Source organism: Manacus vitellinus, unplaced genomic scaffold, assembly GCF_001715985.3.
Source record: "Manacus vitellinus isolate BGI_N305 unplaced genomic scaffold, ASM171598v3 scaffold_20_pilon, whole genome shotgun sequence".
Lineage (NCBI taxonomy): Eukaryota > Metazoa > Chordata > Aves > Passeriformes > Pipridae > Manacus > Manacus vitellinus.
The window spans coordinates 4,483,161-4,627,339 of NW_021939471.1; the positions used below are offsets into that span (position 1 = coordinate 4,483,161).

The window sequence follows — 144,179 nt, forward strand, 5'->3', positions numbered from 1 at the left end:
CCAACTGGAATAGGCATACTCTTATTACTGAAGGCTGGTGAATGGCTTTTAGTGAGTAGACCTGGAAGAGTTAATAGAAAAAAGTATCCCATGGATACCCAGATTAATAGAAACAGAATTACTTGTTTGCTACTGATTTTGTGATAACTACACAGAGCTTTTTTTATCTCAAGTGAACTTGGTACCAGGATATTTTCAGTACACAAATCTGAGATACTTCAAGCAGTAGTTCACAACTGCTTCTGAAATTTTAAGAAGTAAAGAAAAAACTCATGCTGCATACAAAAGGTGAGCTTATGACCAATTAAAAATATAATAATCTGACCAAATTTTAAGGTTTTTCATGCATGTTGATTAAAAGAGATTGATAGTACAATTAGGAATGCAATGCAAAATGGAAATAAAATCGACTGCTTCAAATTACCTTTTTATACTTCCTACAATTTACCAAAGTAGCTCAACATTAAGAAATTGAAGCATTTTGTCATTTTGTCCAAAGCCTCTAGAACAAAGGAAAACTAATTGTTAACTGTTGAATTGTACAATTGACTGCTTTGCTAATTCTAAACTTTAATTGATGTATCTAATGATTTATATTAATAACTCTGAGAAAGCGGTGTGGTAAATTTTAATATCCCAATAATAACTTGGTAGAGAGAAATTACTTCACTAAATCCTAAACTTTGTTCAAAATTACTGTGTTTGTATATATGTAGTTACGGGGAGGGGGGATGTGCACACAAACACACACACATATATATACATATATATATATATATGTTTTAATTAGACATTTAACCAAATGAGAGGTTTTCTGCTCAAAAGCTTGCTCATTGTTACTTACAATTGGTTTAGGAACCGTGATTGCCTTTCTGTATAAAGCTTTCCTCATGTCAGTCAATCAGGCATTAGCTGGGGGACCATAATGTCACTAAATATTTTCCACAATTGTGCCACATGACAAATGGTGTATGTTTCTTATAAGAAATATGTTTCTTACAAGAAGTAAGGCAGGGGATGGATGAGGAGCTGGAACCAGCTTGCCCAAATGCACTGACACTGTCTCATCTCAGCTAGTGTTGAAGGCTGTTTGGAGAAATGGCTAAAGAACTGAATTGGTTTTGTCTTACTAGTTCATTTGCCTCCCACAGCAAAGGGAAATATCCATCACAGTTTGCATCCAGACACTCTGCTCACAAATTTCCATGGCAGCCGCAGTAGCCGTTATAAAATATTGTGGGTTTGGTTTGGCTTTTTCCTGGAAAACCTCTTTTGGCATTCTACAAATGATCAGAGTAAGAGCGGGTGTTTTAGTAGAGAACCACAGTAAAACACAAGTCTGGCTAAGGATTAGTAATCAACAAGAAAGCTGGTGGGGCCCGGGGCAGTTCTTGTGAGTGACTGAGGAGGCACATGCCTCCAGAGCAGGCTTTGCATCCATATGACAAAACCCTTCATGAGCCAAGAATTCAGGTTGCTTTCATTATAGTTCAAACAAGCCTGGTAAGCTTTCTCTGCTTTTTTAAAGATGTCATGCAAATATCTTTTCAGTATCTTGCTGCTGACCCTCAGGGCTAAATTCTTGGATCTGATTTAGCCAGTTAGTGTCTTAAGCAATAACATTCAGTTTATTTACATTTCTGTGCTTACTAACAACTAGTGCCATAATATTTATGGGCATCTTTTTCATCAGATTCACGTGACTTTACCCAGAGGTGTGAAGAGAAACATGGCTACAGGGAGTGCAAACTGCTCCTTGAACTGCTGTTCCCTCCTTTATCTGTCCATTCTTGCCTCTGTTTTTCACCAGTGTCTTTTGTTTTCCAGTGCACCTGTCTTTAAGCTGCGTGTTCTATCAAATAGGTGCTTTTCTGTTTAATTAATAATCAACTCATTTTTGTTGAGGCTGTGAAGTCAGAGAACTAGGTCCTTTAGGTCTGCTATAAAATTCCCTTTCTTTACCAAAATCATGGGTACTAGGAAATTGTACAATCCTCAAGAAATCTCAGCAAGCCTGCAAAACAATCTGCCACCTCACAGCTCTTTACCTTGAGCTCTACTAAGGACTGGCTTCAGTGTGAAAGCATGAGATCAAAAATTTTAACCACTATGGAACGTCTTTCCTTTGCATTCCATTTTATGGTCTATTATACTTTTTTTATTTTTATGAGAAATCAGCAATTTCTCATTTGCTTCTTCTGTTCCATGCATACCTTTAGATAATTTATCATATTCTTTCTTTTCTATAGTAAATAGCTCTGCTTTTTCAGTTCTTCAGCCCTGTACTATTTTTGTTTCCCTTCTCTAGGGCTACTTTGTGAGGAGTTCCTTTCTCTGAAGATGGAATAAACAACAATATTCTGCAGATGTCTACAATATTTCAGGCAAGGCAATATATTGATTATACAGTTGTGGATAATACAGTTGTCTTACATTTACTCATGCTCACACCAGTATTTGGAATTTACAAAAACACCTGCACGTTGAAGAGAAGTTTTTAATTCAGCTATTCACAGTGGTGTTCTCTTTGAATAGTAACAGTTTTTTTAAAGAATAAGAAACATAAAACCATATAAGCTTTGCAGGTAATTCAGTTGTTCCTCCTGGCTGACTGTGTGTTCAGTACTCCCAGCTGAACAGTTTGCTCTACACGTCTGTCTGACTGGAAGGCAGAAAAAAAGGCATTTTTCCCAAAGCATTTCCAGTTTAGCTATGGCCAAACCTCAGGAGAACTGTGGCTCTTAAAAGCAACACCAAATTATTTCACTTTGGGGGGTCCTGGCTGCTGCTGTGACATGGTAGTTTCTTGCATCTCAAAAGAAATTTGCACAGGTTAAATTTGCATAAACAATGCATTATTAAGATTTTTTAAATCGTGTCATAGTTTTAAATACTGCACTTGAGTTTAAATGGGCTGATAATTAGAATACTAAATCCTTTTGTCAGTGACATCCCTCAAATGTAATTTAACAGTGGGTAAGATCCCAAAGTTTCTCAATGGTGAGATTGTACCACAGAAGCTTTGATTTTCTATATTAGTTCTTAAATCTACCTTTCCTTACAAGGTGAAAGTCTGACATTATCTTTACTGCTACCCAGTGGTGTAGCATACACCTGGTGTATACACCACTCACTACCTGAGATATTGCCTGCTGCATGCTCAGCCTTCAGGAACTAAGCTAGAATAAATTTACTTTCCATCTCCTATATGCATGAATGTAGGAGCAACATAAGTATATTTAAAGCTAAAGAGAAAAAAAGAGTGTTTTGCAGCTTAAATAAACAGAATTTTTTCACTTTGATGACACTCAGCGACAACTTTCAGAAGTGTCTGAGAACCTTCCAAAATGTCCTTTCCTGGCTGTAGCACTGAGTCTGTGGGATCTTGGTTTTGGGGTGAGGGTGGGCTATGGATACTTTTGCAGTGTGATAGCATCACCATCAATGTGCCTATGTAAACATTTCTAACACCATCAAATCCACTGTGGAGGGGAGCACAAAATCTTCCTTCTACTTTTCTTCTCAGACTGAGAAGCTGAAATCCAAAGAGATGTAAATGTTTTTTACTAAATTCTTTATTCATGTCTATAATAGACACAGAGTCAAGCACAGAGATTTTATAGCATAAAGTGGCTTTCTTCTTTCAAAGGATGAAATAACAGTGCTAAATTTGAAGTATAATAATGGTTCAGAAAAGTCACAGTGCTGGTTGTAGAGATCAAATCTTGTGTACAATTCTGATCTTTAACAAGCACACACACAAAGCCGTGAGCAAATACTATTTAAACCTGGCAAAATATCACTAAAGACATAATATTCCAAAGGCAGTGGTATAGGAACCCTTTGAAGCTGAATTAAAAGATCATATGGACTTACAAAGGCTGTGTGGATCAGGCCCCAAGAGAAGTCAACTCTTCACTGTAAGTTCCAGTGGCCTTTGACCTTTTGCATTAGCAGGAGCTTCTTCCAAAAATAATTTCCTGAATGCAAATGATCTGTTATAGCATTTATTACTTGGGGTATAATGTTCGAAGCAGGAGTGACCCTTAAATTAGTTGACGAACACATATGAAACTTGCAACTTCTAATAATAGTGAGACAAGTCTCCCATATGTTGTTATAAATTTCAGTCCAAGATGATTAACGTGGCTCACAGGCTACTCTTGTAAGATGATAGAAGAGATATTTTTGCTGCCTCTCCTGAGAGGGGGCTAGTGTTTCAAATTATTTCCAAACAAGCTTCTTCCAAGTGAGAGATGGTTCTCATTTTTTTGTCACCTTAATAAAAAGGTGATGAACGCTCTCTTCTTAACTGTGTCCTTATATGAACATCAAACAAATATCATGACAGTATGATATGATAACTGTGTGTGCTATCCATGAAATAATATGTTATATGCACAAATACAAGTCTTTAATTTATTGTAGCTGTCATGTTTGAAATAGAGTGCTTGTTTTGTGAGTGTGCAGGGAATCTCAGAAGTAATTTCAACAGATAAATCTTCATTCAAAGATATTTTTACTTATAGTAGGTCTCTATCTAGTGTATTTTAAATCAATTCTGTCCAAAGACTTAAAAAAAAAAACTTATTAACTTCTTTATTAATTAAAATCAAACCAGTAGTAAATTGGGCAGCAAGTTGTTCACAGCCATAAACAAGAGGTAGTGGCCTAGGATCTTTCTTTTGGTATAGAAAAATGTAACTGATGAAGCTCAAAGGATCAGTTCAGGCACTGAAGAAAGGTTATTTGGTTTCAGAATCTTAAAACTTGGGTCATGGCTCTAGTGAAATAATTGTTAATTCTGTCACACAAATGCGAATTACTCTCTTCATTATATGAAATCTTGCTCTGTGAAGTGACTATGACAAACTGAAGGGGCAGTTTTCTGGTTCTACTCTCTAAGTTGCTTGGGTAACCTTGGACAAATCAATGTTTCCAACCTGACACCAATAGCAGTGAGAGGACTAATTGTTCAACAGAGACCTTATTCCTTCTCCCACTCCCAGCAGCTCTGCCTGCCTGGTTGTTGGCCATGCCTGCACCCACAAAGCCACGCTCTGCTAAGGCACCAGAGCCAACTCCAAGGGAGGTGACACATCCCTGCTGTCACTGCAACACAGAACCATATGGCACAGAATAATTACACATGTCCAGTGCAACACCCCGGGTTGTGCAGAGCCAGCTCCATTCGCTCTGCACCCACCGCCTTTGATTGCGCCACACGTTGAGCCCACACCTTTTCCAAGCTTCCACACCTGTTCCCCCTCATTGTCCCTCCTTTCCCCACTGTTGAAAGGTAAATCTAATTGTCCACTTGGAGGACAGTTGTGAGAACAGAATGCATGGATTCCAAGAGACTGCCCTGATGATTCCCTGTACATGTGCAGGCAGATGGGTAAGGAGGTGGCGGGTGATACAGGTTGCAGGCATTAAGCAGTTATTTATTTACTGGTAGTATGTGATGCTGTTCATAGATGAGATAGATAAAACCACTGAATATTCTTGTTTGGCTGAAACTATTCATCCTGATTCATCCTCTCTGATTCAGAAGAACTGAGGCTTGAAATGCCTGTCTGTCTGTGGGTACTGTTGACGCTGGCTGAAAAGAATTTGTCAGACCGCGTGTGTTTTTGAGCTCTTGGCTGTGCCACTGAACTCCTTTACTTCAATAAATGCAGGCTTGTTTTGAAGCTAAGTGACACAAGTTTTGCTGTGGAAACTGCATCCAGTTGTTGGCCTCTCATCACAGAGCCTGTATTTGAGTAAATTTTTCCAGCTAGTCAGAGGTCATGCCATGTACAAGTAGGATCTTGAACTCCGAACTGTGAGAGACGAACAATATTTAATTCAGACATTGAAAATCAGACTTCTGACTTGAGGGCAAGGGGAGGAAAGGACAGCTAGAAAGAAAGGGAGAAGTAATTCACATTAGTAGGAATTAAGTTCCAGTATTAAGCTGTAGGGTTGTTGGCAGATCACCTGGGATAGGATGGCCTTCTTGGATTTTTTTTGTTGTTGTTGTCCATTTGTCTCTCAGAGGTTATACTACCTTTCTTCTATTAACTACTTTATCAAAACATAACCATATAACATCATACTGAAACTCCCTTCAAGACACCTCTCAGGTTTATTAGCTATTGGATCATAATTTTGTACTCTAATAATCTGCTCTGTGTATGTGTATACATATATATATGTCTGTGTGTATCTGTCCTTGTCAAAACTTGGGACTCTATCCCAAACAGAAACGATACAGGATGTCTGATGCTTCATGGTGCTCTACAGCAGCCAAAGGCTAATCCAGAGTGGTTTAATTCTTACATACTAGTTTATGACATTTTCTCATGTACATTTCTGCTTGGAAACAAGGACAGCATCAGTTAATACTGACCAAGATGTACTCTTTCGTAAGCCAGAGCTTACTGGAAGATGGATGGAAATTGGACCTACCACCATCAAACTTCCAGTAATGGATATTGTAGCTTTGGGATTTTTTTGGCAGGCTTCTATAAACATGTTTTTGCCTTAGATCTCAGTTTTCTTGCAGTCTAAACCTTGTTTGTCTTTGCCTAACGCAATGCTCAGGCATCCCCTCTCAGTGCATATTGGCAGTGCACTGCAGGATGTTTGTTTTTGCTCTAGCATCTGACTTGCCCCAAGCTCCAGCCCTCACTTAGCTCAGCAGCCTCTCCCAGCCCCAAACCTACAAGTGCACCCACCGCCTGTCAAAGGTGAACACTCTCTCTCAATCAACACTGACCACTAAAACCAAGGTATTAATCCTGGTGATACCCTGTCCCAAAACTTACTCCACAAACCCTCTACTGGTTCAAATAATATGCTAGTGACGTGCCAGCTCAATTTTTATCTTTTTTAGCAGTAGATCATAGGCATCAATAGGTTGTTTAGAGTCATGCATATTATCAGATCAAATACTTTGAGTCTTTTTACTCATAAAGACTTTTCTACATGTGCTCAGAAATAGTTTTTCTACAAAGCCCCGCCTTAATGAAATAAATGTGTAGCAAGCTTATGCCATCTAACTCCATTTTCCAACTGAAATATTCTTTTCAATGCTATATTTAAGGTAGGAATTGATATAATAAAATTAACTAGAAATAGGGAAAAATGAGACTTGAAAGCAGAACTCTAGTCCAAAAAGGCTCCTGAAACACAGTCTCATGCTCTCTCAGTGTACAGTCACCATTACACAGACCATCCATAACTAACATTTATTTCAGTGGAATTGTTCTGCAATGTTGATGATGTCCTCAAGACAGTTTTGTCCCTCAGGATAAAGTACTTGTTCAATGTTAAAAGTTATTTTTCTTCTCTTGAAATCAAATTGCAAAGTCATGGGTATCAGGGTCTATCTATAGAATGAATGAAATTCATTATTTTCTTCTTTGCTATTATGTGGTCACAGATAATATTTCTATTTATGACCTCCAAAAAAGGTCATTGCATCTTGCTGTTTGATCTATATATTGTCATAAATTTCACTGTGTACAAGAGTTCTGATTTGCAGATGGTGCAGCTGAAAATCTCATGATAGAGTGGAAAGGATGTCTAATATTGAATGGTATCTCAGATAAAATAATTAGATAATTTGTGTGTTGAATAATGTCTATGGGTATCAAAATATTTATTATTTGAGGTAACCATGATGACATTGTTGGTAACTTTGGCTCTGATGAAAATTAATTTCAAATTTATCTTCTCATTTCAGTGACAACTGAAGTAATTTTGTGACTTTATAAAAGAATTTATTTGCCATTTGTGCTGCAAAAACTGATGTTGGTGTACGAGAAAAAGTACAGAGAGCTTGATCTCAGCCAGCAAGGCAATTTAGGGAAATGGAATTCTTCAGCAGCAGGAACAGCTCTGGTTCAGTCACCCATAAATCTCCCCAAGGGATGTGTATCCTCAGCATTTGTATCCTTCAGTCCCCTGTCTTTGCTTTAATGTAGCCTCTGAGGGAGTCACTACCCCAGCTTCCTTCTAAGGCATCTTCTGGCTCATTTCCTATTTGAAAATCCATTTGCTTTGTGCTCAAAGGGAACCAGTGTTATTGCTCACCTCATTAGTGCCCTGACCAGTTCAGACTGCAGCGCAGGGAGAGGCTTTGGTGGTCTCTCCATGGGCTGCCTGTAATCTCTCTAAAGTGAGGGGGATGCATGCCTGCCCTCAAGGAAGATTGAAAGAAATGGACCAGGCTCTTAAAATAGCAAGAGCCATTACTGTTGCTCTGGTGGCAACAGGAGTTCACCCTATCACATATTAGTACTGTTTTACTTCTGAAGGTGAAAAAACTGATCTTATAGAGAGGTGGTTTGGGGAGTTCCTACAGGTGCTAGGAAAAACTCTCCATTCTTAGCCTTGTCCATAAAAACACATGAAGGGCACATTTCAGGGAACATATTAGTTCTTAGGGGCAGGATGATTTACTCTGAACAAAGCTGGGATGAAATAACAGGATGGGTTAAGCCCAGTCAACAGCCAAACATCCTCATGGCTGCTCATGCCCTCCTGTCTCCTGCTAGGTCTGGAGAAGGTAGGAGGAAGGAGAGAAGACTTGTAGATGGAGATGAAGACAGGTGAAGCCAAAGCTAAATGTGAAAGCAAGGCAGGGGAGGATAAGAAGGGAGAACATTTTGCTCATAATGATGTTGATCTCAATGTGAAAATTTGAAGGTACAGGCGTTGGTACAATATTTCTCTGAAACACATGACTTCTCCCCATGAAGTACATTAATGATCACAGATGTTACAAGAGCAGGAGGGGAGCAGGGTCTTAGTGTGTCCCTGCTCTGCAAATCCAAAGCCTCATCTGCAGTGATGTCTGTCTTTATCTCTGCTGGGAGGCAATTTCATGTTCAATAATTAATTTTAGTATTTTTTTTGCAGTGGGAACCCTGAGAGTCATTTTTATTTTGGAGAAGGAAATGTTATGGGAAGATTGGGTCCTTAAGTTCTTCTTATTTCTCAGTATTATTTCCTTTTGTGTGGAATTTTTTGTACAGCTACTGCTTTATTGCTGCCCTTGGGGCTCTTTGTTTTAGACATGCCAGTGACCATATTTCACTGTGATTTCTTGCTGTTTTTCCAGATAATATTTGGCTGTCACAAAGCTATAATTTTCCACGTAGAAAGAAGATTACTTTGTTTGCAGCCTCATGTCGCAGGGAAGCCTGATGTCAATTGCAGTGCACATCCCAAAGTTTGAGTTTATTCTGGGAGAGATCAAAATGCAAAACATTTACCCACTTTTTCTCGGTCCAGCTTCTCAGCTGACTGTAATTCTGGTGGGTGGCTTTTCAGTCACAAATCTCTTTCGATCCTCTTTGCAATATTCTAATGCCTCATGTTTGGTTAATCCCCTCGCTGTGCTGCTTCCTGGTGTTTCCAGGGCTGTGGATTTCATGTCTGCCCGGGCTTCATGCTTTAGCGCTGGTAGATATTGATAAAAAAATAAAGAAAAGAGGACTTGCATATAAATTAGGAATATTTCTCTTGCTGGTATACTGCCTTATTTGAAAAAAAAAGGAAATAAAATTTGCTTTTTGTTTGTTTTTCTTTTTCCCCAGCACTGCACTGCACGGGGGTAAGGACACTCTTGGCTCACAAGGAGGTAAGTGCCCGTGTTTGCACAGGCTGGTGCAAACCACACCAGGGCTGCTGCCGGGCCGTGGGGTGGCTGAAGCCACGCGGCCTCTCAGAGCCAACATATGTTCAGACTCACTGCTGCCCTTCTGCCAAACTCAATTGGAGGTTTCATATATAAACTGAAGCAAAAGCTAGAGCTGCCTCTTCCTCAGAGCTCCTGGGGAGATTTTATTGCCACTGTTTCATCTTTCCTTCATGATGAACGTGCGGTGCTGCTTCGGCGATTTAGTGCTCAGCCTCTGTAAACACCATGGAAGGAGCCACTGTGCAGAAAGGTTTCTTTAGAGCAAAAAACCTCTAGTTATTGCTGTGGCACCAAGATCAGCCCTAGACCTGAGGCCAGTGTGTGGAAAACAGGGTATACCCCTCTGTTAGCACAGAGCCCGGGTTGGGGCTCAGCCAAACTTCCTTAGTTGTAATGTTCAACCTCCTCCTGCTGGAAGAAGTTCCACTCTTCTGGAAAATAGTCATCTCAAATGATAATTAATACTCAGAATTCTTTTTAAGGATTTCTTGGCTGCTTCTGAATTCCTCGGATGTCTTTGCTCTGTGGTTATTACTCAGAGACACTCACTGCCCCTGGGGACCTCACTGCCCTCTAAATTCTACTGGGACAGAGTTTAGAGGGTCCCAGGGAATCAGCATCACCCCCCATTGCAGGACACAAAACCTGAAAGGGCCCAAGAGCCCAAATTTTGTTTTAAATATTCCTAAAATTGCCCAAATAGACTTCCACTACAAACTTTCTATTAATTCTGAATTAATGGCTAACACATATTGAAACAAAAACATCTAACAACTGTTACATTCAGTGGGATAAGCATTTGTGTTGTATAGAAATGTGGAATTTATTTTCCCTCTCTTGTTGATGATCTTAGAGGTCTTTCCCAATCTACATGATTTTATCATTCTATTTTCTTCTTTTTTTATTTTGCTGGTAAATATAGTTGCTCTGTGGGAGAAAATAATTAATACCTACATATTCCATATAATTTATTTGAGCAGAGTGCCTTTAGAGTGTAACATTGTCATAACTATCTTTTTAGCACATCTAGACAAATTCTAGTTAATGATGCTGGGTTTTTATGGAAAATTTTGCAAATATGGTGGCTTAAGTAGTTCCAAATGTCTTTGCACAGGTGTTGGTGACTAGATGAAATTAATTACTACAGCTCAGCTCCTACCCAATGAAGTACTGCCAGACACTGAAGTGTAAGTACATGAGGGAAACCGAGCATGTTCTTCAAGTGCTGCTGCTAAATGGGGTACTTTACCTTTTTTTTTTAAAAAAAACCCAAGTCTTTCCTCAAATATCTCATTGTGATAATCACAAAGTGCTGGGGATTCTTTAATGGGTACAAAGTTCAGTGAATACACTAATTTTGTGTTTCTCCTTTGAGATATGGCAGCATATGCGCATCCAGGTAACAACAACAAAAAAATCAAATTAATAGCAGTGGGTTAAACATTATATTTTAAACATTCAGGATCTCTTCATACAAGAAAGTGGAATTAGGCTTTAAATTTATATTCTAAACCTGAAGTTAAAAACCCTCAAACCCTTTTTTGAGAGCAGGAAGATGGGATGTTCCAAAAATAATCATGATCTAGAAATCAATGTTGTGCCCTAAGGTTTGGAGCAGTCATGCAATCCCCACTGTCATGTACTTCTGGTAGTAACAGAGATGAAAACTAGGGCAGCACTGAGTGACTTCCATGGCACGTGCTTGGGCATACTCTAATCATACTTGTCCTTACTTTAATCAACTGATTGCAAACATCAAAGACGTGTTTTAAGAAAATATGAGCTCTGAGCAAAGGCTCTGGTGAACCTCAGCTGTGTGCAGAATACGAGAGCAGTGCATGATGAAACAAGAATTAGGGAAAAAGGAGAAAAATCCGTAGCTGAGGAAAGGAACATCTTTCCCATCAATGAAGTTTTTGAAAATAGAGCCCTTATTTAAGCTGCTGCTGCTTAGTCTATAAAGCTGTTGCAGTGACACTGTGACCTCCTTTGCATCATGGATTTGATTTTGAAACTCTATTAAAGTACTCTATTGCAAGGTGGTCGTGACATGTCAGGTAAAACTTCAAGGGTTTTGGATTATCAGGAGATTTTAGTCAACAACAACAATCTTTGGGGCTTTCTAGCTCTTTAGTGTCCCTATTGATTCTTCTCAGACTGCGTAACATTTTCCAACCCCTACACAGTTAGTGGATTACTGCTCGTATAAATAGATTTTGTAAAGTCACCACGTGATCGTGGCCATGCTGGGGGGAGCTACTGGGGCAGAGAATACTTGTCCTGGCTTCCCTTTTCCTCTTCAGCTGAATTAGAAATACATATGTCAGTAAAGCTCTCCCTAATGCTGGTGTATTGCATGTATAGTTAGAAAGTTAATTGAGAAACAGAGTGAGGATGAAGTGGTTCAACCAGTGACCACTTACTGGGGACTGAGTCGTCAACTGGATTTGGACAGATCCATGGAGTTTTGTAGCCCTTTTTTTTAAAATGCCACATCCATGTCAATGGTTTCTTAAATTAACTTTAGAAGTGCTTGGGAAAAATAATTATATTTTCTCTGCTTTCTGAAAGAAAGGCAGGGGGAATCTGACCCTGTGTTTGTGGGTGTGTAGGACTGATAGACTGGCTGTTTGGGCAGCACCTTGTCAAAACCACATCACGTGCTACTTGCTGCTGCCCACCTGGCCAACCACACATCACAGGTCTGAAGATGTGGAAGAAAGCTGGGGTTTCTGTAAATTGGGCACAGGTGAAATGGGAGGAAGCTGAGATATTGTCAAGCAGAAGAGCGTATGAGTAGTACAGAAATGAAAGTAGGATATTGTGGGTTTATAGGACATAGAGGAGGAACTGAAGGCTTGAAGGGGGGGTTGAAGACATGGAGAAACTGTGAAGGGTAGCAGGTGGAAGGAAGAGGATAAGAACTGTGAAATTCTATCAGAGGGAGAGAGAAACCAGATTTCATTTATTCTGTTACCCTTAGACAAACTTGTTAAAACTTTGCCTTCTGGTACAGAGGTTAAAGTGGCAAATTTTAGCCTGAAGTAGTATGTTAGCAGTTTCTTACCCAGGTTTCTCTGAAGCTTCAGCACAGCTATTGTCCACCCTGGTTGCCATTCCAGCATTGCCAATCCTAACACTATTCAATGATTTCTGTGGTTCAGTTTGCACCATTTTCTCCCATAGCAAAGGTATTGATGCAGCATCCATCTTATCAGAAAGTGCTTTTATCACTCTGGGGACATCCAGGCAGTTGTCTCCACTGGGGTAAAAATGTGCACACAAAGCAGGGCATGCCAAGTATGTAGAGGGTTTGGACTATATTATAGGAAGACCTAGCAGACTCTAAATAGTAAATCAGAAAAATATCTAATAGAATAAATATCAGATCTTATGACAACAAAGAGTCAAACTTGCTTCGAAACCATTTTCTCTGGAGGGAGAGTGCCTTCCTTATCCCTATAGGAAAATGCTTTCAGCCACTGACACTGGTGAAAGGGGTGCAAGAGGCAGCATGATCTGGGAAGTTGAGTCCCAGGAAAGGCTTTGATGGCTGTCTCCTCCCAAACCAATCCATGCACAGCAAAGGTTCCTGCACCCTGGCAGGGGGTGGGGGACCTTGAGGCCCCCACAGCCCCACTCTCTGGGCAGCTGCTGCACCTCTGAGGCTTCTGTGCTGGGGCTGAGGCATCTCAGATTTGGGCACTGTAGTTTTCAACATCAGTGTCTGGTCCCAGCCCTGCACACTGAAATGCTTCATGAGCTAAATATTTCATCTCCTGCTGGCCTGTGCCTGGCAGTAGTCATTTCAAATGGATACTCTGCATTTAAAAAGACTGACTGCTTTGCTGGAGCCCAGCGTAATCAGCTGTCTCACAAACTCCACAGCTAATAAAATATTAAATCTGTTTTGGCACCCAGAAATAAATGCTGGCTCAAAATTCTCACCACATGTACCTCCCTCTCCCTAACCCCTGTCCCCCCATCCCCACATTACACTGAGGTGCTGCTGCTCAGAGACAAGGCTTGTTGTCGGGTTGTGACACAGGAGGGTGGTGCAGCCATACCAGAGTATTCTCTGTTGGGGTGTAATGAAGTGATCCAGTTGGACTCCAGCAGTGTGCTTGCAGCCTATCTGCCCCATGGCTTAAAGTAGCTTGGGGGAGCTGCACTCACTTAAGAGCTGAAGTTAAAAGTGGAGCCTTGCATTAGAAACCAGGCTAGAATAAAAAAGAAGAGAACAGCCATAAAACATTACAAAGATATTCATAATTTACTTACAGAATTCTTGTTTAAAAACTGTATATAGTTTAAAAATCACTGTTGTAATAATAATGCTGTATTACTGCAAGGTAACTGTGCCTTTCCAGCACTCTGTCTTTCTTTAATTCTCAGGGCTAAATAGGAGTTTATTTAACTTTCTTCTCCAGCCACCTACAGGTGAACTAAAACAGTAATAAAACATCTGGCCAATATCTACCCAGGTCAGTGGGTCCCAAGTCAAAGCTCCTTGAAATCAAAGGGCATAGTGCCACCAGCTTTAATAGGCTTTGGGTCGAGCTCCTCAGACCTGCTCCTGCACACTTGCATGTGTGTGCTTAGATCCCAAGGGGCTTAATCCTGGCTTGGGAACTCTGAACGTAAAAATCCCACATGTGAGGAACTGGAGCTGATGTGCACCTGAGGTTGCCTTCCCTGGGAACTGCTGCTGGTGAGGAGGGTCAAGCTTTGTCCCCCTGTTGTACCTCAACACCAGAAACTCTCCCTTCAGTCTTTTAGAGGGAGTGTGATTCCTGTTGGAGCTGGATGAAATGATGCAGCAAACACAGTGTGTGCAAACCCTGTGCACAGCACTTGTCAGCAGAATGCTTTCTCTGGGCCCCAAAGGCAGCAATTAGTAAAATTTGTGGGTTTGTAATTCACCAGTGGAGTGTTTACAAGTACTGAGTGTGATATTGTGTGCTGTTGAAAAGTCATGACAACAGCTGTAAGCAGTGATCCTTTTGTACAAGGAACTACTGGATTTTGTTTGTGGAAGTGTACAGGGGTGGCTGCCTGCTCCCTGCCTGCTCTCTGCGCTGGGGAGGAGGGCTTGGGGTTTACAAGCAGTAGAGACCAGAGGGATGTGGTTCCTATTTTCCGTGCCTGTATAGCCCCTGGCTCTCCTGGCTTTGTGCAGTCCCTCTGGGACATGATCACAGCACTGCAATGATCTGGGTCACAAATCTGTGACCCAGCAAGTACATTTACAGTAGCGTTTTTCTTGACTGATGTTACCAGTGTAGTGGGGTTTTTTTGGCTTAGAAAACGCCGCAAGAAATTCGTTGGCTGGCCAATGACTGACTGGAAATACATTAGAAACCTGCTTGACAATTACAAACCTGCTAGGCAATAATCACTGAGGTGCTGAGGCGTGTCCAGAGAAGGGCAACAGAACTGTTGAAGGGTCTAGAAAGTAAGTCATATGAGGAATGGCTGAGGGAGCTGGAGTTGTTCACTCTGGAGAAAAGGAGGCTCAGGGGAGACTACTTGAAAAGACATTTATAGCAAGATGGGTTGGTCTCTTCTCCCAAGTAACAGGAATAGAACAAGAGTAAACGGCCTCAAGTTGCGCCAGGGGAGGTTTAAGTTGGATATTATTTTAGCTTGCTCAGCTCCTTCGTTCTGGAAGCTTTCTTTTGGAGTGCGGACATTTCTTAAAAAGCTTTGGTATAATTAATATTTTTCTGTGGTTGTACATTATTTGCCTGACAGGGTAAAATCAGAGTAGCATCACCCAGGCCTCACCCACAGCCTTTCCCACTGTTTCCTTCACTTTAACCCTCACCAGTCCTTATGTGCTCACCACGCTGTGGCACCTCAGTGCTGGCACAGGGCTGAGTGGAACATGGGATTGCGATGGCCCTAAGCTCTTATATGGCAACTCCATCCTTTGAACAGGCTTCCCCACATTTCACAGAACCACAGAATCATTAGGGTTGGAAGGGACCTCTGGAGATCATCCAGTCCAACCCCCCTACGAAGGCAAGGTCACCTAGAGCAGGTGACACAGAACATGTCCAGGTGGGGTTTGAATGTCTCCAGAGACGGAGACTCCAAACCCTCCCTGGGCAGCTGTCCCATTGCTCTGCCGCCCTCAGTGTAAAGAAGTTCTTCCTCATGTTGAGGTGAAACTTCTGTTTTAGTTTATGGCCATTGCTCCTCATCCTGTCGCTGGGCACCACAAAAAAGAGTCTGGCACCATCCTCTTGGCAACCAACTTTGAGATATTTAGATGCATTAATGAGATCCCCTCTCAGTCTTCTCTTGACTGATCTCACAGTCTCTCCTCACAAGAGACATGCTCCAGTAGCTCCTCGTCTTTCTCGTACTGAGGAGCCCAGAACTGGACACAGCGCTCCAGATGTGCCTCACTAGGGCTGAGCAGAGGGGGAGGAGGATTTAAAGGAGGAGAAGCCAATGAGAGGCGGCTTTCCTGCCTGGGTGATTTTTTCTTTTCCCCCCCTTTTTTCCCTTATTTTAAATGGCAGGGCCCATCGCTGCGCTGAGGCGGCGCCGGGGCCGGGGCGGAGGGATGCGGCCGGGGTGGGGACAGCGGGGACCGTGCGGGGCGGGGCGGCAGGTGCCGGGCCGGGGCTTCGGCGGCGCTCCCGCCCCTGCGCGCCCCGCCCGGAGCCGCCGCCGCCCCGGGGAGGGCGGGGAGCGCCCGGCGGAGCGGCGGGAGCGGCCTGTGAGCGGCGGCGGGCGCGGGGGGGCCCTCCCGGCGCGACCCGTGCGAGCGCCGCGGGGCCGGGCGGGGGTCGGGGGGGTGCTGCCGGGCATGGGCTTCTGACGGTGGGTTTGCTCTTTTGCCGTTCAGGAACAGGGAGCCTGGAGGAGGCGGCGGCGTCGGCGGACGAGGGCCGGACCCGCGGGCACCTCCGGAGGAAGGGGCAGCCCGGGATCGTGCTGGCGGAGGGCCACGCTCGCAGCATGCTGCCCGCACGGACACCGCCCCGGCGCGCCGGTAGGTGCGCGGCTCCATCGCTCGGGGCCGCGGTCCTGCGGGCACCGGGGGAGCCGGAGAGGGGAGGGATGCGCCGCCGGCGGGGCGAGCCGTGCCGCGGCGCGACCGGCCTGCAGCCTCCTGAGCTGTGGAGGAGACGAAGGAGAGCCTTCGGGCTTTGAGGTGGGGTTTTTCGGGACGGGCGGCGGTCCTGCCTTTACTCCTCCCATCACCTCGTGGTGAGGCTGCCGGCCACGGAGTTCTCGAAACTGAGCTGCTCCAGTGGGGCGCCCGTAGGAATTCCTGGGGTGAGGTGGCACTGTGGACATCAGTGGGGATGATGCAGATTGGGAAGGTAAACGGCGTGGTAGGTCCTCTCCAAGCTGTGTTCCTGCTGCAGGGAAGACGTGACACTTGTGTATTTGCTGGCCGAGGTGGTGTGAGGGTTTGTCAGCCCCTGCCTGTTCTGCCACGAATACCTTTAATAAGCTTCAGCACAAACCCATACAGGGCAGTTCGCCTTCATCTGGCACGTTATAAAAGGCAGATTTAGCAGCGTAAGATCTGCCACGGCAAAAATTGTAAAACATTTAAAAATGTCATATGCTTTCTCATAGTTCAGGAAGTAGGAGTCCAAATTAGGCTCCTAAATATAGGAATTAAAAAAAAAAAAGGTAAAAAAAAGAGGGATTTATACTGTAGCCTTAACAAAGTGGCATTTTTAACCTTCAAGTACATACAAATTAGTTTTCTTCTGAACATTATGTTCTGCTGAACACATTCTTGCTTTGAAATCATCTTGGTTTGTACAAGTTGCACAAGGGGTTGGGTAGAGCCTGGTGATGCTCGTGGCCCTGGGGACAAGGTGTTTTCTATGGGCAGGGCCCTGGGGAGGCTGTGCGGGGCACGACTGCCTCGCCTGGCTGGCGGCCTCCCTGCGTCCCAGGCGCGAAGGCGGCGACTGCTACAAGTAGGAGCTGGCATGTTTGGAGGGATGAAATTCAGGGAAACAAATACCGGGGGAGAGCCGTGAGACAGAGTGGTTTTTAAGGCTGACATAGTTCTTTGTTGCAATTCTGGGCAGCTTTTGTACAGCTGGAGCATCTGGTTGTTACCTTGTCACTTTGTTCTCTTACTCCTCGGTTGATTTCTGCCAATCAATAGTTATGATTTTAAAACGTGGAGCAGTGTTTTCCTGCACCTTCCTGTGTGAGACGTGGAAAAATGGCTTTCCTGTTGCTTTCCTAAGTCTGATTTGCCCTTTTACAGTTGGCTTCTGGAGATTAAAGAACAGAATGGGGTTCTGTGCTGCCTTTCTTGCGCTTTTCTCTGGCTGATCTTGGGCACATCCTGGCTGTCTCACTCCTTCTGACTTTCATTTGTGTTAATCTAGCAGAGCCTTTGCTTTCCTAAGGGCATCACAAAGCAAGCCAGAGTACCTCATTCATACCTTTTGGTCTGCAGCTCCATATGGTTGTCGTTGAATCTTGTGACAGCTACAACAATAAAGCACGACCCTGTCAGACTGAGATACCGATCCACTGTTTTAGCTGCTGCTGCTCATCAGTTCTTGCTGGCAGGATCCCCAGGCTGGGCAGCAGCCAGTGATAGCAGCAGGAGGGGCTTTCTTGCTTGTAAGGATTTGTGCATCCCTCATTGTTGTCTGCAGCGCTCTGTCTCTGCCTGGCACCTGTGGAGGACAGTAATGCACCTTTACAAACAAGGCTAGATCCTAAGCTTTAGCTTGAGGATAAGTAGCTTGGTGTTGGAATGTATTCCTGAAGAGGACTGTTAATAGGTAGGCTGTGAGTCCACGATTGATTTGTTGGGATGGAAGTTGTACAATGTATACAGAGGAAAATCTCAGTTTCCACTCTAGTTCATTCAGAACAGTGTTACAGCACCGTAATAAACCGAGAGGCCACTTTGTTTGGACCCAGTGCCATGCCTTAGAGCAGTCTAACCTCAGGGTGGGGCTTGGCCAAAGTCTCTGACACCTTTGGTGGTACACCTTGCCTTTTCCCCTGCTGTGGGGGAATGTTTGTGGGGATGGTCTTCAGACTGTGGATTTGCAGCTACTACAGATGGGGGTGGGGGGTGATAATTGCAAGAACTGTGGGCTTTGCTAAAAGATGTGTTGAACCTGTATCCTTACATGTTATGTAGGGCAAGGAAACAGCTGTGCATCTACATCAAAAACTTTATGTCCATTTCTGATATTTTGTTTCTCTTCATTCACCAGTTTTGAGCATTATTTTGTATTTGGGTTCTTGGAGAGTTTTGGATCTTCTCTATAACTAGTAGCTTTCCCTTCCATAGGCATTCCTCTATAGTTTGTGTAGTTGGGTTCCTTTAGTCTTGGCTAAGCTTCCTGCAGATGGGATTTCTGAGAAACTTTGCATCTTCTTCATGCCTTTTCTTCTATAACCTTGCTGTGTGCTTGCTAAGGAAATCCACTGGTTTGCTCTTACCCATTTAGAGAACAGGCTTTCATCAACAGTGGGCATCCTGCTCTTCTTCACAGAGGGGTAGGTTAAGTTAATATTCTTTCTTGTCTGTGGTCTGGTGGAGTCTGTAGTAGTAAATGTTTGCTTACCTGTAGTCTGATACACTGGGGAAAAAAACCACCCAGCAGGGAAAAACCAAACAGAATTAGTAGTTTGTAAGTATTTCTGGCCAAATTTGGACATAATGGTAGCATATATAGTTGTTTGGACAACCAGCTTAGTTAAAACATGAGCAGAACCTCTAAGAAGTTTTCAGCATCCTCTTCCCCTCTTGCCTTCAGGCTGCTCTGAGCTCTGTGCAGTTCTGGTGAATAAACTGCTGCACTGGAGGGAGGAGGGAGGATTTCAGGACAGGCTGACTGGGTACAGTTTTACTTTCATGAAATTAGACAGCTACCAAGCACAGAGTGTTCTTTGCTTTTAACAAGACTTCTTTTTCCTGGATGAAAAATAACATTGTGGCTGCTGAGGGCTGTACCTGCTGGCATTGCTGTTCTCTGAACTACTGGTATTTTCACCCAAAGGTTTCTTTTGGTACTTCATCTTTGCTTGCTACTTCCCAAAGCTTGGGTGAGATTGCCAGAACAGTGCAGAAAGCACTTGTTTTTGTTCCTGGTTTCTGTGATTGTGTGGCTGGTGGGGGAGGCTAGGTGGGATGGGATTTTTTTTTTTATTTTGTGGGGGGTTTTACCTTTTATTTTTTAAAGTCAATACTTGTTTTAGGCTTCCAGAGTTTGTCAGCATGAAGACTCATATCAACACAGCTGTACTATTTAACAGCAAAAAAACCCCATTCCCACTGTGCATGTAAATCATAAAGTGAAGTAAGAAGAAACATTTTCCTCTCTTCTGTTTTTCCCTCTAATTTTGAGATTTTCATGTTCCTTAAATGCATTGCTTAAGTGCTTGAGAGATGAAATGTGACATGGAAATTGCCTCCATTAAGTAACTCAGTGTTCTGACTGAGAAAGGAGTTTGTAGACAGGTGGGAGTTGATCTCTTCTCCCAGGTAACAAGCTGTAGGTCCTGAGGAAATGACCTCAAATTGTGCCTGGAGAGGTTCAAGTTGGATATTAGGAAAGATTCTTCACTGAAAGGGTGGTCAGGCATTGGAACAGGCTGCCCAGGGTAGTGGTGGAGTCACCAGCCCTGGAGGTATTTAAAAGTCATGTAGATGTTGCCCATAGGGATGTTTTAGTGGTGGTCGTGGCAGTGCTGGGTTAACGGTTGGACTCAGCCTGAAAGGTCTTTTCCAACCAAAATGATTCTATGATTCTGTGATCAACTGTGCTCTTATTGAAAAGCCTTTTCAAGTAAACTAGAGGTAGTGCCTGATTTTGAAAAGCAAGTGTGTAATTTCTCTATTCACTTATAAACTGGCTTAAAAGCCTGGAAAACCTTTATCAGTTGTGGACATGAAGGGGAAAAAACCCAAGCCTTTGAAATTCCAGCACATATCCTGAGACAGATAACCAGGAGACTTTCACTTACATGCTAATCCTGCACAGCAGTTGTTTGTGGTTGCTGCATCCAGCCCTTTCCAATCTGCAGCTCTTATCTCTTGTTGGCACTAAGCAGCATGAGAGGGAGGGGACAGCCCTGTGAGGAATGAGGGCTCTATTTTTGCTTTTCATTGCCTGAGTTGTTTTGGGATATTTGGATATTTCAGTGATTGCCTGAAGTAGCTGCATCTTCAGTATTGCGCTTGTCTTAAAATAACTGTAGCTTTTTTAAACTTCATTTTCCTATGATTAGAAGGAGTTGGTATAGTAAATGTTGTACAGTGCGTCTCCTGTAGGATTTGCAGGAAGCTGGATGTTAAGGAGAGGCTGCCCTGGGAGCCCCTGCCTGGGGCTGCTCTGCACGGGGAGCCTCTGAGTCCTGCAGCGACGGAGGCGACGCTGTGCACGGAGGGAGTGATTCATCCCTCTGCCATTTGTGTGCCGCTGCTCTGTTCAAAGCTGCAGAATATCCAAAGGCACAGCACCGCGTGTGCTCCCAAGTAACAGCCCACCTTGCTAGGGAGAGGCAGGAATAGGGTGTTCTGGGGTTCTGTTTCTCTGTACTGTCGCATGGGGGACGTGAATGCTGAATGCGATTGGATGCAGTTCAGAGGTGTGGATGCCTGAGTGCTGCTTGGTTCACCTCTGCTGGTGGGTCAGCTGGGTCACCTGCCCAAATTCAAAGTTTGAATATCTCTGTTACAGAGTAATGTTTGTTGTCTCCATGCTAGTAGCAGCACTGTGATTATCTGAATGTTCTCTCTGTGTACTTGGACAGTCAAGGTCCAGGTCTCAGCAGAAGCTCTGAGAGGGAGAAGGGAATACAGGAGAGAACTTTTAGGCTTAGGCAAAAGATGGGGCACATTACCCTTCCTGTATCCTTGCTGAAGTCATCCTTAACTGGATTTGCTGTGAAAGGAGGTTGGCATCCTGCATATAGTCAGGAGCCACTTGCCCGAGGAGTGGCCCCACTCTGCGCCTGGGATTAGGTGCTGTACACAAATTGTTGCAGCCTGTCATTCAATCTAATTTATTAAGTGCTGTATCATCCTTTTACCTTTGTCAAAGTCAAGTTCTGTATATGAGAAAAGGCAAACAGACTTCTGCAAGGCCAGCACTACAGATTCACAGCTCTGTGATAACATGTACCTCTGACATCTTGGCGAGCGCTAAGTTCTGTTTCTGGGTTCCCTTTGCAGAGTCCCAGAAGTGAAGGTGTCTGTGCTCTACTGGGGACAAGGGGGACAACCCCTTAGAAGCAGACGTGGTTTTGGTAAGCAGCACATTGAGCTTCTCTTGTGGATACCAAGGGAAAAACTTGGAGGGAACTGCCTGGAGGAGGGTTTCAAGGATGTAAAGGTTTGGGAAGTGAGAAGCTTGGCTCTATCACAGCAGAGATTACTTGCTGTCTTCAGCTGGGCAAAGCTGCACTAAGCTCTTCTGAAAAGTATGACTGATTTTTAATCTGGTGACTGCTGTAACAGAAAGTGTTACAGACAGCAATTCCTTGCAGTATAGTATTGAACTTCAAGATTTTTTCCGAGGTTCTGGAGGATGGAAAACCTTTAAATGGTAGCAGGAACTTATTTGCCTGGGATACCTAGAGATGTTGCATAACAGCAAAACTCTTTCCCTTTTGCCTCTCTTCATCATATGCAATTGTATTGAAGAGGGCAGGTGAAACACTTATTTTTTGATAGCTCACGTTTAGCCTTTTTTAATTATTTTTATTGATTATTTTAATACCTTAAGAAGTCTTATTTGTTTAATAAAATGGCGTTGCTATCAGTGCTTTTTTTCCTGTATTTTATATCACCTAATAGCGAATTGCACTCTTTCACCATTGTTTTGTTTCCTTCAGTAGGTTAGAAATGAACTTACCTTGGCAGGAAGCACTTGGCCAGGCTGGCAGAGACAGTGCTTAAGCCCTCACATGCCAGGTGAGTTCAGCTACGTGGTACCTACCACTCCCTCAATATTTTCTCTCTCCTTGTATTACCACAGGGCATACATGTAGTAAATAACATCATAGTGAAACAACACCTGACCTTAAAGTAATACACCCTGTTTGTTGTTCGAAGTACTTAAAAACATTTTGACTGTATGTCGACTGAAACTGAGCACGACCGGGAGCCTGTTTTTGGATAAACTAATTCAGCATTTCCCTTACTGAAAAGTCGGTCTTTAAAAAGAGGAGATGTGTTAATCTTTGTGATGGTGCTGCTCTAACTGCCAGTTGAGGGTGTAGCAGAGCAGACTGAGCTCCCTGACCTCTGCCTCCAGCTTGTCATGTGCAGAACTGTGTCTGCAGAGATTTTGGCTTGAGCATCGAACCAGTGGTTTCTGAGACACAACTGGCAACACCTTAAAGCTTGGACACTGAAAGAAACAGGCTCCTATCAGATAATTTTGCCTTGTGCAGTTACTGAATGAAACATCGTGATGGAAGTAAAATGAACTGGTTTACTTTGGTTTATTTTTTTTTCCCTCTGAGGGTGTGAGCTTTGTGAGGAAAGGTAGAGATGTTAAAATCCCTGTCAGAACACCCTGGAGATGAGATTGAAGCAGAGAGGATTTAAACAGCTCTTCACCACGTGTGTGCAAGCAATGGTTGTCAGAAAAACAAGGAAGCAGTCAGAAGGTTGAGGGCAGCTTCATTTGCAATCATTTCTGTGCCAACAATTATTAACTCCAGTAGAGCGGGCAAACTATAAAACTTCCTGCAGCAACTTGGAAAGTACTGAGCTCTATAAATAATGGAATCAGCAACAGGCAAGGATTTAAACTAGGGTCGATAACTTTGCTTTTAAGTTAAACTGTCTACAAGCTTTATAGCCCACCCTTTCCTCTGTGTAGGACAGTCACACAAACATTTGGTTTAGCCCAAATGAAAAGGCAGAGGTAAGAGGGTGGGAACAGAGGTCAATCCTGCAGAGGAAGATGCTGACCTTAGGGAATTTCTCCCTACCTCACATTCCCTCCTTTCCTCTAGACACTAACTCATCTGCTGGTGTCCCCTAACAGAGATCTCCAGTTGTAGGAGGGAAACATCAAAGCAATGATAAAATACTAACTACAGCTGGCTGCTGTTTATCAGACCTCCTTGAAAAAGCACCCAAAAAAAAAGAAGAAAAAAAAAAAGAATAACACATAAGAGACCATGTCTCCAAACTTGGACTATTCAGATTTGGATTTTTTCATCTATTTTAAGTAAAGTGGCATGGATAAACTCTGATAACAATAAGCTGTTACCAGTAATGTAGTGAGAAGGAATTGGGCAGCACACCCATGTCCCTCCCAGTGAAGCTGTGTATCACCTTGGCTGGGTCAAGACTGCAGCTGACAGGTAGCAGCAGTGCTGGGTTGTAGCTGCTGTTAGTGATTCTTTGCCATGTTGTAGACTTCTAACTACCTATTTATCCAGAAGAGCAAGTGGAAGTTATTTTTATTAATGTTTTATTAATGGTAAATATTGAAATTAGACATACACAAGATATTACTATTAGGAAGTTTTGAATTATTCAGGTATCTGAAGTGCTTTCAGGTTCTCCTTGGCATCTGGTTTGCTCAGTGTATGTGGTGGATAGACATGGGTACAAAGCTCATGGGTTTTTATAAGAGTCCATAGGGATAAATGGAGTTTCTTGTGCAGTGAAGGGAATCCTGCCTTTTACTTGTCTAATGACAAGTTATTAACCCTGCCTTTTATTCGTTTAATGACAAGTTATTACAATAAAAATCTCACTGACAGCTTAGTTCTCCTCTGTGTTGGGTAAAACCACGAATCCTGGCACGGTTTATGTTACAGGCTTGTTAACTGTGCTGCCTCCTCTAAAACACATTGGCATGTGCTGCAGCATCTCAGTAGGCACAAAAGAAACTTATTGAACTTTAATGAAGTGTTTTACAAATGTTCCTCCACAACACTGAAATATTCTGATACAAAGCTAAAGGTATTAAAGCATTTGTAGGGACTTTGTGGTTTCAGAAGCCCTTTAGGTCTGACTTTCTGCCAGGAACACCATCCACCCCTTCTGTGTGCTGGCACTTCAGCCCTACAGACAGGTAGTGAAGGTTTTTATGAACTAGCAAAAAGGAGGAGAGGAGCTTATCCCAAGGAGACTGCTTCTCCTGAGTCAGCTACTGGACTGGGTAAGTCCCATCCTACCTGTGAAGGACCATTTGCCTGCAAATGGGATTGATTCCTCTGCAAATATTTGCCTGTGGTCAGGTTACTGGACTGGAGGCTCTGTTTCCTCCAGTGTATAAAGGATATAAATAAGGCTTAACATCTTTGCCATGGTTATATTTTCAAAGGCTATTTACAAAAAAATCTTTAACTTTGGCTGACCTTAGTACAACGTCATCGGGTGAAGCTGTAGGGAACAGTTGGTTTCTGTGCAGCACAGTCTTTATTTTGGCTGGCAGTCTGTTAACTCTGATAAGTGGGTAAGTGCATGCCAAGCAAAGTCAGGCATATCGTGAGATTCTGCTTTGCCTGGGGAGAGAAAATAGCCCGAGAAACAGCTTTGTAGGCTGGTAAACAAAAACATACCAGAATTCGGAGTGGGCCAGTTCTGGATCTTGAGCAGTTCAAAAGAACCCTGTCAGGTGTTTTGTTGGTCACTTTGCTTTCTCCAGATGTAGAGTTGTCCTGCTTTAGTGAGAACGGTGCTCTGGCTCTGCTGGAGCTGCCTTGATCTCAGCAGGCTGCTGCTGCTTTCCCTGACCTCTCCAGGGAAAAAAGGAAAACAGCTCTTGTTCCTTGTGAATAGCGTCTGGTGGCTGTGTGCTTGAGCCTCCTTGAGCAACAGCAGAATGACACTGGGCATTAGTGTCACCCTGCCCAAGGGGCGTGTGATGGCCACGACACAAGGCTCTGGTTATGCTGGTTGTGTGGTGCTTCTGTGGGGTGGTTTTGGTGTTTATTTCCTGCAGCAGCAGCAGCCCCTGGAGTTAAACACACTCGTTTGCAATTTCAGGAAAAGAGCAATGCATTGTCAGCTTGGAAGAAACTGGCTTTATTTTTTTCCTAAGACCTTTACATTCCTAGATGGCTTCCATCCTGTACTGGGAGTTGCATTCAAAGGCAGCTTGAATTCAGGTCACACTTTCCCTGCTCGTAGTAGATGGATGTTGCTGATAAAAACATTTTACGCACACTGTGCAGAGATTTATTTAAGCTGCTTCTACAGGCATCTGTAGTGAATTTAGCTTTCCTTGGAGCTCACTGACAGTGGTAAACTATTTATTGCCTTTCTATGAAACGCTATTTTGACAGATTTCTTCAGAAGCACAAAAGGAGATGTTCTGTTCTTTGAAAATAACTGGAGCCACTGGCAAGAAGCAGCAGCACTGCATCAAACAAGGAAAGCATCTCCAGGTTATCAGAACATGCTGTTGAACTGAATTTTGCAGCTGCGTTTTCCAATGTACCATGGGATGCATCAAATCCAAGGCTGCCTGTCAGGGTTCGAAGGCTATCCCGGATGAAAAGATCGGGGGAGGCACCGAAGGATGCACTGGGGAGAAATCCTCTCTGCTAGCAGTGAAGGTGGATGAGAGGGGTCCCTCGAGCACCATAGTGCTGGACTACGCGCAGCGCCTGTCCCGGGAGATCCTGGAGCAGGCGGTGAAGCAGTGGGCAGTGACGGAGAGCAAGTACAGCGACATCCCCTTCATCGAGAGCGACGTGCCCTGAGCCCCTGAGCCCTGAGCTTGGCAAGGACCGGCCCCAGGGAGCGGCCTGGCCTGTCTGTGCAGCAGTTTGTACGTGGTACTGGTGCAAATAAAGCACAATCAGCTGTGGTTTGAGGATATTGCCACTGTACGGATGGGTTTGCAAGGAGAGGCTGAAAAAAGTTTGCCTTTTAACCTATACTGCTAACAAACTAATTGGATCACAGTAGAATCTGTTCATCGAGTGTCATTTGTTATCAGCTGTATGTTGAGTATATTCTGTCTTTGTATGTGTTGGATGTGACCAGAAATTACAGTTAAAAAGAAGATGAGAGGAACGTGGCTGCCCTCCACCTGTACAAGCAGTGCCACAGAGGCCCCAGCAACACTGAGTGACAAAGTGTGGATTATTTCTAGGTACTGCATAAAAGATCAGTGGCCTGTTAGCAGGTGAGAAGAACTCTCTGTGCTTGGTACATTTGTCTGCATTTTGCTAAAGTGAAACCAAGGTCTGCATGTAGCAAAGGTAACTGCTGCCATAAATTTTACTTTGATTCTTTGACCTGGCTAAATCTATAATACCACAAAATAATGAAGGTGATGAGAAGCATTTTATAAAACCAAGTGGTATTCAGGGAACCGTATGGATGGTAAGACTATTCACTTTCCATTCTGAGGTGAACCAGTGAGAAACATGACAGTATTGACAAAACAGTGCATTATAATTAACAGATGCTTCTGTAAATGCATGAAAGCTAGTCTGTCAAATCCTGCAGTAAGGTAGGTTGATGACATCTGATCACTGTGTTCAGACCAAAGCTGTTTGGTTTTTGGGTTTGGGGGTTTGGGGGTTTGTTTAGGTTTATTTTCATGTTAGGGTGCTGGTTTGGGTGGGATTTAGTTTTGTTGTTTCACTGTAACCCAGACAGGTGTGCAAAAACTACTGATGTTAACTAGTGAAATGAACCTTCAGAGGTGTGACAGTGTTTTAGGACAACTTGTTTCATGGGAACTATGGCTGTGTTACACTAAAATTCCTCTCTAAAGTAGCACCTGTGGGACAGGACACCTTCCTGCAGCTTCTGTGGGCTCTTGCTCATCTGTTGGAAAATCTGTGTATGGTGGTGCCAGTAAGAGCCACAGGAGCCCAGACCCTGAGCAGTGCCCTGAATGCACTGAGTTAGTGACTAAGCCTTAGGCCCAAAGTTCAAGGGCTGCATTCTTCGCCCATTTTATCTGGCTTTTATCCACACACTGCTCCCTGCTTCCCCAGGACTCACAGCTTGACCCACTGTGCTCATAACTAGTGTTTGACAGATCAGGAATGGGATGGATTGTATTAATCTTAAAGGGAAGTTGTTGCAAAGTGAAGGCCTTGGAAACAGCTTGGTGTTTTACCACCTGTTTGTTCCTTTTTTCTGTGATGGCCAGTTTAAAAGACATAGTTCTTTTTCCTAGATCAAAGTGCTTCCCATTTTATGTTTTCATTTTATAGAGAAATGCTTTCCATACTGGCAAAAACTGTTACTATTTTTAAAAGGTACACGTAGTTCTAGTGAATGATACAAGGCATGATTTTTCAAGCAATGGGAAGCAAGCAGAGAGAGGACCATGTCAACTGTTATTTTTAGCTTATTTTCAGACATAAGACAGTCTATGAATTGAGCTGTTTTGCAAACATTGAGACACAAACTTAGTTATTTTAAATTCACCTATATTGGGAAGTGGTTTTATCAAGAGTAAAGAGTGAAAAATGCTTGTGGCACAGCACAAGACTGCTACTAACTCCCAGTGACCAGACTGGACCATGCTGTTAAGACTGTTCTCAGCTTTTGCTGAAAAAGGGAACAAAATCAGCTTATGCTGTAATGTCCTCTTTGAAGTAACATAGTTGTCTTCAAAGCCATATGCAAAGTGGGACTAAGGTATTATGGCTCACTTAAATTCTACTGCTAATAGTGATGTTCCTTGAAATTCTACAGCATAGAAAACATTAGATCATACCCTATGTTTGCTCTGTCTAAAAAACCTCTGTGTATTAGGGTGAGTTAGAAAGCAAAGCCAAAACACTGACCAGGTCAGTACATATCAGTTGTGCATTGTTTAACCAACCACAGTATTAAAAATTCCTGTTCTTACTATAGCTAAAACAAAGCTTTATTACAGAAAAAAGGCCAACCACTCTAACATGAGTCTTGACTCAAGAATGTTAACACAGCTAGCCACAGTAATTAAAAAAAAAATAAATCCCAAGCTCCACAGCCATTCTTGGCCAGGCAGGTGAACAGCAGATAAAAAACTGCCCTCCCTTTCAGAGTAAAATTCGGTGTATCTGCCTCGACCCTGGTACAGACACCTTGGTGGCTGCCGTGGGGAGTTGGGTGTTGCAGTGCTTTGCTGTTGCCATGTCTCAAATCCTTCCTTTGGATGTAGCCTTAGCATCTGACACTCTTTGGGAATGTCAGGTGCGCTTCTGAAAGCAGCTTCTTCCTTGGCAGGCTGCCACTGCCCTGTCCAACAGCAGGCACAACGAAAAACCAGCCTGAGGTTACATCACGGCATCCATTCTGATAAATACTCAGAATTTCCCCAAAGGAGAAAGTTACCCAAGTGTAATTAAACATGCACCATAGACTGCTTCCATTTGGACAGCCTGCTGTGTGGGATGGTGGCTGTGCTGCTTGGTGGGTCCAGCCAGTCACTCACTTACCTGCAGCCCCAAACCTCGTCTTCCCTCATTAATGCCTGAAGATTACAGCAGCTTCAGTATGGCCTGAAGTGCAATTCCAGCTGGTTTATGATGCTTTCCATGACACTGGCACTTCAGGAGCAAATGGAAAGCAAACAAGCTTGCAAACAACAGGGAGGCAGCTTCTCACCAGGAAAATCATCTCTTTTACAAGACGCTGTCCTTATAAATAATGCACTTATCCCTAATAAAAAATAAATAACACCTGTTCAGTGCCACAGTCCGGTGAGACATCGAAGGAGATCCCTTTCCAGAGCCCTGCTGTACATTCAATAGGCACAATACTAATACATAATAAAAATGAGGACTTCTTTACCTAAATAATACCACGACTGTTTACTTACCATTAGATTGTGCTAAGCTGTGCTACAGGTTTATAAAGTTTATAAGCCCACGTACAGTGGGTTCCCAGCTAAGTTGCCATTGATTTTTTGACTTGATGGTGTGAAATAAAGGCACTTGAGTTTGGGACTGGCAAACTCTGCAAAACTGTTTACTTCTGTTTAGGAGTTAATAATACTTTTGCTTTCTATTTTCTCCAGGAAACCTAAGATTAGTCTGAGTGGATATGATGTGATGGACTTGATATTCTAATACTGGTTCAAAACACATTAACTGCAGCACAACTTTGTAAAATTGACATTTCTGGAGTAAGACACATCAGTATTCCCAAATAAAACACACTACAATATATTTTTACAATATTTTTTGTGGAAAATATTTTCTTGTGGACCAAATAAAATTCAACTTACCATCTGCTTGTATGCCTTTTATTTGATAAAAATGCACAGTTTGGACAGAATCTTGTTACCACGAGCCTGGGATATTTCCTGTTCACATAAATTTTGGAGGCAACTGAACATGCAAGTCAAAGTTTATGAATTGGGAAGTATATTCTTGCTAAAACCTTGTAAGTCCTTTACAGTCAGAGAAGGCATGTCCCCTACTCCCTGGGAACTATTGTGTTTTTCATTAAATGTAGTCACTGAAGACTGCTCCTTTTGTACAAAAATAATGAAATTAACCAATCTTTAAAAAATAAATTAAAAATAGGCATTGTTTAAGAATGTAAAACATATAAAAACTTTTAAAAATAAGGGGAGGAGGCTTACATTTCTTACAGAACCAGCCTGAAGTAGAAATTCAAGTCATATTTTCAGAATTGCCCTAAGGGTATTAATGAAATCTCTCAAGTACATTTGGAAGTAAACTCAAGGACATAACAAATATATCCATGGTAACCTTAACTCGCAGCTGAAATTTTAACAATTTTATCTTGAAAGATTATAGCAACAAAGCAAGGTGCCAATTTTTCTTGATTTTGCTCTCTAGTTGCTCACCTCTGATTTTTTGAAAGTCACTCTGGTAGTTCACCCTGCTGCCTGAATTTCCTGGACTTTGTTTCCAGGCAACAGCTCCTGGAAAGGAAGGAGCCTTAAGCCATTGCAGACCATAAGTGTTAGTAATAAAAACTGCCCAATGTTGAAAACTCCATTATGGTTCTGCTGCAGCTCTGACTTTTTGATTCCCCATTGCTGGTTACTGACTGTGTTATTTGAACAGAAGTTTTCTTCCTTTAGCCTCGGTGGTTCACCATCAGAGAAGCCAAAATCTGTTATTTGTGACCTGCCTGTAACTGTAGAAACAAGTAGGAAGAAATACTGATATGTGATTTGACAAACCTTACAAAAGCATGTAGGAGTAATGTTGAAGAAAGATTAGTAGCTGTGTGTTGCACACCCAGTAGAAAAAATAATCCCCCCACCAAAAAGAGATTATACTTTATCAGGGGGCTCTGGTTATGTCATATATAACTTCATGCATTAATATCAGAACCCAGCAACCTTTAATGCACAGGAAATGTGCTGCTTGGTGTTCACAGCAAGGTCTGAGGCAGTAGTTTCTTCAGCACTGCAAGACCAAGAAAAACTTGCAAATTTTTGCAATCATGAAAAACTAATTATAGAGTTCAATCAGACTTAATAGCATTTTAAAAAATGGGCTATACCATCAAACAGAAGTGTGCTCTAGGCTCTGGCAATATTATGGCATTTGAACAATGTTTAGAGCACATAGCAAGGCTGAATAATGACCAGATGTTAAATCAATAGAACATTTTCTTGTTCTCAGACTAATAGTATGTCAGTCTGAGCTTTAATTTAAAAGGCTACTTAACACCATGAATTCTGTCTTCCACTTTCCTTTGTAGCTCTGACTGTTTTAAAGCTTTAAGTATATTTTATTTTCATTGTATGGAGAAGAATCTGAGGCACAACTCCAATTTAACAGATCAGTGACAGAACCAAGAACACAAGAGGTCTCCTGACTTCTTGCTTATTAGGTCACCCCTTAACTGTGCTCTCTTCCCCAAGGGCTCCTCCTAAACTAAGAGTTGATGCAAAAAAATTAAATGTTAATCATTGTGTAAAACAATAAAAATAACAATTTGCCTTGAAGTGATTTTTCCCATTACTAACCAGAGATACAATTATTTCCTCATTATAGAGAATATTCCTGAACGCAAAAAAATTAGCCTTGTGAATGTCAGGCTAGTTAAAAGAGTCTTGTCAAAATTTATCACACTACTATTAATTTTTATATTACAGAATTAGAGCAGATATATAAGATGTCAACAGGCTTGATCTTTACAACTTGAGATCGTCGTTTCCCAGTGGCTTAAAACAGTTGTCCACAAATTCATCACTGACTTCTTCTAGAGCAGATGGCTTCCATTTTGGGGAATGGTCTTTGTCAATCAGCACTGTCAGGTGGAACAGAAAGACACCAAAGTTACCTGTAAACTTCCTCTAATTAAAATGAATTAAATTAAATTAAATTAAATTAAATTAAAAAGACTGCATCAAGACAGATCACTGCAGTGGTTACATGGGGGAGAAAAATCACTGTGCTCTGGAGAAGGCAGAGTTTTTGTAACATACATATTTCTACTCTAATAAAAACTCTTGAGTTGTGACCTGTCTAGAAACATATTTGGGAGTTGCCTGAAGATACAAGGAATGGTGAATCACTTCAGATAGACCTGCCACTCTTCCCTGACATCTTTTTCCATGTGAACCTGGGAACAGTATCTATGATGCTCCTTTTGGACAAGGCTTTTCACACCTCTGTGCAAAATCTGACTCTTTGGAGAGTGTAGGAGATGCCTCAAAGTGCTGTTAAATGCCTAAAGCTAATTTAAACACATTGTGTAAACTAATAATAAAATAATTCATGATGAAAGAGTAAAGCAGAGTATCTTTGTGGGAAAAGCAAGAATGATTATTTGTAAATACTGTCAGATACTGCAGATCTGTGTAGATTTAACTGTGACAATTTGAATAATCTGATTATATAGACTTTATGCTGTATCCTGGGAAATAGATCAGTGAATGAATAACATATAAAAGTATAACAAGAAAATATCAATTCCCAAAAAACATTCCTTGTATCAGAGGAAAACTGAAGACGTCAGCAAGAACAGCTGCACTAGCAAACAATAAGAGGGAGTTAATTTATGTCTAAAAATGATCAATATGAATGGAATTTCACAACATCCTTCCAATCACCTTTCGGGCTTTAAGAAACCCATAAAGATGCTATTCAGAATGTGAAATTTTTGTAATTTAAAGAAGAACAGCTATAGGAACTGTGGCTCTCTAGGATGCACTAACTGCCCAATATCCCTCACATACAAATTCCCTTCAGGTGAGTGATACCAGCAACTGATTTGGAGATGCACCTGTGTCCTGGGAGACCTGCTGACCAACACAGCCCACAGCACTTAAGAGAGGATGGGAAGGAAGAGGAAGCACCTCTCAAGTTCTTCTGTTGAGAACAGACTTTGTTTGTTTGTTTTCTGAGATAGAGTTTGAAGTAGGATGGTTCTAAAGGCATGTAAACAGAAGACATAGAGACCCCAAAGTTTGAAGAATAACAGCTGGTTTTTTTGGTAAGTTGTCATGTCTTTCTAAACAAACTTTGTTCTTACTGAGTAGACTAGAAATACCCATGATGAGAAATGTGTAAAGGGGTGGGATTTTAAGTTCAGTGAAACAAATGCCTACCTAAAGACTGTGCCTTATCAAAACACATGGCCTGTTTACCAGTTTTTAGTAAAAAATGTGACTTGAAAACTTCTCTTTAACTTTCCCACTTTACCCAACACTTGAGAGTACCTAGAAAAAAAATGCCATTCAGATGACAACTGCACTGATTAATATTTTTGTAGCTGAAGACATACAGGCATCACAACTCTTTAGCTTACATTTTCAAAGAGAAAGGCAAATCAGAGCCCTATACCTGTTTACTTACAAACAGAGGACTAAGGACTCCCTAGCAACAATAAACACTAATTTTAAGAAGTAACCAATTTTATAGATAGAAGCTGCAGTTCCACAGAGAACAGAACCCATGTGGGCAAATACTTAAAAGAAATGTTCTGTAGAAGAGTGATTTTACTATGTTATTTAACTGAGTAACTTGAAAAACTGTGATCCTCCAAGTTAATTCTAAACATGGTGATGTGAAACCATTGACTGGTTTGGATCAAAAGACATAATTGTCCCACTGGTGTAGGACTTATCTACTGATTTTCTTCAATTTTAGTTGAAGTTCACAATCTGGCCAAAATAAACTGTTATCCACAAAAGCCAACACTTAGAGGAAAAAAGTCCATGTGTATGTCACTACAGCTTCACCTCTGCCACACTATACTAACTGCTGCTAGTTCTCCACTCCAGGGAACTGCTGTCTCATCAAGTTCATCTTTGTTTGGATTTGTGGCCAGTTTTACTCTGGTGGATAAACTGAATGCTCATAATGGTCTCTCCAATTAAGTCTTTAGTCTTATAAGTTAAAATATTTGTTTTCTAGTACCATCATGAAAATATTCCCTTTCTGATTTAACTTCTGTATGTTCTGTATTTCTCCAGCTTGAGATGGATCACCACAGGAATGGAATAAAAATTCTGAAGACTTCTGAGGTAGGCTAAGTTCATTAATATAAAAGTAACTGAGCATAGACATTGTGTTAAGTGTTTATTGTTGTGTTTTACCTTTCTTAGTAAAAATCCCAAGCCCCTCTGTTCAGTAGCCATGACTTTACCAGGCTTCAGTTGGTGTTGGTGTTGCTTAGCTTCCTTCAGCACAGCCAAAACACTGATATTTCTAAGCCCCTGAAGTTCTCTCTGCCTGCTGCAGGGCCCTGGGGTGCCCAGGGTAAGGCTCACATCTGCCAGCTCTGCAGGAGACGAGGCAGAAGCTGTACAGAAATAATGGCTCTGCAGCATCAGCAATATGTGTAAGACCTTTACAGTTCCATTTCAAGTGCACTTTCCTGCACAGTTAGGAGGGGAATTGAACAGATTTTTGTCCCTGAGATTTGCTGATGAGCTCGTACTCTCCCTGGGTGTGTTTGAGCACAGACTCCAAAACCGGCTTTTTCTTAGGCAGTAAGAATTTAAAAACAGACCTATATGCATTTCTTAGTTTACCTCTTGTTTTACAAATCAAGGTGAAAAACTGATACCTAGAATGTTCAAAGTCCACATTTACCATAATGTGGGAAAATGTTGATGAAATATGATTTATGTGGTTTATGCTTTAAGGCTTTAGCTTTTCTTTAATAGCTCCAATCACAAGAATCATAAAGGGAAGGACTGTTTGCCACAGCAGATTTTAAGGTTGAGAAAACTGGCTGAAAGAAAAATGAAATTCTGACCTCAGGTCAAAGCAGGTTTAAAAAGCTTTTAAACTACTTTCCTAGCATGCCTATTAAAATTATGGTTTGAAGCAGATAAAAGCTATTATTAAAGCCTGACCTTTGGCCATTGCTGCTGAAAAACAATCTTAAACTAAAATTTGGTTGTTTTAATTCAACATTATTTCGTGGTAGATCCTTTTGTGGTAGACAGGGTCAACAGCTGGCCCTTAAATGCCTGAAAGGTAATGCTTTAATAAAGAAAAAGCCAATACATAACACCTTATCATTTTTGTTCACTAGGTTGATCCTGTGAAGTATTTAATAATCTCACTTCCTATTAAAAAGAATGCTCAGCTCATTGTTGGATAATGATTTTTATGAAATTAGACCCAACTACAAAAATTATCTTGAGTCAGATTCTAAGGCAGAAAACCTGAGAACAATATATATGCAGTAAGCAGAGAACAAAAGTGCTTCAAGAATGAATTAGCAGTAGTAGCAGTATTCCCCTCAGTGCAGCTGGATCTCTGGTGGGTGGTTTTGGTTTTTTCCTTCCCCTGACATACCTAAGCTTTTGCTACATCATCCTGTGCAAAAGAGAAGTTTCCCAACTGCTGTTCTTGCAGCCTCTTTCTGTACAAGCAGTTTGTGTATTTGCTGGCCATACTGAAAGGGATTTGCTCTGTACTGTGCTGCAGTCCCGGATGGTTTCGTGACCTTGTGCCTTACAAGGAGGAATTCAGTTTGGTGTTCCTCTGACTCTCAGACTTTTGAGTTTGTCACTTCCTGAGTAACTACATTGCAGCAGCTTATATGCCAATTTAGAAAATATCCTAGGAACAGTCTTTTTAAGATCTCCTTGTCGCCATTACCAACACTATGAACACCACGTACTTCTCAATGTGTGTGGTAAATTCTTCAAAGGAGTCTCTGCTAGTAAGTGCTAAAGACTAATTAATTAAAATCAGAAACTTTTTCCATGCTATACAAACCGACTTTGTGTCTCTCACCCCAAGCTATCTTTAATACAGTGTAACTAATAGCAAACACTCAAACACTAATATCCATTTCTCAAGTGGATTTTAAACTACTTTATAAAGATAGATATAAAAAATGAGGAGGAGGTGATAACACATACTTGACTATATATCTCTGTGAATTAGAAGTCCAACCCAAAAGTTATCCATCCAAATGCCTTGTACCATAAGCTCCTTGGCAAATGAAATGCCTGTGCTCTATTTCATCTTGTACTGAATAGTACATAAATAATTGCTACAGTTCCCAACAGATGTGACTTTGGGTGTGACAAACTGCACAGTGAATCAGCAGTAGGATCAAGGACAGAATTGGAGTCTGTCCCCCAGATGAACTTGCTGAGCCACTGCTCTACTTTTACCACTACCTACCTTGACCAATGCCTTAAAATGCTGAATTATTTAGCATCAAGTTTACAGATACACTTTTTTAATAGTAAGACACCTCTATACTGAGATATTTTGGTACATGGGGGGGGGAAAGTAAGTCTCTGTTCTAATGGTTTTCTAGGCAAAGAGTTGTTCTTTGAGTCTTAAACCATCTTATAGCTGGCTAAACCAGCAATGTGGCAATGTTATTGTGGGCACAAATGATACACGTAGCTACTCACTACTGTCAGTGTTATATATATTTTGAGGTTTCACAATGAAGTGGTGAAACCAGGTGGAGAAATAATGTTAGGAAACTGAGATTACACAAAGGAAACAACGCAGCTCTTGTGCTTTGGAACAAATAATAAATTTTGGCCATACAGGAGTCCAATAAGCAAACACTGTGGCAAGCTGGGAAGCGTTCTCTGGGGTGTTGCTGCATGCACTTAATCTAGTTTAGAGATTACTACTAAACTAGTAATCTCCAAAGAAGCACCACAATAGTGGATTTGCATGTTATTAAGTTTGGAAAATGTTTCTGGTGTGCATTCTTACCTGCTCGAACCCCTTCGTAGAAGTCCTGGCCTTTCTGAAAGATCATTAAAAAAAAACAAAACACTTGTAACATGACAGATTCAATCTGTCAATTTATCTCATCTCCCCCTACCCCGCTTCTGCTTGAAATGCAAGTTCTCAAAATCCAGTTAAATCCTGCTTGTACTGTTCTTTTCTAGGCTTTCTCCTTACTTATTAAAGAGCTCTACACCTCCTTGCTTAAATGCAGCCACATCTCTTAAAACCAGTCTGTTGAGCTGGAGCTGATCAACCAGAGTTCCCACAGTGCAAGTCCTCTCTCTGTGCTGCATCTCTTTTTCTAAAGAGCTTTGCATGATGGGGGCTAAGGTGTGTCAGATCAGAAATTCCTCTGAGAAAAGCCACTCTTCAGGAGCTGTGATGTATTCTGCATACTTGGAACACTTTGCAGTTAAATGGAATCCTGTAAACATGCAGTTATTTTTTGATAAAGGTAAATATAAGACTTAATCCCTAGCAGTGGAGCAACAATACTAGTTTCAGGAAAGCTATGGCAAGGATACTGTCAGGCATTACAACATATCAGAATTAGATAGATTTTTTTACTTCTAAGCATTTACTTTAATCATCACAAGTCACTTAATTGGATATATAATATATATTTTAAAATGTGACAAGACTAACAATAAGGCTGCCATGGGAAAGCTTTATAAGGTATTTGTTCAGGTAATTCAGTTAGCAGCTCTGTTCTACTGAAAGGATCACTTTCTTGTGTGTTATCCAAGCACTCAGTCCTTAGTGCAAATACTACTAAAATCTATTGTTGTCTATAAAAAATTTATCACAGCACTCCTGAAAGGCAGTGATAAACAACTACTCCCATCCTTCTGCTGGGAATTGAGGCACTGAGGACTAAGTAATTTAAACAGAAAATCTGTTCAAGAACACCAGTTTTGAAATTATGGTCCAAATACAAAACTATCCATATATTAATATTCTCATAGTTTTTTAACAGAAGCCCTCTACCACTCCCACCTGACCATCATTAATGTAGTCTCCTTCAAGTTGCATATAAAGCACACAAAGATGATACTGAAAATTAAAACCTATAAACTATGATCCCTTGATGTAATCTACATAAAACCCAGTCTCTGATAAACTGCTCCTCCCCTGTGGCTGGCAAGGGACAAAGGGCACAGCTACTTGCTTACCATGCATGCTTGGCTTAGTCTGTATTCCATCCTGAGTACCTCTTGCAAGCTCATGGAAGCTCCTTCTCTGAGCTGTCTGAGAGTCAACTTCAAGGATGTAGGTGACATCTTATTAATAGTCTGGGGAAGACATTAACAGTATTTTTATTCTGTTCAATTTAGACACATTTTAAAGTCTGCCACGTTTTAAACTTTGTGAAGTAGATGATGGCACTCTTTTCCCTGAGCTCACTTTTGTCACACCTATTCCTCCTACTCCCTCCCACCATGCTGTTACACTAAATGAACTTCCTTCCATAAACTTTTATCAGCAAGAACTCTAGGATGTGTAGCATCACTCATGGAAAGAACTCCTGAGATTGCATAATTTTTTATCAAATTACTACTAACCAGAGAATCTAATGCAGTTTGAAAGCCATTTCCAAACCATCTTTTGGTTAAGTGAACGTGAGCGCTGTAAGCAATTATACTTCACTTTTGAATATCATATTTATAGTCTAAATTGCTCTTAGATGTTACTGATATTGTAGCTGATATTAGTATTGCACAGCACTTCAGTTTTATTTGGTACAATAGCATAATAAGGTAATAGTAGTGAGATTGGCAACAAACTTTACTAGTTGCTTTGTGAACCTTTAAAAAGACTACACAATATGCAAAGAAGAAAATTTTGGAAGAAAAAAATATTAAAATAAATCAAACATAAATGCATATTTATCCAAGCTGCTTATCTTGCATCAACAGATACTGCAGTAATTCAGCCCTACATTGCTTTGTTGATAGGAAGCCTGGAGGTCTGGCCTCCCTTCTTTTGACAGAACTGCAGGCTATAAATATCACCCAACACACAGGATCTGTTTAAGGCACACAAACAAATGCTGGGAATCTGGCTCTCATGAGTATCCTTCGATTAAGAGCATGCCAGTCAACAGTAGGGGGAAGTGGGGAGAAAGACAGAAACCTAGTTAAGAAAAAAGAACTGAGCTTTAAAGCTTTATGGGCTGTGGGGAAAAGGAACTAATTCTTATTGTTGCTCATCTTTTTTTCTTAAACAAGACTCTTCTTCCCTGTAAATCCAACTAATAGCTCTTTATCATTCCCAGTACAATAGACATTTCCTCATAATTAGGACATTTTTCCCACTACTGAAAAGCGGCAGATGGTAAGATTTGCCTCTTTACATTATTTTCATTGCAGACATTAGGCTCCTTACCACAGACTGAAATGGCAGGTTTCCAGTCATCAACAGTAACGTTTTTGCTAGCTTCCAATTACCCTTCATCCCTCTCCAGACACCAGCTGATACAGCAGTGACCCATTTTGCCTAGTTAAGCTGGAAAATATGCAATTGCTATACAAACAGGAGGCCTTAAAAGCACTGGTTCTGTTGTTCTGTTGCTTGCATGTTGACCACTGTGTTTGGGAGAGAAGCTGGCCAAGAAAGAGCCAATGCTGGCTCCCAGTGCCAGCTGTTCCTGAGTCCTGGTCAAGCACTCTAACAATAAGCTGCCTTTCAGCAGATAAAGAAATCTGCTACACCTCTCATTACATCATTCTGTAGTTCTCAGATGGGTGGCAGCTCTTCACTGGTCACCTTATTTCCTGTAATATGCTCTTGCTGGCTTTACCTTTCAACTGGACCTTTCTACCTTTGAGTTTCACATTCTGTCATTGAGATCAGACCAGGCTAAATGGTGTGCACAGTACAGCCAGATGGTTCGATGGGTGAAACGGCAATGGCAAGTTCTTTCTGGTCAAAGAAAGCACTGGAATGGGGAAGATCTGAAAACTGCACTTAAGGCAGCTGCTGGATGCACTAGACTAGTTATCTTGGTGTATCAGTGAGGTTGAAGGTGGAGGAGGTGCTGGTATAAATCAAGCTGAAGGAAGAGGAACTAGGCAAGAAAATGGGTAGGTGTAATTGCAGAAAAATGAGTCACCAGTGTATCTATAAATAAATTCTCTGTACAAAAAGGAGGGGATTGGTGCTAGGGAACAAGCCTGAAAAAGAGAGAGGATAGGCTGAAGTGGGGAGTACTAAAATGCAAAGAAGTCTTCACAGAAGTATTTGACATCTGATTAAGTATCTTTCAGGCCATCTTGGTTTTGTCATAATGATCCCAAAAGCTACAAGCTGAATTTACAATAGACCTGAATGCCAGTAAGTTACTATCAGAAGGTGACTGAATTGTGTGGCAGTGGCTCAGTGGAGTCCCTTACAAGATTAACAGCAGGCATAGTGACTTTCTTTCACTTAAACAAACAAAAACCTCCCAGAGGCCCAATACTTCACTCCCCTTGCAATAGATGAAGATACACATCTCTTAATTCAGTTTTTGGTTTTATGAATCTTTCACAGAAGAAATTAAGTATCTGATCCTACAATCTCACTTAATCCTACTGTTTAGCACAGAATGTATGCTGTTAGAAACTTGTCTGTAACATGTATTTGTTGACACTAATAAGTCTTGGATCTGGAGAAAATGTGGGATTTGTTTTGTGGGGGTTTTTCCCATGAACTTCTGTATGGACTGAAGCAACTCATACTGAGGTAGTCTTATCTCTTGAACACAACAGACAATTGTTCAGAAACTTTGGTCAACTCCAAGGACATTCAGTTATGAATCACATGAAAGAAAAAAGCCACTATAAAGTCCTATTAAAAACATGAAATAAGAAAACTGAAGAAGCAGCATTTTTTTTGTTGAGGAATAAAAAAAAATCAGTTACACAAAACTGTAACTTTGAAGTAGATGATGAGGTTTTAAACTATTTATTTAAACTACAACTAAAACTATTAAACAAATGTACCCCACTAAACAAGGAAAAGGAACAGGGTTGTGTGGGTTTGGTTTGGATTTTCTTTTTTGGGGGGGTTGTTTTTCTATATGTATAATAAGGCAGATCTGAGTTATGAGGCTGCAAATGAAGGAATAAAGTTGAGCAGGTTTGGGTAACTACAGCAAACCTGGCAGAGCAAACCATCTAGTTAATGTATTTCAGTAACAAAGTGTTTCCAGACACCTTGTATCTTTTGTAGTAGAAACTGTATTTTGAACAAAACACCCTGTAAGGGCTATGGGCTATTTTAAAATAAATTCCACTAGGTCTGATTATGTTTTAAAGTGACATAAAATGGTATGAAATTAACTTAGGAAAAGCTACATGCAAATAATTCTTGACAGTTTTCAATCTCCACTGAACCTGATCAATATAATACTCCTGCAGAATTATATCAAACGTTATAAAATCTACAAATAAAATACTGTCTTTTAACTCAATACTATAAAGAATAAGAGCCACCAGAAGTGACTATTATTAACATGCTATCAAACTATCTCAACCAACCTTAATGTAGTTATTTTCCCTGCCATCTATAACAGAGGGGAAAAAGTGAAGAACTGAATCACAGAGTCTATATGGGTTGAAGGAAAATGGTACAATTCAGATTTATAAACACATAAAATTTTTATTTTGGCACCAGCTCATTTTACTGCTTTATCCAATGAAACCTGAATACAAGGGGGGAAAATGAGCTTTCCCTTTTATTCAATTTTGCTTTTATAATACATGTGCTAAACTTCTTGCAATGTACTAGGCATAATGGTTGGCACAAAGATAATGCTAGAACTTCCCTTCTCAAAAACTGTTTGACAGTTCCAGTGACAAAGTGTTATATCTTTAATTAAAAACTAAAAAGTAAAGTATATCTATGACAGGATGTCTAATGTTAATGATACTACCTTCTAAAATTCCTTCTGCCCAAATGAAGGTCAGAAGATGATGGATGTTTTATTTTATTAAAAAAGCAAGATTTCTTAATGACACTTTTGTTGAAGAAATGCTAGAGTTCTATCCAGTTGTAACTAATATTTCACTAGTTTGAAACCAAACTTTTACAAGGCACCTGAATACAGATAATTCAAAGGAAAAAAAGAAAATACACACATTATTTATAAATGAATATAAGTTGCTTCTTGCTTTTGAGGCTGAAGTATGAATTCTGTGTAGTATTGCTGTACATTTTTTGAGTAGTGACTATGTGATTCTGTGAGCAGTGACAGGACCCGAGGGAATGGTCTCAAGTTGTGTCAGGGGAGGTTTAGGTTGGATATTAGAAAAAGGTTCTTCACCCTTGGGTGCCCCAGGTTGGACACTGAACAGGCTCCCCAGGGCAGTGGGCACAGCCCCAAGGCTGACAGAGCTCAAGGAGTGTTTGGATGATGCTCTCAGGCACATGGTGTGACTCTTGTTCTTGGGGTTGTCCTGTGCAGGGCTAAGGGTTGGACTCAATGATCCCTGTGGGTCCCTTCTAGCTCAGCATATTCTGTGATTCTGTGATACATCCAACACTCAGGAATGCATTAAAAAGATCAAAAATACTTTGTGATGATAAATTTTTTTGCTGTTTACCCAAATGAGGTATCTGGAAGAAAAAGAACAACACTGTTCTGGCTCTGGTTTATTCCAACCCTTGGCAATAAAATGAGAAGCTATAAAAGGGAATGTTTGTCCCCAACATCCCCTTGAGGGGAAAAGGGAAGGGCATTTTGGGTTTTTACTAATTACAATTTTATGCACCACATGACAATACTCACATTGTGTAGTTTTACAGAGTTTTGCTCTTGTCTGAACAGCACTACTGAGAATCCCTCAGGACAATATGGGAGAACCTGAGGATCTCAGTCCAGTGTCCTATCGGTGTTATGCAGTATTACTTATGTTAATAGGGTGAATAAAGTCTACCCTATGACAAGAAAATACACACCCAAACCTAAAATTCTTAACAAAATGAACATAGAAGACATTACCTCCAGCTGCTTCATGGCAAAAGGAGAACCATCTTGCTTTAATTTTTTGACAATTTCTTCCATACTATTTGCTGAAAAAAGACTAAAATTAAAATAAATTAGTCCATTAACTGCTTCAGCCTTCCACTTACCTATAAAGGGTGAGTAGCATTAGAAACAGTGTAACCAGTTGATTTGGCTTTTCTTAGCAATGTGTTCCATGTTGTTCCCTTTCAAGTAACTTGGTTGTCAGGCATCTCCTCTCCCTTTACAATTCTCTAGTGTTTCAATAAACCTCACTCACAAACTCTGTTATTTATCTATAAACTTCCATTACTCCCATCAGTCTTATCTGTATTTTTATAGCACATCAAGCCCTTAGCTATTAGCTCCGTTCTACCGGTTTGGTGTCAACATCTTTTGTCTCTAAACCTAGTTACTGCCATCCTTCTTCAAGAGTTTTAGCTGTTTCTTGTCACTCTCACTTATTTCTCCTTCCTTCTGTGATACACAGAAGTTCCAAGCAGTCACAGAAATGGCCTTAAATCAATGAGTATAAATGTGCTACAAAACATTCCCTATTCAACTTGACAATTTCTCTCACAAATCCCCATCCAATTTCTATAGAAAATGTTCATCCTAATGTGCCATATGGTAGTTGCTTAATATAAGGGTGCATGACTCAGGCAAATATGCTCAAGTACTTAATATACTGATAAGTGAAATACTTAATGAGCTTCAGATAAAGCTCTCTAAAGACAAGTTATTTAAACTTGGATGTCATTTCTCTCACCTTATCTGCAGAATACTGTTACTTGATTTAACTTCACATTCTCTATCCACAATAATAAAAAATGAAAAAAGATTGCTAAATACCTGTTAATTTTCTCCATGTGCTCATCAAGTACAAACTTCTTTTCTTGATCAACTGTGCACTATTTAAAAATCAAATACCTGTTTTACTTGGTTATTTTAGACTGAAAATGTTATCAGTACTGAAAAATTTCAATGCCTTGTGTTACAGAAATATCATAAATGAACAGTTAATATTCATAAGACAGTGACATTTTTAATGAATTACAGTTTTGCAGTGTGTATAAATGAAATTGTCACTTTATCCTGTGAATGTTAAAGATGTTGCCTCATAATGCAGTGCTTGCTCTGAGCTACTATATATGCATATTCAACTGGGTGGCTATCTTGTACACAAGTAATTCTGATTATTCTATCAAAACATTTATATAAAATGCACTAAGGAAGTCAGTATAGATAAATCTACCCAAAAGCCTGAGATAGTTTTAAAAGAAAGCTTCGTTTTCTTAAAAATATTCAGACGTATATTTAGGCATTTTTAATGACAAAAAAAAAGGCATTTCTCTTCCTTATCTTTTCTATGTCATTTTGCAAAATTTTAGATAGCTGAAGTGTGTGAAAGACCCATTGGCCTTATGTGGAAAGGCTGTCAAATGTCTCACATCTTCACATTAAGGGGTTTAGGACATAAGCAGATGTTTCAGGATCAGCAGCTGAAGCTGAGAAAGATTCCCTGTCATTTCAGCTCTGATAACTAAAAATACACAGCCTCCTTTTCTGTATACTGCAACATATAATCACTCCTATTTCACAGCTTTCTATTTTGTGAGAATAATCAGTAGTGCTAGGTTAATTAGCTTATCCCATTTATTTTTCTAATTAACCTTAATATATTAACTCAGTAATTCCAAAATAGAAATAACAGGAGTAGACACTGTTCATTTTAAAGCCAAACAAATTAGTTAAAAACTAGTTAAAACACACTAGAATTGAACAAACTAGTTTAATTCTAGAAGTTTTCTTTCTATTGAAATAAAATTACAATGCACATCAAAGCAGTTAAAATAGCCTCTGATTGTAAAGCCAAAACCTTTTTGTTTTTTATGCTCATTGTTACACAGGCCCAACACAAATACTAATTATGTATTAATACAGTTATATTCACCTCCAAAATCACAACAGAGCACCATGCATGGGTTAGTCCACTGAGAAAACAGCATCTTTCTCCCCCTGAAAATACTGCTTTCAGGTGCTTTTCCTACAGTGTATCTGCCAATATTGATCCTATTGATAACTGCTGTGCTTATTCAGTCTTTCAGTTGCCTCAAGGTTACAAACATATAAAATACTTGAGAAGTCAAAGGAACAACTTAAGCCTTTAAATTCAGGCTTCAAATCTGGACTGCAGATGGTCTGCATCAAAATAATGCTCCAATTTATGTCATTTGCATCAAGCTAGCAAGACATTTTTCAGGTTGATATAGAGAACTTTTCTGGGATGGAAATACAGCATCCCTTTCCAAGTGAACAGTGCAGCATTTAATGGGCAGAATAACTTCTGCAGCCTCTGGATTAGGCCAGTAGTTCCACCCTTGTCATTTCTATTTATCAGAATCCCTGAATTTCAGGGTAACTCCCCAGATCACATTTGTCATCATGTCCAACCTCCAGTCTGCTCGTGGCTATCTATTTTGCCTTCTGCCAAGTGTGCTAGAAATCCAAGAATAACAGGGGGGAAATAAGGCAGCAATGTATTTTCTGCCTCGTCATGCTACTGGCTGGAAACTGAAGTACACACACAGAGATTGAGCTGATCACAGTAGGAATTTTTGGGGTATCCAAAATGAATAAAAGGTGAAGCAGGACTTTTCAATTCTGATTTTGACCACTGTAGGCATTAGTGCTACAAATTAGTATTTTATAAAGGGCAAAGAGTTTGGGAATCCATTATTTTCAACTGTAAAAAAAAAAATTATCAGTATCACAGGTAAAAAAGAATGTCTTTATGTATATAACAATTTTGTTTGATTTCAATAACTGATCAGATTACCTTCTTGTGGTAAGAGTTCAGTAAGTCTGCTATATTTTCTTTTGAAGGTGATTTCAGTGCTATCAGGTCTTTCTCTAAGGCAGGTAGCTATTAAAAATAAGATTTAATTACAAGTAAGTAAAACAAAATCTACTTGAATTATTTCTGCTGCTGCTATACTACTGGTAATAGTAGTATGCACGTATAAAAACACCCCCCTCACCTTCCCCAACTTTCTGACAGATCTTAAGGAGGTACTAAGCAAACAATACAAGGAGCCAGAGTTCATTTTTCAGTGTTGAACCATCTGGATTTAATTATGTCTGCAGTGATCAGCAAAGAACTCTTCTTCCCAAGCAGACCCCCAATGCAGTGCTACAGATGCAGCAGATAAAGCAAGGCTACACCAGTCTCAGAGGAAAGAGCAGGAGTCTGGCAACTGCTATCCTCAAAGCAGTATTTTGCCAGCTCCACAATGACAGTCAGGAGTCTTCATGCAGAGAAGGATCATTGTTTCTCCTTCATTTAAGTCCACTCCAGTTACTCTGACTTTATGAAACGCTCTAATTTTTACACTTCCTTACAGGCACTGTAAGAAACAAATACCTGTTAAGCAGACTGATAAAAACCACATTAATTTAATGGAGTTTTACCTTGATTGAAAACTCAGCAATTGTATAAATCTCTAGTTTCATACACAATTGTCTTGAACTGTAAAATTCTGTAAGCAACTTCCATTATGCTGAGTAGATCATGCCCTTCCAACAGCAGAATTGTGAAGACAACAACATTTGCTCTTTGCTCCAAGCAAAGCTGTCATTATCTGGCAAGTGTTAGAATGACAGCTTGAGAGTATCTTACCGTCCTGTTCACAGGGCATGGCCAGCTAATATAACTGTGCTGCTGCAGACACTCAAGTTGGTAAAAAGTATACTGGGCTGCTAAACCCTCCAACCTGTCATGGTGGTTGTAGGCTGTGCCCCTGCCAGCACTGTTAGCATGTTACCTTCTCGGATTCGACAAAATGTGTAGCGATGCCAGCTCTGAGTACATCTCTTCCTTTCAGCCTGTATCCTGTTAGTCCCAGGTAATAGCCAACCCTTCCTGAGAGCCTTGGCAAGAAATACCCTCCACCTACATCAGGAAACAGGCCTGCAATAGACAACAAAAACATAAGTGAAGGGAGAAGAACTTGTACTAATCATCACTTAGTAGCTACTTCTTCTTGTCTGACTTTCATCTCCCTGACAGGCACAGAACTCTGATCAAGTTTCTCCTTGACTTGGTTTGACATTTCTCTGTCATCAAATCCCTCCCTAAAAGCAAACTCTCAAACACCTTCCAAACTGCATCCTTTCCACTAGCACATACTCTACAAATAACTACCAAAAAATAGTATTTATTCTATTTGCCAACAACTTGAGATATTTTTAGGTGCTTGAAGAGTCAAGTGTGTTCTCAGCAAAGAAACAGAAGTGACACAAAGAATTGTGAAATAATTTGTGCAAACTCGAACTGGATGCTGCTTTTTCTCTGAAATCTTTTATTATGATAAAAATATCAAACAGTGATGGAGTTCCTCTTGCACAGCTTAATTTGAACAAATTTTGGGGCTGAGAATTCAATAATAGATCAAAAATATTGACAGGGTCTTCCTGAAGGTGGGGGTGCAAGAGGCTGAGCTGGTACCTGGCTCTTTGACAGGACTATGACTAAGCTGAAAGTAAAAAAAGATTTTTAAACTTTCTGTTTTAGTGACTGTCTTACATTTATATGTTTTTCAAATCAACAGATTAGGGTAATTTTTAAAAATCTCAAGTGTGAATAAAATTTAAAATACTTTTAAAAGTTGTAATTGAAAGATTACCTTCTGTTATATACACTGATCACCAAAACAAATTCAGACACTTTTTGTAACACACTTAAACTTAAGAAAACTTTAGCTTAGCTGTATCAGTTTCAGAAATCTGAATGGATAGAAGCAGTGTCCAGTTACTACTCTGAAATCATTACCAATGGTGCATTCATGACACTGAAAGTCTTTTGAAGAAATTAAAGGTATGGTGGTGTTTTTTCACTGTGAGAGGAAAAATGAAAAAACCAAAAATGAATACAAATGAAAAAGAATACAAATGAGCAGTAGGAAACTCATAAACACTTGCCAAAGCAGAGATATTAACTGGGAAAATTCAGATGTACATAAGGAGTTCAAATGGCATTCTGATAGAAAGTGGTAATTTTTCACTTACAAGCAATTGCTTTCAGTCACAAAAAGAGTCAGTGGATGTATTATGGAAAAGATCCTATCACAGGTATTTTAAGATGTGGGAAATCAGTGATCCTGGAAAGGTCCTCCCCCTCAGACAGAATTGAGGGGAGGTTTCTTTCAGACAGCTGCTCAGTGTTTTCCTCTTAACAATCTTAACATCAAACCCCTATCTCAGCTTCTCCTCTGATTCCCTCTTGGTCCTCCCTTTGTTCTGCTGCTTCCAATACAATGAAAAGATGGTTTTAGGAGTCACTTGCTATCAGTTAAAGTTGTAGTATTTTACTCCCACCGATGTGTGTGCTGTCATCAATGGATTTATTCTTCATCCCACAGGCTACTGAGACATACAGCTCTTCTCCTGAAATGCTGAATGCCTTGCTGACACACTTTAAAAGCCCAATTAACCCCAATTCATCACTCACCCTTTTCATCTGTACTCACATTCTCAATAGTCTGCTCTACATTTTACATTCTCATTTTGAGCCATCAAAACATTGATGCCAAGACTTTTATTTAGGTTTATGTTTCTATTTATCTGTCTCCCCTTGGATATCCTACTACTGAAAAAAAAAAAAATTCCTCATTTCAAAGTGAAACCTGACTTAAAAATGCCCTCCAAAGTAAAAAGGCAATTACATTATTCTGTCCATCCACCAGAACTGCAACAGCAACAATCTTTCTTGGTTTTGCTGTAATTAAATTAGAATAATACCGATGCTGGACCACTGTTCTCCCCATGCTCCAGTAAAATTCTAGAGGAAAAGACATCTTCCTACTGGGATCCATAATGCCCTTCCACTTGACCATGCACAGGGAAATCCATTCTAAATAAAATGTGCAGTTGATTAACTTAAGTTGCTTCAGAGGAAAATAAACCTAAATTGAATGAAGGTTTAATTATTAAGGAATTTACAAACAGGATTAGTGAAGATGTAACTAATCCACTTTAAACTTACTTGGTTGCCTAAACACAGTCTGCTATAGTTTCTGTATCTTTTTCAATGTCCTTGTCTTCCATTTTTGTTATAATTTTACCCCTCTTGTCCATGTTCTACATATTCCTCTTAATTCTCTCAACAATGCTTCCCATATGTTTCTCCTTGCCACTGTGGTTCCCTTAATGTGTTCCACTTCTTTTGACAGTATTTACCAATTATTTCTCAAATTCCTACTTGAATAAGAGAAGAACTGTGTTACTGCTGGACTGACCAGGCTATAAGCCTATGCCTGTGGTGCTGACTTGCAGTCTGTGCTCTTTGCTGTAATCCCAAAGGTGCAACTCTGCATTTGCCAAGCATAAAATAAAGGCAGTGCTACTGCATTCTTACCTTGTCTGTTGAGGGGGTTGGAAATTTATTAGTAAATGACTTCTAGAAAGCTAAAAACTTAGGAGGGATATACATGAAAGTATCCATTATTAATATAACATTATCTCAAAGCCTACCTCTTACAATATACTTCCTTCTTTTGTTCTTCTCACTACTAGTTTTTCCACACCCTCCCACATCTAAGCTGCTTTCCAGTTCTTTGTATTATCTGTGTCAAACTCCTACAGTCTACAACTGCCTTTTATTTCTATTTGCAAAGTGGCATATTTATCTCTATCCTTTTATTTATGGTGGTGTATAAATGCAGAATAATTGTGTGAAAATGTAGCAGCTGAATGAATGCTTTGTTTTCATTTCACAGCAAAGGTGTCATGCCTACTGAAATAAGTGAACACTGAATGAAAAAATCAATTAATCCAGTGTCTAGAGAGCTAGACATTTTAAGAGAACACACAGAGATCAAAAGAGCTAAGCCTTTAAATCCAAACAGATTTCAGTGGTTTTACTTCTAATTGGTCCTAAAAAGGGTTTAATTACTTCCTTTCCTAAGCAAGTTCTAAGCTTTTCCTTTACATGTCTTCACATTCTATTTTTGTTAAATAAGCCCTTGGCAACACAAGAAATGTATGTAAAGAACAGAATTTTTGTTAATATAAAACTACTCATATCTTTACCTTTGAAGAAGAAAGTGAAGGTACTTTCATTATTAGTATAATTTTATATGTCAAAGAACTTCTCTGTTTAGTTTTTAAAAAAATACAAACTGTTTCCTTCAAACGGCTTTCATGTACAATAACTGATTATGAAACTCAGAGTTTAGCACGTTCATGTTGTATTAATGCTTGAAATATTTAGTTTACCAAGATTTCCTTCAGCATAAAAAATAGCTTTTGCTTTTCTCATCCCAAATTTGCTTGTTCAGAAAAATTGCATTAGATTTATCAGCCAGCATGAATTGCTGTAATTTTTTTTTTCAGGAGTTAAAATGATAATGAGCTTCCTTATATTTGGGTGGTTTACTGTGCTTTATTTCCCTTGACACTTGCATCAGGAGGGTTGCCTTTAATCTGACTGACTTTTCTTGAGCCATACCTCCATCTTCATGTAGCTCCGAGCTACATTTTCTTTTGTACATCTCAGAGTTGACAAAAAAACTGTAGGATCAAACATTAGAAAACACAAGGAGCGTGTTGCTGTTTAAAAAAACAGACACTACTGAAGACACTGTGATCTCACCTAGACACAATCTCTGCACAACTGTAATGGGCCTACATTAATAATCTACAAGAAAAGCTGGAATTTCAAAATCTGTCTCATTAACACTGCAGAGCAGCTGTGTAGTACAGGCAGTTGGACTCACAGAGTCCCCAGGGTAAAGCTGAAGTAGCTGCACTGGGATCTTCAGACTCTATCTGCCTACAGCTGTAGCACAGACTTAGTTCCTTGATCTGCTTCTGTTTCTGAAATATTGTATCAGTCTAGACAGTTAGGAACCTTGATCAACTCCCAGAATGTAGGTAAGTTTCTGTTAATTTAATAGAAAATACTTTCTATATATGGTCATCTCCAATTCCCTTTTAAAATTCTTTCATTACCACCACAGCTTTCAGTCAAAGACGTTTCATCCTGATTACACAAACAGTGAAACCTTAGACATGTTAACACGTGATAAAATGCTTACCTATTGCTGTTTCTGGCATTGCAAAAAGTGTCTTTTCTGTAGCAACTCGAAAATGTCCATGAATTGAGAGGCCAACTCCCTGTGCATGGAGCAAAGGACACAGTTATAAAATTATTTTTACCAGTAATCATAACCCTGTGTAACACACCTCTTGCTTTGCTCTACCATTTAAATAAAAGTAGATTTAACACATGCGTCTCAAGAAAATATTAAAAGATCTTTCACGGTTCAAACACTAACAAAGCATCATATTACCTTTATGATTTGGCTGAAATAGCATTCTGTGCTTTGAAAGACTGATGAGTCACACAGAGATTACCTTCAAAAACCCTCGGGTGACAGCAACAGAAATGGGTGACCCTGTTATCTCCACCAGCCCACTATGAGAGCTGGTATCCCTTTGCTAATGTCACCCCATCTGTAATTTTTGCATGTACCTGAAATCACTGACAAAAAAAAGCCAATACACAAATTGTACAAATTTGTCATTCTAACACTTCTAAAAGAAATAATAATTAACTATTATTATCACTAATGTGATAATTACCTATGTTACAAACACAGAAGTGTTTCCCAAATCTCCGTTCGCGAAGCCTAGCCGTGAAAACACAGAAGTATTTTAAACAGGAAAAGCCTTCAGCACTACTGATTAAAATTCAGAGTATGTGATTAGAAACCCACTGTTTAACCTGAGCACTGGTGTTCACCAAATCAGAAATGGAATTCACATTATTAAGTATCTAGCCTTCTTCTCTAGCAGCCTGTCCTGATGAGACACTTCCCTCAAAAGCAGAAGAGTTTCTGGTGGTGTCTGTCACATATTTTCTGATTTAGGCAGTGAGCAGCAGCAAGGCCCAATAAAAAAGTATTTTCACTTCACACAAAATTAATTTAATTTAGATAAATGTTCAAGAGGCAAATTGGCAAATATAAAGAAAAATGGTAATCTGACAAAGTTACTACTACTTAGTAATAATATTTGAAGTAATCCAAGTATATTTAGATTACAGGGCATAACCACAACATACATATTGAGGTCTCACTTCTCAAAGCTTATTTACATGATACATGTTAATAGAAATGCATGTTTGAGTGTATCTGGAGACAAAAACCTCTACTGAATATTTCAGAAGAAGTTTCTTCGTACAAATATTATCTTTCTCTTCCTTTCCACTGTTTACTTCTGTTCCTCAGAACAGAAGTTAGATTTCCCTTGGTTAAGTCCTTCTACCTATACAATTTTTTTTATGTTCAAACTAAGATATCTTAAATATCATTGGCCAAAAGAAGTCAGTGTCTAATGAAGAAAAAAGTGCTTAAATACTAGAAAAATAATACTTTACCCACCTAAGGCTACTGGTTTTCATAAACATCTTCATGCATTTCATACTTTTCATCAAAACCAGTGGTATTAACTGGGTGATATTCTCTTGGGCCAGCAGTATATATTTGACAGGCTTTTAAGGTGAGAGTAGAACATCTTTTTATTTTTCTTATTACAGAGATCTTTGGGTGGGTTTTACATTCAAATTTTAAAAAGTTATCTCAATTTCATATAAATTACATTCATTTCCTTCCATGGCCTCTCTTACAATTCTGCCCAGCAAGAAATTAATTGTCACTGTTTATTCCATTAGGGTCATACATGACTAAATTTGAAAATATCTTTGATTTTTTTCTGTAAAATGAATATCTGCCAGTGTAGTGTTTTAATATAGGTGTATGAAGTTTTTAAGATTCCAGTTTAATTTCCTGAGAAATGCTCCCTTAAGGCAACTGGTTATCATACTGGATTTTATATTCAGAAACTAAGCCAGATGTGTACACATGAAGTACTGCTTTTCCAAGGAGGCAAATGGGATTTGAGCAAACATCTGAATCTTATTTGCACAGGGTACCATGTTCTGTCTCATCTGTCCTTCAGCCCTTTCTCTTGAGGACTGGTCAGAGGCTGCACATCTCACCTGAGCAGCACCAAGAGCAAGGCCCCTGTGTTTAGCTCTCTTGCAGATGCAAAGCTACATGTAAAGCTACATTCACTCCTAGAACAGCTCCAAAAGTCTTAAGTTAAATGGAAATGTGACTTCATAACTTCCAAATGTCATAATAGCATGTTTTTACTGCATTTAGTAAGGCCTGTTGTTATTTTTATGCATGTTCAGCAATAGTGATGACCTTTATTTATAAAGATAATGAAATTAAAAAATCATGCCCATTATGCTCTAATGCTTAAATTAATTTTTGTTCTAATCCCATATCTAAAAACACAAATACCATCTATGATAAAGCATTTTTTCTGGCTTATTTTCTAGATAGTCTGAATTTTTTATAAGGACTTACATTTTTTTAGCTTGAGTATTAAGTAACAAAGACTCGAGTGTGAACTCCATAAAGGGAGCTTTTCTTCCAAACTTGTTCTTTTTTTTTTTTTTAGAGTGATAAAAATAACTGTAAAGTTTTAATAATAGAAAGTTGAAAGATGTAATTTTCTTTTGAAAGAAGTAATTAAATCAGATTTCACTTTCTCAAGTGCTTAAGCCATAATTGGATTTGTTTTCTAGACAGCCTTCAAAGTTTTATAGTACAGATAACAGCCTTATTTTAGATGTATGTTTAAAAGATTGAAACTATATTTTCTTTTTATCCATTATAAAGAAAGCAGTGCAAATATGTCCTTACTTCTTTGAAGATCATTTCTAAATAATCTAATGTTACAAAAAAATTAGGAGAGAAAATGAGTTAATGCTTTGAGGGTACAAACCCCAGTAACTTATTTAACTGGTGATCATCATATGCTTTTTTTTGTTTATTTGCAACTTCCCAAATCATTAACATATTCACTGTATGTGTCTAACCTTCTAGATCTAATACAGATGACAGATATTTATTAGTTTAATATTCTGTAACCCTAAACTCTTCCAGTCAGAAGTCTAAATGCGTTCCTCCATTTCTGGATTCTCTAATTTTGTTTCTTTAATTTAACTGAAATCTTACATATGTAGAGTCCTACCTAGGAGGCCCTTCACACTATTAAAGTATCTGCAGTTGGGCTGTGTTCACTTCACCAGATAGTTCCAGCATTTACACGTACAAGGCTTGGTGCTATAATGTCTTTACTAAAATACAGTATATCCTGCCTTGTCAGAGTCCTACCTTTTATGATCTTAAAATATATATACTGAAGCTAATATCTTCCTTTTGACTTTTCCAAGACAATACATCCTCGTGGTGAATCAGGCTTGTACTGGCTGGGAACTTTCTTTTTTTACTGACAGCTGAATGTTTGAACTTTGTAAAGAATAATTAAAGAATGAGCCTAGAACTTAAGGAGAATTAAGAAATGAACAAGCAACCAATTCAAACTACTGGGCTGGTTTTGGCTGGGATAGAGATAAATCTCTTCACAGTAGCTCCTTCACAGTATGGGGCTGTGTTTTGGATTCTGCTGAAAGCAGTGTTGATAATATGGAGATGTTTTTGTTATTCCTGAGCAGCACTTGCACAGGGTCAAGGCCTTTTCTGATTCCCACCCCACCAGCGAGGGGGCTGGGGTGCACAAGAAGTTGGGAGGGGACACAGCTGGGACAGCTGACCCCAAGTGACCCAAGAGATATTCCACACTATGCTCAGCACATAAAGTGGGGAGGGGGAAAGGAGGAAGGGGCCATGTTTGGAGTAATGGTGTTTGTCTTCCCAACTCATCATTATGTGTGATGGCTGGAGATGGCTGAACACTGGGAAGCAGTGAATTAATTCCTTGTTTTGCTTTGCTTGTGTGGGTGGCTGTTGCTTTACCTATTAAACTGCCTTTATCTCAACCCATGAGGTTTTTCACTTTTACCCTTCCCATTCTCTCCCAATCCTGCTGGTGGGGGAGTGAGCAAGCGGTTCTGTGGGGCTTAGTTGCCAGCTGGTTAAACCATGACAACTACCTTTGTGTAGGGTTTATTTATGAATTAATTAGAAACATAGATAAGAGCAGAAATGGTGTAAACATCTGTTCACGTACAGAAAAGTAGACCCGTGTCACAGCAAAACCACACATCACACTTGTCTATTTACTAAATAACCAAACTCAGACTCTGAAGGAATCACTGCCTAGGAAAGCTTAAGTGACAGAATAAAAGACACACAAACAGAAAAGGCCTTCAGGAATGTTGCTTGTGTCACCTTCACTAGGTTGATAAAGAATTTTCAGCTGTTCAAGCAAACACCTTTCTGATAATACTGATAATTATACTGTCTGCAGCTAAAGTCCTGTTGTAACAGTTCCATCCAGTGATTGCACTCATTTTTAACTGCATGAGAATACAATTCCTGGTAGGGCCAGAGCCACAAGAGAAATGTGGCAATCAACAAACAAACTGAGCATAAGACAACAAAGGGCAAATATATTTGCATACAGATGTGAAAGAATAGCCAAGGTGCAGTAAAAATGTTTTCCAAAGCGTTAGTCGGCAGCACAGTAAGTGAGTGGAGTTGATTCAGGAAGCAGCAGGAGCTTACAGCTATGTTAGATCAAAAATCATGGATGTAAGAGCATTACCCCCTGCATCCAGACACAACAAATCTTAAACTGAATAGAAATTAATCTACGTTCATCATTAATGTTATGGACCACTCCAAAGAGTATAATCCATTTTTTATCTGGAGATACTAACAGAGAAGACAACACAGTGAACCAGAGCAGTGCCATGTAACAGATCAATCTGGACCTAGAATATCATTTTCTTTGGCTGATGACACGTTAATCAATTCTGTGCAAGTATTTAAAAAATACCATTAAAAACCAGTGGGGTTTGTGAACTTTTCAATCATTTAGTGTGGTATTTTAAAACATAAAATATTAATGTAATATGATTAAAATATAAAATATTAATATCCATATACAGGTTACATAGTAGAGATTCTCAGTCCAAACTTCTACAGATACATAGAAGCACAATGAGTTGACTGGAAACAGATTATCTGTAATAATACCTGATGTTTCAGTCCTGTTCTTCTGACCCCTAAGTATTTAAACAAACTTGATCCAACTACTTTAATAGTAATCATTTAGGTCAGCTTCTTCTTAAAGTGAAATCTGGGGAAAAAAATATGTAGGCCATTCTGTGCACCAGTGCTGTCACAGTGAGTGTCCTTTATCAACAAAAAAATTTAGACTGAATTTTTAGAAGTCCTGGTTTGATCTTTCTGCTACCAGCCTGAATTTATCGGTGATCTCAAACTGGTTTTACTAGGGTACTTATCATAATCTGCACAACTTTTTATGGATACAAAACTTGTGCTGCAACAGAAAGAAAACAGAAGATATAAGACCTAGATTTGAAAAGCCCATAGCAAAAGTAATTAATTACTGGCAAGTGCAATTTTTCCTAGTGTTAAATTTGAAAGCATTCTTTTTATCCCAGAGTTGTTTCCTTATACATAACTGGCCATGTGTGTTCAGAAAGACAGTAAGTTTGGCATTTTTATTGTTTCTAAAATTCTAGAAGACAGCTCTATCCCTTTGTTCCTCTGTATCACCTAAAAAATGTAGGTACTGCAAGAAATTTCTGTGTCCAACTCATGACATCCTAATGTCTGCAGGAAGGGCAGACAAGTGGGAGGGAACCTGTTTCAGCAATTTGCATCAATGCATAACTGAGCTTTTAGGTTTCATCTTAAAACTGAAGAAACACTTCTTGTTCTTAAAGACAGGCATGTGAGACAGAACTTTTGTTTAAACAGCAGCACAGTTATTTGGGATGACAGGAGTGAACTGAGGGGATTTTGTAATGATGCTCTATTTCCCTGGAGAAAGTGCTTGGAAAAAGTGTAAGACTGATTAAAACAAACTCAAGGAGAAAACGAGCATTCAAATTCTTCTGGAGCTAAGAAAAATGAGCAGAAATATGAAAGGATGGAGAAGCAGGCAAAGATAATTCTCTTCAGAACTTTTATTCCTTGATCTGTAATAAAGGGATGGAGAGGGAAATAATGAGATAACTCTCAATATGTGACTAGGCATGTACAAGAAGGTCTAGAATGAGAGAAAAACAGTGGAACTTTTAGCAAGAAATAGTCTGATTGTTTCTAGAAAGAACAAATCTGTGCAGAAGCCAGCAAAAATCTCACTTGTTGTATAGTTGGAAGAGGGGAAGAAGAGTTTTTCTTACTGTACCAATACTGACCCATAACTTAAAATACTTGTTTTCAAGACAGTGCTTTATGATAAACCCTTCGGGGAATAACATCAGGCGCAAATCCTTGAGCCTTCAGTGGTTACTTTTTGTTGATGTCAAGAGCTGCCGCTGTTATAGTCCGATTAGCTACAAAATGCAGAGCACCGTTTATCCCAGGGATCAGAGGGGAGGGCCCAGCAGGCAGAGCCAGGCGCCAGATGGTGAACACACTGTAACAGCAGCACAGAGCCCTGTCGGTATTGCCTTAGCACTGCTTGCAACATCCTACCTTGCAAAAGCTAAGTGGTGCACAAGGCAGTCTCACAACGATTTGTTTGCACTTGCAAAATCTGTATTCTGTTTGACAGTAAAAGCTGCCTTCAGCTTTGAAGCGCTGGCACAAAGCAGGCCACAAGCTTCTGTGTGGTTCACGGGCATGAATTACCAGAGGGAGGGGGAGAGGCAGGGAGAAAACGGGAAAGCAGCTTATCTGGGTTTAGTATGACAATTACTTTTACTTCAGGACAGATTTTAGAGCATAAATTAAAACAAATCCAAAGATGTTCAAGTTTCAGAGCATGATGGCTGACAAGAGGCATGACATATTTATAAAAAGGAAGAAAAAGAGTAAAAATTGGGAGAAGTCCCAAGGAGCACTGACATTTCGGGGTTCCAGTTTCCTATCTATAAAAAAAGTTTAAAGGGGTAATAATGTCTATTACAGTATAAAGGTGCTATGTAAAATAACAACTTTTCATGAAGTCACCCCAAGCCATTGATATGTACATTAATAACTAATAAGCAAAATTTCTACAGTTTGCAATAAAATTTGCATCCCAAATTAAACCACAAATGAACAGCTTTGTTCTGTGGGCAATATCCACTTGTAAATACACATTCCTCTAATTAAAAACTGTATCACAAGTGGGAAAAAAGTGCAATTTTTTTATATATGGTTAATTCTAATGTTTCCTATTTTTTGAATGTTAGTCTCAAATGCTTCTCTCTACAGTTCTAAGTAAAAGCTATACACACACAACTTAAATGAATACATCCTAAAAGCAAATAAAATAAATTAAAAAAAAAAACACAACAAAAAAACCAAAACCAAACAGTAGATGGGAAGACATATTACAATGTGAAGGAAAATGGGAAGCTACCCCCTCTCTTTCATAGTATACACCTGAGGATTATCAAAAGACACCTAACTTAAGCATTTATGTAGTAGCTGCAATGATTGCAGCCTATCATATTTGTCTGGCTTCTTTTTCTACAGATTGTCTATTAACAGCTAATAGTTCAAGGGAGATCATAATGAAGTAAAGCAGTCTGTTGTCTTTACACTTCCTACCTTCTTTCAGCCTTCAATCACTTCAGCTAAACAAACTGAAGTGCCAATACTCAGTGGTTTACGAGATTTTGAGTTTGGTTTAAGACACAGGCTCACAATTTTCATTTAAATACTTTTTATGGAAAAGAATAGGTGAACATCAGGCATTACGGTCACAATGGTTTGCTTTCACTAGTCAGAAAGAAGAGACAGCAACGTCAGGCAACTTGCTCAGAAGGAAAGATTCCGTGTGGTCGAGGTCCGTACCTACAAATGGCACAGAGGGTGAGGGCAAACCCTCCTCACCTCTTACACCACTGGGAACTGCTTTTGGGAGTGGGCAGGTTCGGGCTGAGGAAATCTTTGAGACATTCCCTCCCTTTCTTCCTCCCACTTCCTGCAGCAGTCCAGCCAGTTGTAACCCAGAGCCTAACTTGTGATGCCTGGGAATACAGGATTTTATTTGTGTAAGGTGTGTTTTTCCATATGCTGCTTTGGTCCTGACTACAGATCATCAGGCAGTCAAAGTACCAAATCATTCCATTTTACAAGTATGTAATTTAAATACAACATTGATGTCTTTTTAATAACTTTAAAAAACATATTTTGGAAGAAACAAGAAAAATGTTATTTGCAGATGCATGTCAGAAATTTTACATGTATGTTGGTAGTGAAAGGAACATTCCTAAAGAGCTATACCCACAATCTGGGTAAAAATGGGGCAGGATAAGGACAGCTATTGGTCAACACCAGCTCCTTTGTGTACTAAAATTCAACTGACTAAAATGAGTGACATAAAATCTTCTTATGACATCAGTACTAATTTACTTGATAAGAAATATTAATATAAAAAGAATTGTTGACCAAATCCTCCTAGAGTGTAATTTCAGACATTTGTGACTATTGGTAGATGCCCCGTGGTACCTATAGCAAGTCTCTAACAACATTGCTCAATAAAACATCATTTTAATGTAGCTGTTGGAAGATGTTCACAGTGAATTACATTTCTAGACTCAGTGAAGTCTTCAACTTGTACTGCATATGTAACACTCATTTTCTTTGAGGAATGTGGTCCACATCTCTCAGAACACTCGTATATGTTCCATAAGGCAACATACATACATGTTAAAAAATAACCAATATATTAAGCAAACAAAATACTGACTGAACATCTTCCCCTCAATAACATTCCAATTTAGTAGTTTAGAAAAATGTCAGATGCGGCTGATATTTTGAATATTGAATTGTAAAACTTTTTGGATGTTTTTTTCTACTAGAATAAGCATTAGAAAAAAAATGTGACAGCTTAAATTACGTGCAAGCAGTTTGAAGTTAAAAATACTTCTAAAACACTCCTGAAAATTGACTTTATCTTTTCTTCTAAGAAGTTCCTCTAGTTTAGCAACTGGCCTTCTTTTCACATAATTCTTATTTCTGTGACTGAGAATGATTTCTGTTAGAAATACTGATTCCTAAAAAAATGTAACAACTTCATGTAATACCTGTGGAGCAAACCCTCCACAGCTTTTGGCCGTTTATTCCATTCAAGAACCTTGAATAGCTAAGAAACGATCAAGTTTTTTTTCCATACAAGGCAGTGATGGGAAGCAGGCCAATTCCTATTGTAATGCCAACACACTCTTTGGGCAGTAAGCATTCCTAAATACATGTAAGAGCACAGGGGATTAACTTTTTTTTAACCACTTTCAAAACCTGCTGATTGATTTCACTACCACTTGCAGTTAATCTAATATTTTGCATGTCAGGCGTATACTTTTGCCTACTGAAAAACTTTGCTACCAAGAAAAATTACACATATGAGGTAAATCTCTATCTAGTCTTTCCCCACAAGTCTCAGAACATTATTATAAAGAGTTAATGCTGGAAATACACAAAGCATTTCTGAACAAACTCGTATAACTATAAAACCTTTTCAGAACTTTGTGAAGTAAAATTTCATAAATATGCCAGGCTAAAATTGGAAACTGCAAACTCACTCAAAAAAATTCTTAATTAAATTTTTGACAAGTCTTTATTGATTAAAGCAGAGTAAAAGGCTTAAAATAAAGTGAAGAGGATTCCTAAGGAGGGTTAAAAAATCATCCTTCCCCAAAAGTCAAATTCTTCTTCAATCATCACTAAGATAAAAAGATTTTACAAGATGCAAGAGAGAATAATAATACAGAGGAAAAATGCAAACTTCAGCTAAGTAAATTTAGGCCTCCAAGTCCCTCATATCAGGTCCTGAGATCTGATTTACAATCTAACAATGTCAGCATCTGGAAAATTGCTGAAAATTAAGTGGCACTAATGTGAAAAAGAACTAAAGCTAAATGTTAGGTACTTAAGTCACTCTTCTACTGCAACACAGACAAATGCAGTAATTCTGATTCTGTATTCCAGAAGTGATGCACAGGTAGATGCACAACAGAATGAATATTTCCAAACCATAGAGTAGGTTCAGGAATTTGGCTGCATCTGTTTCTCTGGAACACCTGCATAAGGCCTTGATTAAAATGATGTCACTCAATAAGCAGCATTCTGAAAAAGCTTTCTGCTTTGAACTGCAACATTTCTGATGCACAGGTAACAAGGCAGGGAAACATAGCCTGGATGGTATCACTGGAAAATGGAGGGCACCATCCTCTGAAAGAATATTAAGAGTTACCAGCAGTTTGCCATCAAACCGAGAGGGCACCCCAGCTGAGGTCATGCAGAAGCTACTCCTTAATGACACTTTATTTGATGTTTTCAGTATCTGCCTGGATGATGAAATAACAAAGATTTCTATAATTTACAACTTCTTTTGAGTAAGGCAAACACTTTGAAGGGTAAGATTCAAAACAGTCTCACTTTGGAGAAACTAACATACGAAAAGAACTACACTTGAGAAAGCCAAATCAAATGCAGAGATGACAAGCGTGTTTTCTATGGAACAAATCCCTAGGCAGTTTTCAGGGGTTTACAGCAACCATGAAATCAATACAAACAATATAATGCTCTTGTGAAAAGAGCTACTGAAGGTATCACACTACAGCAGAGTCTGTACCAGCAGGCAGCCAAGGGCTGAGGTGGGAATCTGCTCAGCCCAGATTCAGTACAGCCCAATGCACCTGATATATGGTACTCAGGTTTCTTGAAATCCAGAGAAAAGGAGTACTTTTTTGTTTCCTTTGTAGTCTCTGAGGAGAAGGGTAGCTCTGCAAGACAGATTCTTTGACAAGTGAGTTCAGTTCAAGGAAGAAGATTTAAAAATTGGTAAAAGGTAAGCAATAAAGAAATGTACTGTGATGGAAGTTTATGTTCTGCAAGGAGGAAAGAGGTAAGAGTAATAGTTCTGAGAATAACTATTAGTGGTGGCCTCCTAGCACAGGATGCTTTCAGAAGCTGCTATTTACATGGACTATTTGTGCCAGAATATCTCAGTAATATAGGGAGGATAATTATTCTGCTCTACTTGGTGCTGATGAATCCTCCAGCTGAAATATTGTCTGGTCTCTGGCAATGAACTGTAAAGTACACAAATGGGAGAGATTCCAGAGGACTGCAGGAAGACCAAGAGACTTAATCTATAGTAAAGGCTGAATAACTATCCTTATCCCTATTAAAGAGAGATGGCTAGGAGCAAGGAATGTAAGTATCTCAAAATGTCCACAGAGAGCTGTGACTAAGACAGAATATATTGATTACAGTATTAAAGTATTAAACAGTATTAAGTATTAAAGACTTAAATTATATACTAGGGAATCTTAGCTTGAAAGAATAACAAAGCACTCAGGTGGGACATCTAGAAAAACCAGGATTGCTGCTGTTGGAGAGTTCTAAGCACGTTAGGTGAAAATCAGCTAAGCAGTCATCCAGCTGTACTTAACCCTCCTGCAAGTGCAAAAGAATAATCCCAAGGCTCCTCCCAACTCCCCACGTTTGTGTAGTCTAAACCTTAACATATTTCACACTACTACACAAGAGACTAACACTCACACAGTTCTTAAAAAAACATTCTACTGTCCAATAGTCACCCTAAAGATATTCTATGTAAGTAACTTAGACGTAGTGTCTTGGTTTAAGTAAAAGACCTTGCCTAAAAACACCAACTTCCAAAGTCCATGCCCTGATTTTCTCTTTTTTTTTTGGCTAGCATATATTCGCCTTGAATTCTAAGCCAAATCATTGGAAAGCTACCACTTGAATCTGTCTAGTGTGCTTTATTTGGCTCTGAAACAGGTTTCAAATACATTTTTATGAATCCTTTTAGTCTGTTAGAGAGTATCTGATGCAGTAATATATTTTGTGCCAAACCCCTATTTAAAACCCTAGCTTTTGACTGAGCTCATAAAGTACACTTCTATTCATCTCCAAAGAGCTCACAGTATAATTGGAACTTTTCTAGAACCAAGATAACCATTTCTGGTCTTTTGTCATTCGCAGGATGTCATTGGCAGACAATAATATAAAAAAAAACCCCTCTGCCTTTCTTGTCTACTGTTCAGGTATCAAATTTCAAGGAAATAAAAAAAATCCATAGATATAAATCAACTAAAATAATCTGAACAGTAGTTTTTAGCAACATGAGAGTACGAGTCCAGTACATTCCCTTCAATAATATACACCCTTTAGCAGTAAATGTGGCATTTATAGCCCATTTTGCTATTTTTCATTAAAATGCAGTCATCTTTGCTTCACCAAACAAATCTGTCACTTGAACTTAGTGCTCCGAATAAGTACAAAATAAGTACAAAAAGACGAAAAGATACATTTATACTGAATATCAGTTTTTGATGAACTCCAGGAGCCCGGGGAGCACTCCATGAGCAGAGAACAAGCTCCACAGCCCCATCTGTTGGCTAACGAAGCGCTCAAAGCTATCTACCAGCCCCAACCCAGCAATGCTGAAGGGGAACCAGTTCAGGTTTTGGATGAACAATTCCCGGTCTTACCATCACAGATCTATGGTATCCGTGCATCAGTAGCAACTTTTACTACCTAAGCACATAAGAACTGAGTTTCTAATACACTTATGGGATTTTTAACTTCTTTTTAATTAGAACAACAAAGCACTCTGTGCTTAGTGCTGCTTTTTTGAGCAAGGTTGAGACTGGCTTGCTTGCATTTTCATTCATAGATAAATGGTCTATAGTGAAATTGTAGTATTTAAGGAGTGTCCCTTGACTTATAAGCCCAAGCTAAAATTACTTGCTTTTAAAGCCAAGGGCTTGAATGTACATTTTTAAAGGCATTTACTGTAGTTTGTAAGTGACAAATGTTCCCAGCTCCTACTGACTTGTAGGGACTAAGATAGCCAGATCTTGAGCATATGGAATAGATGAAATATGACCTGCTTGTGTTAAAAATACAGAACCCAGTGACTGAGTGATTTTAAACAAAGCATCTCCTTATGTAATAAACAAAGTAACTCCTTCGTATGACTGCAGTTCTAATGAAGAATTACAGTAGGACAGTTCTTCTCTGCAGCAAGCAGAACAAGGTGACAGTATGACTGGGACAAGTTCAAGGGCTTTTCTAGAAGTTCTAACCTATAAAAACCCACTGCAGTGAACCTATTTGTACCACACTAGAAAACTGCTGCTGCAAGCTTTAAGTTTGGTTAATGTCAGTTGTGATGGGGCTCCCAGTGCTGAAAATGGCAAGAGAAGAGGGTGGGGGAAAGGTGGGAGCTAATGCACTTTTCTTATGTAAGCATTGGTCCATTCAGAGAAATGAACACAAATCTGACAGACAGGAGAGGTGGCTGAAAGGAAGAAGTGTAGCAGATAACTCAAAACTAACATAAAACACATACATAAAAATCAGTCAGTGTTGAGAAATACTACTGCTGACCTCCTCTGTTAAATTATCAGTAGAAGCTCCCATGTACTGCCAGTGGGGGGGGAAGAAGTGTGTTGATGGTGCACTCCTGCAGGAAGTACCTTATCTCAGAGTAAACTGCAGCTGTATTAAGAAGTGGAAATCAAACAGCACTCAAGGATAAACAAACAAACAAAAAAGTTCAGAAGTAGTCTGGAACTTGAGACCTACCTGCTTTCCCCCCTAAGTCAGGCTGCATACTTGCTCAACCAAGACTTAGATCCCTACCCATAAACAAAGACAATTGCTACCATAATATGAGGATAAGCAAGTAAACTTTCATTCAAACCCTAATGACAATTACTCTGTCAAAGTCCCACTGAAATGTGGGTATCCTGTACTAAAATCTGGTTATCCAACTAAAGTTTCAGACTAACTGCTGTCTTTTAAAAGCTCTTTAAAGGAAAGAGAACTAACAGAGGATCTCAGTAACGCAGGATCATTTGACTCCATTATGCTCTTTTCAGTCCAAAAATATACTTTCCTTTCAAATGACAAAATTCTATTCTTGCTTAGGGCACAATCATAACGAGCAATCTACAGGACCTCTGAAAAGACATCAGCTGCTGAGCAGTTTGGCTCACTCATAGCTTTCCTCGCTGTTATTCAAAACTCCATAAAATAAATGGGCTCCCTATCTCCTATTCACAAACCTCCAGGTCTCCTATGGTCAATAAAACACTTTTCCTGCAAGAAGAGCTACAAAACTAGGCTCCTTTATGCTGGATGTGATGTATGTACACTACACTGGGAGGGAATGGCTCTCCAGCCAAAATCTTTGGGGCTTGGTAGCAAAGGAGAAGAAAGGCATTGTGTGTTTAAATTACCACTGTCAAACTCATTCTTGAAAATAATTTAAGATTATTGTATTCTACCCCCTGCTATATATCCAACAGACGTCAAACTGAAGAGAACAGCATTTCAGCATGTAAAAAAGCATGGCATTGCCCTTTTAAGTATCTACTTATGATGTTTAAAGCCAACAATTGCTGAAAAAATTATTAACACCAAGTATAACTAGCGACGTGATTGAGTCTTCTCCATGTTGATTTACTAATAAGGTGTGACCTTAGGCAGGGTGGGGGGATTGGAATTGGGATTCTATAACTCATGTTTTTTTCACAGAGGTGGGAAAGTAGATGAGATTATTTGCTGGAAAAATATGGAACTTATGAATGCCTTTTAAAGTGTAGCTTTGTATGATATTTTCCCAATTTTTCAAAGAGTTGTCCTTTACCTGTATTTTTACATAGTTCTATTTTTTAATACACCTTGACTGGAAAATTCTTCTCAGCTCTTGTATGATCTACAAACTCCCATTTAGTACTTTGAAAACATTTGTGAGGGTTGGTTCCTGCAGTGAGGGGATTCTGCTCTTTTCCTCAGCACAGATCCTCAGAGAAAGCACTTGTATTAGCTATCAAAGAACAGCAGCAGCACTAGAAGAGCAGCAGCACACCCTGACATGCAAGAGACAAAGGTTTAGACTATGATTTTTATTCTTGCAATGTTTGAAATGTCACGTGTGCGCTTCATTCGACTCAAGTACAGAATATTACATTACTTTAAACAAACTATGCCAGGTATTGCAACAAGGTACTTAACTTACCCCTCCCATTGTAATGCCATCAATAAGTGCCACATATGGCTTCTTGCAAGTGCCTGTAAGAAATGTAAAGAAAAACAATCATGCATCTTTTTCAAGAGTGGACCTGTGGCTACCTGCCACATGACACGTTTCCCCATGTCTTACTTCAGCAAGAGCAACAGAAAGTAAATGGTAATTTAAACAGTAAAACATCAACTTATAATGAAGATTGTTCATATAACTCTTAAAGAAACACCAGTTACTGACTTACTGCATTGTGAGTGTTGTAAGAGAAATCATACAGCTATCAAATGTCAGACTGTTTGCTATGTCAGTACCTGACAATTTAGCTATTATAAATAGCTTGGTAGGACATTGGGACACAACAGTTGCCCTTTCACCCCCTCTCACAGCCTGGCTTAACAGCACAGTGTGTGTCAGCCCTTCAGTGCTTTGCTACGAAGCCACATGAATTGGCAGGTTTCAGTCAAAATGTGACAATGCAAACATGTTCTGTCTTGCCAACTCTGTTGGATGTTACAACCCTTGAATGTGGTGCAGGAAGGTCGAGATGATAATGTCCTGAAGTACCACAGTATCAGCTACCAACTTTATCTGTTGGGGCCTTTAAGAGGCATAAAACCAAAGCCCCAATGCTTTCAATTACCATTCGTGGAAAGATTCAGATGTTCACTGAGAATGAAACAGCTGCCTTTGTATTCAGTGTTTTCAGGTCCAACAAAGTTCAAAAAGATTGCTGATACAGATATCCCCTGCATCCATGCTGCTAGTTTTTCTGTTACAACTATAGGTCATTGTTTAAGAAAAAAAGTATTTTAAAAGGCAGTTCAATCCTTCAAATTAGTAGTTAGAAAATGTAGCAGAACTGTGTTTTTAACTTTGTTCTTGCATGAACGTACAAGCTAATGCATGGGCTGTAGATGCTAGCCTTTGAACTAAATTTCTATAGCAGCATTCTTTTCCCACAGCAATGCTGTGAAAGCAGCTCCCCTGTGTATTTTTAAGTTGGAGAATATAAGGTATAAACAAGGTAGAAATCTCGGCCTTAAAGGAATAAAATCATACTAAAGTTATCAAAAATCTAGGGTTTGTAATTATATTTATTATATATTGAACACTCTAATAATAATAAAAAGACCAACAAGAAAACAAACAAAAAACCCACACAAAACAAAACAACCCCAGACTTTTAAATTAAGTACCCTTGCAACAGAATCAAGTCCAACTGCCATAGTAATACTATGTTTTCTCCAAGTATGTGAAACCTTAAACTATTTTCCTGGCCTCCTGTTGGAGAAGGCAAGGTACATAACAAGCATGCTCAACCTAGAAACTCAAACAAAGTAAAAATAACCTTACTTTGTAAAAAGTAAAAATTACTCTAATAACTGTGCTCTTCTGTCAATGTAAGCAACACCTTCACCTCTCCTCCTGTAGGGACTAACACTGGATATAGTATTTAAAATCTCAAAATGCATTAAGTATGTTTGGAATAGTTTCTTCTCACCAAAATATTCAACTCCTGAGTTTTACTCTGAAGAATTAATATCCTTTCTTATTATCTCTTACCCCTGTAAACTTCATGCATTGTCTTTGCTGTTAGTTCTTTGCAGTAAGCTAAGCAGGTAACTCCTGGCCTCAGTTATGCAGTCTTAGTCTTTCATGCAGTCTATTTAAATGGAAAGCCTTAACATGATTTGATCTTCTGACTGAATGTTAATGATTTTCCACATATCTATTTTTAGCTCAGGTCTTTGAGGCAGATCAATGATACTTACCACAGAACTGCAGTTCTGCAGCCAAGACTTAATTCTTCCATAGAGGAAATATAACTACCCAGAACAATGGGATGGGATAAAGCAGCTGTCACAATAGCTCAAACAAAAGGAACAAATTCTGCATGCAAGGTATAAAAATGCAATGTTACACTACTGGTACTGAAACTCAGTTAAAGAAAAATTAACTACTACTTCCATGATGTTTTCACAGTCTTTAATAGATTAGCAAAGAGAGAGAGTAAATTTACATTCAAAGCCAGTGTTATGAAAACTGTAGTGCTTCAGAAACTGCTATCAAACATACCAATGGCGTTGTTCAGCCTGTATTCTCTTTGGAAGAACTCTTGTACCAGTTTACCTCCAACTTTTCCCGCCTCTGTGATGGCTTAAGAGAAATAAAAATTCTGAAGATAACTAAGTTTAATACAAATAGAAGTAATAATTAATAGAAGTAATAATAGAAATAATAATTAATAAAAAATATAAGTAACATTAACAGAAAATAATGTCACATAAGTGGTTTGTTTTTTTCCTACAGCAATTAAACAGAAGTTAATCCTGCTTTATTATATTGTAGAAAATTTGCTCAAACTTAAATATGACTGTTCAGTCTCAAGTTAAGTCTCAAGTTTGAGTCAATTGTATTTTGCTGGAGACTCTGTCACGTACTTGTGAGAGTGTGGTCCCTTTTCTATGCTATGGAACTCCTCCTAATGTCTAGTACTCTTGTTTCTGATATTTTTCATATCAATATATAGAACAGTCACTTCAAATTGATTAAGACTAAATACTAGGAATGAGAAGCCAATTAGAGCAGGACATAATTTAACAATAACCCGTGCTGCTTGTTTACCTACAGCTTAGAACAACTGCTAATTTTCACACTTCAGAGATTTCCCACAGTTTATAGCTAAAAAATGATCACAGACACATTGATCACCACTGTCAGTTCTGCATCTAGCCATCTAAAACATCAGACACACATCATCCAATGCTATCACAGCTACCTACTAGGACCCTTCAAATTCTTTGTGAAGAAGCTGTCAGTAATGAAAATCTGGGAAGAGAAAGGTAGAGACAAGAACCCTCTCTCCCCAGGAATGACTGGCTGCTATTACCAGTTATTCATAAAAATGTTTATGAATAGCAATTTTTACTCTTTTATACAATGTCTCAGCAGCTTTCTCCTGACAAATAACTTAAGTAGTATCTGCACATCAAGGTGTCATAAGAAGTCAGCACAACTAATCTCTTACTGTTGTGTAGCAAGCCTCTGTTTACCCAAGTCACAGTAAACAAAGGAAATAAATGCAAAGTAGCAAGTGACAAAGATATGTCAAATGTTTAAGTGACTATAGTCCTTACCTCTGACGTCACCTCCAGCACAAAAAGCTTTTCCCCCAGTTCCCTTTATAATTATTAGAAAAGTTTCAGGATCTTGCTCCCACGTCTAAAAAGAAGTAAAGGTTTCCATGTAAGACTCAAGTGTGCAAAAAAAAGGCTTTCTCTGTATACTGTCTATAATTCTTATTTTACTTTAAAAAAAAAATCAATCCATGCTTTAAAATAGTTTGTCTTAAACTGAAGTTTGAGAGCTAAACGTCTTTCTGCCACCCCGAGCCCTTATCAGCAGTGCCATCCGAGATCAGCAGAGCTGCCTCCTGTATTTCAGAAAAACAACTGTGCAGAGCTCCCAGCCCCTGAAAAAAGGCAGCACCTCCTGAAACAGGGCCTGACATCAATCCCAATGGGAACACAAGGCTGGGGCAGAAAGCTGGGAGTATTAAAGATGGATAACAATATTTCTGGCCAAATCGTGAAAGCTGTGTAAAGCTAAGATGCCTGGCAAAGAAATCAGCATTTAAATTTTTGATGGGTTTTGCCAAAATGACTGCAGTCTACGCCAGTGAAGGAATGGATCAAACCCCTTTGTCCACATATGTTTTGTTAGGTATAAAGACTATGGGGTTTGGATTTTTTTTTTCTCCTCAATTAAATGCACTGATACCTGACTTCAGCAGAGGTGCAGCTTTAAGACAAAAAGATGCCTTTTTCAGGCATTCCACCCTCCCTCTTAAACTGTTTATATGTCACTTAATTAAGTGAACCCAGATAAAAGAGAAACATGATATTTCTGTATACCAGCAACTGCACTTAAAATTATGACACCTTTTAAGGCTGTGCTTCAAACAAAGCAAGGTACTCAGTACTACAGATTAAGTATTTCTTTCTTTAAATATTCTCCAAGGAGTGCACAAATTTGCAACACAACCACCTATTAAAATACCAAAAGGCAACTATCCAACTGGTATCTAATGAGTTTGTGCACATGATAAACAGTACCATTAAATTAAAAAGGACTATTTGCATTCTTGAAATCCCACAGTACTTCACTAGCTTGTGGAAACAGTGCCTGTAAATCCATGAATTCCTCATTTAAGGAATGATGCTGACAGCACCTTGCTTCCTAATGGTTTGTACCTTTTATTTCAGCCACACAGCCTCCCCAAAAAACATGCATCCAATTAAGAGGCAACACCACTGTATAGACTGAAATTTGTGCATGCCAACTGACCAGCTGGGTGTTGCCTAAAGGAACATACAAATGCTTTTTTTGAATTCAGTTCTGGTACTAATATGGATGTTCATTTATCCACAGAGATGCTAAATTTAACTTTGTCTGACAGCTTGTTTCTTTGACGTTTTCTCTTTCTAACTTGCTTGAAACTGTCTCTTCTCATCCTATAAATTTGAGCTCATTGGCCAATGCACTCACACAGACTTTCATTCTTTAAATCAGTATACTAAGAAGTGTCAAACTGTATTTTAGAATTGGTTTCAAATAAGATATGTATAGCGGATGGGGAGAAGTGGAGATACTAACCTTTAGTTGTGGGTAAATTTGTTGGATCATAGGAAGATTTAGTGCATTGAGAGCCTTGGGTCTATTCAAAGTTATTATGCCTGCACCTCCTCTCTTTTCCAACAACACTTCAGCTGTTGAATCTGTTTGGTTTGACATTTTCTGTACATGCAAAACCAAATAAATACAGCAAGTGTCATCAGTCAGATAACTTGAGTAACATACAAAAGTGTTTATGGAAATATATTCTTAAAATTCATTATTTAAGATCATAAAATATGCATTTTGCAATTGTATACTAATTGTACACTTTCCCACTGTGCTTCAAGTTTTATTTGCAGTTCTTTTGAAACTGCTTCATGTTTGAGGCCTTCAGAGTAATAAATCTCAGGCAACTTTTTTGGCCACACATTTTTAACAATGACTTTTGAGATAAGTGAAATTAAGAAAAACAACCAAACAAAAAACACCCAAACATCAATATAAAACCACAATTCCTTAAAACTGACATTCTGAAAATACCTGCAACTATTAGAACAATGACAGTGCCATGTGTGCCTACTGGCAGTTTGACACTCAAACATACACATTGCTTTGTAAGTAACTTTTAACATTTGAAAACAAATCAGTGAACTATTTTCACAATTGATTTCAAACTCACAGTGGGATGATATTTAAGGAATTTATGGAAGCTAACACAGAAACTATCTATAAAGGTAAGTAAAACCAAAATAATTAAGCTTTAATTTACAATATAATAGAAACTTTTAACAAAGTGCTCAAAGATGTGGACAATACTGTGCCTAAGCAATAAATGACAGCTTTCGGAGTCTGACAGTGAGCAGACACATTAGAAGCTGCATTGTGCTGTCTGTCTTGAGGGAGTTAAGGAGTCCTGAAAGCTTCCGATTCAGTCAAACAAGATGCTGTCCTTACCAAATGTTGTAATATTACTTGCAGTCTGTTGACTGTCTTCAGCCTAAAACAGAAATATTAAAAAGACAGATAAAACCATAAACCAGCCACACGATCCCCAAATATCTGGCTGCTGGGTTAGGCAAAGCAGTGGCAGAAAAATTTCTGAATACAAGTGTTTTACATTCTCCTTTTTAAAACCAAGCAAATTAGGGTACAATTTTGTTATCGGAACAGTTGCAAATTCCTTGCTTACTAGTAAATAGACAGCAGATACCAATGTCAGCTACTAATGTTTTCAAGTCAGCAGAACCTGGAAAAACAGAGGGTTTGGGGGATATGAATGATAGTTAACAGTGTGTGTCCTTTAAAGATTTACTGCCTTTTTCTGGATGTTTAAATACTGGCACTAAAAAAACCAAACAAACAAACAAAAAGAAAAACTAAACAAAAAACACAAAAACGGTCTTGTCAAAACCTTGTGTATTTCCAAAGGTTCCATTGCACAAACCTGCCCTCATGTGTACATGTATTTACACAGTTTGTCTAAGAGGCTCGAGTTTCTGTGGGTGACAGGAGAGATCCAGACCAGGGCATTCTGTGCCCCTGTCACTCGTTTTATTTCTTAATTGTCACTGAGGAAGGCAGCTATCGATGGCGCTGCCCAGACGCCAGACCCCTCCCCTGGAACGAGGAACTTAAGCGTACAAACCCAGCCAACTACAAGTTATATGTTAATGCCCCGGCATCCTACGCTGTTTTTAAATCGCGTGCTCGCTTTAGCACGGGAAAGTCAGCCCAGGCCTGGCTAACCTAGGCCTAAGTCGCGAGGCACAGTAGCTGCGGGGCCGCGCTCCGCGGCACGCCTCTTCCTGCCCGCCCCCGGTGTCGCCCGCCATTTCCCGCCCGCCGGGCGGCCCAGTCTACCTGGCAGCGCGCGCCAGCACCCGCCCCGCCATGGCGGCCCCGCCGCGGCACACCGCACGGCTCGCGCCCCGGGCGGGACGGCGCTATGCGCGGGGCTCTGAGGGACGCCGCCCATCCGGACCGGGCCGGCTCTCCATGTCACGACTGCTTGCGAGCGCGCCGACCTTTGTCCCCTTACCCGCTTCGCCTCCGCCTCGCTACCGTGGAGGGAGCCCGGAGTCGGCGGCCGCCTGCGGTTCCCCCCGAACAACCCCTTGGCACAGGTAAAGGCAGGTTCCTTACCTGGAGTTTTCCTGCCTGTTCCCCGTCCGGAATGAGGGCGGGAGGTGTGAGGGCGCGAGGTGATAGCGTTCCTCTGTCAGTGAAGCAATGATGCTGCGTGTAGCAATAACAAACCATGCTTGTTGCTGCCCAAGGTGGGGCAAGCTGGCGTTGCCAAACTGCCTTCAGAGCTCAGCTTTGTGGACTGAGACTTTATTCTAGTGGTTTGTTATTTTCAGCAGTAAAACCGGTTTCTTAATTTCAGACCTCCTGGTTTCTCTTCATCCCGTGTACCCTGTGGACACACCTGGGCTATCCCACACCCCCAGCTACTGACACAGGATAGCGAGTGAGGTGGGATTAAGGAGCTGCTCTTGTGACCTCGCACTAAGAACTGCTTGTAAGTGAAGGTGAATATATGGATTAAGCACTAGCATGGTTACTGCCCTGACAGCAGCTCAGACAGCTGTGAGCTCAAACACAGCATGTGTGTGTTCTGCATAAATAGACTCAGAAACTGCAAATGGGAAAATTGCCTCTTTTTTTTTAAATTATTATTTATATTTAAAAAAAAAACAAACAGAGTATTAAGCCACTTGAGAATTTATGGCCATCATGTTAGGAGTTCATAGTGCTAAATTCACTTTGATTTCCATAACTAAGACCATTCCATGAATTTTGTTTCTCAGGCTTGACATGATCAGCATGAGACTGATACTGAAAAATGTGACGAACCATGGAATAAATGACAATAAAGTGCACTAGGCAGAAACGTGGGTTCATCATCTCTTGGTGTAGCAAGTTCTTAGCACCAGCTGTCTTGACTCACGTTAGTATTAAAAAAATCCAAACAATCTTAAAACCTTTAAGCTAATATATTTTGCTGGAACAAAAAAATCCCAGCTCTCAGAAGCACTTCTAAAAAAGTCCCCAGAGGGCAACCTTGCTCTTCATTTCGAGAAATGATTCAGCCCCTGCTTAGAGCAGCGTCATCTGTGTTGGCATTTCCATTGTAATGACTCTCAGGCTGTATTAAATTTGGTTGTAAAAGTCTTAATCAAACTAAATATGCATTAAAAAAAAGATACAGAACATTTGTGTATTAATGCAGTCTCAGTTTTCAGTCTTGCACGCTCTGAACAAAAAATAACTGAGAACAGGACATGAGGTGCTTTTGCAGTGACTGGGAGACTACTACAAACTAATGAATTGCATAATTCATTAGGCAATCCAGACTATTAAAACTTTCACCTAAAGGTTATATGATAATCAATGATGTAGCTTATTAGAGTCATCTTGAGTATATACAGCCCTGTATGCTGCTTTACACCAAGTACCATGAAATTAAATCTAAACCAGTCTAAAGGACACCAAATTATCCCAGTTGCCAAACTTGAACCCTGACTTAGATACATATTTTATTTTATTTTTTTTAGGATAGCTCTACATCTCTCATCCAGGCCTAACCAATAACGGGGAGTCTGATAAGCAGGTAACATTTTTGTTCTTCATATCCTATGTCTGAAAGTCTATGCACTTCACAGACAAATAGAAGTAGAATCTTTCTGTCAGATAATCTTTTTGCTAGCGGTGGTGTGGAAATGAAGAAATGGGTGTGAGGAAACTAACCTTGGGTAAGAGCAGGTGGAGGCCGTCTGAAACCCCTGGAAATCTCTTAACAAATCCCATTTGTACGTGGGCAAGGCTGTGATCAGGACATGATTTCATAGGGTGTCTGTTTCAAGGGTCCAAAATAGAAGTCGGTGATCTGATTCTTCTTTTACTTATGCTGATTTTAAACTATTCTCCCTCTGAGTTCAGTATAAATAATGGTGTAGACGCTTTCTCTGTGGTATTCCAGCTGTAGGTCTGATTTAGGGCAAGAGCAGGGCCTACTTGTTTGTAAACAATGAAGTAGCAGCAAGCATTGTCTTGCAACAGCTGCTGATTTCTTTCCATGGTGGTGACACTGAATTTATACTCAATGTTTTCTTAAAAATCCTTTCTTTCTTTTTCTTTTTTTTTAATATAAATTGCTTTCCAGAAGAAAGGGTGGTGACAGAAGAGCCATCTTCTTTGAGCTTAGCGTTCTTCATTTTTAAACCTGTTGGTGATGGCTTGAATTTTCCTATAGTTTTTTAGGGGGGTGCTAGGTGTTAGGAAACTGTGATTTTATCACAGATGGCCATTTAGTTGACTGCAATCCCATCCAAAAAGTAACTTGCATATCATTCTGCTTTTTCAGAGTTCTCCTGCACACCCCATTTTTTGCAGAGAGGAATATCAAAGTGAAAATGTTTTCTAAAAGGTAAATAAAATACTTCCGTAAGTAGAAATAGGAAAAAGAGTGAAAATAATGGAGTTGCATGAGAATAAGTGGAATGAGATGACCTTTAACCTGGGAGTTTATGGATGATTTAATATTGGCAAAGTGGGTTGCAAGAGACTGGATATGCTGGAGGTGAGCAGCACACCTAGTAACCAAGCCAGGAACTCAGGGAGTACAAGTGCCATAGCCAGAAGGATAAGCAGGTTGTAATTCCTCCCCCTGGAAAAATTTCCTGGCAGTGCACTCAGCAGGTTTGGAAAGAGAAAACAACTTGCAGACTGTAGGAGGACTTCAGAATTGAGCAGATGTTTTCAGGTTTTGTTTCTGGGGTTTTTTGGTTTCTTTTCCAGAAAAAAAAAAATAACTTTAGAATGCGGGAACTCTTGCTCCCTAGAAGGATTCCAAGAGCAGCTCAGCTGCTTTCTGTGTGCCACCTGCATATCCCTAGTTAATCATTAACTTGTGCCTCTCAGTTGGCTCTGAGAGCTCCCTGTGTACTTGACCAAGACCAGATAATAAATGGTACAAGTACTTCATCCTGTCCCGTGCTCCTGTGTCCAGGCTTGCTGTGAATTTAATCTTTTCCTCTGCTGGTCTAAGAGCTGGTACCTAATTGCTCTGAGTGTGGGTAGCAAGTGCATCCTTACAGCGTGTGAAGGTAAGGAAAAATGAGTCTGTGAAGGCTTGAGGAACAGAATGGGAAAATTTCCAGCTCATCCCTGCTAACTCGTTATTACTGTGCTGACAAACAATCCTCACATTGTTATTTCTCAGTCCAGTCTCAGTTGGCAGCACTCTAAAGCACCTCCACAGGTGACACAGGCAGAAATTTCCTTGTGCCAACTTGGATGCCAAATACTAAAGCCTCAGGTCTGCAGTGGAGAGGCTTCCAGTAACGTCATTGAGAGCAGAAGTAGCCTTAAAATAAGCAGAAAACTAATCTGTTCCTCCACTCTCTAACAGTAGGCCAGCCCAGGGAGGGACTGAAACACCCAAAACACCTATGAAATATGGAGAAGGAAAATTTTGCTTTTGTCTGTAACATGAGTAATCTCATTGTACAAAGTGTCTTCCCTGGGGCTCCATGCAACATCTGAAATCATAGATTTGGACTGAGGGCACAGCTAATGGCATGCAGGAGTGAATTCCTCCTGTTACAAGAAAGTGTGTGAGGAAGGAGGGGGGAAAAAAAATCAACTTTTTTTCCCCCCCTTTTTTATTTCAGCAGTTAATTTGCATCTTTTCAGTGGGGAACTAGAAGTGTTTGGAAAAGGATGAAAGCAAATCCATAATGAAGCTGTGTGAGCGAAGTGCTTTCCATTTTCCTTTGGCCTCAGAGGGCACCGGGGGAAAGTGTGGGGGTGGCTGGGTGCTGCTGCAGATGCTGCCGTGTTGATGAGACAGGGAGGGCGGATCCGAGCGAGGTCCATCCACCAGCGAGTTCCTCTCCTCCCACCAGCCCGGCTTAGACATACCACTCATGCTGCATCCACCCTGCCAGTACTCCCTGGGTTAGACGGGACCCTGGGCAAACACCCGCCTACATCTTTCTTCCCTGCTGCCACAAGCAATCTGTCATTCCGCTCCTCGAACCACCCTCCACCTACGTACAAAGCCATAACTGTGAGGAACGCCCTCCTCCCTCCTCCTTTCCCTCCCCACGAGCCTGTTCTTCGTGGGTGAAAAATGCTGTCTTCCCAGAGATCTGGTCACCCCCGAATTTGGCTTTGAGACCCAAGCTGTTTGATACCTTTTAGGACCACAGCTTGGAAAGCTCCGCTTGCAGATCTATTGTATTAGTTTTTCAATTGCACATAATTGCACATGTGCAGGTGGGAAGGGGCTATTTGCTTCCCACTTGCTCTGATATGCCTCCTTCCCTAAGAGGGCCGCTTCCTTCCCTCCCTGCTCTTGGCTTCCCACGCATTCAGCAATCAGAAATGCTGCAGAAAACTGACCAGCTACCAACCCGCCCACCTGAGGAGGAGGAGCACTAGCAGCAGCAGCACATTTCTCTCGCTCTCAGCTTTTTAAACACAGTTAAAAAGAGCTGTGGCGTGGGTGAAAATAGCTGTAGGGAGTGTGTGTGGGAACGGGGCCAGAGGAAAGTGAATTTTCTCTTGGTAGGACAGTTAACTTCTAGTGGACCAAAAAAAATCCCCCAAGGATATCTTAACGGCTGAGGGTGTCTTTGTCTGTATAATTAGTTCTTAAGGTTGAGTTTCCCAGGTCTGGAAAGAATGCAACTGAGTTTATCTCTCCCTGGTAGTGCAAGTGATGGCAGGGAAGCTTGCTTACCAGACTCCAGGAGTCTGCTTAGCAAATGATATCTGTATTGCATCCCGTTGTGTCATCACGTCTGTTGTGCTGCTCTCGATGTGTGTGCTTGATTCTGTGAGAGTCAGAGCTGCCTGTATGTAGGAAGAGAAAAAGGCACGTGGTTTTCACACAGTGTGGGTCTGTATTTCAAAATACCGTCCCTGTTGGACCTCTTGAAATAGCACTGTCCCAGAATATCAGTTAATTCAAGATTTATTCTAAATGTGTGCTTCTAAAAGAAATTAAATTCAGGCTTATCTGTGTTAACAGGATGTTATTTGAGGTGTTTTGCTGGTATTAAATGAAAATAGCAGTGGAACTAGTGTAGGAAAACAGAACTTGTAAGACTAGTGGTATAGAGTGCATAGGGATAGTGCTGTTTCTTGATAGACTCCAAGAACTAAGGGTCCTCTTCAGCTTTGACATTCTGACTTGTTTTGACTTATCTATCTGAAATACAGGTTTCACAGTATGTATTCCTAGTTATAGTCATCCTAGCTTGAGTTAGTTGCGTGCATTCTTCTCAGTCCAAAACTCTACCCATACACTGATTTTTGACTAGATTTCACACCAGCATCAGACTTTCCATATACGTTACTGATGCAGAATCTTATATCAGGATGTGGTCTCTAATGGTTCAGACATGCAATAACGGCCAAATAATGAAATTTGACTTTGAAAATATGGGAGATCTAAAAAAAAATATTGCACAGGGCCTGTAATTTTCTCCTTGTGAGTAGAAACCTCAAGGCTGGGAAAGGGGCTCGCTGACTTCAGTGCATGTCCCCCACCAGTCTGTCTCCTGTGGCTCTGGAGATTTAACCCTAGGGTTGGAAGGAAAAACGTAAGCATAATTTGTTCCACTGATCAGCTCAGAAACAAAGGGAGTTATGAATAAGCCTAATTAACACATTTGCATGTGACAAAACAGATCAGCTGATGGACTTATGTTAGCAAGAGCTACAGCAGTATCAATGGGGATGTAACCTTAATGGAACTAATTATCCTGGTGTTTTTAAAGTCTTATTTATGAATGGTGATTAATATTTTTAATATATCTTCGTTACCTTCCACTGAATCTTATGTAACTCATAATTATAATCTACTGGAATTACATACCCAGCCTAAGGAGGAACAATATTCCAAATAGTAAGTTCATGTCACTTGACTGATTTACTTTAAAACATTGCAGTAATTCCTTTGTCAGGAGCATTTTGAAGCACCATTGGCCCGCTTTGTAATTCTACCTTGCATTTAGCATTGGTTCAGTTAACTTTAAAGGTAGTGCTTTTCATACCTTTAATATCAATGAATGTACATCATATTTTAAATGCAGATTACATGCTTATCTTGCCAACTACCATTAGCCTGAAATTCTCCTTGTACGATCTATTGTAGTGGAATTATATTATTCAAGAAGCAGTAAAAAAAACCCCACAACTCAAAACAAAAGAAGAAAAAAAAAAACACCAAACCCTAAATACTTAGAATCATTAAAAATTATTCTAAATCAGTCCTGTATGTAAGATTCCTCTTGGCCTCCCCATTTTGTCTGTTGTTCAGCTGGAATGTCATGTGATGTGGTCTTCAACCATCTGCTTCCCTCTCAGGGGTCACAGTGAATGCCTAGTTACCTATTTTGTTTCAGTCAAAATCACAGTGAATTAAGCACAAAAGCATTTGATGCTAATTAGTAGCTTTCTGACAGACCAGGAATTTGAGCACCTCAGATGTTTATTTCAAGAATTTGTTACTCTAAATTAAAGTGAGGCTCTTCAGCAGGGCAGTTTGGCTGACAGAGTGACAGTATCTTATTTAAATGGATGTGGTGTATTCAAACCTTTCCATGTTTCTCATCTGACACCTCACACAGGTATTAATTTTCCCTTGAAAAGATCTACATTTGATTTTAGAAGTAAATATTAAGAATATTTTTTAAAATTTCTTTCTGTTATTTCATTCTGGAGTACAATGAAAACTGTTCATAAAATAATGAATTGAAGAACATTGCCTAGGGAGAGATATCTCATTTATTGCCACAAATGATGGAAAGGACAGCAAAGCAAATTGCAGAACTTAGAAATAGGGAAAAAAGTAGATCAGGAGAATAAATAGAGGCCTTTAAGCTATTAGGAATAAGCATATATCATTCACTGCTGCAGATATATTCTGTTTATAAGTATAAATTATCAGCATCCAATATGGGCTAATAATGAGCTTCAATGCAACTCAGTTTACCAGCTCTGTGTATAATGATTAACCTGGTGGAAAGGATGTGTAGCAAGTCAGAAGGAAAAGTGTTTGTTTGTATTTTTTTCTTTTTTTCTTTTTCTTTTTTTTTAAAGAAATGTGGTCATCGTGGATCATAAACAAACCTGCAATGGCAGTGACAGGGACAAGTACTTGGTTCCTTGAGCACTTACTGAATGGACATAGTTCCCCAGGGATATTACTGCCCATTGAAGAAAAGCAGTGGCAGCTGTGGCAGGGCAGAGTAGAGATCAAAATTGTTCACAAGGAAATACATGGTCTCCATATCATTAGTTCCTCTCTGTAACCTCACTCTTGGATTTCCTGATGCCACTGGTTCTCCTGTGCAGACCCAGGCTGTCCAGCTCTCACTGTGTCTCTGCAGGCTGGAATGGAGGTGCATCCTCCTAAGAGCACTATATGGGAATATATATAATTATTTCAGAAATAACATGGAACTCAATGTGATTTAGTCATACTTTGACACACCTCTGTCTGCCAAGAAAAATGCAGGCATTCCCTTATAGAACTGTTGCTAAGAGCACTTCTTCAGGCTCTAGGAGTGAGAAGGTGCTTTATTGTGTGGTTAACTGCAGGAGTTAACAGCAGGGTTTCAATCTGGGACCTGCCAAGAAATAAAGCATGTAATTACAGGCTGTGCTTCTGCCTAGGAGATGTCACACCATGTCGAATTAGTCTGGGACATTATTCTGTAAATTTAAGACATTTTGAAAAGTGATTTTACTGACATTTGTAGCCTAAAAAAAATAAAGAAGAGAGTTCTGGCCAGCACCAAGAAGAAACATCTTTTGTTTGTTTTATTCTAAATTTAAATGACTTTCTAAGAAAGCAGAGACTTTATGGTTAAAAAAAAATAAATCCATTTTCAATCTGAAATGTTAATGGAAATTTTTTTTTTCCCATGACTGAGCAGAAGAATCATGAAACATATTTGGTCTGTGCTTTCCCTCTCCTGTGACAGCACTAACATCCCTGTAGCTTCTGTGAGCCCTTCGGAACATTCACTGTCAACAAGTTACCCTCCTAGTAAGAGACAGCTGAATTTTGCAGGTACAGCTGTCTGACGTCTCAATTACAATACCAACCTGCAGTTTTCAACATATTTCAAATAGTCAGAAGAAGCAGACATTGAGAAATAACTTTGTAGCTTTTTCACTATTCTGCTTTAGTTTTCACTTCTGTATTTGACTGTCTCATTGTAATATCAACATTAAACTTAGAGCTGAAACAGAAAGATGCAATACACTGGTGATAACAAATCTTTTCATTGCTCCTATTATTGAGATAAAGCATAAATATAGTTTATCTGTATGTTTGTGGTGCATATGCCACAAAAAAACACATAGCACAACGACCCAGGGTTATAGGATCCAGAGGAAGAGGATTCAGATGCTTTGAATTTCTGTGTTGCTTTACAAATCAAGACATGGAATATATTTTCCACTTCTTTAAGAAAGAAAAGCTGTTCCATAAACTGTTATAAACAGATATCCAACCAGGGCCTTCTATACATGTTAGAAGGGACACGTGCTTTTTCTTTCTAAGCAAATAATTTGACCGTGGCTTTACATGTGAGCCTGTAACACTGCCATCTATCAGCTGCTACCCAGTTCTGCAGAAGGAAATGAGCCTGTTTTTTTAGCACAGGACAAACAAATCCACAATGTATTAAAATACACTCACTCAGCTACACTCCTTTCCTCGGGAGTACTTCAATTATCTTTTTTTTTCTGAGATAAATAAATTTCCCAGCTGTCTAAGAATTTCTCACCGTCTTCACCTTTTCAGTTTAAAAACCCTAGCATTTACAGAAGTAAGAAGCCCCAAACTTTGCCAGGTCCTCCAGTATGCAGTTTCAGGAGGTTGTAGCGTGTTTGCAGAAGCAGTCAGCTGCCTGTTACACAGGAACCGTTTGCTTTTGTTAGTTATTCACAATCAGCAGTCATAATGCTTGTAGGTAACATAATTACTCACCACAGAATGACTGCAACAATGGACTGTGACTTCCTCACTGCACAGTAACAACCAGAAGCAGATCTCTCAGGAATATGTGGTGTTATTTCTAGAAGGTGTAGGAAAACATCCTCCGTAGAAGGTGCCACTTCATGTTAAATACCTGAAAACGTGTTTCAAAGACTACAGTGATCCCCACTGTTTAACCTTCACCTTTCTTGTTTAAGAAAGGGAACTGTTTGCAGATCCGTGACAATGTTTCACACCTGTCTAGTATGTAGGATGTGGGCACTATTTACTTATCTCAGAAAAAACTACAGCTCAGATGTGCTTTTAAAGAGTCTCACCTGAGGAAACAGCTAAATTGAAACCGTAGTTCACTTTCAGTCTTGTTTCCCAGAGAGGCCTGGGTTAATTAGTAACCAACTTTCCAATACCCATTTCCTCCTTTGTTGCCTTTTCCATATAAACCATGTATATTTGTTCAGCCACTGCTGTTGCAAGATCACCCCCACCCTGCTCAAGTCCAAAGGTTTACCAGTTTTGTTTAGCTTATAATATAAGAAGGAGTAAGATAAGACAGGTTTTGTAAACAAATTATTGCATTCTATTTTAGTGATACTGCATTGACTTAAAACTTGGTGCTGTTGGGTCAAAATTTAAAATATATTGCAGTTTGGAGTCTTTGAAATTCTTCTCTAGTATTACTATTTGGAATGGTAGTTTATGCTTAAATTAGTAAGTTAGAAAGTAAGAGATACAAGGTAGATGGACAACCTATGTGTTATGTACATTTATGTCTATCCACGTTTTCATTTTTGCTAACAGAAATTATAAATAACACACTTTACTGGAGAATTTTCAAGATCAGAAATCTTACTTCTCAGAGGGCTGTCTGAAGGGTTTTGAGGCATCAGGAGGGCTGACTCACCATTGTGCTCCATAGTGCTCAGTTTAATTGTTTACCTTTTTTATTCCACTACAACCTGAACAACAAAACCCCCCTGCAGTTCAGAGCTGATGGCATTTGCACTCTCTTTAGTGATATTATTCAGCACACATGCTACAAAGAAAGAAGGAACTGAGACCTTAGGCTTTCCTTAACATTTCCTGATGTTGCTGCTGTCAGTGGCCAAGGCTTTGGAAGACACAAGGAACACTTGAGTACTGCTTTTCTGGCTTAGATACAACCGATGACAAGAAGGGGCCAGCTGCTCATAGTTTGGGCTGGCTTCTTCTCACTCATATACTAATGGACCTGCACTAGTAGGAAATGCTACTGTTTTAAACACATTAGAATGGCTCTGCCATTCAGGAATAGGAAAAATGCCTTCCCAACTCAGTACATCTGTAAACTATTGTTTAAGGCAAAGTATGAGGATTAGTAACAGTTATTACAAGGTGGCCCAAGGAACTAGAGGGCCCATGACACCAGCAGTGGCCCAAAGGTGAGCTGCAAAACCAGACCTAGTGTTTACATGAAACATTTAATTATAAGAATGCATGATATTTTGAAAAACTGAAGGGAAAATAAACTGTGGTACAAAATGTTAGAGAACTAATAATTTATTGTTATTCTAGAATCTTTTAATTGTTCCCCAGAAGATTACAGGTTTTAGTAAACAAAAAGTCTAGTAACCTGGGGATTTCTCTTCTTTGCATGTGTCCAGTCTCCCCCAGAATTTGACAAGCTTTTGGCATCCACAGTATCTTTGCAAGCTTTTGACAGGTCTCCTACCAGCTTAATTTGATTTTTCCTATTCCATGTATGAGAAGAAAGAGTAAATGAATTTGCTTTCTCCAATCCAGGACATCATAAATCTGCTTTATCCCTGCTAATTTGCTTCTTTTTCTGACTGGTGAATACTAGACTACTCAACTGTTCCAAGCAGAGGAGTCACTCCAAGCTTTTAAGCATCCTCTCTGTACCTTTTCCAACTCTAAAATAGTATTTTTTGAAATGAGGAAAACATCCTGATTTTTTTTTCCTGTAGTGTTTATGGGATCCATGCCTGAATTTTTCTGTAGGTAAAAAAAAAAATCCATATATTATGCTAAAACAGAATTATTTCTTACTTTGCAATTGGTTTTGTACATATTTATTTTTTCCTCCCTCAGAAGTGCTTTGACAATTTTGAACCTCCTGGTAACAAACAGTTAACAGCATGTTGTAGCAAGACAAGAAATCCTCAGGGAGCTAGGTTGTACATCCTAAAAGCAGATAAAATTGTCCAACCAACAGGCAACAGACCTTTTTTCAACTATTTATAGAACAGGGGGAAGAGAAGGGAAAGAAGAAAACGAATTAGTAAATGACTTTAAAAAGCATAGGTACTTAGAATTCATAGTTGATGTGCTGATTTAGGAAGTCAGGAGGAATGACATGGAAAAAAAGGTAAGAAACATTAATACTGTTACATAGACAAAGACTATTTTTTTCTGCTTTTGTCACCTTCCCGTGTTTTGGGTTTTTTCTTTTCCCACCCCACCATTTCAAAGGCATATCCTTAGAATGACACATCAATTTTCTGTCTGCTTGAGGTTTAGAAATAGCTGAGTTGTTATAAATAGATCACAATCTGCAAGAGACAAAGAGAATGCAAATACTGTAAAAGCTTGGCTGAAAAATTTAGATGTGGATTGAGATTTCGGCTGTCTCCTGGAGTAGAAGCCCTCGGTCTGAAATGCTCTGTTAACCACAGCAGAGGAGCCCGTGCTCTGTGTGCAGCAGTGGGGAACAGCCAGGTGGAGTCAGGCAGCGCTCCTGGTCACGGTGCCAAGCAGAGAACGACGGCCCCGGGAGCTCACAGTTCCATGACGTGGGAAGGAGGCACCTCGCTGTTCCTTATTGCGCAGCTAAAACACAAGAGGCAGTTACCCCTTAATACACTGCAGAGCCACTAAGCCAGAAGGTAGAACTTTGACACCATCGTTTTTCTGGCAGTACTCGTGTACTTTGAATCGGTAGCGTTCGTCGAGTTTGCTCCCTCTTTCCACTTTACCTCCAAAACACGTTAATTTTAGTGAGATGTTGTAGCATATGGTTGAAACCCTGTCTTTGTCCAACAAGACAGTGAAAAAATAAAAACTGGGAAACAGTTGAATATCCCTTGTTTTCTGAGTACTTCCCTTTGTGAGGTCATTTAGATCCTGCTGATGCTTTCAAACAGACTTTGGAAGACAAGGAGTTGCCCTGTACTGAAACCTGATACCTGGGAGTGGTACTATTCCTACAGCCATATACAGACAGCTGAAGTCCATTTTTTTTATCTTCGACTGTATAATTCTGTTAGAAAGCCTGAGAAAGATGCTTTGGTGACTGTGAGTAAAATAAGACATTAAATGGAAGGGACAAACTTTCTCTAAGATTTTTTTCTGTTTTGAAGAGAAACTGCTCCCTGAAACCAGACTGGGTTTCACAGTAGCTATATCATGGCAACAGACTTGACATAAGCTATACATTCTAATTCTGTGCCAAACACAATGTCACACCACTAATGCAGGGCCTGGTCTTGCCCAAGTCTGTCTCTGTCATTGGTTCTAATAGAAATTTAGGCCAATACACACTGCAGAATCAGGTTCTTCAAACTTAAATTAGCATTCTCTTGAAAACTAAACATATGTTGGGTTTTTTTCACCGTCAATAATTTTGTTTCCAGGTTTGGAAAAGAAACATTGCTGGGGAGGAATCCAATGAATTTATTAATGAGCTCAGTAAGTATGGAACTATTAATATCCTCTGAGATTTTGTTTGTCTTATTTTTATCTTCAACTTCAGAGTCTGAAGTAAACAGCTGTTCTGAAGCTTTCCACTGAGAATACTACAGTATGCTGTCTTAAATACATTGTGATTATTTGGGTGTTGTAGGAAAAAAGTAAATAGCTGTGTACAATATTTCTGAAACAATTTGTACCATTACATGAAGTCTTTATCTCACGTTACACTGATAGCCAAAAAGAAAACAAAAACATTTAAAACATTTCTTGTATGTTATTAATGATTTTTCTTTCCAGCCAGAAATCTGAATACAAAAGTGGGAAAAAAACCCAAAAAACCTTTATTTTCTAATGCTATCAGAGAACGTTTAATCTGCTATTACCATTCCATGGCATGACTGTCAATATAGTTTACCTGTCTTTAACATATTTTCAATAGTTGAGTGCTTCTATTTGTCTAAAAAGCATCTATTAATTTCCCGATCACTTTGATCAGAGATACTGCTTTGAGTCTCAGTGGAACTGACGTCTGTGGCACTGACGTCCTGACACTTAAGTACTGAGGTCCTTTGTTCTTTACACAGAGGAATATCCTCTCCAGAGTTTGAGAAGGGCATCAATAAGTTGCTCATTGTTTTTACACTGTGAGGAGGGGGAACTGTTTGAAATTCACCTTGAAACTAAATTCAAGTGCCAGTATCACGTGGATGTCCTCTCATTAACCAAGACATTAAAAGAGGTTAACCCATCAGTTATGCTGGAGGTCATGGGATGAAATATAGAATAAAAAGATCAGTATGCTTTCGGGGGAAAGAGGTCAGATGGCTAACACTGACTCCCTTCTGTATGAAAAGTGACATTTACTGCTCTTATTTATAATGAGACAAACTCAGCTCTACAGTGAGTTAGATGTGAGGCCTCTGAAGTCAGCAGCTAGCCTTGGTCTGAATTTGGTGCCATGTGTCCCTCAGTGCAAAAGATTTTTTCAATGCTTGTGTCAGACAAGTAGTTCTCATCAAAAATCACATTTACATGTACTAACCAAAAATGCCTGTCTTAGTCTTGGTCTAGGTTTAGAAAGCTACACTGTAGAAGACCTGCATTTAATCAGAATCTGATTTAAAAAAAAAACCCAAACCAAAAAAAAACCATGTCAGGTAAAAAGTACTCGGAGTTATCACCATGTTTTTAGACATATAAATGGTGAGAATCCTTGTATTAAATGAGAGGAGTATGTAGTGCTGTGTAAAATCAGGAATTATTTTCTGCAATAGTTTTTCAACCTGTAGAATACTGAACCTCAATTAAAATTTGTTTTGGCCAGGGAATATTTTGCTGTGCAGTGGCATTATATCTCCTTTAAAAGCTATTCTCAGAAATTTAATTTAGTCAAAAAGCTGAGAACTCAAATTCCCATTGACCTGAAGTCACTGACTAGCAATTAGGAAAGCAGGGATATCTGACCCTATATGCGTTTCTTCTGTGGATGTGAAGGACAATGATAGTAAAGAATTTCTCGCTTGAATGCTGGTATTCACTCCACCCTGGGCTCTCAGATGGGATAGAAGGAAGTTCCTAGGGATCGGAGAGAACTGGTCAGTTTGTTGTCCCTTGGTCATATACCTGCAGCTATTAAACATGTTAGACATAACAGTTACTGAGTACACTCAGAACACAGCGTAGAAGACAAATGTTTGTGTTACTAAAGCCCTGGAGAGCAAGGACCTGTTATGCAGGATGTGCCTGGCAGAGGAGACGGGGGTATATGTCATATTTTTAAGTACTCTGCCTGCCCTGGTCATTTGCATTTTTGTTTTAACACTTGTAGTGTTTATTTAGAGTAAGATGTATGTGCATGGGGGAGCTATTTCTTTAAGTTTCAGTTGGATCTTTTCTGGGGACCCCACCATAAGAGAGGGTCTAAGTGGATCCTTCTCAAAGCTCTGGCTGGTTAAGATTCCCTCCCTCCAACTCCATCAGTGCCAGCCACTGCTGTTCACACTATGTTTTAAGAATGTAATATTTGTGAGACTGTCACTGCACATCAAATTCAATACTTGCCAGTGGATTCAAAGGTTCTTGAGCTGAGGAAAGGCTGACTACTGTATAAGCAGATACCACACAAACACAAATCTAAATTTAAGGGGGAAAAAAAGAGGAAAAACGTCTATCCAGTAGGAGAAAGTTTGTATATACACACACAATAAACACAGTCACAGTATACACACTTTCTGTACTGTTTTGTGCATTGCTTTTCCCTTCTCTTTGCTAATGACTGTAATGCTTCCAAAAGTATTTGATTAAAAATTAAAGGAAGGGAGTCCTCTGCTTCCCTGCCAAACCAGACAGATCACTGCAATGGCTGTCTCACTGGCTGTGAATATTTTGTCCTTGGTTACCATTAACATTGCTGCAGCTCTGTATGATTTGCTGATTCACTGGGTGACTGTTCCTCAGTTCCTCTGTTGGGATTTTTCTCTTATTGGTGACATAGTTGCATTTAGTCTTTGAAACACTAGGAAAAAGTCACATTTTTCCTTCTACTGACTTAGAGTCTTCCCAGATGTACAAACTGTTGTGTTATGAAGAACTTCCTCAAGAGGAAGAAATAAATGTCATAGTTCCCTTAATGTAGCACCTCTCCTGGCAAAGAACTGACTAAAAAAATTAGTTTTCATGTTATGCAAAATATATTAAAGGTCTGATGGAAATGAAAGCTTTTCTGTTTTCTTTATTGTACTCTGGGGCAAGTCCTAGCAGCATAAATCTCACCTTCAGCTTATCTTTCTAATCTGACTGATGTAATTTTTTTTTTTGGTTTTGGCTCAGAGTTAAAAGCTGCTAAAGGACAACAGAATATTTTGGGTCAACCAGAAATTCTTGATTTCAAAGTACAGCTCCAGCTCATGAAAGAAACCTGTAAGTTTTTCTATATGTTAAAATTTAAGCTCCTAGAAACGATTTCCATAAGACAGGGCTCACATACTTTACCTTTGTCACTACTGCAAAATAGCAGAAGCACAAGATGCTCGTATCATTCATAAAACCTACCAGATGTTTTTTACATGACAGTTGTGTGTCTTATGCTATGTTTGCTTTATTTCCCCTCTAACCTAAGGAATAAGCCATGGAGTCAGCTGACACCACTGAGTCCTTTTCAAGCCAAATCTAATATATGCAGTCCCAGCAGTTATTTGTACATACTTTTGTTTATTTTGCTTTTAAAAGGTAACTAATTTGCTTTAATTTTTAAGTTTACTTGGTGCTTTCTTTTGACATTAAATTTGGTTATTTGGTTTTTAAGCTATAAAGCATTGGTAACTATTTTTGGCAAGCATTCTCACCATGATATATGGTAAAGTCATATGGGGAACATGAATAGAAATCTATGTAAAGTAACATATGCATTGAAGCAAAACCCCCAGGAAAACACAGGCATGGATAAGTTTAATCCAGTGTGGCTTTACAGTGCAGAGTTGATTATATGGCATGTGTGTGTATGATTTATATTTATTTTTAAAAGTATTATTTCTGAATATTCTAATATGCAGTGGTCAGGTACATATTTATTAATGTCACTCTATTAGCTAAGAGAAAAAGATTGTTGTTTGGTATGTCACATTTATATATCACATTTTCCTGCAATTCAGAGCCCGAACCAGAGGTCTTTGAAGAAGAGATATTTCAATTAATTTAAATAGATTTTACACTTGACTCAGCTTTTTATTTTGTTTTATACTAGCAACTATTTTAATAGAAAACTTTATACTTCAAGTAATTGTCAACTACATTTCCTTTCCTCTGAACACTGCTTTGCCTAGAAATATCTGTGATAAAAATACATTAGGACAGTTTGTGTGCAGAGCAGCAGTTTCTCCATTTTTGTTAACCCTCATTTTTCATAGCTGAAAGAACTTTCTGAGCAAGTGTAATAATGTGTAACAGGGTGTAATACAGATCTTTACACACAGCCTCACTGAAAGATATAGCCATGCAGAACCCTACTATGTTCAGTTTTGCTCAGGCTAGAGTAGCTTGTTCTGTGGTCAGGCTTTTCACAACACTCCTCGCACTGCTGGATTGGGCTTTTAAACCCAGTAAGAAAACACTTTAATATATAGATATTAAAAATTACATTTTTATAGAATATATTTAGTACTTATAATATATAGGTTTCTATATCATATAAATAGGATTTATATATATATATGTATGTATGTATAAAGAAAACATATCACTGTCTTAGTCATATTCTGTACTCTGGTCCTCAGCTGTAACTTCTTGTTCACATACCTGGTTATGCAGCTGCCTTCAAAGAAATGTTACATATTTTGTTTTAATTCCTCTATTGAGAGAGCATTCAAAAATAAATTATTATTTTTTTTAATGTCTCTGGCTCCTCCAAAGCCCAGTAGAAGGAAAGGGAATGATCAGGATGCAAGTCTTAAGAAACACAGCTCCAAGAAAAGGAAGAACACAGCTGCAGAAGATGGTCACATTTTTAATGTGTGGTGGGCAATGTTGAGTTATCAGAGGTTAGGGAAAGACTGCTTTTATGGCTCCAGTAAATGTAGTCCATGATTACAAAGATCAGCTTTCCCTTTTCAGTTCACAAACAATGACTGGACATTATTTGAAATACATGTTCTCCCTACAAGCATTTGTAATAATTTGCCAAAAAAGTCTCTATTAAGACTAAATAATTTCAGTTGGAGCAGAGATCTGATTTATTACAGTAACATTTTGTAATAAACCCCCCACTACAGGAGCTGATGGTTGCCTGTCTCTGCGTTCTGCAAGATTACAGGAGGCCTGTGCTCCTGGTCTCAGATGTGGCTTCTCTTTGTGCTTAATTAGCCACAAGGGAGATACTCAAAGATGAAGAGTTCTGAAAATCCTTCCAGAGACAGATGGTAAACAAGCCTTCTCCTGCCCCAGGTCATCTCCCCTAGGAAATTCAGCTTTGGTCTCCTGCCTCCTTCATGAGAAGCCTTTACTGTAGAGGTAGGCAAGATTTTAATGGGACAGTGTCCTCAATGGTAGGTGTATCCATGTACAGAGATCATGCCCCATCAGTATGTCAGCGTGGCAGGGGAACAACCTGGAGAGAGCATTGCCTTCCATGGAGTCTGGAAGCCCTTCCACTTCGGTGAGGACTCCAATTAAATGGGTTGAATGCCCATAGTGCCCCTGTTCCTGTCTGTCTGCCTCAATCATGCAAACTTGTAGTTTTATCTCAATTTCTGCCCTTGGGCAAAATAATGCAATTTTTTTTTTCCTTGAGGAAATGGGGATCCTCCCTCAGAAAAGGGAGGTACAAATAAGAAGATGCAAGTAGTAATGTGTTTGTTCTGTGGTATCCCAGTGAATGATATCTGCAGTCAGGTCAGTGTCCCGGGCAGAAGCTGCCTGTGCTGTGCAGCTGAGAGGGATGGCCAGTGGAGTTTACTTGCTTTATTGACCTGCTTGGACTAGGGCCCAGTGTGCACTCTTGTGTAAAGAACACCAGCACTTGAGCTTAATCCTCAGACAGCTTCAGTACCTCCTGTTCAGCTCAGGGCTGATAAACACCCTAAATCTCAGGATGGCCTTTCACTTTCTGACCGTTCCCTTTCTTTAGCTCAACATCGCTGACCTTTTGATATTTCAGCACGGCTCAGCTGTTGCTCAGGAGTCACTCTGCCTTTTTCTGCCTCAACAATTACGGGGAGCCGGGGGAAGTTTATGTTGTTGTTGTTTAAAACATTTACGTAATTTTATTTGACTGTTAAGTCTAGAAACAGTGCCAGCGAAGAGGTGATGCCAGTGGGGTGATGCCAGTGGCTGCGAAAGGCACTACAGGTAATTAATTCGTTACGCTGTAATACGCGTAACGTAAGGGCACTTGCGAGGAGCAGGAAGCGCTAACGAATGTCATTTGGCCGGCCGGGGCCCGCAGACGCTCCGCAGACACTCTTTTAGAACCCGACGCGTCCCACGGCAGGCACAGACCCTCGACGAGGCAGCGGCTGAGTACGGGGCTCCCCCGGTCGGGCCGGGCCCGAGCCCCGCGGAGGCGGTGCCGGCGGGGGGCGGCCCCGCCGTGGCTGCGCCCGTCCCTCCCGCAGCGCCCCTGCGCGGGCGGCGGCGGCCGCGGCCGGGCCGGGGGGGCGGGAGGTGCGCGGAGCGCCGCCCGCAGCAGCAGCCGCGCGGCAGAAGGGGCTGCGATGCTCCCGGCCGAGCGCCCCCCCGGAGCCGCCCCGGGCGAGGTGAGTCAGCGCAGCCCGCGGTGCCCCCCGCGGGGGCCGGGCCGGCAGCCAGGGCCGCCCGCCGGGGCGCCGCCGCCTTCTCCTGCCCGCGCTCGCGGGCACCCACCGGCGGGCCCCGGCCCGGCCGTGGCGCACCGAGCCCGGGGGAGCCGGGCGGCGCCGGGCCGGGGAGACTGTGCTCCCCCGGCTCTGCGCCGGTACCGGCGGGCCTCGTCCGCGGCCGCCTGGGATTGCTGCCGGTGGGCCCCGCCGCAGCCTCTCCCGGCGCTCCCTCCTGGAGGCGGTTCCTGCCGCGCCGGGGCCGGGGCCGGTCAGCTGCGCCTCAGCGGAGCCGGGCGGCCGGGCCAGCCCCGCCCGGCCCTGCGCGGGGAGCGGAGCTCGGCCCCCGGCCCCGCCTCCAGGAGCTGGGCGTCAGCCCCCGCCCAGAGCCCCCGGCCCTCCCGCGGCAGGGTCCTGGGCCCCGGGGGTGGCCGCTGGTCGGGCCGTGTCCCGCGGGAGCTCCTGCACAGGCATCCCGCACTTCTCCCCGCCGCCAGCATCCAGGCGTGGCGTTACGTGTGCCTGTCACTCGGATCCAGAGCACTTATATCCTTAAAAGACCAGCGGCTTCAGCAAGCGGGTTGTCAGTTGTTCCTCTGTTTATTGAGACAAGCGTAGGAATAGATGCTTGTTTAGGATAACAGTGCTGAAGGTGCCATAGCTGCTACGGATGCCTGCTATGTTCAAGTTTGACGGAGTTTAAAACCCACGTTTGCTCAGCAGCTCTGAAGTTTTAACAGCAGGCTTTTTTTAAATGTTGTGTTAATGAAAAGGGTAGTGTTGAGGAGTGATGAACTTGGAGTTTAGGGGAGCGGATAGTGGCTGTGTGAACATTACACTGAAGTATTTCGGTAAAAATTCACCCTAGACATTATTACATTACTAAGATACATTGGCTCTTGTCCATTGTAGTTAGTAATGTCCAAGGAAAGAGACTGTAAAATGCTGCTTTTCTAGCTTGACTATTTTTATTGTGTGTTTTTTTCCCTGGATAGAAATAGTAGACAAAGGCGACATTTACTTTATTGTTTGCATTCTCTGAAGACCCACTGGGGAACAGGGGAAAAGAAACCAATTCTCTCTTCAAGCATAGTGTTTGTGATAGCAGTCATAAACCCAGGGAAAATCCTGAGAAGACTTAAAAAGATTTCAAACAGGTGAAATGAGAGCAAAGGCTGACGATGTGAGGAACCTGTGGTTGATCACTAATGTGGCTGGTGCTAGGGCAGAACTTAAACACCACCTAAAATTCATCTTAATTTTAAGCTAGAGCACAACGGGCCTGAGTTTATATGGCAGAGTGGGAAAGGGAACCAGTGACAGCCGGTGGTGGTTGGTCCCTGAGGCTGGGAATTGACAGGAAGGCCTCTCTGTTTTGCAACAGCCCACTGCTCCTGCCAGGCTTGGTGGGGCAGCTGGGTGCCTGTGCCCCTCCCCAGCGCTGGCAGCAGTGTGCTCCTGGAGTCCTGCAGCTCTGAGCACTTGCCTGGTCTGCAGTTGAAGACACACTTGTTATTTACCATCGTTAATCAAGTGTAAACCTTGGTGGTGTGGGTACGTAGTTGGCAAAGTGAAAACTGGTTAAAAGAACTGGAGACTAGTGCTGACTAAAAATAAACTGTTTAGCACGTAGAGTCTACCGGGACATCTTAATGTGCATGTAGCAAATGGAGAACAAGGTTGGAAAACAGGAATCCTAACATGTGGGTTTAATGGTTTTTCTTTAACATGAGGCTCTGATAGTGTTCTTTTCTTTAATCTTAATACTAAGCACTGTTGCAGCAACTTGGCAACTTCAGACCTATCATAAAGTGCATTAAACCTATTATAAACCTGATCTTGACATACTTCAGGCATACTGTTGTCTCTCAGTGTAATTGAGTAAATGTGTCAGTGTGTAGGGTTTTTTATGCATATTGAAGAAGTGGAAAAACCTATAGACCAACACATTAAGTAAATGCATATCAGCAGCACAAAATAAAGCAATTTCAGGAGTTAAGTGCTTTAGAAGGAGGTGGTTTCACTTCATGGAAACCCTGACTATTGTGGTTAACGTTACAACACTTGTGTCTTGCTTCAAACTTGAAACAAATACATTTCCCAGCACCTAAGTTAATGTGTGAGTTTTTCCTTATTTTATAAATTCAGAGCCAGGTGTCCATGTGGTGGCCTCTCAGGAGGAACTGTTTACCTTTAGATAACAGGGGATGATGTGGGGCAGGTGGGTAAGCCCGTGGGAGTTGGTCTGTATGGCTTGGCAGAGAACAGCCCCTCCAAGGGCTCTGCCTGCAGGTTGGCTTCCCTAGGAGAGGTTTGGGAACGTGATGCAAGAATAAATGAAGTCTGTGCACTCCACTGACATGATGTAAGTTGTTTGCATAACATTCTCCTTTTTGGAATGGACGCAGGCGACAGCACCAGGCTGCTCCTTAGGGATGAAACTTGCTTGAAAATGGAAAACATGGTCTATTATTCATGTCTATTGCAGCGGTGCTGTGTAGGCCTGCTGGATGCAGGGCTTGGTTCTGGAGTTGCTTCACAGATACTGTAGCACAAAAGACTTTGATCCAAAGGTTTTGTAGCTTAGATCAATGAGACAAGTGGGGCTGAAGAGGAGGTGGTGTGCTTGGGCAATATGATGGATGCACTTGTGGTAGTTTCACTAGCTGGGGGGTGAGCGAGGTGAGCTTTCTTTGAAAGATGGATGGTTTTTAAGTCTACTTCACTAGCACAGACCTGTTCTGAATCAAACAGTAATTAGGGACTGGAAAAAAAAAGGGGGTTTTGAAGAAACATGTTTTCTATTAGCAGATTTAAAGATGTTGGTATGAGAACTCCACGTGGAATTTAATGTGTTTGCTACAAAGTCAGTTTTCTAGTCAGTGGAATTCTGGAAGGAGGGAAAAAAGATGTGTTGCCATCCTGGCTGGCTTTGATTTATCCACACAATGCAAACAGCAAGCTAGTCTGCTCTGTTCTTACAGCTACATGTTGTTTGAGAGATTAATTGATGATTCCTGTTTCAAAATTCTACTCTTGGAGTATGTTTTCCGAGACTGTATAAATATAAATTTTCTACTGTGAGTCATTTTGCTACGTATTTACTGGGTTAAGCCTCTAGATCATTTGCACTGTCTTCTGATGAGCTGTCATGGGGGTTTGTTTGTTCGTTTTTTAACATTCATATACATCCAAACCTGGATTTTGATGCTCTGCTTTATGAGTCATTATTATACTTTAATTCTCAAAGCCTAGTGAATGTAATATTTACGCTGAATTAAACTTCATTTTAAAACAACAGTACTTTTCACCTCAAACCTAACTTTTTGTTGGTTTTCAAGTGAAGTTTCAATGCCTGACGCTGTAAGTGCCGTGGTGTTTTCCCTGAGAGGTTTAGGGATTTGCTACCCCAGTCTGATCTGTTGATTGGCTTTTTTTTAATTATTTTTTTTCCCCTGAGATACAGTATAAAGCAGGTGTTTGGTTGGTTTTTTTCCCAAGGTTTTGAGAAGTGACTCTAAGGAGAGAGCTGAGTTTTTAGTATACTGTTATTTTTATTTTCCGTATTATAATTTTTCTCTGTTTTATAAGAAACTTCTTGTAATGTCAGGTTGTCTTGAATAGATTAGCTTTTTATCCTTTCTGATCTTGAAATCCTCCTAATTATTGGGAGAGCCAGAGTAAATGAGGATCGATTTAAGAAATAAAAAAGGCAAGAATGCCAAGATGATACTTAACTAAATGCAGAATACCCATATTTGCCTCTTTTTAACTACCTGCCAAAGAGCCTCCTTGCAGTCATTAAAATGACCCCTGCATTGTCATCAATGAATTCCTTGGGACAAATTGTTTTTCCTCCGCTCCTCAGATAGTTGCTCAAAGGTACAAATCTGCAGGGAAGTTGCTGTAGCCGTTTGCAGAAGATGACTGGATAAAAAGCGTGTCATAGATCTAAGGGTTTGAAAGCGGATTTTGACTTGCTGGAGGAGTAGATATAAAATCAGGTGGCAGGAATCTGTATCAGGAAACTTAGAAAAAAATCATAGGCTCTACTTACGTAAAAAAAAAAACCCTTATCTGTCCAAATCTCGAAGGGAGAATAGCCTTGTGGTTAACAAGTAGGTTCTTTATATCTGAAGAGAAGCACATGCAGTTGTGCATAAAGAGGCTCAGAGCACATGTGATCCCGCAGAATAATTCCCAGTCTGAGGGAACTGGGTGGGCCACGAGCTTCCCGTGCAGCTGTGAGGGACGTACGGTCCCAGGCCGGTATGACGGGGTCATGGGCTGGGGGGAATGGGCACTTCAGGTTTCAATGAGCTCTTTTACAATTGTAGCCGTGTCAGGGGTGATGGGATGGCCAGGAAACAAGGCTCGGTTCCCTGTTCCAAGTTGTGTGGTGGTTTGGAAATGTAAACCTGTGTCAAGATAAAAGCTTGTTTGTCTGCCACAGGACCAAAGTGCTCTCTTGTGATGTACATCTGATGTGCTGTGCGCCTGCTATGCCTCTTCCCTTTCCCTTTGCTGGGCTTTCTCAGGATCCTTGCAGAAGTTCCTTCCAATTTGCATGTTAGGGCTTTGCTGTGTGTTTGTCCACTTATCTAAGTTTGAGGAAAACAGCCTTCAAACTGTTACTCTTGTTTTTTAGAGTGATGGTATCACTCAGAAACCTCTTTGGTCTCACTTGTCACGGCTGAACTGATGACATTCAACAGGCCTTTACCAAAGCTTTGTGCTCTCTTCAGCCTCAAGTGAGTTAAAATTTATATTCACTCTAAAATCCATTCTGTGTACTCTCTGAACCTTCCTTCCTCGCTCCTGTTCTCTGTTGTGCATTTTAACTTTCCAGTAGTGCTTGTCTTTTGCCCTCCTACCATCTTGTGGGTCAGAAAAAAATTTTGCAAAATGAAGATACAGTATTTGAAGGCTGTGGTTAAAATAACCAGCAGATAAATGGACTTTTCTTACTCAGAAGTACGTTGTTTTTTATCTGTTTGGTTTGCTGCACGTTCAATCCCTGACTGGCATGGGGGTTTTGTCAGTAGAAGGAAAACCCTGTAGATACAGGGTTTTTTTGGTAGATTTTTCAGTAACAATACCCCTTTGTTCATTTTGTCATTTTCACTCATTTATTTTTAGAGCTTAAAAAATTGCTCAATATCAGTTTCAAAAACCTGACTCCTAAACAAACTAGTGATCAAAACAATAAAGAATGCCATATGGCTCCTACTAGTCTTGATGCTGTTATATTTCTGAAGAGTATATTCTGTGTTATTAATAATATTCAATGAAACACTCTCAGTGTGGGAAAATATTTACTGAAATTGTCATGAAATATACTTTTCATAGCATTCTAACCCAAGATGTCCTAGTCAGAATACCAGGAGTGTATCTTTTGGATTAATCCTTGCACACAATATGCTAGAAGAAGATGGATGCTGAGGCTGATATAAATTATTGAGGGGGGAGGAATATGCAGCAACCAAACTGTTTAAAGGTTAACAGTATAATAACTTGTAATATACCCACTATTCATATAGCATGCGAAAATTCAGTTCCACTTCAGTAGAAAAGGGAAACTAAATTAAAAAACATTGAATGCTAATTGATCTGAAAGCCTTTGATATAACTTATATGAAACCACATGGGTCAGAGCTCATATATAGGAATAAGGAATATGGCTGTGTTGTTTAAATCAGGATAATTTCAAGTCATATGCTTGCGAAGAATATGTCCTAAATTGTTTGTCCTAAAATATCCACATGGTTAAAATGTGAGTTCTATCTTGTCATGATAGGAGAGGGAACAGGGAGGAAATCTATTCTTCAAAATTAAATGCTGTCAAGCTCTGATGTAGCTAGTAAGCAAGTTGCTGTAAGCAGATGAGTATATACTGAAAGCTCAGTTACATCCCCTTGACAGAAGTGGGACCCTGTGCAAGTTCTGGAGTCTTTGTTGTCAAAGCAAGGCAAGGCATGAAGAAAATAAGAGCACTGATCCAATTTTCTCATTAGAAGGGCTTGTTTTCTGGATATAGAAATGAGCAAATAACCCACAGTCCTTCCAGCAGTCAGGTGGATGTGGCTGACTGAACTAAAAATTGCAGGAGCTCACTAGACAGCTGCTGGTTTTTGGTTCATGTGGCTTTTGATGGTAGCAGGTAAGAGCAAGAAACTGTGCTTTCACATTTGATTGTTCTAACAACTTAATTAGGACTGTCTAATCTTTTGACACTTCAAATGCCTTTTTTTATTTTTAAATCTGATTGTCTCTGGAGAAACTGGATTAAGAAACAAGGCTGTATGTATGTGCTGGCATTGTTTTTAATAGCTTCTGACCTTGAATACATGAATATTTAAGGTTCCAAGATTTTGGTGCGACCTCTTCTCCGTAAGTGAAACCGGAGATCCTCATAGATAGTATCCCATAGAAATGACATTTAAAAGCAAAAAACATACACAAAGCTTATCAGTGTTTGGGAGTTTAATGATGGTATTTTTAGACTTGTCTATCACTGAACTGTGTAAGGTTTAGGTTATTTTAATGAACTTTTGTCTTTAGAAATACCCTTGGCTTGTTTTGTCAGCCATTATTTTTTTTTTGAATCAATAAGAAACAATTAATTTAACATACTAGTGAATGTTAGTCTCTTTTCTGTTATTAGCCTTGTACCAATTTTCAAATGCATTGTCAGTATTTAGATAACGATGAATTAATTAACTTAAAGGCACCGAATATATCAATGCATGACTAATTTTAAGGGGATGATACTGTGCTTCCAGTTGAGTTTTGAAAGACTGATTTCATTGTGCTCTTCTTCTTGGAATAAAGTGCAGACCTGCAAAAAATACTTATAGAATTATACAATATCCTGAGTTGGAAAGGGCTCACAAGGATCATCCTGTCCAACTTCAAATTCTTAGAGAAGGTCCAGGTCACAAACTGAGTGCTCTTAGAGAAATTTCAAGTTCTTCTGAAATAAAATGCTGTTTTTAAATATTGGTCTTTCAAAAGGTTTCTGTGTGATAATAACACCAGTCCAATGAGCTAAGCTTCTTACATTAGATTTACAGGTACTAATAGAGCAAAAGTAGTTTTCAAATAATGATTTTGAGCTGATACTCTGCTGACAGAGCTGGTTTTTATTCCTTGAAAGGGAAGCTTTTCTTAGCTAGCCTAGCTTATTGGAATGAGTTGTTGTTTTTAACTGTGAAAGCTGGTTGGTCAGCTCAAAGTCTTAAGGACTGGTGAATTTATTTTTTAGCATTGCTTGTCAGTTTTGTACGTTTTACTTCTGCAAAGGATAAGCGTGGGGAGCTGCAGTGCAGTTATCTTTCAATCCACCCTTCTTCAATTTCAGAATTTGACTTGAAGATACCATGGTAGGGCCTGTCTCTGTGTTTCTTTGCTCCCAGCTCTTTGATGTCTTTGAGGTTGTTATCCTAATTTCAATCTCAAAGCCCCATCCTAATTCCCACCTCTCTTGCCATGCAGCCTAGAAGCTCAAGCCTCCCACTGATTTCTGCTGTGGTTGGTTGTGGAGTGCTTAAAAAATCATTTTTTGAGAGGAGACTGATGAACCTTTTGAAGGCCATCATGAGGCTTTGGATAATAATTTGTTTTGATGATTAAAAATACCTAGATATATATGTGGCTGCATTATTTAATTACGAAACCATGGCTATTGTTTGGTATAGTGGGGAATACTGAAAATAAAGCAGTTAACCTTGGGGGAGAAAAGACAACTTGAAAGAAGAGACTTGCAAAGGCTAGCACTTAATTGCCACAATTACTCTGAATATATAAATTATTCTCTGTCCTAAACATGAAAGATTATTATTGCACAATATTAAAGCTGCTGTTGGGAGAACTTCACAGAATTGGTCATAAAACACGCTACCATGTACCACTAGTCCAGACAAATGGCCTTCCCCGCCCTGGTACTGCATTTATTGCTCAGGAATGTCACTGATAAAAAAGAATCTGTCTTTGTTCTTGATGGCTGTTCCTGTGTGGTACCTTAACCATGTTATGTTTCATTTGTTCACAGGGTAGCCCTCATTCCTTGAGAGTCCACCAGGTACTGGATGCTGTGGTGAACCATGGCAGCTGATGATAAGGTTGCCATTCTAACCGACGATGAAGAAGAACAGAAGAGAAAGTATGTGCTTGCTGATCCTTTTAATGGCATTTCCAAGGATCAAGACTTGCCACCCAATAATGAATCCCCTTCGACGGAGACAACCACGGTCCCAGACGAAGAGCTGGATTGGTTAGAAAAGCACTGTGTCAAAATAAACAACGATCTCCTGATCTCAAAGGTCTTTTATTTTTTCTTCTATTCTGCATATGGCTCTCTCTACCCCTTGCTGCCCGTGTATTACAAGCAGCTGGGTATGTCACCCAGCCAGAGTGGGCTTCTGGTGGGCATCAGGTACTTTATTGAGTTCTGCAGTGCTCCCTTCTGGGGAGTGGTGGCAGATCGCTTCAAGAAAGGCAAGATCGTCCTCTTGTTCTCGCTTTTGTGCTGGGTTTTATTTAACCTGGGGATTGGGTTTGTGAGACCAGCCACCTTAAGGTGTGTACCAAAGGGCCTTCCCCCAGCACACCCCACCAACGCAAGCAGCCTTTTGACAACAGTTTCCCAAAACACCTCGATGTCCTCTCTGCTGACAACAGTGAGTGCTGCATCCCCAAACGTTCGCAGGAAGAGAGACCTGCTCACTTCCAGTCCAGTCACTTTGGAAACAACAGGGACAGCTAATCCTGAAATAACATTCCTGTCACCTACACAGAGCGGCGATGTGGATTTTATCTTGGAAAACAGTACCCGTTTGATTTTGAAAAACACCACCACTAGCCCAGCCTCACCAGGGAACGCAACTCCGAGTACTACCCCAGCTGCCATCACCACAAAGCCAGCGCCTTCTGACCAAGCTGTGCTCGTTTATGATCAACAAGAAGTAGAGGCCATCTTCCTACTCATTCTGCTGGTTGTCATAATAGGAGAATTTTTCAGTGCTTCCTCTGTTACTATTGTGGACACCATAACTCTGCAGTACCTTGGCAAACACAGGGACCGGTATGGATTGCAGCGTATGTGGGGGTCTCTGGGCTGGGGGCTGGCCATGCTCTCCGTGGGAATTGGCATTGACTATACCCATACAGAAGTTAGCATTGAAGGTCAAGGATGTAAAGCTCCTGAGTACAAGAACTACAGGATTGTCTTCATTGTTTTTGGTGTCCTGATGACGATGGCGTTAATTGTGGCCACCCAGTTCCGGTTTCATTACGCGCACTTCAAGCAAGATGAAAATAAGAGAAAAGAGGTGGAAATCTCACAGGTAGACAGAAATGCCTCCAACGAATCCTCGGATAACACTCCTACCAGTGTGAACCAGTCGCAGTCTTTCAGTTTTTGGGACCTAATAAAACTGCTGTGTAGTATCCAGTACGGCTCCGTGCTCTTCGTGGCATGGTTCATGGGGTTTGGATATGGCTTTGTGTTCACCTTTCTGTACTGGCACTTGGAAGACCTGAATGGCACCACCACTCTCTTTGGAGTTTGTTCCGTGCTCAGTCACGTGTCTGAGCTCACTGCCTACTTCTTCAGCCACAAGCTCATTGAACTGGTTGGTCACATCAGGTAAGATGGTAGCAATCATTAAAGAGCTGTACAAAAAATGGTGATTCTCAGGCTCAGCCTTGTGCTACAAAGTGAAATTCAAGCTAATCCTTTTTTTTTCTTCCCTTAATTCCAAATCCTGTTCGACTACGTGGCTCATGTGATGGAGTTTCTGTTATTTTAGGAGTTGAAAATGCTCTGACATGCTTCCTTTGTGTTTGAATTGCGTGTTAGTATGTGCTTTATGCCTGGCATCGTAACCTCTTGCAGATGGTTCCAGGAGACATCCTAGTTCCCCAATGCAGTGCTGTGTTAGAGGTCTTTACACATTGCCACCCACTTAAGGGTTGTCTGTTTTGACATATAAATACCATTAATTTTTCAGGTTTTTTCCTGTGAGTAGCAGCATTCTGGGCACCTCCTGCTTTAGCCTGCTTCCCCTTGCAGGGCAGTTCTTTGCCCCCACAGTAGCCTGGAAAGGTGTCAGTTGCAGGCTGAGAGGGGAGAAGGATGAGAGGAGGAAATGAGGTGAGCACCTCCTGTGCACGTGGCCTGGTAATCAGACTCAGGGTGTTGGCAGAATGAGGTTGCAGCCTGGCAGTGTCACTTACCAGTTCAGGGCTTGCTGTTGTCCTTTAGTTGCAGCTACTGAAGCCAGATGGCTGCAGGGCTCCTCCTGTAGTTTTTGCCTTGTGTGAGTGAAACTGAGTGCTTCCAGAATGTTGTGAACGTTGTTTTCCACTAAATTCACAATTGACTTAATTTCCACATGTTCTAAATCTCTTCACGGCTCTTTAAAAAATGCTCAGGGGAGGAAAGCTAGGGGGGAACTAAGTTGATGAAGTCATAAAGATGGGGTTTTTTATATTTACTGAGGTGCTTCGTGCAACTGAGCACAGACTTCTGTGTGTTGTTAGCATCATACGCTTTCCAAATGCCCAGTTTATAATTATACACTCATTGAATTGTAAGTATTTTTAAACTGTTTGCACTCTTCTTTTTGTGCATTTTGTTGTGTGGTTTTTCTCTTTGTTTTGCCTTTATTGGGATTAATTTTTTTATTCATTTGACCTCTACTAAAAGTGTTTGAGATGCTTAGCACAGTAATTTGAGAGATTGCTTAAACAATGTGGGTTTTTTTCTTACTTTAAACTGAGGAGGAACTCTACTTTGAGTCAGTCTTCTAATCTCTGGATTTGACAATGATTAGTAACAGAAAATGGCATCTTGCATGCAAAGACTGGAGGAAGGACGTGATGATGAAGAAGTGGTGAGAAGAGATCACAGTCTTGATAGCTAAAGATAGCTTGGGTATGCTCTTTCAATGTATATTGTTATAGTACAAAGTTCAGGCTTAGACTTCAACTAAAGAAAAAACAAAAACCAAAGACTGATATGGTTGTAAATAAGATGAAATGGAAGGGGTAGGAGTGTTGGCCAGTGAAAGGAAGGATGAGATATGGGATTAACTCTCCCTTTTTCTTTTTTTTTTTCTCGCATTGTTAAGTTTATGAAGTCAAGACTGGATTGAGATTAAATTGTTCTGGTCCTTATTTGCCATGAAGCAGCGTTCTTTATACCTACACCTGGGAAATGCACATTAGTCATATTTTAATGTTATCCAATGCTTACTTGTATTTAGTCATCACAGTCTGAGATATCTCCTCCTTGTTGTTTCTGTTCTTGTACTTTCTGAACCTCATAGAATGCATGGTGTGTTGAGAGGAGGCATATTCTTTGACAGTTCTGTACATGTCTTGACTGCTGCCTTGTAGTACAGGTATTCATCTTCCCAATAATAAGGGCCAATAGCCTCCAACTATGTATCCTTCTTGGAACAGTCTTAGCTGAAGCATTTGGGATCGGTGTTCTGTTGTTTGGGTGGGGTTTTTTTTGTTTAATAGCTCAAAATTCCTTTCTTCTGGGTTGTTAAACTGGATGTAGACAGTCTTTCTGCAGTATTTACTTGAACATTTATCATTCAGTCTTTCTTTCTCGTCCAAATTGTTTGAAGACAGGCATGAGTATTAGAATTGCATGCACTGTCACAGTAGCAGAAGAAAGCTGTTGACTGTCCTTTATAGAACTAAAGAAAATAGTCTTTACACCTTATCAGACAGAAACTCAGTTTCCCTTTTTGAGCCTTGTGAAGCTTTCTGTTTCTACCATTGTATGTGTTGGCACATAAGACCCTTAAAACAGTCTGAAACCTATTCTGTTTTACAGGTTTTTTTAACTAACACATTATTGTCCAAGCATTTTAAGCATGACCATATTAAATATGTGTTGATTAAAATACCCAGTTTCTGACTTCACTAGCTCTGCTGTTCATACACTTGTTAACTGCATGTGTGCATATTTTGTACATGCTTGTAGTGTTTCTTTGAGAGGATATTAGGAATAAATTCTTTACTGTGAGGGTGGTGAGGCTGGAACAGGTTGCCAGACAAGCCCTGGATGCCCCATCCCTGGAAGTGTCCAAGGCCAGGTTGGATGGAGCTCTGAGCAACCTGGTCTAGTGAAACATGTCTCTGCCTGTGGCAGGAGAGTTGGAGCTGGATGATTTTTAAGGTCCCTTCCAACCCAAATCATTCTATGATGTTATGATACTAGGACAGAAAAGTGTACAAACCTGACTATCAAATATTTAGTCCCCATTGTTGAATGTCACCATGTAGAAACACTCAGAAGAACTGCAAGTGACTTTAGGAAGATGATGTTAAGCTCTGAAAATAACCTCCTACTTGAGGTTAAGCTTGAATGTGTTTGTCTGACCGCAATTCCAGCATGTGTTTTTATGGGAAGTAGAGACTGGTAGTCATGGCTGTAAACAGCTTAGTCTCCTTAACTTAAATATAGATTCAGTGCTTTAAATGTTTAACGTGGAATTGAATATGGTGTCCCTATGGATACTGCATTTAGGGTTCATAAGGACAATCTCTTTACATTTTCCATGTAGGTCTGATAAAGAGTCTAAATGATTATTATAAATACATTTTTGAAAGGACTCTCTAAATACACAAAAATTTTTGTGACGTACCCCTCCAAAACCATAATTATAGAAATTTTCATAAACTGTAATTTACCTGAAACTCTGTGCATATTCTGACAAATTAAGAGGCAGAAGTTGACTAAATTGCCACTCTTAAACTTTGAATCCAAATCTTTCTGCAAATGTAACATGTCAGAAAAGCACAGGTAGGTGAGTGTGTTAGTAGTGATGGAGAAACTGAAGCAGAAGACCACTTCTCTGGTCTAGCTGTGATAGGGAACAGCTCAGATGGGAAGAAAGTTTGTGGTGAAATGACAAAGTTTTTGCTAGATAAAAGTGAAATTAAGCTGTTGAGAATAGGTCCTAAACAGAGCACTGGGCACATCTGTGCTGCTGATGAGGAAAAACAAGTGTTATGAGTACAAGTATTTGTATCCCCAAGAATGTGCATCACTCTGGGCCTTTCTAGTAGGGGAATGAAGACAGGACCCTGCAGACCTTACATGTTTGGTTACTTTTGTGGCCAGTGTGTGTCCTAATACACTTCAGAAATGTGGTTGTACATAAGAAGTACATTAAGTTGTGGCTACGAAAGGAACCAAGTTATTTGTTTGGAACAGAAGGCATTAATTAAAAGATGAGATGAAATTTATGATGCATGGCACAAAGAACAAGTTTGTTCTCTTTACTGTATAATAGCAAACTTTTTCATGGCTTCCCATGTTTTCTTCCATGAATGCTTGGGCTTGTGTTGCCTAAAGGCAGCTTAAACCAGCTATTCGTGGACCTCACATGTATCTGGAAGCAGCAGAGCTTGGTTTGATGTGTGACTGGGTGGGGACAACTTCCTGCAAACTCACCCCACTTGTAGAAAGTAAATTCATGTTGTTGTGAAACGCATGGACCTGTCTCTAGAATTTTGAATGTTTTTGATATCACTGACGTGATGAGAACTGTGGTACTGGTTTTTTTGCTGTCAACACGTGTATTTGTGTTAACAAGATGCTGCATTTTTGTGATTGTGTTTCACTCTAGATTTTCAGTGGCTCTGCACAATTGAATTAAATCTGTCTACCTTTCTAGAATAAATAACTAAAAAAGCAGCAGAAAGAATAATGAACCCTTTCCCAGTGTCTGTGCTTCACCTTGATTATCAATTGGATTTATTTCACTTATGCTGAACCACGGGTCAACCAAGAAGCCATGTTTGGACAATAAATTATCCTTGTCCCTGAAAAAAATCTTTAAAGATTGCAGTAGCATCTTTTCTCAGGCTGTAAACATGTTTTGAATTAAGTCTTTGTTTCCTAAGATCCATCTAAAAATAAGAGAAAGATAGCTGGATGAATGAGCACCCTGGAGGGAAGCTATGCTAAATGGGCAAACTGGAAGGGAAAAGTCATCAGGTTAAATGTACAGTGGGAAATGCACTGCACAAATAGTTTTTGTGTTTCATTGTTAAAAAACTGTTGTAAGAGCTTTTTTTTCCTCCAAATTCTGAGATGCAGCATCTGCTGCTTTTCAACAGGATGGTTAAGTTTTATCCTGAGGCATGTTGTTATAAACCATATTGCTTCTGTGGGATGTGTTTTAGAGTAGTTCTGAGCAGCTCTCAGATACCGGGACTAAAAACTTATATTAATTGGGGTAAAATTAATTCCTTTAATGCAAACCTGCTCCAGGCTTATATTGAAATGGCAGAATGAATCTCTGGATGATTAGAAAATAAGATTGTTTGGAAACGAATGCACTTAAAAATGGTCCCTCTGAAATACAATCCTGTGCAGAGCCTGGCATGGAACTACAGAGCTTAGTTAAAAGCTCAGTGGATCTGCTGTCTCTTTGATTTTATTTTTTTTTCCTATTAGGATTTTGAATATGTGTTTGGAGTGGGCAAGAGGAGAGTTTATGTTTGGGTGTAGGACATAAGGATATATTTTGTGTTGAGCAAATGCTTCAGACTGGCAAACTGCACACATGCAAATAACTTCTGAACCAGTAAGCTATATTATAACATGCCAGAAAGGGAAAGTGCAAACTGTCCTGACTTCTCTTTTCCTTACTTCCTTTAGAGTGCTTTACATTGGTCTTGCCTGTAATACAGCACGATACATCTACATCTCCTATCTGGAAAATGCCTGGACTGTTCTTCCGATGGAAGTACTTCAAGGTAAGACAGCTCAGTGATGACCTCCCAATATAATGTGATGTGCTCCCATTTATCTTGTTTTCAAATGAACTATACTTAAGTAAAAAATTCAGTATTTCTCTGTTTTTTTGGCCACAAATGTCCCAGAAGACACATGTTCATAAAGCACATAAACCATTACTGTTTATCTTGGGAAATATTTGACGTCAAAAGGGAGGGTGTGCATTTGATTGTGCACAGTTCTCTGTTTATTCAAACAGAACTGTGTGAGACCAACACACCCTTAAACTAAACAAAGGGACTGCAAATCCTGTTTGGTGATAAATTTGAACTTCATTAAACGTGAAAGGTTGTGGTTCTTGAAAGGATGCCGTTAAAAAAACCCGAACATAGTCTGAGTCGTTGTCTCTCTTGAGATATTTTGTAGTTTTTCAGTGGTATTGTTCATCAATACTTGTGAATTATAGATTTTTTTCTTTTAATAGCTAGAGTGGAATTTCTTTCAATAACTTTCTTTGTGCTAATAGAGCTTCTCTAAGATAGTTGCCCTTTCACTGTCTTATTTAGAAGGACAGAGGTGTGGTCTGTGAAAAGTAATTTGAGCCCTGTTGTCAAGTCCTGTTGTAGAAGAAGTCTGCAAAACCTTTGTTGCAGTGTTAAAGAATAAATTATTCCAACTTAGATTTTATGACCTTTTTTTTTTGTCTTTGAGGTGGGTACCACTTCTGAAAACCATGGAAAATCATAACTGTTTTACTTTCTGTTTCTTCAGTATTTGAAGAGTACCATTTTTTTACCAACTTTTTAAAGCCAGTATTTTGGATTTGTGCAATAATATTTAGAAACTTTTCCACAGATTATGCTTAGAAGTTTTATTCTTCTATCTGCAGCACAAGTTTAATATTTTTATATTTACAGAAGTCTTTGTAAGCTAGATTTTAACCTGAGTTATAAAATGCCATTAGAGAGTGATATGTAGATCTCTATGTACACATAGAAAGAGATGTGTTTGTGTCCTGACTCCTTACCCTCCCAGTTAATAAAACAGTTTATCATATTAAAACTGCCACAACATCAAGCTTCTGAATTTTTTTATTAAAAAACTCTTGAACCACAACTATTGAATTGATACTTCACTGTTCCTACCAAGTGTTAAAATAGGAAAATGTTACAAAGAACCTGAAGAGTGAATGTGTGTTATACTCTTGCCTGCTTAAACATCGAGGGAAAACAAATGATGAATACAAAGTTTTGGATGTTGCCTTCTAGGTAATCTTGTTTTAAAGATATCCCAACTCAAAATATAGGGGGGAAAAATTGTGGTTTCAACAATACAGGCATATGCTTGTGCCTGGAAGCATCCTGTAAGTCATGACTGGGAAAGAAGTTTCTTTAACTTTGAATATGGTTTTTATTCTGCTGAAATTTCAATATGAATTGCACAATACGTAGGTTTGCCTTTACAGCAAGGCTGTGAGGGAGCTGTTTTGGTGGGGTTTTTGTGTGGCACAATCTTGAGTAATTGAAATTCGAAGAAAAAACTAAGGACCTTCCAAATAATCCTTTCTCATAAAGGTATCTGCCAGACTTTATCATATTTAGCCACTGTTGAATCATGTACTCTGGTTAATCTGACTATTTGCAGTTATTTACAGTCAGCAAATGAGAAAGTTCAAACCAAACCCACACACACACAGACAACTTCCCCCCTCCAGCCCCCAGGTCTCTGTGTTCTGTGTGCCCTTTCAGCCTGCAGCAAACATCACTTGTTAGTGTCCACGAAGTCCACAGGGGCTCTGTGTGTGTCTGACCACTGCCACTGCATTTGTTAGATTCCAGTCATCTCATTCAGTGCTGGCAAATGGGAGATCAAGGTTATCTTTTTAGAAGTACTGTTGACTTCCCTCCCCTTTTATTCATTTCCCTTCCTGCTCTTTCCAGTTTTCATCTGTTGTTGATTCATTATTTCTTTTGCAGCAGTTCCAAATCCTGTTTCTTTGGGCTCTGCTCTTCTCTCTTACATAACCACTGAATATGTTGTTAGTGATAAGAAGTGACACCTTAATGAAATTTGGTGAGGTGGAAGCTCTTATTTTTAAGTGAGCTTGTTGACAGAGGGAAGTAATAGTTGTAGCTGCTTTCCCTATGTAAGGATTAGAAGTATTTAAAAAACAAAAAAAAAGAGTAGATTGTGCAGACCATGTGGGAACTACGTGGGCCACATGGCTGCATCAAGTTGATGGGCCTTTGAAATCCCTCCGTGAAGTCCTTGTTCTAATTGCACATAACTTTTTTCCAATAAGCTGTCAAAATCTATGTAAATTCCAGTTCCATCAACTCAAGGGGTTTTAAGGCTAAAAAAAGTTTCAGCTGACTTCTGTAAAAAATTTATTTTTCTTTTTAATATGTTTCTGCAATACAAGCAGGATTATCCCCATGTGCTGTGCTGAAGGGCATGAGGCATTTCTGGAAGATGACTCCGCAGACTGCATGTATTGATTGTAATAGGAACCAAGCTGTGTCTCAGCTGCTCTCTGTAGTGGGGATGGGGACAACTCCTTAAGTGCATTGCACTCTCAAAGGAGTAAATGAGGAGATTTAAACTCCCTTCTTAATTTAGAGTTTTGAACCACTATGCTGTATGGCACAGGCAATGTATGAAAAGAAGCGCTAAGACCGAATCTGTAATAACTGTAAATTTCAAGTCATCCTCGTAGGCAAATATGTACAGTGTATCTATCTGTGTCATCAGTCTGCAAGCACACAAGCAGTCTTGTTCATTTTGCACCTAGAAGATGAAATTTTGTTACTCTAGTTAGCTGCAGCTTAGTGTTCCAGAGCACTGGTCTAGATTCTCTGGTAACAGCTCTGCTAGCACACCAATTTGCATAACAGGAATTTTCTAAATTGCAAAACTATACTGTTAACCTGAAAGTATTTGGTGTTTTCACTTGGCAGTTACTCAGCAAACTCCAAAACAAGTACTATTCTAAGAAGTGACTCCTACTGATGCTCCAGCAACACAGGGATGCCTAGAGAACAAAGAGCTTCAGCCTTTAGCTGGCAATAATTATGATACATATTTATCTTGAAATAAATTGGGATCCCAAAATCTTCAGTTCATGGTTTATATATAAATTATCCTAAATTTGTTGAACATTATAAGCATAACACTAGGATTGTTACACCTTTTGGAACTGTAGTCCAAATGATGAAATGGTGGTTAGTGGTTTTAGCAAATAATGTCACAATACATATGCTGTGAGCAACTTCTTTTAAAAAGAATTGTGGTTAGCAGTAATCTAGACCAGACTTCTTATACAAGTTGTTGTAAAAACTGTTCCAAATAGTCACTGTTGTATAAATAATTATAATAAAAATCACATTAGTAATGTATACATAATAAAAAAAAAAAAAGGCCATGCCTTTAAAGACAAGTGAAGTAAGCTAGCTTAAAGGTATGGACTTGTTTTCAGAGGAACTGGGAACACTATGTTCTAACTAGACTGCCTAGAAAAGGTGGAAACATCCAAGAACCTGTTGGTTAAGTTATGGCCTTTTGTGTTCAGACAAACTCAGTGGTATTGTGCTTCACGGTTCAAATCATTTCTGATATGTTTTTGATTTGCCTGGCTTTAAACCTTGACTTACTCCTAATAGCTGATAAAACCGCATATTTTATGTTAATTGGTGTACTTTCTAAACCAAAACCACTTTATCTATTTAGATTAGCTTTGCCTTGTTATTGGGGCAGTTCTTGGTTGCTTTTTGCGATGTGGGCATGGAACTGCATTTAAAAAAAAGTAGATACTCAGTGAGTTTTAAAACTCCTAAGTTTTTTGCAAGGAAAGTCTGTGACTTTTGAAGCCTTAAACTTAAATGGTGAGGTAATATACACTCACCTTAATGCACACTTTTTGTTTTTCAACGAGGTGATGTACGATTACCAAAACACCCCCGTATCTCTTATCTTTACAAACTCAAGGCTTGAGAAATTTTGATTTGGAATGAAGTTGACCTGTACAGCACTTCATATAGTGCTATTTATCATTGTACACCTGAGCAAAATCCAAGTTATTTTGTGTGTTACAAAATTATGTTTTATTGCTCTTAAGAGTCTTCAACCTAAATGCCAAAATAATTGTTGAGTGTCCAACTGTTCACTTAATAACATAAGTACAGGGGACAGAAGCACGTTGACTGAATCACCAGTTGTGCCAACATTTTTTTAAAGCCGAGGCAGTAGAGCTTAGGCATTGGTAAGCTGTGATGACTATTTTTAATACCTCTCAAATAAGAAAAAAACATTCCCACTCAATCTGAGGGTGGCAAAATAGTTCAGGCTTATTTTTAATGTGTGATGAACTACAAAACTGTTTTGTTTTTCCAGCTTCTGCACAATCCTGCCTTTCCCTGTCCAGTTATTCCCCAGTCCACAGAAGCCCCTCAGGCAGATGCTCAGAGGCGAGGGCTCCACCTGCAGCCAGTCTCTGCATGCTGAGGGTCATGTGCTGTCCTTCCCTTAGCTCTCCTGCAGGAGGGAAGGGTGTTCACAAACCTGAATGTGCCAGGCATGTGCTGGAAGGACACCTCCAGCATCTCTGCTGAGGAGCTGGGGCTGTCTCTGATTCGTGGCTGTGGTTGATGAGCGAGGAGCCCCGGGCTCGGTCCTGGAGCAGGAGTGACGAGGCGGAGGCGGCGCGGTGCCCACGCAGGATGCAGGATGCAGTCACAGCGGGAGGGAGTGCTCGCCAGCTCTGCCTCTCAGCAGCAGGCGTGAAAAGCAACATCCTTGGCCTACTCTGAGGAGCCTGTGTGCTGTTCTCATCCGGACCGTTCAGTGCTAAATGCAGAGCGTGTTGGTGTTGAGTTCAGAAAGAGTTTGCTGGGAGGCGATGGGTTTCTGGGGGGAGTGAGAAGGGTAGGAGGGGATTCATTCTTGCTTGTGAAATGACAAAATGACGTAGATATCTCTGATACAAGTTTGGATTTTATGACCTTTGTGCTGCCTTCGTTGTGGCAGTAAGGACACTGCTGAGAGATATAAATGCTTTAATTGCCTGCAGCTTGTGAAATCAGGACTGTGTTCCAAAGGCCCTGGGCCGCTTCTGGAGGCAGAAGGAATCTGGCAGAGAAACTTGTCTTCCTATGGACTGTGTCTCAAGAAGAGTAGTGAGGTCATCTTAGAGGGAGAAAGAGCTATTGCCAGACTGCAGAAGGAGTTGTGCTGTCTCCCTGTGGCTTGGTTGCCAGTATCTCATTGCCAAACACTGATTTGTACTTCGCAGACATTTCTCAGGGGATTTTGTTTTTCTCCATGTGCTCCAGCTGATGAGTGCAGTGGCTCAGATGTTGTGTTGGGACACTCTGGGCCTGGTTACTCTCCACAGTGTTTTCTCTCTGCAGGTGTCACACACGCGGCTATATGGGCAGCTTGTATTTCGTACCTCAGCGCGGCTGTGCCTCCGGAGCTGAGGACGTCGGCCCAGGGAATCCTGCAGGGTCTCCACTTGGGTCTGGGTAGAGGATGTGGAGCCATGGTTGGAGGAGTTTTGGTCAATTACTTTGGTAAGGACAAACTGTATTGAAAAATTTGATTTTATTTGATTGGTTTTACCGAACTATCGGCTTTAAACTTATTTATGCTTTAGGTATTGTTATACTTTAAAGTGTAGTACACTTTTTATGAATCACAGTCATAGAACTGCTCAGGCTGGAGAGGGTCCTGAAATCTCCAGTCCAGGCCCCTGATCAAAGCAAGGTCAGCACTGCATTCAGACCACAGTGCTTATGGCTTTGTCCTGTCAGTGTTTCAGGTTCATTAAATATGCCTAGATATCTTTAGTATTGTGAAAGCAAATCTCCAGCCTGATCCATAAGTAAGATGAATGAATCCTTTGTGAGAGAATAGGTTGATGCTGTAAAGCCTCTCGATGAACAAATGAGAATCTAATTACTTGGTTAAAAATCCTTTGCAAAAATACTTGGTTGAAGCAATGTTGGGGGAGGAAAATGTAGCAAAACAAGCTAATAAGAGTCTACATGAGCAATATATAGCCAGGGAGCACATAATGCTGACTCATTTTATTAAGTAAGTAGGTTCTCAATTTAGAAAAAAAATACATCTCATTACAGGTCCTGCTGCCACATTCAGAGGAATAGGGATGGCTTGTTTAGTGATTCTGCTTCTGTTTGCCCTGATCCAGTGGCTGTTGGTTCCTGATGAAGAAGAAGGTAAATGTTCATGTCACCGAGACGCTACAAAACTAGAGCTAGTGAAAAAAGATCTCTCTGAAGCTGCTTCTGCAGCTTTCATTTTGTGTGTTTGGTGTCTTGACTCAGATTTTAACAAAAGAGTTTGTTTTCAAGTGGGGAGTTTTTTCCTGAACAATGAAGAAACTGATGTGCTGCTGCTGTAAGAAGGGCAGCACAGAGTTCTTGAATGTTGATAGAAGGAAAACATGATGTATTTTTCTGCCTGTACATCCTCTCAGTTCTTGGAATCCCTTAGGTTGGTCTTTACAGCTGTACTGAGTCATTACAGTTGCATCCGTTCTTTAAGGTCACCTCGATCCCACTCTGTGCTCTCATGTTCTACCAGTTGAAGCCACCAACCAGAAATTGTAGAGATGGCTTTCACAGGACACAAACTTCTATGGGTTTTTTAAACCTGAGATATCCCCCTTCTGGTGGAACTCGAACTTTTTAATCTCTACCTTTATTAATATAAAGGCTAACCAGAAATAAAATACTTGGTGCAAACTTAAGGAACTAGCATAAATAAGATTCTTACAAAGACAACAAAACTCTGGCAAGTTCTGAAAGGTCATGGATTTTTGATCTGTTTTTACCCAGATATTACTTTCCAGTATGAGCTTTGAGTATGACAAGGAAGTTTTTTTTTAGCTGAAATATTAAATTAATTCCTCTTGACTAGTTATCAAGTTCCCTGTACTGAAGTGTTCAAATATTTATTTTGCTAGTATTTCTTCACCTCTGCTCAAATAATAAGGGCAAAAAAATGGAAAGCAAAAGGGGTATTTGCTACTTCAGTTTCCCATCAGCATTTACTTAATTACATGTGAACCTACAAAAGACCAGGGTGTTCATAGGGGCCTTATTGTGTTTGTTTCTGTCTTTGGGTTTCATTAAATACTCGCCACCCATCTGAACAGTGTGTGTGTTAATTTTAAGTGTGACAGTAATTAGGCTGCTTTCACGCAGACCAGTTGGATGAGTAAAATGAAGCATGTGGTCAAGTGTGTGCAGGATTAGTCTCTTCATTTCTTCGCTCCTAGGGCACACCCAGCCCTTGCTTAAAATATCCAGTACTATCTAGGCATTTGTAAACCAAATACGATTTTATAATTTTGAAAAAAAAAAAAAGTACTTTTAATTGGTAAAATATTTTTATTTGGAAAAATATTTTTTTCAAACTTTACATAATGTGTTGTTTACAGAGAGCATAGCTATTACTGAAAACATCCCTCAGTTTCTAACAATCTGCTTAATTACTTTTTGTATAGAAATACTCTGGCTCTCTGAAGCTTTAAAGCACATTGTGTGGGGTCATGACAGTCGTTTTGTGAATGACATTTCAAGACAGTTATGAAAACTATTACAGTTTATTGGAAGACCTCAGATGTAAAGGTCTCTTTGGAGGATTTCTTCCTTTACCTGAAACTCTTTGACAGATACTTCGTCTCCTTCATTGTGTCACTATCCTTGTTCTTTTCTCATGAACTGTATAACTCCATAGTAACTATGAAGGGATATTATTTCCTTAACAAAAAAAGGTGGTGAAGATGCAGAACAGTTTTTTCATTCAGATCAGTATGTTTAGAAGTTTTAAGATCAGTGATGATGATGTTGGCCATGTCTCTTCACTGGCTTCCTGTTTGAAGCCAGTGTTTAATTATGAGTATAGCTAAGTTGTAAGATGCAGGCTTTATGCAGAGAAAGAAGTTTGCTACAAGTCTAGAAGACTTATTTTCAATTTGCATGTAACATGAAAATTACTTCTTCCATGTAATGTGAAAACAGGAATTTCTAGTGACTAGCTGAGAACAAAAGGACTGTTCCACACTCCTCAGCCCTCCAGTGTGGGCAGACATCTGACATCCCTCAGTGGCACAGCCCCTGAGCCTGTGAGACAACAGCCACGTTGCATGTCCCTGACTAGACTGTGGTGTGTGGCTCCTGGCTGCTTTCAGGGTGGTGATGACCATAGTGTGAAAGCAAGAAACACTTTGTGTTCATTGTCTGCATCAGGGTTTTTTTTTTTAGCTTGTTGGCCTTGCCAGTGATTATTTTGTTTTAAACTTCAGAAAAGACAATGCTGGCAGAAAGGATCCCAGTGCCTTCCAGTCCTGTTCCCATAGCAACTATTGACCTTGTACAGCAGCAGTCGGAAGATATCATGCCTCGGACTGAGTCCAGACTTCCTCTAAAGAAAACTAAACACCAAGAAGAGCAGGAGGATGTGAACAAGCCTGCCTGGGGCATCAGCTCTTCTCCGTGGGTCACCTTAGCTTATGCTGTCTACCAGATAAAAGAGATGGTTAAACTATCCAAAACCAATCCAGCTCCTGAGAATCAGCCTTTGCAGGTAATCTTTTAATGTGCAGGAAGCACTTTTTAGATGCTTGAACACTGTATAGCTATGTAAATCTGTTATTACCTGGAAGGTATTTTCTGTCAGCTTGTAATAAAGCTGGACTTGTGACACAGTAGTTAAGATACTGCATGAAGTAGAGTTGTTTTCTGTGTATAATACAGCAGGAATAACTATTTCTTGCAAGTTTTATCTTTCTGAAGATGGGAGGAGAGGAAGAGACATAGAAAGAGGCTTTGTTTTATGGACTCAGATATACTTGAATTCCCTTAAAATTTGCATTTCTTTTCATATTAGTTGGAATGTGTGAGTTATTCATTTTGCAAAATTTACAATGTGATAATTGAACATGAAGATGCACAGCTGATTAACAGACTGTAAAATGATTTTTATTTAGTTTTACTTCCTTGGGTGATGCTGTCAAACATCTGCATGGTTGCAGAAATAGGTGTTTCAGACAACTCCTGATGGGATACAGAGCCTTCTTTTCAAATAAAGTTAATCTCTTTTTTTATCTAGAGTACTGCCACGTAAGAACCATCTCAGAAAAGACTTAACATGTCTGATGGCTGGTGCTTACTTTACACCATTTTCCTTCTGTCCAGTCTCACCCAAGAAATGCTGTAATAGCTTCATCAGTGGCTGGATATGCTTGGATCTTGAACTTGTAATGCTCTGGCCCTGCCTTTCAGACTGGAGCTGAAGCAAAGTAGGGAAGCACTGTCCATAGAAGTTCTAGAACAGCATGGTCACTGTCAAAACCACTGTGTTTACTTGTCTGGAAGGAGTGGGTGAGGTTCTTTCTCATGCACCCGGTAGGCGTAAACACAGAAATGCTTCTTCCATAATTACTGTCTTTAGAAATGGGTAATTTGGGATAGGAGTGTGAATCAGCAGAGCAGAGCGTGTAGGAATTTCACCTGGTCAGTGATCTCCTGCCTTCCTTACTTGACTTTATTCTTGAAAATATGTTACAGCCTTGTCTGCTTTAGGTTGGCTGGGTTTTTTGTTGGTTTTGACCTTCCCAGAGTCAAAGAATGTGAATTTTTTAGTAGTGATACTGGAGATATCAAAAGGTCTCATGATATCACAAGCGCATCAAAGTAATTTGCCCAGTTTAATTGCTCTGTTTCCCACTGTAAATGTCCTCAGGGTCTTGGTTAGTGTAAGCTGCCCCCTGATGAACCAGAGAAGTCACATAGAACGTAGGCAATTCACACTGCAGGAAAATACTGTTTTGCAGGTATGTGGTGTTTGAGAGTGACTTATCCAACACTACTGAACAACACCCAGCCCCTTCCCTGAGAACTGTGAAGAGACCAGAAGGGCTTTAGTGCCTGTTCTCTATGGCACATTATTCTTTTCTTCCTGTAGAAATACAGTGCTGATATAAAAGCACTTCATGTGCCAAAATTTAATGCACCACATTGTATCATTTACTTCATCACCTCTATTCTCCAAAATCTCTTATCCCTGTTTCAGGTGCCCCAAGATGACAGACTTGCTCCAGTATATTTCAGGTTTTGTACTCAGTCATTTATTTTAGGCTGATGATATTAAAATACTGAAACTAGGAAAAAAGGCTGCCCAGCTTTCTTATTAAATTTGTTAAATAGCTTCCTTAAAATGAAAATGAATCATTTAGAAGGAGGGTCAGTGCACAGAGAATTAGTGATGAAAATTATTCCTTCTTATTCCATTAAGATTTTGGATTGATTTTACTTCTGCTTGCTTAGACTCCTTCAAACAAAGGGACATGCTGGCCATAATTTCTATGCTTCAATGCAAAACAAATAATCATAGGTAGTGTATCACCTTCTAATGAAATGTATTAGCACGAGCATTGGCTGTTTCAGTCCTGGGGAATGTAACCAGTGTTCAGATGTGCACATGTTCCCTGGTAAGGCCTGTTTGAGGAGATGGGATGGAATTGTACATCAGTACTGCAAATGTTCTGCCAGTGAGACAGTCTGAACAGTATCTTGGGCGGGGAGGGACCTATTGAGAAAAGCTATATTTAAGGAGCATGAAAAAAAGTTATAGACTTGCTTGGTCAAAAGAATTATCTTGTCTAAAAACTTTGAAGTCCAGTTTATTGGTTTTTTTCCCCTTGAAACACAACAAGTTTGTTTTTTGCATGCTTCTTGGGAAAGTGCAGTTAGGAAAAGAGATGGAAGGTAAGCTACTGTCTGCTTGCTGTTACTGTCATCTGGATTTAAATATACTGTTTTTGCTTTGCTGCTTTAAGTTTGATTTGTTATGTTGCGGGCGTTCAAGTAAGTGCTTTGTGAATTTCCAGCAGTGCCTGAATGCATCTGGGGGGTGTGCCAGTGGGGACAGTGTCCTGAGTGCTTATGTTGACTTTTTCCATGCAATCCTTTCCCCTCTCTTTAGAAAATCAATGAGAATTGCAGTGCTTCATCAGCCAGCTCAGCAAGACAACCCCAAAATCCGACAGATTCTGGGCAGTCCGGAAATTGTTCAGCACCAACACCTACAGCAACATCAGATTCCCAAGTAGATGGCAGCCGTGTTGTGTCGGATCATGATGCTCAGCCTGCTGCTGCAGGGCCCTGAGATGCACTCATCTTATCAAATTCAGTGCATGGAATTCTGCTTCTCACCTGGGAAACGCTGGAGTAGGAGCTCAAAAGTAGGACTTCCTTCATCTTAACAATCATAATGTGATGCAGTGCAAGCTTTTAACTATATAAAGAATATTCATATGACTACACAGAGCAACATGAGCAGGGGAGCCAAAAGTTCAGAATTCTTGAGGGAAGTGATGTTGGCCAGATAGAATGGTAGGAAGAATTCTTGGCTGCTTTGCTAAAGCTGAGTCAAGTGCTATGAGATTTCTTTGCAATCTTTAGAAAAAAAGGAGTTCACTCCTCACTTGCTGATGCACAGTGTGTCTGACTTGACTGGGTAATTTTCTTCTTTGAATTTATTCCCAAATAAAAATGAAGAGACTTTTTAAGAGAGAAACTGAGTTTCCCTGAATAGTCTATTAGAAAATACTAGATCCAATAATTATAGAAGTGTCACAAAACTGGTTTTGTAAAGATTTCTCAGAAACAGAGTAGGTTTAGGAAGTGCATCTTAAGGTTATGGTGACCGCACACATATTCAAAGAATATGTTTTTGAAGCCGAATTTCTCTTGTTTGAGATAAAGGTTTAGTTCTGCAAAGCAAAGGTTTTGAACTGGCATTTTAGTGAAACACAAAAGCTGGAGGAAGGCTTCTGAAGTTACTCTCAGCACTTGCAGCCGTGCAGTTGGGCATAGGTTGTGTGTGTTTGGGGAGTTTTAGGTTTGATGTTGTATTGAGAAAAGAATCTTTGATCAAGATTGCACAGCCTGAGATTGATCAGGGGTTTTGATGGACATGCATTCTTCTTGGGTTTTTATTTCATCATCTATACAAGGGTTTATTTAATGCAGTGTAGTTACTATTGTTATTTATTAAGAAAACAGTAAGCTTTAAGTGCCTAGGGAAGGTGGGGGGTGGTAGGGAGGAATCACCTTAAAATCTTAATGTTTAGAATTATAGGGGCAAAGTAGTTGATGCAGAAATCAAGTAGAGTGAGTCTCAGGAGGAAGCAAATGTAACTCAATTGCAGTATGTTTAGGAAGTTACTTTGCCCAATGTCACGACACTGGAGGACTTTGGATTATGTTTTGTTATGCTTCTCACTACTAACTGCAGCCAGCTTGCGTGCTGGTGCATGGTGAACATTGCTGCTGGAGGGAAATCCTCGGGCTCAGGGAGGAGTCAGGAGGGGTTTAGTCAGGATAGTGTTTTGGCCCATTTTCTTAGATTAACAGCTTGTTCCTGGGGGATTCTGAGCACTCAGCTCCCAAAGGATGGAGGGAGCCCTGCTCAGGTGCCCTCCTTGAAGTCACATGTGCGTGAGATGTCAGGCCTTCTGTGAGGAAGGTGTGTGCTGTGGGAGTGTGCAGGGAGCTGGAGGCAAGGCCAGCAGACCAGGGGTAGGGAAAGGAAGATGGCAGCAGCTGAGCAGGAAAGGGGGTGCACAAATTCACCCACTCTGACATCTGGTGAGCTTGACTGAAGGGGTGTCCCGTAGCTGTGCTTTAGCTGTGCTTTTAGAACAACCCACGTTCTGGCAGTGCCTGGGACCAACACCACAGACAATAAAAAGAAACATCAATGACTAGCCACTAGTTACTTTTTTTGCACTTGAGCCTAAATGTACTGTACTCACGTAAATCCTCATGACTTGTCTAAGTGTCCTTTAAAATAAGAAATGTATTTATTTTATGTTTGTATAAGTTGGGGGAGAACTAAAGACTGAACAGGTTGACAGGAGAGAAGGATGCTAAAAATCATCTTGAGGCTAACCAACCATTTGTTGAGTTCATGCTGTACGGTGTTACCTCAGCTGCTACTGCATAGCACCTGGATTGTGAAGTGAAGAGCTTGTACACTGTGTTTACACTTCAGAATTGTGTATTTGAAATGCCTGCTCTTTTTGGAATTGTATAGTCATTCTATGTTGCAAAATGGACATGTACATCTGGATTTTGATATTTGTGGAACTCTAAAAACTGTGGTAAGAAATATAAAATATCCATAACATATTTAACAGTATCAACCTGAACTTTTATTTCATTTGCTCGTATTACAGCGTCAGCAGTGAACATAACCACCTGAACTGAAATCAATTCAATGATAATGATAAGGTCAGTGGAGGATACTGAACCAAGAGCCTGGGAACTCCTGTGTTAAAGCAGTGTTTCATAATAAAATCTGACTGTAGGCACTAATTCCCTTCTATGGGTTGCAGGAATGTGAGGGATGCACACTAATGTGCATCATAAAGTGGCTGGTATGGAAGTGTGCAGGGCATCATTGTAAACACCGTGAAACAGAAGATAAATGTAGCATCCTTTGTTAAGGAAGAAAGGCTTTTTTAACAGGGCAGTGGATTAACATCTAGATTCTCTTATCAGATTTTCTGGCTGAACAGTGGACAGTACTTAACAACTGTGTTTCAGGAAGCCTGTGTCATCTCCACATATCACAGGAGCACTGTGCAAGTGAACTCACTGTCAACAAAGGGCTTCAGTGACAGCAGCTGGTTTGGGTGGGTTTTGTTTATGAAATGCTTCCAGTGTTGGAACAGGCTTGTGAGGATTTTTAAGGTTAGTATTAGATATCCACTAAAGTAGCCATCATCTTTCCCATGTTGCTGCATTTCAGCAGTGCATGCGTTTAGTAGTTTCCTGCTCCACTTTGGATGGTATTTACCCATCCAAATGATGGATCTCACAACTACACAAAACATGAGTTGATTTTATTTTCTTTTTAATTTTTCCTTGTTGAAGTAGGTGTACCTGGTATTGCTCTAAATAATTTAGAAAAAGGGACAGTGTCTGAAAACATATAATTGCCTGAACTGGGGGAGCTGTTCCATTTAATATATTGCTTAGGTAAAATACTACCTTGATGCATAATCTGGGCTATTGTATATAAATACATATTATGTACTTATATAATACAAATATGTACTTATGTACCCCCATATTATGGAAGGAAAATCATTACCACCTCAGTAAAGAGAAGACATCCAGAAAAACTGTGTGTTTAAGCTTGGACAAATCTGATTCTCCCCCTTGGCCTCAAATTGCATGGATGGGAGTTCTTGGCTAACTATGAAGTGCACTGAAAAAACACCTGTGTACTTAAAAAACTGCAAAAAAACATTTAACAGTGACATCTCTTCAAGTATCCTTTGGATAATCTCTAATAATTTTAAGTACTCCATTTTCACAATGGTGACACAGACAAAGGTAAAATACATCTAATTTAGTCTACTATGCCATCAAAGATAATGAGGCTTTCCTCCATTTTTGCAACAGCTTGTTGCTAGTGCCAGAGCCTCCATCCAAGCCTGACTTCCCAAGTGTGGATGGCAATTTAGCTGTGGATTTGGTAGCAGCAGCCTCTCTTTAGGGGTGAGTCTTGCTGCTAGTGGCCTTCCTGAATGGAACTCCTGCTCTGTTTTTTAATGTTATGGACTTAACAGTGAATATATTTTGGATCACCTGCTTGACTGGGCTTCTGTCTGCTAAACATGCTATAGATTCTGCATAGGTCCTTACCCATTTATGGCACTAAAGGGTGTGAGGTGTCTCTTTACTGTCAAGTGGACTGTTTGTTCCCTGTAAAATGAAGCAAGGTGAAGCAATATAAAGGAGGAAGAACCATGGAAGTAAGGCTTTTGAGCACCAACTCCGAGTCCTGTGTTATACAAAGGAGCTCTTGGAATATGGTATGGCTGCCACTTCTTAGCACTGTTAGAGGTAAGAGATTGTCTTCCTTGTGCAGCGATGGACAACGAGAAGCCAGGACAGCACATGCACTGCTGGAGTCACACTGCACCATGAGGCATGTTACAAAGAAAGCAAATACATCCCAGTCTGACATACCCTTCTGGAGCACTGCTTCCTACTGCTGGCAATTCCTGGTGGGTTTGTAAGGTCAGACAGTGACAGAATTGATGGTCTTTTGTTTTCTGCAGTTTGGAAGACAGTAAAGGAAAACAGCAAGGTGAGAACGTAAGAATACAGGGTAAAGAACAAAAGAAGGAAATTACCTCTGCAGGTGGATGAACTAAGGGCAGATGCTCTACTCAGCCTAGGACTCTGTAATCCATAAGCTGAAAGACATTTGACTGCCTAAACTTCTCCCCCTGTTCTGTCTTCTCCTGCCCACACACCACCTGTGAGAAGTCCCACAGAGGGCTGAAGAAGGGGAGGTAGGAGCCAGGTATCATCCCTTGTTGTGCCAGGAGTGACTTTCTGTTTCTTACTGAATGAGCAAACTACTGAGTACTCTGAGGGCAGTGGAGCTCTATGTGGCTTATCTTCATTCCTAATTACATGGTCACAGCAGCACTCTGGCCCTGCTGACAGCAGTTTCTCCAAGCAGCTGAAACAGTCTCAGCCTGTGTGGCCTTTTCTGGGCTGTTGAGAGGCCTGGAATGGGCAGAGCACCTGCCTGAGGTAAGGTGGCACTGAAACTGAAGGCAGTAGTAAAAATACCTTTGGGGATGAAAATCCTCTCCTAAATCATCTGCACTGTTAGAGATGGAGAAGCAGAGGGCTGAAGAGAGGTTTAGCAGAAGTATCCATAGAAGAGGGAAGAATAGTATGTAAAAAAAGACATGGAAAGAACAAAATGCAGTATTAACTAGAGCAGAGACCAAGAACGGAGCAATACAGGCAGAGAGTGAAAAGTCAGGCAGGGTTTTGAGTAAGGGGAGCTTAAAAATGGAGAGGCAGAGTGAAGGTAACAGACAGCAAGCCCAGCCAGAAAAGCAAACCAACCTTGTTCAACTGCATTAACTCTATGAAAAGTCTCACAATAAACACAGTTTATCGGCACTCTAATGGCATTAATAAAAGTGTTGACACATAGTGTACTTAATAAAAGCAGAGTATTAAAAACTGGTTCTTCTCCCTCTAGTGCTCAGCACAGAGGACTTGAGGATGGAAAGAGACAAAACAGGTTCCCCGTTTCCTAGAGGTAGTATCCTTGGTAAAACAAGGCATCCTGGTGGGACAGGCTGCTGCCTGCCATGTTTGCTTCCCCAGTTAAAATACCAGTAGTAGGAGATTCCTCTTCACTTGAACAGCCCTGATGGTTTCTCTGTTGCTCTAACCAGGTAACATCAGTGATACGGGAAACATTGTTTGAAAAAATCCTCGTTTGTCCACCAGCAACCACAAGAAATGGCCAAGTGGGAGTTCTCAGTCTGTATCCTTCCTTTCTAGGACAAACGTGTTTTCCCTCTCTTTTTTTTTTTTTTCATTATTTCCCAAAGCTCAGAGCAACTCAGTAGCATATGGAAATGAAATTTGTTTATGCCTTTCATCTTCATTCTCCTCATCTTCATGGATGGAATTGGCTGGATCATCCTGCTCAGGCCGTGCCCTTGTCTCAAAGAGCTGCTCCTCCAGGAAGGAGCTCCCAATGCCGTATTCCTCATCATGTGCCTTTGCTTCTGCAGGTGAGACGTGGGGAAATCCCAGAACAAAATCTGCAAACCTGCCAAATTTTTAAAGGGAGAAGTGATCAGCTGAGAAATTTAAAAAAAACAAAAAACAAAACCACAACTGTAAATGCTGGGGATACTGCTGTTTAAGCAGAAATGTTTTAAGGACATGCTTACAGGCAGTGCAGGTGAGGGGAAGTTGCAACAAGGGATGGCAACGACCCTTCAGATTGATTTTCCTGCCTCATCTTTTCAGTCTTTTCTATAGAAGTAACTTTTGCTCTTCTGCAGGCCATCCTACAAGGTCTTGTGACTAAGAAAGAAGACCTAACTTCCATTTTCTCGTCTTGTCAGTGCTAATGGGGTAATGCAGAGTAAGTATTTGTACAGTTGGATAGGTGGTACTTTAGCTTCTAAAAATAAATTAAAGCTTTAGCATATTTGAGACAAAGGCTGTAAGAATTCGAGTAAGTTTGTTTTGCAAATGAAAGGAAATATGGTGAGAACTCTGCATTCCTATATTGCTGTGCAATCACCTTGCTTCTGGAGCTGCATGCACACTGTGGGCAAGCTGAGCTCAAGTCTTGCCAAGGAATTCCTGGAGCTACAAGCTGGGAATTCTGCAGCTGCTCCAAGTAAATGCCAAAGCGGAGGTCTGGCAGAAGAAAGCTTAAAATCAGCACTGTCCCTACATTTCATTTGCCACAAATCCTGCTTTCAGTGGACAACTCCACTGAAGAGAGAGAATGGAACTGGAGGTTTCTGGCAAGCGTGTGGGAACAGACGGCAGTTCTGACACCTGGGTAAGTGTCGACAGCATCAGAGGGATGTATGAAAGAGGATATGCAGCTACATTCTGCAGTTCTGGTAAACTGATCAATAATTTACATTTTAGACTTAACGTTTCTGTGAGATGAATGCTGTCACCTCACTGTTCTTGGAACCTCTGTTAGTCTAAATGGGGAACAGCTTTGGGCTGGCTGGTTTACAGGTTTGCCTTGTGATGAACTGCCGTCTGATGCTTAGTGGGAGCTTGACGGGGGACTCAGCTTCAAATCTTTTGGTTCTCCTTTTTATTTTTGTATTCTTATCTAGTTAACAGTTTATAAGAATTGTATTAACAAAGTGATGTCTAGAAAATACATGTCTCCGTTGTTTGTTCTGCGCATTTGGCAGTATTTGGTTGTACAATACTGCAGTAAGCTTTCACTTTTTTATTTCTATCATGCTAGAGAATGCAAGCAGCATAGGAAGTAAGACTGTTTAACTGTAAATCTGTAAGAGCTGGCAGAAAGGCTGTTTGCATGCCCATGCAAGGAAGATTAAGGTTCTGAAACTGGTTTTACCTGGTCACTGATGAAAATCCAAGCTGGCTCGAGCTCCTTTAAAATTGTGACACTTGGTTCTGTGGCAAGAACTAAGTCTTTGTGGCTGGCTAATATGTGAAATTCTGTTTCTGACATCTTAAGTTTTGGGTTTGATGGGAAAACACTGTTATGATGATTAATTTTATATTCTGCAAGCTTTTCTGGCTTCATTTGCCTGACCTTTCCTGACCTATATTTGTCTTAAGTCTGTCTCTTAAGCTATACATGGCATAGCTTTTCCACCTGTTACACTTGCTAGGTGCAAGCATTGATTTCTTTCTCTGTATTCTTAGTCTTAGTGATACTGCAAGTAATAGGATTCCCTGACTGTCCAGGTTTGCAGTTGGAGAGCTTAACACAGGTAATATTTATGTATCTTCAGCCTGCCCAAATTTTACACCACAAAAAAAGTGCACTGCTCTAGAACCTGAAGGAAGGCCATTTCCCTGGTCAGAGAGCCAGCCACCAGCTCCTACAGCCAAACTGTAGGAGCTTACAGAGGCACTCCAGGAAGGCTGGAAGTTTTATGACTGTCATTTAGCTGTGAATGTCTGCAAACTCTCAAGAGTAATTTATGGTCAGGGAGGAACAAACAGGGATTTAATACCACCAGCAAATAGTACCCTTGGGAGGTGTGGCTGTGGTCTTGAGCAGGATATGCAAGATAAACTCACCTGGAACAGTGCCTGAAGTGGCATTTAGGTCTGCTGTGCAATGAGTTTCCTGTTTTAGAGGAGCCAGGTTTTCTTACCTGTGTGGGGACCGCAGTTTGGATACAGCTATCCATGATGGGAAATCTGGGTTCCTGCAGAACGAGCGCAGCTCCTCCAGAGCTCTGACAGTTTCAGTTTCACCTTGTTCTCGATACTCCTCTTCAGTCAGGTATTTAAACACTAACTTTTTTGATTTAAAGTGAGTCTTCATTTTTCTAGAAAGAAATGAAAACAACTGGTATTTCTAAAGTCTTCTGGCACATAATTATTATCTGCCCTTTTTCTCCATTACCTGCTGTTAACATGCATTAATAATTCTATCCTTTTAAAAGGACAAGCTACATTTTTGCATTTGAGTACGAGGAATGTAATGTGTGCCACCTCTTTACCCTAGGTCTTAACTGAAGCTGTAATATTTCACATAATTACATTTAATGAGCTTCAAATGAGCTTTGGATCAGGTCCTTATTGTGTATGCGTGGACTAAAATCTCACAGAATTAAATAGATGGCTGCCTGCTCAGCCATTTTTAGGTGCAAAATGCAAAATGTGTCTGTGCAGAGACAGGGGCTGAATCAAAACCCAGTCTGCATATGTTCCCTTAAAGATAAGCGATGCTCTAAGCCTGTTGTGAGTTGTTCATGTTGTTTACTAGATTGCTTCCCTTAAATCTTGCTTTAAATTACAAAACTGAGTAGTCTGAGGCCAAAATGTTTACAATCTGATGTTTTTTTAGCTGCTGCGTAGCGATGTATAATATAATTAGATATAAATTAGAAAGTGTGCCATGTTCCATTCCCTTCTGTTGACTGCTTTCAATTTAAATGTTGTGATGAGTTAAGATAAGCAAGGGCTGGATGCCCATAAAACTTTCAGCTCTGCATAAAAACACCTGCTCCAACAGCAGCATTCAACTTTCCTCCTTATTTCCCTCTAAAGCAAGAGAGAACTAGCCATTGTTCAGGTCAAATAGTAAGGGTCTTGCTGGCTCAAATAAAGCAAGATTCTGAGTTACTTTGATATATTTCCAGCTCTGAACTGTGTATCTGGCATCATGGCCCCACAGTTCAGTGCTGTGGCCTAGTGTTTTTAAACAGAAAATCATTCTCCTAAGAGATTTTTGTAGAGCTGTATTTCTTTATAGAAGCATCAGTTCATGAAAGCCAAAAAAGAGAACCACATGACGAATAAACTCCAGCGTTCCAGGGTAAAACAGGTATGTTCTGTGAACTTGTGGCCACACCACACTGCTTTCAGAGTGTGCTGAACCTGCTTACGTCAGGTAACTATTGATGTTGTTTTTGAAACAGCTGGAGCTTCTCAGCTGCAGGCAAAAACTGGTCTACAAATGATAAATTCTACCTAAAATAAAAAAGTTTCAACTCAGTCCACAATTCAACATGTAGAAAGAACACAGGAGCAAAGCAGTATGTTCCTCAAAGGGAAAAAATGTGTAAAAAAACTAAAACCCAAATAATTTGGGTTTTATTATTTTGTTTATGGCAGTTCTAGCCTTTGCCTCTTTGCAATTCTCTGTGGTTCAGCAGAGTCCACAGCTACAGAACAGTCTGCACTAAGGACTCTGAACCTGGATGCCATCACTGAAAATAAAAAACAGATGTAAACTGGCAGGGCTTTTTATAATCTTCATCTGAGTGTTGCATTTGTGATAAAATGTGCTCCAAGTCCAAGGCTGAGCAAACATGTTGTTCCCGTATTGCTGATGAAAATACTTAAGAGAACTAAGGTTCTTTAAGTTCTCTAAGAGAACTAAGCAGTTTCCATTCCAAATGGCACAATGTAAATGGGGCCTAGGAATAGAGGGGAATATCTCCATAGTTCTAATAGATTGCTGCCACAAAACAGAGAGTTAGGTACATCTCAGGTAATAACCTTGGAAAACTAAATGGAAAACATTCTTTTTGTGGACATGTGGTTTTAGTCTCTGAACTCTGCTACAAGTTACTTTTGAACAGCTGCTTCCTCGGTGATGGTACTGTTTTATTCCATAAGATTCCATACAAGTTACCTGCAGGTTCTCTCAGTACATGTGAAGCCAAGGCACTACTGCTGCAGTCTAATCAACCAGACAGAAATGTTCTGATTACCATATGCTGCAGACTAAAAGGTGCTACATTTGTCCTTAAGAGCACAGTCACGTTTCTCCATCATCCATAAAACAAAACTCATGCTTAGAACTGACAAATAGAAAGTAATTCCTGTCTCTCAGGGCCTTAAACCTTTTCCATTGCAGTTTTACATTTGGCAAAAATATGAACAAGTACTAGGGATTCCTAAATCATTACTGAAGTGTAGAGGTTTTTTTTTCATTATCAGCCTCCAATATTTCTTAGTGATCCTGGGACCTGGGCATTCATCACAAATAGATACAAACCTGGCTATATGACAAGCAGCACCAAGGGGATAACACAGGCCTTTGGAGCAGAGGCTGACTGCTATCACTGCATATGCAACTTGAGGTATGGTGACACCACAGTAAATCAAGACAAAAGCTGTTAATTGCAGCGTCCACGTGAACAAGGTTATGCTGAGTTCAGTGGTGAGTGGCCCGTGCTGATGGCAAATGGCAAAGCTGGTGATCCCAACAGCCAGAAAATACCCTGCAGGAACAGAAAAGTAGGACATGGAGAATAAGATGCAAACTACCCCATAAAGTTCATCAGTTTGCTTCACAAAGCTTGCAACTGCTGTGAAGTACAGCTCAAATCTTGGGTTGTCTTATAGATACCTGCACTGTTTTATGTGCTTTTTATTTCCAAGGTGTGCAGAGGTCACAAGGTGATCTATGAACAGCCTTTAGCTGTGACCTGCACACGAATTCTCCTCATGTGACAAGGTCGAGGCAGATGCAAGATCAATAGATTTGTCAGCCCCTGCAGCCACCTCCAGTTGGCAATTTATGCATCCAGTTTCCACATGTAGTGAAGTACAAAGCAGAGGAGCTGCCCTTTTGCTCTTACAGGAGGAGTATGTAATGGCAAATCAATGAACAAGTAATACAGGCAAAATCTGCTCTTAAAACTTCTAGTCCACTACATCAAACTCTTTATTTAATGATACAATGTAAGTGCTCATTTGAGTGGATTAGGAACCTTTGGAATATCTCAACATCTGTAGCTTAGGAGAAAAATGTACTCCATAAGTGAGTCACTTTTCTTTTTTATGGGCAGGTATTCATCTGACCACTAAATTAAACCAAAATCTGCAACACATTTTTTGATAATTTTCTTACCCAACAGGTAGTTTCTGTGTTCAGACCACAACCACTGCATATTCTCTTTGAAGCAGTAAATAAAATAGAGAGAGGCCATCCAGCAGCCACTCATTAGGATCCAGAAGGTACTGTGCTGAAAATAAACAAAAAAAAAGGTAAAAAAAACTTTAAAAAAATCAAAAAATTTCAAGTCAGAATCAGGATCATTATTTGCAAAGGAACTCAGAAGCAAGAGCAGATATGATATTCTTTAGACCTACAGGGCTTATGATTCACACTAAGACTTCCCTTGCACAGCCTCCTGCACGCCAAAACAATATCAATGCTAAGTGGAGCAACTGCATCTCTATTTGTGTATCATGTCACAGTGTCACAGTATAAGCCTATTCCTGTGTATTACCAATTAACAGATCTCAGTAATATTAAGGGAATGCACAGGCTTTGTAAAAGTAAAGCATAAATTCACATCTGCCTTGCAATGAATTGCCTTTGGTGAATGGAAGAGAATCTGTCCCAGTTGCCACTAAAACTGTATTTTTATTTAGATTAATTCATAGATTCAAAAATAAACTTAGCTCCAGTCCAGCAAAAATAATTTATGTTTCAGAATCAACATCTTGTAAATCAACAATCTTCTGTTCAGTTTAAACCCAGGAGGAAGCTAACTAGAACTTGATTCTGACCTAACTATATTTACTTGATGCAAGCAATCCTCCAGTCATTGCAGTGCAGTCACCCAGCCACAAAACCAGAACAAGGTCAGAATCTGGCTCTGTACTCTCACTTCCTATATTATGATAACTATTATTATTTTGTTTTATAAATGTAGATTTACCCTTGGAATAAACCTTTTAAGTGTCAACAGGACAAGGACTAGCAAAGCAAGAACACCCAGTATTATTCCAGAAAGGTAAAAGAATTTGGTACTCCTGTAAAGAGAACAAGAGAGAATATGGTGAGAAGTGTAATTTGTAATTGGTTAAGATGCCAACATTTGTAAAAACAGCAGTGATCTTCAATAAGAACTTAACACAGCTGAAAGTTAGAGTTGTACTTATATGGTTAACAGGCCCAGTTCAGATATTAAATCTGTGGAAGGAAAAATCCCCAACAGATGCTAAAGGTCACTGGAGTTGTTATAAGGTAGGAAACTGTGCTGGGCTTTTTTAAAGCTCACACTATTTCTGATTTCGTTGATCTCCTAGTCTTTAATTATTTCATTTTCTTCTATCTACCAATATGGTTCTGTACTGCATGAGAGGTTTTATTTTAATTTAGAATGTAAAAAACCCTCCACAAACCCACAGGCTTTTTTTCTAAGCCTGTTTATTATAAAGCCTGACTTAATAATTCACAGTTAACACTATAAAACCTATTGCTGCTCTGCTTGTTTTAGAGGTGCCTCCTGACAATTATTTTGTGACTCATTTTGCTTTGAAGTCATGGGCCACGTATTTTGCTATAACAATTAAGTATCCTCCCTTACATGCTATGCAAAACGTGATGGGGAATGGGTGGCACAAAAGTGGAGGCAGAAGAGGCCCCAGATGGCTTCATCTTAAGCATTTCTCCCCAGGAAAGCATCGTTGCTAATATGCAGCATTATTTAGCATTCAGCTAACCTCACTGGTCTACAAAAGGGAGAGAGGGTTCTTCTGAATCCACACAGCTGCTCACTGTCTTGGTGTCACCCAGTGCAGGAAGCTTGGATACCAAAACCCTAACACAGCTAAGTGATTAATGGAGTGCAGCACTCCAAGGTGTGTCACAATCTGTCCAAACACAAACGGTATGAAGAAGTTTTAAATATACGTTCAGTTCCTTATTTCACTTTCCCAAAGAACCGTCTCTTTAGCTTAGCAAACAGACCAAAGATGCACAGGCTTTGGGAAAGAAGGTCAAAAGCAGCTTGTACTCACCTGCTCAGGCTGTTTGCAAAATGGAACAGAAAAATTCCAGCTACAAACAAAAACAAGAGCTTTCCATCTAGCACTAAAAAAAGGAGGAAAAAAATAGAAATTGACTTTAGACTAGTTCAATCTGAATTGCTGATTAAATAAAATATCAACAGAAAAGTCCCAAGCTTCTTACAGCAGAGGTGGCACATCCAGTAGCATTGGCAATACCAAGCTATCTGTAATCTAAACTGAAAGCTTTGGTACTTACTTTCTCGTTTCACCCTCACAGTGTACGGTACAGTTTTGAAGGGCTGTATTTTGAAACAAACATCCTCTCCATATTGTTTTATGCTCATGGAAGTTTCTGTACATGTCTCTGGCTTCCAGAGGATTTGAACAGCACATGCAGCAAACTCAAAAACAGTTTCTGAATTCCGACAGTTGCTTTTTTCTGAAATAGGCTCAAACCTGAACTTTTCTCTGCTGTTAACTTTTACCTGGAAACAAAGAACAGAATACACAGAGAAGTAGCTCAGAATCACCAAAAGGTTTTGTTTTTCTGAGCTGTATAGCATATAAGCCATACATGTGGTAATGAAGATCAATCTTAGTTGTTTAATATTGGTTATTTACATTATGCAAAGATTAACCATTTACAATTAATCACCTTACAAGGTGATTTAGAGAACTCAGCAGCAGCAAAGTTCAGTGGAGAGGCCTCAGTCCATCCAAAAGCTCACTGAGTTTGGATGACACTTGCCCACACGCAGATTTCTAACAAAACCAGTAATATCTGACACAGTGAGTGTGTCACAACTGCATTTTCTCTTCAGATGTACACATTCCATAAAGGTGTTTGGTGATAAGCAACAGCATTTGTTGCAGAGGTTAACAGAAGTCCATCAGTGGAAAAGGTGTGCAATAAATAATATCATAACGCTGCATTTTTACCGTGGTGTGACCTATACACCATTGAAAATACTAATTACAGAGAGATGCTGCTCTGATCTTGCTAACTGACCGTGCACTTTGCTGGTAAAAGCTCACATGAAATGTGCTGCATATCTGAATGATCCCCACATGGCCTCTTACCTGAAGAGTTGACCACAGGTACTGTAAGTGAATGGTTCTGTTTTGCACATAGCAGTAACAGTTTTCATCCTGTTTCTCGATGACATCCATTTCCTGCAATAAGCTACAGTTTCTTCCTGGGGAGGAGAGGGCAAAGATGTTAATTTTAAGCATGAATCAAATTCAAATGTATCATTTTAGTTCATTCCATTGTTATATATGCTGAAACAAGTTCAATATGATTTAGATGAAAATTCAAATTAGAATTCTAATCAAGTAATTTAGGCTCCAAAATAAACTGCTACACCTTTGAAGGAAAAAAAACAAAACAAAACAAAACACCAAAAAATTGTATTCTAGAAACTCTTGGCTTTGATATCAGTGTTTTGATGGCACTGGAATTGGGCCTCTGGGCCAAATTCACTGCTGGCACGAGTGGGCATAACTCCAGTGGAGTTGCTTGTACCAGTGGTGAATGCAACTGTGGGAGTCTGAGCAGGTAAACAGGCTTACATATTAAAATAGTCATTGAGCACATGACACAGCTGCTGAGCGCAGAAATCATACTCCTCTCCCTCGGAAATGTTCCTAATGTTAAATAACGCAACTTTTCTTTTTAAAACTTTTTTTTTTCCTGACATAGTCCAGCCATGGCATATAACAGGGGAACTGCACTGATAGCTCACATTGAATTAGGGATGCTATTTGTTCTAACCCTCCTGAAACTTTAATGAGCCCCTGTGATCTTCAGAATGAAGGTTGCACTTTTGAGCAGAAATGGACCTAAAGAATTTACAGAGCAAACTTTGAATAATATACATTCCGATCCATATACATGTGTAAAGTATACCCCACAGTGCATTACTGCAGTGTTCCAGGAACATAATTAAAGAGAAGAATAAAGGAAATAATTACAGATCTGAAGAGAGGGACTCATCTGGCTTACTGAATAAAAAAATGTAGGTCTAAGCCAAGCTCGGTAATAACTGCTAACACAGTCATACACTCAGAGCAGCAAAATGAGTATGTGCAAACAGTCTCAATCTGGACAAGGAGATATTGTTTGCAGGTAAAAACCTGGTGTGTCTCTATAAGGAAGCTGAAATTAGGCTAAATTATATTTTAACCAATTTAATTAAGCCAATGAAAATTACCATGGATGTTCTTTCGTAAGTTTATTACAGCATTCCAGAATTAGTGTTCACACATGATCCTGCTAAATTGGTTTAACCTGAAAATTTGGGCATTTTTATTGTGGAAAAATTAACCATCTGATTAATTGTCGTCCATGGCAAATCCAGTGGGAGGGAACACAACCACTCAGACAGGGGCTGGTTGCACCTTTAGACAGGCACTTCCACAAAGGTCATCAGATGAAGTTGCAAAAGGATTCATTTGTCACTGAGGTGCTGCCGACTGACGCAGCAAGGTGGCGAGGCTGGGCACTACCCAGGGCTAAAACCAAGATAATCCAGTAACAGGAAATGGCAATACCCTCCCAGAAGGACAAAACACAGCCCAGAGTGCCCACGCCTTCCCTGCAGGGTGTCTTAGGATTTTCTGCCACTAGGGATAAGCTATCCATCCACGTCAGAAGCAAGGTCATCCATATGATGACTAGCAAGTATTTTCTTTCTCCCCTTCGTTTTAAGCAATTTTTCTTGAGAAAAATAATCTGCTTGAAACATTACATCAGCTCCATAGAGTGAAACAATCATGTTCCAAAAGGAAAGATGCTTCTGAATAGGTGACTCTTGAGATGGCGGGGAATTTTATCTACTGTGGGGACATACAGGTGAGGTAACTCTCGAATTGTGAGATTACAAAAAAAGAAATTTGAAATTATGAGCAATCAGCGTCTGCTGCAGAATCCGGTGGATGCCCAAGGCTCAGGACGTCAACGCACGGGGGAAGCAGGTTCTCGAGTTCCGTACTGCTACTAAAACTGAGCACAACAGCCTTCAGGGTTTTGACTGCCCTCAAATATGTTAATAAAAGATCAGTTCTGCATCAAATTCCCCTGACCCTGAGAAGGCCAGATGGAGTCGCACAGACAGCGAGCTCCCAGCCCCGCCGCCGGGGCGGGACGGACGCGCCCGCCCTCTGTGCCCCGGGAGGCTCTTTGTCCCTGCGGGCACTGCCGGGCCGGGTCCCTGCCCGCCCGTCCCACCGGGGACCACAAGGCACAGTCCTGTGGAAACTGAACTGCGAGGGAACAACAGGAGCACAGGGCAAAGGGCCTCAGGGCCGCGGCCGCCCCGGTCCCCCGCAGCCCCCGGCGGGGCGCAGCCCCCCCGACCGCCGGGCAGCGCCATGTTGGGCGGGAGCGGGACCCGCGGGGGCGAGGAAGCCGGGGAGCGGAGCGTGTCCCCCGCTCCCTGTTACCAAAGGGACGGCGCTGGAGAACCCCCCAGCCTGCGACCACCCGCTCTGCCCCGCGCAGCCCCGCGGGCGGGAGGGGACGGGCAGTACCTGCTGGCGGCGCCTCCCCGCTGCCCGCGCCCGCCCCGGGCAGCGCCAGCCGGAGGAGGAGGGAGCAGCACCCCGGCCCCGGCCGGGCCCGGCAGCGGGAGGCCGCGCCGGACCCATGCGGCGGCCGCCGGTGCCGCCTCGCCGCTCCCGGCCAGCGAGGGCGGGGAAAGGGGCGGTGCGGCCCCGCGGCTGCGCCCCCGCAGCGCCGCGATCGGCCCGGGGCTGCGGCTCCGCCCGGTGTGTCCCAAACATGTGTCCCAAACGTGTCCCAAACGTGTCCCAAACGTGTCCCCAAACGTGTTGTCCCAAACGCCTCGGGGGGGCCGGGGGCCCGTCTGGGGTGTGACCCCCACCTTCGGCTTCTCGTAGGTCTCTGCCTTAAAGGCTTCCGTGGGGCTGAGAGGGTGCGCTTGGAAAGAAGGGGGGAAACCATCGAATGCAACAGCTCAGCGAAAGCGTGTCCTGGGATTGCGGTCCCATCAGCCCAGCTGACCCACAGCGTTGGCTGCCTGGTCAAGGTGTAGACTGGTTCCAAACCAAAGGCTGACGTGAACAGCTGGTGACACTTCCAAACCTCAACCAAGGCGGCCGAACGGGACAGTGAATTCTGGCCTCCTTGTGCACCCTGTTCCCCAGCCCCTTCCCCGCCCAGCCCGAGGCAGAGGCCAACTCAGGTCACCAGGGTGCCGGCAACCAGCGGTGACTGAGTCAGACACTGAGCAACACACATGGATCAGTCCCTCTGCCCACCCAGCACTTCCCTGAACGGAGTGTTATTAGATGCTTTGATGGAGGTGAATGTCCACAGCTTTCCTGTATTTCCTAGGCAGCCACAAGGAGAGCCTGGAGCAGGTTTCATCATTCCCTTGTCAGCTCACGAGCAAGGTCCAACTCAGCTCATCCCTGCTTGCTCATTGCAGTCATTTTAGATCACTTGTGAGTCACAGTCAGCAGTCAGGGGTGGAAAGGGCTGGAGTTCTTTTTCCTATTCTATGAAAATCAATAAACACAATTTTGCCAAGGCATTCTGGCATCACTGTTGTCTATTTTTATACCGAGCCCTACATTTGGCTTTTCCAACCTACTTGCTTTGCTACGACGGGTTCCCTTCCATGTTCTTTAAACAATGCTATTTGTCTGCATGAAGGTTGGTTGTCGTTTTATTTTTTTATTGTTTAGGGCTGTATCCAATTCCTGGGGGTGCCAGGATGGGCTTTTTTAGCACCTGAAGGGTGCTGCCCACTGCCTCGCACCCTGTCTCGGCGCTTACATCTGCAGGGAGTGGGCGGTGCAGGGCTGCGGCTCTCCTCGCCTCACCTCCTACGCCCGCTTGGTGCTGGCTGGGCTCGCATCTCACTGTGGATTTTTCCTTGCAAGTACTGAGGAAGTGGAGGATAAGGGCAAAAATAGTTGGGATTTGATAGCGCGTGCAACATCTGACAAACTTCAGTCTCCAAAGGAAGCTGCGATTGATTTATATCTTTGTCTTTATGTAATTTGGGTGTTGTCTCCATGTAACTTTTCAAGCACTTTCTCTAGCAAAGTTGATGAAGAAAGAAATACTTGTGTTTGTGCTTCCCTGGTTCCCTGATAAACCCTTAGAAATATGTTACCTCTTGTTTGTGTGTCTACACAGCAAGGGACCATCACGGCCAAGTTATCAGAGGAATCCCTTTCACATTTTCAATTTGCAATATTTTTTCGGTTACGTTAACCTTCTTGACAGTATTTTTTCTGGGAAGGGAGAAACTCTGCGTTCAGTTCTTGCTTGTATTTTCATTTCTAGAGCTCTTTCCACTTCACCGCTAATTAACTTTCAATAACTGTCGTAGGGTTACAGTCAGCCAGCATGAATCAGACAGAAAATGTAGCTTTAGGGGACTGCACTCTGTCAAAAACTATTAGAAACCTGTGCTTGATTTCCAAGGAGAATATACTTGCTCAAGCAGGATACAGCAGCTATTAGGCAGTGTTCTACCTCAGTGAGAAAGCTTCAATAAAATGGACTCCAGGGTTTTGGTACAGCCCTTCTTTCAGGGTGGCTCTAAGTAATTATGCAGAATTTTCCTTGCTTCCCGTTTGTTTGGTTTCCTAAATGCTGGTGGTGATGCTTAGGCCAAAGTTTGGGTTCTGAGCTTGAAGGCAATGTTTTTACCTATTTGCTCACATATATAATTTGAAACGGGGGAGAAGGAAGAGGTCTCTTATGGGTGCAGGTCATCTTGTAGAAGCTCTGCCTTTCTGGGGTCTTTTCAATTGGGGAGAGGTGAGTGAGCACAGGTTTTGGCTGGGAGTGCTCAGGGAAAGACTTGGCTGTGGCAGACAGCGAAGCCCATGGTACCAGGAATGGGTGACATTCCAGAGATGTAGCATGCAAAGCTCTCCAGCTCCATGCTTTTTGACAAATTGCCTGTTTAGAAACTAGGAAGGAGGCAGGGGAGAAGTGCAGAGCCACATCCACAGCATGTGTTTTCCTCTCAGGCTTTTGGAGCCCTGCGTTATGCCACCCCATAGACTCTGACCCCTAAAACACTCCTTAATATCTTCAGCAATGCCCTTGTCTAGCTGCTTAAAGGCTTATTGCAATGTTAGGTGTGATACCAAATTCTCTTTGTCCTGCTGAATCCTTGTTCTTCCACAAAGACCCCAGGTACTCACTGCTGATGATTGATTTGGCCTGTGCAGCCGTAGGAATAGGCCACAGCTGTGTGAGTCACTGATGGGGAGGGAGCTCCTCTGTGCTCCCCAAAGCCCTGCCTGCCTTGGGCTCTAGTGTAGTTGGAGGCAGCCCCTCTCCCCTGCAGCATCTGCAAGCCCAGGCTGAGGACAAGGCGTTCAGTTCCCACCCCACGAGGTGATGCTCGTTGCCCACTTGCAGCCTGCTGTTTACTTTCTAGCTAGAGCTAATAGAGACTTTCAATTTCCAACCTCAACACGTTCTCCGGGTGACTAAGGGTGGTTTATTTAATTTTCATTTCCCCCCCTTTGCTCTCCGTTCCCTCTTCTTACATCAGCAGTGGGTATAATTTGTTTGCAGAGTTACAGGGTGTTTTATCTTTCTTTGGCTGGCCTCAAGTGCATGGGGGTTTGTTGAAGCAATGGCATTCTTGATTTCTTAGAGCTGGTATGTGGGTGTTGGATTGTGTCATTCGTAGGAGGTGAGCGTCAGAGGAAGTGGGATCAACTGCTGGAGGAGGTGTGTAAGCCAGGTACTTAATATTTGGTTTCCTGGAAAAGCAAGGAAAAATAGCAAAACAGGCAGCTTTTGTATCTTTAGTTTTCCCAGGTAATCAGAATAACACAATACCAATACATGCTTAAGCACAGTTTGGGTTGGTTTTGGTTTCGTTGGGTTGTTTTTATTTTGGTTTGGTTTTTTTTTTTTTCCCCTTAGTTTACTCAGGATGGAGAACTACTATGTTTTTTTTAAATAATTTCACATGTTTTGGTGGGTTCTGTTGAATGTTTATTCCAGAAATACAAATAAATTCATGTTCTGTAAGTGCCCTCACAAACAATGTGATTTGTTATCAGGTACATTATGTTGTCTTTTTATTTGATGTAAAATGGCGTCTTAGGGTTAAAATTAGACAGAAGAGCCATTTGAGACTATTTTGTTCATCTCCAACTGTTTTTTCAGAAGTGCATTAGTCTGAAGTATTTCATGGGCAAAACACTGAGTTATTTTGGGGGAAGAAAAATTATCTATAAAAGAAAAGTATAGCTACTTCTTTTTACAGTAGTTTTATGATAATCACTATTTTATTTGACAAGTATAGATATTGAGCTAGGTCGTACTCTGCTAGGAATATTTCTTTCTCTTAAACTGCTCTAGGTAGTAGGTACCTTTTGCAGTCCTTGCTCAGGCTAAGCATAAAAATTAAATAGAGAAATTAATTTTTAAAGGGTACCTGTGTCTTATCTTATGGATTAGGTAAAAGGACTATAGCAGCTTTCTTGGTATTTAACCCTATGCTTATTTTCCCATTGTTATCAAAGGGATCTGTAGGTCAGGAGAAAGGAAAGCTCAGCCAGCTGACAGTGAAGTGTTCAGGGGAGGACTTGTCTGCTATTGCTGGAAACACAGTCCTTCCCTCTGACTTTAGTGAAGTATTCTGGTGTAAATTTATGGGTCTCATTGATGTTATTCCTGATTTACACAACAGCAAGCAGTAAGTAAGCACAACAGCAGGTTAAGTAGCAGTGGGCCTTAAATATTTATCTGGTTTATTTTTAGAATGGCAGTCGCAGCTATTTATAGAGCAAGGAAGCAATGATATAAATCTGACTGGATTCCTCCTTTGCTTTGAATCTGCAATAGAGAAGCAGTTGGGGTTTTTTGACCATGAGTTCTTATTCACTATGTTAAATTTGCTCTGATTAATGTGTTATAGACTTCATTTTTCAAGGACCTCTTAAGCCCTGCTTGTAAGCATGAGGGATCTTGTTACTTCTCTGAAGGAGAATTGATGCAGCCTTAAGAGTGGCTGGGTGATTGCCCTGTGGTGCTGTGCAGGCACTAATACCTTACATGGGTTTATCAGTGGGGAAAGGTCCCAGGAGAAAACTCACTTATGGTTGGTCATTTTCTTGCTAATAAAACCCTAGAATAGAATATATTCTCTAATGATAGGCCTTGCTGGATGTAGGACAGGCAGATGGAGTTGCTGCTGTGAGTGAGCCTGTTTCTGTGCCAGTGTGGTAGGGAAGGGCATTCCCTCTGAAAAGCAATGTGAGGGATAAACTAGGCTGGTGGATGGAGATGCCAGAAAAGAGTGTGTGGTTATATGTGCTGACTCAGAAATTAGCACTTTTGGCTCTTAGGCCACTGGTTTATATGTGGCTTAGCTTAAATCTATTGTTTTCTTTTGATTCCAGATGGTTTGTGGTAAGTAGATTGGTGATCCCAGCCTGGCCTTCAGTTGGCAAAGAACCATATCACAAAAGCCAAGCCCTACCACTAATGTTGGCGTCCTGACTGATAGTCTCAGACATGTACCCAGGGCTTCACTGCAGCTGAACAGCCCTCACCACGCACAGACAGGCAGGCCACCACCTTGCAGGACTGGTTTTGTTGCTGCATCCCTCCTGTGGAGAAAGGTTTACCCACTGCCATGAACCTCAAACCATTATTTAATTTAAAAACAAACCTTGAGAGCCTGGGAAGGAAAGAAAACTAACAGAAGAAGTCAACCCACCGTGTTTGCTGTGAGAAATCACAGGAGGTGATATAGCTTTGTCAGGAGGCCATGGGAGCTATGTTTTTTTTTTATGGATAAGCGTATGACTGTCTGTCTTGTGCTTTCAGATTTATCTTTACACTGACTGTTGTTTCTTGTTACTATGTTTATGTAGTAGTCTTTAGTAGTTTTCCTGGCTTTTGATGAAGTACTTTTGGAAGAATGAAGTGCTAGCAGCTATAAACAAGTGTGAAAAGAATTATTCTCTTTCCAACATTTCTTGAAGTTAAATTTTAGCCCCGATGTGCTCAGCTCCATTCAGGATTAATCTCTGTGTTGTCAACGGAGCTTGTCAAGCTCTTTCACATCAAAAGAGGCCGTTTTGTATTAAGAAGATTCTGATAAAGTCTCCCAGCTCTTGGGTACAACACAAAGGCAACCTGTGGCTCTCTACTTCTGCTCAATCCATAAGTTTTCAGGTGTCTGGCAGCTTCCTATTTTCTTCTACATGTGTGCTCTGACAGGTCCAGCTTCAGGCAGGTGGCCATTAGCAGAACCATAAGCAGGCACTTCCAAACTATTTAGAATAATTCTCCCAGACTGTGTCTGGGTTGTTGATAGTTTCTTTTCACAGCTTGCTGTTGCTTACTGATGCACTGCTGTACACCTGCACCCACATGAAATCCACTGGTGCACAATTCCTGTCACTGGCAAAGTGTGCCAGCTTGGCATCCCCTCCCTTCCCAGCATGCCTGGCCTTTTTAAATTCCTGCCTTTCCTGCTTTCAGACACAAGTCCTCCTTCACTGCACAGTTTCTGTGCACTTCTGAACAGGCTGCTTAACAACTTCCTTTTTTTTTTTCTCATCAATTCAGAATTTTTTGACCGCTGCATTTTTCCTGTTCAGATATAAACATGGGAGAGACTAAGAAATAGGTGCTATGGAATGATTAGGTGGAGATATGCCAGTGGCTTTGCTTGATTAATGGATTTACATTGTACATTACCCAGAGGCAGCTTTCCAGTGTCTTTCTCTAAAATAAGGTAATTTGATTAAAGGGCTCTTTTTTTGTAAAATACTGATAGACAAGTGATGCGTGTATGGACATTGTGGATAGGAGGTACAGTCATTTCGCCCCTGCTAGTCACAACCGCTCCTGCAGGCACTTGAGGAATGCAGGATGTGCCCCAAATAGATCTTTACAAATATTCCCTGGTGGAGTCATTTCAGCCTTTTCCGACATCTGTATTAGCTCTTGCTGACAATAACAGGATTTTCGTGATGGTGACAAATGCTTTTCCCCTTTCATGCCAGCCAGCAAGTGAAGGTAAAGACTTGCTACGCTGACTCAGATGAAAGGTTGAACAAGCCCAGGCTCCTGCCTCTGACAGTGACCAGAGGATTTTCAAGAAAGTCGAAGAACAAAACAAGCAGTTTTCCCTGCTTCATCCTCTTCACCAAGTGAATATTTCCAGCTCTGACATATTCTGACAGGATAAGAAAGAATAACTTAAAGAAACTGTGTGGCAAGGTGAGGAAAAAGGCATTCTCTTCAAAGCACTAGCAGGGTTTAGTTTTCTGATCCAGTGCCAAATGCAACAAAGGTACTTGCCAAATGCCCTTGCAACAGGACTCATCCAGGGGCTTTACAGCTTTGCACCTCGCTGTCTGTGTCCTGCTGTTCTGCTTCTCCTGTAGTCAGTGGGGATCCTCTGATGCTGAGGCTGCTGCTGAACCTGTGTGAAAATCCTGCTGCATCTGGCTGCAGAGCACGTCTCCAGAACATGAAGGAGCAGGAGAGCCCAGTCTGTGCTGTTAGCAAGGCAAGCCATTAGTGAGAGCTGTAGCTTCCTCTTGGCTATTTGAGACTGGGGAAGGACTGCACAGGGAGATGGCCTGGTTTACCTACTGTCTAGATTATCACAGCGACCCATGGACTAGAGACCACCTTCTGAAAGTTAGGATAGATGCTAGGCTGGTCCCTGTGATTCCTGCCATCTCCTCGTGACCATCTTGTACCATGCTCTCATTTCCTTGGCATATGTTTTTTACACTGTAGTAGATTCTGTTACAAATCTACTAAAGGCTGTGGCATCAGTAGCAGGCTCCTCTGAGGCACAGGTGCCTGGACAGTCCTCCTGCAGGATTAGGGCTGCAGGGCTAAGTATACATATAGTGCAGAAAATGCTTGAGAGATGGAGGCACAAGAGTGACTCCGTGTTGAAAGCTAAAACTCCATTTCCATGCAGTGCCAACCTTTTTTAACTGCACGGAGGTCCTCTGGCCTCTCTACTTCTATAACACAGATATAAAAACAAAGGGATATTTTATATGTCTGTCTGTCCATTTTTATGTCAAAGGGTTAAAGTTAACTGGAGACTGAGCTTCTGATTTGGATGTTTTCTTTCTGTCCTAGAAAAAATCCTTTTAAAGCTTTGAATTTCAGAAGCAGCATGGTCTGGAAGCATCCACTTTTCCTTCTGTGTCATTAAACCTCAAGTCCATTCCCAGAACTGCAATTCCAAAGGAAAGCATCTATAGGCAGGTGTTATTTGCCAGCTGACTTGGACCTTTGGCAGCTCCTAGCTCCGAGCAAGCTTCCTTGGTGTGGAGACATGCCACAGAACTGGTAACCTGGCAAAGACTGTTCCCTACTTCAAAGAAGTTACAAGTACCAAACACACCAGGGGATCCTGCCAGGTCCATAAGCCAAACAGACTGCAGTCTGAGGAGGTCAGAAACAACTTAGACACACCTGGAAATACTCATAAAGCACTTGAGCCTTGTCTCTTGCTCAAGGTGTCCAGCACTCTGCAGATGTTCAAATGATGTCTGAGTGAGGCAGGTGTGGCTTCAGCAGCTTGGATGCCCAAAATAACTCGGCAGGCTACAGTCACGTAGCTGATGCTTGTCTGTTTCTTAATTTGTTCATGTCTGAGTCTCTATAGGCTTTGTAGGGAGATAAGATCCTGGCTTTTCTAGGTATCCACACTTAGAAAGGACAGGAATAAAAACATCCATTGTTGGGTGGAGGGGAAAGCAATGCCTGCTGGCATCAGGCCAGAAGAGACTCAGAAACTTCCTACCCTGCAGACAGGTGGCCACTGCCTGTGGCACAACTCTGCTCCTGCCCTTCCCATCCACGCTGCTTGTTGTCAACCACTGCATCTTCCAGCCCAAAACACCCATGTTCTCTAAGCTGATCTTGTGTGGCCGTGGGATGCCTTTAGAAAAACATTAATTTTAGAGGAGTACTGCCACTTATTGGGAATTAAGAAGTTTTTAAACATCTCTAAGTGACCAAAACTTGCAGTGCTCAAATTCATTGGCCAATGTTACATAGGCATGTAATGCTCTGCAAATGTTTCCCGTTGTTGGTTTTACTTCGAAGCTGTGCATTCAAACCAGGTGCTATATTAGTTTCTTTTGCTGTGAGTCATAGCACTACAGCCCTGAGAGACATCATTGCTACTTCCACAGAAGATGGAGACTTCAGACCTTTAAAGAATACCAAAAAAATGGTAAGGTTGTGAAGGGGCTGCCTGTCTTACGAATAGACCTTGACAGTGTGGGGAAACAGCAACAGGGAGACTGCACAGGAGCAGTGGCTGGAGTGTTCCTCAGGCTCCTCCAGCAGAAGGGTGGAACATGTTTGGGTTCACTGTACTCCCTTTATTTGAAGGATAATTAACTGCTGAGCTTTGAAGTCTTACCCACATGTCTAATGTGTGGTTGGGATGCCCAGCAATGGGACTGAGTGCCAAGATGTCCCACACCACTCTGGGTTTATGCTGTTGTGCTGCTGCAGCTGGGACCAGCTTTCAGTGGGGAACTGGACCGGCTGCTGCTGCTGCTCTTGTTCTGAGTGCTCATAAATAGAATTTCCTCCCTCATGAGAAATACTGATGAGATTTAAATTGTTGTGATGCAAAGCAATGGTATTAGAGACGTTATTTATTTAGTAGTATTTGTACTTTGAGTGTGGCTAGCAGGTAGCCAGTGTAAATCATGTTGTGGATTGCTTGATGTTCCTCAGAAGCAGATGTTCTTTGGACAGAGTTTCTTGTTCCCTGATGCTGCAAGACACGGTGCTCTTTCCAGTGCAAAGGCAGCATTCCTTCTCTATTCACAACTGGCATCTGCAGGAAAGAAATTCTTCATTTCCAGGCTGAAATAATTCCTTCCCTGTGGTAACTGTATGCTTTCATTGTATTGGAAGCAGAACATCAGACTAGAAATGGACCTTCTTGCTAAACTGGCTTTAGAAGGGGGCTCATTGGCACTAACCAATGACAAAGTTGAACACCACCTTGGCAAAGGAGTTATTTCACATTTAAGACTTGTGCTTTTACAGCTGGGTCTCTGTAGTGTCGCATCCTGAAATACTGGTATCGTGTGGGAGGTGGCACGTGGATCTGCAGGACCTTGTTTGCATTAGAGCCAATTAGAGCATCTTGAAGGTCCTAACTGGGACAGAGGAAAGCTGATGCCAGGACTAGGCAGAGTGAGGGTAAGGCAGTGCAGTACCACCATGGGTGGCATACGAGTGAGCTGGGCCTGAAGAGTCTTGGTTTGGCTATTGGTCCTCTTAAGTGAGGCTTAACCACGAAATTGTGAACCTCAGGCAGCGAGGAACTGTGATTTCTTGCTTAGAGATGGTATATTCCCTGCCACAGCAACTGCATTAACTCCTTTAGTGACAGTTTGTACCACAAATCCTGGCTGTTTAATTGGATTTATCGTGGCTATTGGGAGAATAAATGTGTTTACAGATTTGTTGTGAAAGCTTTTTTGTGTGTTTTTCTCATAGCAAGTCAACTTCCATGTGGTGCAATTATGTTCAAGATGTTCCCTGTAGCTCTGGGATAATGTCAGATTATACTCTGTGTGCATGTTGTTCTTCAAAAGGATTTTATCTGAGCCACGATGCACTGTAGCAGAAGGAGAAAATGAGCTTAATTTTTATTAAGAGAGGCATACAAAGCTTAAAACACAAGAAATTCTGTCAAATCCTGTTTCCTTATTATAGGAAACACTTATCTCTGTCTATTGAAATGTGAAATTTTTTTCCCTATTAACTTCCTTCCTGTTCCATCCAACTCTGCCAGAACTCCATCCATGCAGCTTGATACTCTGGTGCTGCAGCCTTTTCAGCATTGAATGGTGGAAGCAAACATAGCAAGATGTTTCAGAGACAAGAGTCTAGGGGAAATCAAAAAAAGGATGACTTCCACTTAGTTTTGAAAGTCTCTTAGTTTTTGTTTGGTTTATAGTTTTGCCTTGAACCTTGCAGTGTGCTTAACGCAGTTGTACAGGAAGCCCTCCTGAAGCCTGCTCGTGTTCTCAGAAATGGAGCTGCCACTGAAGGGATAC

At 40.6% G+C, this 144,179-nt stretch overlaps 4 protein-coding genes across 11 annotated transcripts; 2 read left to right on the plus strand and 2 right to left on the minus strand.

Annotated features, from left to right (window-relative positions):
- The first annotated feature begins 16,582 nt into the window (after positions 1-16,582).
- CUNH2orf88 (chromosome unknown C2orf88 homolog) lies at positions 16,583-28,894 on the plus strand. Of its 2 annotated transcripts, none has more exons than XM_018071873.3 (4): positions 16,583-16,700; positions 21,888-21,961; positions 22,550-22,628; positions 25,970-28,894. In XM_018071873.3, exon 4 carries the CDS (start codon positions 26,126-26,128, stop codon positions 26,387-26,389), a length of 264 nt encoding a protein of 87 aa, XP_017927362.1. In that variant the 5' UTR covers positions 16,583-16,700; positions 21,888-21,961; positions 22,550-22,628; positions 25,970-26,125; the 3' UTR covers positions 26,390-28,894. The 2 variants fall into 2 exon arrangements, with proteins under 2 accessions (XP_017927362.1, XP_017927363.1); XM_018071874.3 differs by having other exon boundaries at positions 22,553-22,628.
- Positions 28,895-29,870: 976 nt separating this feature from the next.
- HIBCH (3-hydroxyisobutyryl-CoA hydrolase) lies at positions 29,871-72,384 on the minus strand. 3 transcript variants are annotated; one of them, XM_029959514.1, is made up of 13 exons: positions 72,332-72,384; positions 70,509-70,652; positions 68,990-69,074; positions 67,929-68,009; positions 65,847-65,899; positions 50,879-50,957; positions 46,607-46,752; positions 45,622-45,708; positions 43,635-43,693; positions 42,780-42,861; positions 37,969-38,088; positions 36,779-36,812; positions 29,871-31,877 (listed from the first exon to the last, which is right to left on the minus strand). In XM_029959514.1, the coding sequence occupies exons 1-13, from the start codon at positions 72,359-72,361 to the stop codon at positions 31,762-31,764; spliced, it is 1,116 nt and encodes a 371-aa protein (XP_029815374.1). In that variant the 5' UTR covers positions 72,362-72,384; the 3' UTR covers positions 29,871-31,761. The 3 variants fall into 3 exon arrangements, with proteins under 3 accessions (XP_029815374.1, XP_017927361.1, XP_029815375.1); XM_018071872.1 differs by lacking the exon at positions 72,332-72,384 and adding an exon at positions 71,914-71,936 and having other exon boundaries at positions 31,700-31,877; positions 70,509-70,649; XM_029959515.1 differs by lacking the exon at positions 72,332-72,384 and adding an exon at positions 71,424-71,508 and having other exon boundaries at positions 31,700-31,877; positions 70,509-70,649.
- An 18,946-nt stretch (positions 72,385-91,330) lies between these two features.
- Positions 91,331-119,460, plus strand: MFSD6 (major facilitator superfamily domain containing 6). Of its 5 annotated transcripts, none has more exons than XM_018071730.2 (8): positions 91,368-91,427; positions 96,115-96,217; positions 99,517-101,112; positions 106,156-106,253; positions 111,639-111,800; positions 112,368-112,466; positions 114,560-114,840; positions 117,241-119,460. In XM_018071730.2, exons 3-8 carry the CDS (start codon positions 99,569-99,571, stop codon positions 117,421-117,423), a joined length of 2,367 nt encoding a protein of 788 aa, XP_017927219.2. In that variant the 5' UTR covers positions 91,368-91,427; positions 96,115-96,217; positions 99,517-99,568; the 3' UTR covers positions 117,424-119,460. The 5 variants fall into 5 exon arrangements, with proteins under 5 accessions (XP_017927217.2, XP_017927219.2, XP_017927220.2 ...); XM_018071732.2 differs by lacking the exon at positions 91,368-91,427 and adding an exon at positions 117,005-117,023 and having other exon boundaries at positions 96,126-96,217; positions 117,241-117,359; XM_018071728.2 differs by lacking the exon at positions 96,115-96,217 and having other exon boundaries at positions 91,331-91,427.
- Positions 119,461-122,184: 2,724 nt separating this feature from the next.
- NEMP2 (nuclear envelope integral membrane protein 2) lies at positions 122,185-133,742 on the minus strand. Its single transcript, XM_018071733.2, is given in 10 exon segments — positions 122,185-122,922; positions 124,988-125,164; positions 127,345-127,570; positions 128,203-128,317; positions 129,020-129,113; positions 130,104-130,176; positions 130,351-130,579; positions 131,175-131,290; positions 133,626-133,721; positions 133,724-133,742. Coding segments are annotated over 10 exon segments (1,368 nt in total). The 3' UTR covers positions 122,185-122,699.
- Positions 133,743-144,179: the final 10,437 nt, after the last annotated feature.

Excerpts from the sequence above, each read along its gene's own strand:
- CUNH2orf88 (XM_018071873.3), top strand. The coding sequence starts at position 26,126 with ATGGGATGCATCAAATCCAAGGCTGCCTGTCAGGGTTCGAAGGCTATC.
- HIBCH (XM_029959514.1), bottom strand. The coding sequence starts at position 72,361 with ATGGCGGGGCGGGTGCTGGCGCGCGCTGCC. Across the intron at positions 69,075-70,508 it reads AAATTTACCCACAACTAAAG|ACGTGGGAGCAAGATCCTGA; the intron begins GTTAGTATCTCC and ends ACTTCTTTTTAG. Across the intron at positions 38,089-42,779 it reads TTGCCATGAAGCAGCTGGAG|ACTATTAATAAGATGTCACC; the intron begins GTAATGTCTTCT and ends TGTCTTCCCCAG.
- MFSD6 (XM_018071728.2), top strand. The coding sequence starts at position 99,569 with ATGGCAGCTGATGATAAGGTTGCCATTCTAACCGACGATGAAGAAGAA. Across the intron at positions 101,113-106,155 it reads GAACTGGTTGGTCACATCAG|AGTGCTTTACATTGGTCTTG; the intron begins GTAAGATGGTAG and ends TACTTCCTTTAG. Across the intron at positions 112,467-114,559 it reads GGTTCCTGATGAAGAAGAAG|AAAAGACAATGCTGGCAGAA; the intron begins GTAAATGTTCAT and ends TTTAAACTTCAG.